The sequence below is a fragment of the Hypomesus transpacificus genome, chromosome 10 (genome assembly GCF_021917145.1).
Source record: "Hypomesus transpacificus isolate Combined female chromosome 10, fHypTra1, whole genome shotgun sequence".
NCBI classification, from domain to species: domain Eukaryota; kingdom Metazoa; phylum Chordata; class Actinopteri; order Osmeriformes; family Osmeridae; genus Hypomesus; species Hypomesus transpacificus.
The window spans coordinates 2,156,365-2,278,660 of NC_061069.1; the positions used below are offsets into that span (position 1 = coordinate 2,156,365).

Genomic DNA, 122,296 nt, shown 5'->3' on the forward strand with positions numbered 1-122,296 from the left:
TTTAAATCCAGCACCAAAGCTAAGGAGAAGCTGTTGGAAATGCAGGTTGATATAGGAAGAAAACTAAAAATGATCCAGGAGGTGGAACAGTGTTTTTGCCATGCTGGACAGACTACAATGTCAGAGAACCACTTGGTGCAGCTCTCACCACTTTGAGCACAGATTTGAGTCCCATTACAGCTGAAGACTGAGACAATCCGACAATGCCTTTCTGTTTTAAAACCTTTCCATCAAGCCACTGTGGAGTTGTCAGAAGAGAAAAGGATGTCTGGATACAAAAGTCATCCCACTCATCAAAATGCTGAAGCACACTGTAGTGGGATAGTGTTCCCAGATGAGGCACAACGTTGGTGCCAAACTTGCTACCAATTTGAAAAGAAATTTGCTGGAAAAGTTCACTCTCCTGGAGAAGATATCGACACTGTCTGTGGTAACACTGCTGGATCCAAGATTCAAAGCAGCGGGGTTCTGCAGTGCCACTTGTGCACAGGGTGCCACCGAGAGGCTGACCAGGTAATGTGCCCACTTCTTTGAAACCAATGTCTCAGAAGCATCTGCTGCACAGGAGTCTGCAGCGACACCGGGTACCTCGGCTCAAGAAGTTGAGGACAACCTTTGGGGCCCTGCTGGACTGCGAAGTGGGATCACAGCAGGTGACCAACCCAACTGCCAATGCCACTGTGGAGGTTCAAGGATATTGTATTTCCAATTTTATTGTTTGCTGAATGGTTGGTTGAATTAAATGACCAATTGAATCGCCGTAGAATTAATACAGGTACCTTTCTTTCTATACAGTTATTTGAAAGAACCAAATGTTGCCAGGACGGAGGGCCCTCTGGACTACTGGGTCACACGCAAGGTCCTTTACTCTCAGTTATTTAAAGTGGCCATGCAGTTCCTGTGTACACCAGCATCCTCAGTGCCTTGTGAGAGGATCTAAGGCTGGTGAAATTGTGAGCCAGAGGAGAAGCCGTCTGAAGCCCAGCACAGTCGAACAAATCCTGTTCCTAAATAAGAACCTATGAATGTATTCAAATCACATCAAACCGTTGCACAAACACATTACCCCGAACCCCGTTATGGTACACTGCCTTTTCATATTGCACAAGCACATCCTCACAAGGATTCTCCTGATTCATAATACATACCAGAAATGTAAGGAATGAGACAGCTATATAAGCAGAGTGGTTGTGTGGGCTACCACTCTGTCATTTAATACTTCCATACACAAGCATTCTACCGCCCTTATACTGTTTGCTGAACAGTTAGGGAATCGGGGTATTAATCAGAAGGTTGCCGGTTTAATTCCCGGCCGTGCAAAATGACGTGTCCCTGGGCGAGGCACTTCACCGTACTTGCGTCTGCTAAATGACTAAATGTAAATGTATTACAAAGTGTGGTGTTAAACTAGTTGAACATCACAGTAAAGGGGGGAGGGGGGGGGGGGTGTAAGTGAAGAACTCGCCCGGGGGCGCCAAATGTGCTAGGACCGCCACTGGAGCCGACTTACCGTCAGAAACTACCGGTCTCATTCAGTTAGTTTAAACGGCTGCTATCATTTTAGCTAATCACTAGGTGTCACTGTGCTCTCCAATTTCAATGTGCCAATAGTTTGGCTCTTTGGTTCGGCACAATCTGGAAGAAACCACCAAACCTTCACAAGGCATTGTTCGCCCATCCCTACAAAAAACACTTTCAAAAGTTTTGTCTCCCCCATAAAAGAATAAAGAAAGGAGAATTAAAATAATAAAACAGAGAGCTTCTGACGTTTCACATTGTGAAGGCTTCATCAGAAGTACTGAGTCAAGTGAGGCAGACAGGAAGTTAAATAGGGCTGGAGAGGTTGGGGCTTCTCCACTTGGCACTTCCTGTGGCTTCTGATTGGCTCTCCAGGCCATACCCCTCTCACTCTCCTGTTCAATTAGGCATAATTGAGCCCAACACTCCTCTGGTTTAGCACGACTTAGCACTTATTAGCCCCTTTTCTAATATTTAATCAGAAAATAAACATTAAGACCAGGCACTGGCTGGGTTAGGTTTGGGGAAAGTCTCAGCCCATTACTGGGCTGGAGTTGCACTGGCACAAGTGTACCATGTTATTATTAAATGCGTTTTCCAGATTCGTTAAGAACAAAGAAGGCCAATGACCTAACTCAGGCAGCACTACACTATAAATAACTACACTGAAGTTAATACTGATGTTATCTATACATATATATTAGTGCTGTCAGTTTAACGCGTTATTAACGGCGTTAACGTAAACCCATTTTAACGGCGTCAATTTTTTAATCGTGCGATTAACGTTCTTTTTGGCCAAGCAAACTTTGTAGTTTTTTTCACATGCTGTTGCAGCAACTACTGACGTTAGAAAAACTACAACACCACAACGGATCTATATAGAACGGAAACAAAACAACAGGCACGCCACACACACTTGTTTGGGCTTGCGAGCCGGCTAAAGAGTAGTAAGCTAACGTTACATTTTGAGTGGAGGGCGAGCGCGAGACGTCAAAATTAGTAAATGAAAGGCCAAACCGCATGAAAATGTATGCGTTTTTCCTCTGTGTAAACGGGGCCTAATACGTGCTAAGTCGTGCTAAAACCAGAGGCGTGTTGGGCTCAATTAAGCATAATCGAACACAGGAGAGTGAGAGGGGTATGGCCTGGAGAGCCAATCAGAAGCCACAGGAAGTGGAGAAGCCCCAACCTCTCCAGCCCTATTTAACTTCCTGTCTGCCTCACTTGACTCAGTACTTCTCTGAGGAATCCTTCACAAGGTGAAACGTCAGAAGCTCTCTGTTTTATTTGTTTTATTACTCCTTCCTTTATTCTTTTATGGGGGGCCAAAACTTGTAGTGTTTTTTGTCCTATTGTCCTTTTTGAAGACACAACTGCACATTTTTGCACTTAGTACCTGGCACTTTGTGATCAGTGGAGAGTCCTGGGTTTGCCCAGTTCTCTTTCCGTTTTGAGGTGTGTGTGTATAGTCGGGGGGGATGAGAAATTCTCACACACTTCTCTTTGGCCTGGAACCTCTTGTTCAAAAGCACAGTGTGCAGGTTCAGGGGCTGGCCACATAGTACCTGGCACTTTGATCAGTAAAGAGTCCTGGGTTTGCCCAGTTCCCTTTGTTGTGGGGGGTGTGTGTATATAGCACGGATGGGCAAGTGCATAGGTCACTGATCACAACAACGAGATAGCGTTGGGGTGGAGGATGCAGAGCTGGCTGCAAACGGCCTCGACCAGGCGACTCATTTGGCCAGTTTGCGGGGATGGAGAGCAAAGGGAAAAACCGTTGTAGACTGTGTACGTTTTGAGACGAACAGCGGTAGAACGCAAAGGAAAAAATGTACCGTTGGAGGGACTCCTTCCCTGCCACGGCCTTGGTTGCCTTAAACCTCTCCTGACTAGCCTCTCCTTGTGTCTGGCAGGGTAGACCAGGCGGCGCTCGTCGATCTCTGGCAGAGCGTGCCAGAGCGCCGTCAGCCTGTCTACCCTGCTGTCGGATAGCCGCGGAAGGTCAAGCACCACCACCAAGGCCTTGGCCAGCCTACGGACATGCTGGTATCCGGGCTGGACGTCGGGGCCTTGGCACTCCCCCTTTAGAGAAAAAGGGGAGTGAGAGGAAAAAAAGGAGGACAAGGCCAACGCGCACACACAGGGACGCGTCTTCGTCCCTCACGTCAAAGGAGGAGGAGTGTTGAGGTGCGTCTGCTTTTGTCTCCGGGGCCTCAGGAGGGACAATGCCGTCGTCGTTAGGGGGGGCGCTAGGAACGGTTGACTATGTGGATGGACCAGACCCTGGTGCGTCAGCGGGATACCAAGGACGAGGCCGGAGGACGAGGCTGTGTGTGGCTGAGGCTGTGTGTGGCTGAGGTGGGGGGAGGTGGACGATGGTGGGGTCCACGTCCTCCCTCGCCTCTTCAAAGCCCTCGTCCTCCGTCTCGATCTCCTGGAAGGTGGCCTCGTCTGGAACGTCGGGGTCCACGTCCTCCCTCGCCTCTTCAAAGCCCTCGTCCTCCGTCTCGATCTCCTGGAAGGTGGCCTCGTCTGGAACGTCGGGGTCCACGCTGGCATCCTGCAGCACTCTTCCTGTCTGGGAGTACAGGTACTCTACCCCCAGGAGTTCTCCTGTCATGAAAACGAGAGGTCAGGAGGAGGAGTGAACATTGACAATGCTTGCATAAAAACAAGAGTGACAGACGATACATTCACCCGTGTACACCCTTGGGGCGGCGTGATCCTCAACCAGACTCACGCCGAGCACCAACTGGCTGAGCGCTGCAGGTGGCCACAGTTGGAGAGCAGAGATTGCTCCCGTCCCTCCACTGCCGCTGCGGCACGGTTCTTGTTCCACCTCACCAGTCCATCCAGCAGGAACACCTGGAAATGTATGGCATTTTCTCTCTGGCCAAAAGGAGGAAGAGAAAACAAAAGACGAGATCAGTCTGAGACCCCCCCAAGAAAACAGATCACATACACATATATGGTATTTTCTTAATTACCTGGGATGAAACGGTTGACGTGGAGCTAGAACCACTCCAGTGATGATGAACCGCGCGCAGCGAAATAAACGGTAGACTGACGCCGCCACATGGGTGGTGGTGGTGGAGGAAACTGCCTGTGCCCAAGGCCAGAAAGTGCTTGCACTCGTCGAGATACTGCATCGTGCGCCGCATCTAGGCTTCACTGTGGCTCTCGCACAGCTTGGTGTAGAGCTGAGTGGCGCTGTTCCCCAAAGCGTGCTCCCTCAACATGGAGACGACCCGCAGGTGGCAGAACAACCTGAAAAGGGAGGGTAGAGAGGCCAAAGGTTCCTAGATGAGATGTGTCAGTACATGTTATGATGACTGTATCAGCTAGTAGTTGTAATCTCTTCTTTTTTGGGGGGGGGGGGCGAAAAGGGAGGGAAACTGCAGGCCAAAAGAAAAGGGCTTGAATTTTTTTTTATATATACACTTTATTGAATGAAACTGATCCTGTGTGAAAATAATTATTTTCTCGTTCAGTACCACTGTGCTTGTAGTGCAGTGTGTGGGGTTTGGCTGTTGGAGTAGGCATGGTGCTAAATTTGGTATGTATGAGGATATCCTTGAGACTTATTTTTTCTATATGCTGAAATGATCCTGTTGGGTTTGAGTGGGGGATATGTGTGTTGGGCTGTAGTGACGTTTTGCTTGAATGTTTTTGTTTTGCAGCGGTCGAGTTCTGTGTGAAAATGTAGTGACTAAAGGGATGATTATTTTTGCTGGATTAGGATTAGTGCTGGTTGTGAGTGGGGGTGCCGGGGGGCTGGGAGGAAGAGTTAACCCTAGTGGGTCAAAGGTTTTTAAAAAATGTATCCAGGTTCTCTCAGCCTTCTGTCTCAGAGTTTTTGTCCACTCTTTATGGCTCTCCAGACCCTCAATCCCCATGTTGTTAACCCCATGCATTGCAAAGTGCTGGTATAGGACTGTATCCATGTTTCCTCTCCGGACCTGATACCCATGCTGCTTAAAACGGATCTCCATGGAGTATTTGGACTCCTATATACAGTTTCTGGCAACTTGAGCATCTGATGGCATAGACTACATTGTGAGGTTTAAAATTAATGTTTTTCCCTATCGGTACCCCCCTCCCAGAATATCTATTTCCCACGTAGACGTCCTGGTGGAAATGTTGTTGTTCTGCCTATCCTTAGGTTTTTTGTTCAGGCTCGAGTGTACTAGTTTGTCTAAGATTTGTATTGGTGTTGGGCTGTAGTGAAGTTTTGCTTGAATGCATGTTGCAGTGGTCGAGTTCTGTGTGAATGTAGTGACTAAAGGGATGATTATTTTTGCTGGATTAGGATCAGTGCTGGTTGTGAGTGGGGGGGCCGGGGGGGTGGGAGGAAGAGTAGGATTAAAGGGGAGGTAAGAAGGGGATAAAGGTAGGGTGGGAAGACAGGGTAGGGTTAAAGGGCGGGTCCGCGGAGATGTTAAGGGGGGAGTTGGGCTGGGGCGTGGGGTCGGGGAGGTTGGGGTTAGGATTAAAAACCAGGTTGGGTTTACTTATGGAATTAAAAAGAGGGGGGGTGGGGTTACAGGGAGGGTTGGGGTCAGGCGCGGGGTCTGAGGGGTTGTGGTTAGGATGAGGGACCAGGCTGGTTGTAGTTTTTGGAGGGAGAGGAGTGGGGTTAAAGGGAGTGTTGGGTTGGAGGCTATGACCGCGGATGGAGTTAAAGATGGGGTAATAGCGGGGTGTTGGATGGGGTACTGCAGCAGAGCCCTGGGAAAGTTCAGGGTTAGGGGAGGAAACAGGATACGAACCCAGTATAGGGTAAGGGAGAGGATTCGGGGGGGGAGGGGAACAGGAGGGGGAGGGACTCTGTTGCAGTGTGTATTGTGTGTGTGTGTGTGTTGGTTGTGTGCGTGTCTTTGTTTGATGTGTGTGCGGGCTGAGTGGGAGAGAGAGCTGCCAAATGTCGTTTTTAATATTGCGCAGAAACCTCTGGAATATCCCCTTTGCCTGAGTGAGTGGAAGTGTTTGAATGGGTATGTGTAAATCGTCTTTGTGAAACGATATTCTATGAAACCGGATGATCTGTAATTTGACAATACCTTTAAACGTGTGTTTGGGGTGATAGCTATGTTTATGTAATAGGGCGTATGTGTCCGTGGGTTTAAAATATACTCGTGTCTTATGTGTTGCATTTATTGTGTGAAAGTAAACTGTTGTGTCCAAAAAGTGAATCTGTTGTGGGTCAATAATGTATTTAACCGTGATGGATGGTGTGAGTTAAATGTGTATGAATTCCGTGAAATGTTTGTCGTGTGGCCATGCTCCTATGATATCGTCTAAAAACCTGCAGTAGAATGATGGTTGCAGTGGACACTGATAGTGCTTCTCTCTCCCACTCCCACTCAGCCATGTAGATGTTTGCATATGCAGGGCAAACATAGGCATAGGCAAACTTCTTGCCTATAGCCGTTCCCATTATTTGCAGGTAATGTTCATTGTTAAATAAAAAATCATTATTGTCTAGAATAATTTGTAATAACTATAAGATGTCCTAATCCGGTCTATTGTTATCTGGGTGCTTTTGAAATAGGGATTTGACAGCCTGCACACTCATTGTGGTGTTAATGTTGGTGTACAGGCTGTCAACATCGATGGTAAAGATGTGTGTGTGGGAGGGAACAGCTATGGGCTTGAGCTTTCCAAAAAAGTGATATGTATCTGAGGTAGCTGGGGTGATGAGTGGATAAGGGGTTGATTTAGTAATCGATGTATTCCGATATGTTGTAGGACTCGCTGTTACAATCCTATACTATGGGTCTACCAGGAGGATCGTCAAAGGGGATGGTCCAGGTGTCCGGTTCTTTATGGATCTTGGGAAGTAAAAAAAAAAGTATTTGTCGTGGTGTGTCCGGTCCGTATAGGTAGTCCCGTTGTTTGGCTGTGATGTAACGTCTGTCGTAGAGTGATTTGATGATGGTCCTGAGTTTCACCTGTGTCTGTGGTTGTATGGTTTTGTAATGTCTGCTGTTGTTTAATTGCCTATTTGCTTCAAAAATGTACTGGTGGTTATCTAAAATGACTATTTTGGATCCTTCGTCCGCTGGTTTGATGACTGTGTGGGTTGTTTTTAAGTGTTTGTAGTGATTCTCGGAGTGTGGTGTTGAGGTTGTCCTGTCTGTCCGTCTGTGTGTTGTAGTCCCGTAATGTCCTTCTGTCCGTCTTAAGGAGGGTCCTGATGTGGTGGTCCACCTGGGAGAGTTTAGGCTTGAGGTGGAAGGATTGATGAAGGGCAGGTGGTTGTCTGTGTAGTCAAAGTAGTCCAGTATTTTAAGTCGTCTGTGATATTTGTGGATGTCCCTTTGAAGTTCCTCCTGGTCAAAAGTGGTGGGGCGGGGCACAAAGGTGAGGCCTCTCCAGAAGTGCTACTTGTGTTTGTGATGGATGAAATATTTTGGATAGATTCAAAATATTGGAGTTGGGTGGTAATGGTGTATGAGAGAGCTGGGGGGCGGGGAGAGGGGGGGCAGTAGATGTGTGTGTCGTTTGTGAATGTAATGTTAAAGGTGTCTGGGTTGTGAGCAGGAGTGATTATAAATGTATCTGTGCACACCAGTGTGAATATTGCTGTTGCTGTTTCCGGTGTCCAGTGAATAGTGTCCCTAGTGGTGCGGAATGAGTCCTGGGGTATTTCAAAAAGTGTGGGTAAATGTGTGCTGATACACCACTCCACAAGATTATAAATGTATGTGGTGTGGTGTTGTAGATTGCGATTTAAGCGTGTCTGCATATGTCTTGCGTGGCTGTTGGGTGCATGTGTGTGATGCAGGGATGTGTGGTAGTAGTAGACAGTGGCTGATGTGCAGGTGGATCTGTTGTGTGGGTGATTATGTGTGTGGTGGCTGGCTGTTGGAGTGGTGCTATGTGGCTGCCCGTGCTGTGTAGCTGCGGGGAATTGTAGGAGTGTCTCTACTGTTGTGATGGTTGTCTGTGTCAGTCTGTGTGTGTATCTCTTCTGTGCCCAACCCATGGCTGTGTAGTGCAGTGGTGTTTAGGGTGGGTGCTGTTGGAATGAGCGTCTGAATGGTAGTGTTGTAGTGTGTCTGTAGAATGCCTAGGTTATTGTTCAGCCGTAGTGTTATCTGATACTAAGAGTGGGGTGTGTTCAGTAGGTGAAGAAGGCCTGATAAAATAAGTGTTTTCCCCACCTGCCTCATCATTCCTCTTGGGTGAGTCTTTGTCAAAATGGACGCTTTGTTGCTCCCAAACTGGGTGAAAAAAAAAATACCTGTGTCTAAAAATTCAATCGTTTCTCTCTGGATGTTGTGTGTTATTGTAATGGCTGGATGGTGTGTTTAAGACCTCTAAGAATGCTTTAAAATTCTCCATATCTCCCTCCCAGATACCAAAAATGTCGTCAAGGTACCTCAAAGACAGCGACGGTAGATGGCGACATTTCACAAATGCTGATTCTTCCCACCCGCACATATACAAGTTTGCATAGGCTGGGGCACTTTTTTTGACTGTAGGCCCAAGGGCGTATCTATGTTGGTGTACAAGAAGTTAATGTCTATAGAAAACAAAAACACATCGGCTGAGACTGAAATTAACCCAACTTTCTCCACAAAATCATACGTATCCTTTACATAGGAAGCATGGTTATGTGAAAGTCCAGATACTCAGCGATGTCGGACGACTCTGAGCCACAGTCGCTAACTATTGGTCGGCCCGGGACAGTCCATTTGGCCAGGGCCTTATGTATCTTCGGAAGCAGGTAGAAGACTCTTGGTCTGGGAACATCCGGTCCCAACAGGTAAGACATTTGCTTTGATGTTATGTCAGCCCGAAACATTTCACACAAGACGGATCGAATCAAGATTTGTGTCTCGGGCTGCATTGAATGTAATAAAGGTGTATAATGTTCTCTGTTGGCCAATTGTCTCTCCAAAAGATACTGGGTCCTGTCCATAATCACAATTTGTGATCCCTTATCTGCCGGTTTGGTAATCAGAGCTGGGTTTTCTGCCAGAGTCTTAATGGCGTGGAGTTCCACTGTGCTCAAGTTGTAAGTCCGTTTCGGCCTTGGTCTAAAAGCCCTTAAGGCTTCCAAGTCCTTCTCGATAAGGGTCTCAATTGTGTTTGGCACCCTCCTTGGCACCCAGCTAGAAGGGTCTGTGAATGGTGTATGACCATATTCATTTTCATAATTAAAATGGTCTAAAAGTTTCAACCTCCTGTGATACACATGGAGGTCCCGGCGTAATTCCCTGCAGTGTGGCTGCCTCGGAGTAGGAATAAAGGGAAGTCCCAGTTCTAATAGTTTCTTCTCCACCACATTCAGTCTGTAGGACCTTGAGAGGTTCATAATATTAGATGTTGGAGCTGTATTGTCACACTCATCTCCACCTAGTTAAAAAATTCAAGCCACAGATTTAAAATTCTCTTTGCAGTTTCCGAAGTCCAATGGACAGGGTCCTTTGGCACACAGAAGTGGCGCGTCTCCAAGACTGTTAAACATTGTGAATACTTACCTATGTCCTCATTAGGCTCTATTCAGATTCACTTTATTAGCCATTTGCAGTGTAACCTGCATTGGAACAAATGTGCAAGTAGCTTTTGGTTCTTATTCAGCCTATCCGAGAAGTGGATCTGTGCTACATAAATAGTAGCATGTGGAAATGCTGTGTCACACACTGCTAGAAGTCTCCGCATCTGTCTTAGTAACGTTTCAGGTACATTTTCATTCAGACAGTTCACCAGGCCCACAGATAGGATAACCTTTTCTACTTCTGTTTGAGGCATTAGCTTTGCTACTACTCCCCTTAGATGATCACAAGAGGCTCCTGGGAAGCTGTCTATCTGAATGTTGTCATCCTCAAAGGTAGGTATTCTTGCGAGATTAGAATCTCCTAAAAACAGAATTGGCTTTGTGACTTCTAGATTCCACTCAAAGATCTTCCTTGTGGTACCCGGATGTTTTACAGGTTCCCTACGAGAGGCGGTGCCAAATGGCAACGAGGACTAAGTTAAGTGGGGCTGGGGGGGTGTGGGAAGGGAAGGGGACAGGACGGTTGAGTTTAGGGTCAGGTGACAGGGTAGAGGTAAGACCCCCATTCATCCCCAATCGGTTGGGGTTAGGTACTGGGGGCAGGCTGGGGGTAAGATCCCCATCTGTCCCCAGTGGAGGAGAGGTCTAAAAGAGGGAAGGGTTGGGGTTAGGGGGAATCAAGGTCAGGGAATTTTTTTTTGCCAATTACCTGGGCTAAATACGTCCACTGCAAACATTTATAATATTCTCATGTAGGCCTGCATGTAAGCCAGAAGATACTGTTTTAAAAGAAATTCCTGAATTAAAATAATGCATCATGACAGTTTGTATGATTCAAAATGCTAATTTCTGGCTCTTTTTTAACTTGTGCTTTGCAGATAAGATCTTGCTTCATCTAGCCAGTGCATCGGATTTCTTGCACTGTGTAGAAATTCTGCATTTGTTGTAGATATGTAGTATACATGTCTTTCAAAGCAATATTTAGCAAAAATGCATACAATACAACATGTAACAATCCCACCAATGGGATTATGGTGATTCTCAAACTGACCCTGGACCTGGATGAGCCAGTCAAGACCAGAGAAGTCAGAAAAGCCGAATTGCTCCTGCAACAGTCAGCCAGTACTGTAAGGATTACCCTGTGCTAGAATTTCAGGGGTTTAAATAGGAGACCCGGAGGCCTGCTGCTGTCACTCAGAGGCAGGAGGGGAAAGCCCACGCTCAAGAAATAGTATGAACTGCCCAGACAAACAGTTGGTTGCATTTTACTCTCAGTACCATACAGATAATCACAGATGACAGTACCTCACCTACTGCAGAGCAAGTCATTGCTTTATGGATGCCTGCTGCTCTGTTGACTGTTAATGTGAGTGGTGCTAATGGACCCCAAATGCCATGACCTTGGTTTGTGATAGGAAAGACCTTGGCAGAATTCTTGAAATAGTTCTGTCGTCTACAATCGTATAGCAAATGGAAGGGTGTTTTGTGAGTTTCTATTGTTGTGTCCAATTTGATCCCTTTGCCACACGAAGTTACACATCCATGTAATGTAGTGACCTATTTAATGGCTATTTATGTTGTATTTTAATAAAATATATATATACAAAATTAAAGTTTTACAAGAAACCTTTTCTGCACAATTTTCATTCAAGTACCTTAAACCAAACTGAGCGGTGTTGATGACACAATTTGAAATAAACTTTCTTCCAGACCAATAATACGATAAGTGCTGAGGAATAGTTTGATATGGCTTATTGACAACAAGAGCAAGACCACATAGACAGTTAGTATTTGTTATCAGTAAAAAAAGGAGGAGCAATGTTTGTCGGACCATTTTACCACCACCCAGGCTATCTCTTCAGTAATTGACAAGTCTATTTTGGAAAGGAGGCTGCACCGAAAGAGGAACGTCAGCTATTTGGCATCATGAGGTACCAAAGAAGAAATAAGCGTAGTCAACCACCCACCGCAGGAGACTGGGGGGATGTTACGTTTTCCTGGATATACAATCATTTAGTGGTTTAAAATATAACCACATTTAGGGTCATTTTGTTGAAATACTTTTCTTGGATCATATTTTCGACAATTAAACCAATGACGTTTTTGTCCATATGTGTCAAAGTTTGATTTACCAGAGAGAGGCTCACGACTCAAGGTGAGGAAAACACATTTGGATCATCTTTGTAGAACACCCCCAAAAAGTAGCTTGGCTTTGGCTACATTGATTAATTTTGATGTCAGCGTGGACTGAGATTATAATAAACTGCGGATTTCTGAAGTACAAATGGCCAATCAACATGTCATTTGCATACTTAAGTGTGTTAACAGACAAATGCTGCATTTCTATAACTTCTAGAAGTGCATATAGTTATTAACTATTTGAAGAAAAAAAATGACGTACTACTTTATTTCCCCATAAATCATAAGGCAATGATAAATATTCAACATTGTTTTGGTAAAGCTCTAAAGTAAATTATTATAAGTTATATTATCAGAAGCATAAGTAAAAGCATTACTTTCTGTGGGTGCCCTGTCAAACAGCTGAAATCTTTTTGCTTCTACAAATGGCAATGAACAGAGACAGGGTCTGACAGCTGAGGTTATTTTTGGAACATGCAGCTCATGGGAAGGAGGTGACAAAGATGGCAAATGTCACCCTTTGAAAGGCACATAACTGTTCCATGTAACTTGGTTAAATCGAAATGTCAACAAATATTACATTGAAATCACCTGTTCTATTGACTTTCCTACCCCAAGAAGAAGAGCCCAGATAATTCTGTGGGGTGTAGGGCAGGTCAGAGCCTGGACCCAAATAGTTACAGGAAGTCTGATGGATGGAGGCCTGCTTCCTACTTTAGATATCTTATATTGGTTGTGCACTATTTTATGCAGGCAGCCGACCTCATAACTAAACGAGTACAGTTAAGGAGGACTGAAACTGTACAGTAGTGACTGTTAGTAGCCTAACATGTATGTTGTGTTCATAATAGTTGTGTTCATAATAATTGTATGAAGTAAACGGTGTTCATAATAATTGTATGAAGTAAACGATGCATCTATGTCACGCAAACTGTCTATACTTGTTTTTATTTTGATTCTCCCTATATTTAAGATATAAATTCAGGTTATTTGCATTGATTTGTTTTTTTTTTACCTTTCTGTGGATGAACTGTAAAGAATCATTTTTGATAGTTCTCAATAAATGTTTTCTAAGGAAGGAAAGCACGTCCCTAAACAAACTTGTACAGCAGACATTTGACTTTGCAATTGGCAGAGCAGAAAAAAAACGATCTCAATTTAATTTAATCTAAAGTGGGAATAGGGTGAGCCATCAACTGAGTGACCATCACAACAGCACCCCCACCGTAACCTTTCTGCATTAATAATGTTGTTACTTATGAGGCAGCATACATATATATTTTCCTCAGGCAACATGCTCTTAATGGACAAATACCTCAATGGACAACAAACCTAATGTTTCACATATCTTTCTTTCGATTACAGGAACCAATAATGGACCAGAACCTATTTGGAGGGGCACCAAGGTTTCTAACTCGGCCCAAGGCCTTCTCAGTGTGTGTGGGAAAGGATGCCACACTGAGCTGCACCATTGTTGGTAACCCAACTCCCCTCATCACCTGGGAGAAGGAGAAGCTGCGGATCACATCTGGAGGTCGCTTCAAGACAGTGGACGATGGCGATGTGTACCGTCTGACCATCTACGACCTAACTCTTGAGGACAGCGGCCACTATATGTGCCGGGCCAAAAACAATGTCGGGGAAGCCTACGCAGCAGTCACCCTTAAAGTAGACCTGCCAAGCAACATGATAGAGCGAGCCCCTGTTTTCATGGTCAAACCCAACTCGGCACGCGTGGGACTTGGGGGGGATGTCATCTTCCACTGCCGGGTGGCAGCCTACCCTGAGCCTAACTTCGACTGGGAGAAGGATGGGCGCTACCTGGGCGAGTCCAACCGCATCAAGGTGACTTCCGACAGCGATAGCAGCTCCCTGAGGATCCAGAGTGTCCGCAGCCTGGACAGCGGGACCTACACCTGCCGAGCCAAGAACTCTGTGGGGCGCTCGCACGCCCCCGCCGCCTTGGTGGTGGACCTCCAGGACTCGCGGCACCTGGGCGTGGACAAGAACACCTCCCTCCTATCCCACCTGCAGAAACGCAAGGAGGAGATCTCCATCTACCGCAATGCCGAGAGCAGCTCCTCCTACAACTCCACCTCGTCCAAGATCACAGACGACCTGGAGCAGGCCCAGCGGGCGTTTGAGCTGGCCAAGCTGCCCAAGGGTGTGTTCACCCGCACCTGCACGGTGACGGAGGGCAAGCATGCCAAGCTCAGCTGCTTCGTGACGGGCCACCCCAAGCCCCACATCATCTGGAGGAAGGATGGCTCCAACATTGGTGAAGGCCGCAGGCACGTCATGTATGAGGACCAGGCCGAGAACTTCATCCTCAAAATCCTGTACTGCAAGCAGGGTGACAACGGCCTGTACACTTGCAACGCCTCCAACATGGCCGGTCAGACTTACAGCGCCGTGTTGGTCATCGTCAAAGGTGAGCTTGTTACTTTGTCTGTTTTGAGGTAAAAATGTACGTCCTTTTGATACTGGTGTTTCATGAGTGACAGATTTTCTGGAACCATTCCCGAGTAACATGAGGATCTTTGTTTTAGTATTGTGCCATTTGATACATTAAATGAATGTTTCCATGATGCATAATATTTCCACAAGGTGAACTTTTGTCATGTACTGCGATGAAACTTTGATGATAGCTCAGATGTCTGAACAGTGTATGTCTGCATAGCTGTGGTCTGTCATTCTTTGAAAGAAAAGGTCCCATAGGGCAGAGCTTATATACAGCACTTCCGAGGGTATTACAGCAAACTTGAGAATTAACAGCACTTTTGTCTGACTAGTCATAATCTGTTATACAGTAAAACCAGAAGTCTACACACCACTAACCTCACCTGAACAATGTTATACTCTCCCCCTGGTATAGACTTTGCGCAACTAGATGGAATGCTGGCAGCAATATGAAGGGGCGAGTGTAGTGTTGCGTCTATTTTCTGCTGGTGATGAGTTGTTCACAGTTGCTTGGATGGCCACTGGCCCACCGTAGCCCCCAGGCGCCACGGCTAGAGTGACTTTCCATGAGCCACTCACGATTGGCCCGGGGCCCGAAACATGGAGTTATCAATGGCGGTTGTTCATTTCCTTCTCAGTTTGACAGTGTGCAGCACAGTGCCTTTCATTGGACCTTGTTATCGGTGCCGCACGTAAACGAACACTAGCGTGTCTGCTTTGTTGTTAGTTGTTGTTTTTCAGGACTACGGGGGCTTTCACGGGGTGGGGACTGTACCCCTCTGCCCTTTATGTTTCTGGGTTCCTATTAATGCCAGATCATTTGCTTACCCTCAGTTCAAGGTATGCACCCCCAGGGAAAGGTCATAATAGAAACCCATGCCATTCAACCACTCCCCCTTCCCAGCCCCCAGCCAGACCTTTCAAACACATAGCTTCTGAGTGGAGGTGAGGTTTTTGTTATGACGCTCATCCAGGGTGTTAGGGGATATGATTCACCCTGTGTCCCTCAACCCCTGTCCACCATAAACAGCTTCCTAAGCAGACGTTGCAAATCAGCAATGCTTTTTTTAAATCAACGGGAAATAGAGTGATTATTTTGAGGATGACTGATGTCTTCTTTGAGGGTGTCAACAGAAGAATATGTGTACAGTTAATACTTTGGAAATTGATCACTAGGACAGATTCAGAATCATTATAGTGTGGCACGCTTAAATATGCTATTCTTAATGATCCCAAAACGGCTCTTCAGGATTATGCAAACTTTTTTAAAATGTGAACACCTAAAGGATTTATAGCAGTTGGTTAGCATGCCATGTTTAGTGTGTTTTTTTAAGAGAACTTGACAACTTGGATTGGTATTTATCAATGTTTAAGGATGAACATATGTTTCTTGATGAGTTTTATTAGAAATAGATCTGCAGAACAGAGAATGAATGAACCCCATGACCACAATTGGCCATGTTTTGTATAGGCCAACTCGTACATGAGTCACAGTAGTCACAAACCTTGTCTTACGCACAAACCTCTACTTCCCTGATACCAGAGCCTAAGGTCCCTTTCCGGAGGAAGCTGCAGGATGTGGAAGTGCAGGAGAAGGACACGGCCACCCTGATGTGTGAGGTGCCCGCCTCGGCCACGCAGGCCAACTGGTTCATGGAGGAGACGCGCCTGGAGCAGAACACCAAGTATCGCATAGAGCAGGAGGGGACCCTGCGCCGCCTCACCATCAGGAATGTCACCACCAATGACGACGCCGTCTACATCTGCGAAATGAACGAGGGCAGTCGCACTGTGGCCGAGCTCACCGTGCTGGGTAGGAGAGATGGACTTCTGTCCTCGTCGTCTCGGGGACCGCGGGGCCTTATGTGAAGGCTGGATGAAATACCAAGTAGAAACTATCATTCAATAGTTTTATTAAGATTGGACAGGTAGAACTTTATTGTTCCCAGAGTGGAAACCACATCCTTATAGCAGCATTGAACAGGAATAACTGTGAACATACGAGTGTAAAAAAGATAGTTTTTAGCAAAAATAGTCATTTCTAAATAAATAAGTACAATGCATTCAATTGATAAAAAAAAGAATTATCTCAGTATTTAGCAAGTTTGTGTTCTGCTGGAGTGTTGCCGCCCTTCAGTGACCCCTCTGCTCGACGCTTCAGGCAACATCACCAAGAAACTTCCCAGGAGAACGGTGGTTCCTGTCAGCGACACAGTCATCCTCTGTGTGGAGTTGGAGCATCCCTGCCCCGACTCCTACTGGACGCGCAACGGCGAGCGTCTGAAGCAGGACTCCCGAGTGTCCATCGGCTGCAGTCTCCGACAGTACACCCTCACCATCCAAGACTGCCAAGCCGACGACTCCGGAGAGGTGGCCTTCGTGGCTGGAGACTGCAAGACGTCTACGCGGTTTTCCGTCACTGGTGAGTGACAGGACACACACGGAGTGTATTTTGATATGTACAATTCTCTCACATTCGACCCTTTCATCTCTAGCTGCAAGAAAGCATCCTCCAGACCCCCCCATTGACGTGGTGGTGCGAAAAAAGACAGGCTCCTCCATCACCCTGCAGTGGTCCCCCCCGGACAGCGACAGGCCTGTGCCCATCAGCGGCTACATCGTGGAGAAGAGGAAGGTGGGGGCTCAGACCTGGCAGAGGTGCAACGGCTCAGAGCTCCTCACCCAAACAGAGATCACCATCTCAAACTTCTCAGAGGAGGCCAGCTTCCAGTTCCGTATCACTGCTGTCAACAGCTATGGTCAAAGTCCCTGTCTGGAGGTGTCTGGAAGTTTCTACCTCGGTAAGCCCCCTGACCTCTTCCTGAACACATGGTCGCATTTCAGCTCAGAATATGAACAGAATTTCACGATGACTGAAGTTTTGTACAAAATCTTTGAGAAAACAACGAGTTAGTTTGATCAGCAAACAGACTTTTCATTGTGTCATCATGATGTTGACCATCCTGATGATGTTGGGTAAGCTCTGTGGTGGATCATTTGACCGCAGATCAAAAAGTCACTGGCTCAAGGTATCTGTTAAATGAAACCCCGACATGCCTCAACGTTGCGTGTTCCCTTCCCAGAGCCCACGGCGGAGGTGAAGTCCGCACTGGTGAACAGCACGGTCATCTACGGCGAGGAGGGCTCCCTGTCCGTGGAGCTGACCGCCGTCTGCTCAGGATTCTGGTCCCTGAATGGACGCCTCCTGCGCAGTGGCGCCGACTACCTCATCACCCGCTCCAAGAACACGCACACGCTGCTCATACGCAACGTCCTGTTGGAGATGGATGGGGTAGAGGTCAAGTTTGTGGGCGGTGGCTCTGAGAGCAGCTGTGTACTGACTGTAAAGAGTAAGTGCTGGAGAACAGGCCTGGACATAAACAACATCCCAAATATACTCTCTGACACTAATAACCATCAGTGGTGTGCTGCAACCATAGCTCCTTTATTGTTCTGCAGGTGACTAAGTCCTGGTAGCTAATGTAAGACTTCTGGTAGCTAATGTAAGACTTCTGGTAGCTAATGTAAGACTCTTAGTAGTTATGGTAAGATGTCAGTTAGCTAATTTAAGACTTCTGGTAGCTAATGTAAGACTCTCAGTAGCTATTGTAAGACGTCAGGTAGCTAATGTAAGACTCCTAGGAGCTTATGTAAGACTGCATTTTCTAGTGCCACCTGTGAGGTTCACCAGTAGACCAGACCAGATGGAGGTGGTGACCTGCAGTGCCCATTCATCCGCTGAGCTGACCACAGAAGTGTCTGATTACGACGTCAAGGTGTGTGTTGGACTGCATTATTCAAATAGCTCATGATTCCCATAATCCTTGTCCTATCTGTTTGTATGAATGGATAATATTCCCCAGCAATCAGCTATTCAGCGGTTCATTCATGTCTCCATGCTGTGTGAAGGTGGTCTGGATGATGAACGGACGAGAGTTAAAGATCGGCAAGAAGTATGAGTATGTCATCACAAACCGCAAGAGGATCCTGATTGTCCACAATGTCACTGAGGAGGATGTGGGCATCTATGAATGTGTGCTGGATGATGATAGGATATCCTTGCAGCTCGCACTCAAAGGTAAAACCCCAACAACATTCTGCTGTCCCATGCTTGGTGCTGTCTTGTCCCTAATGTCCTTAAACAGCCTTGAAACCAAACCAAACTAGCTTTGGTACTCTCACTACCAAATGTTTAAAATGTTGAATAATATTGAGTGAAATGTTGGTGATTATATTTTAATCAGTGTCCAGTGGGTTTGGCCCCTTAGGCACGTAGCTGACCCTGGGTGACAAGTGCCACCTCTAGCCTACATATGCAGGGTATAGTGTTGTGAGTTTCTGTCACATGTGGCACTCAGGAACAGGACGTGCTCTGATAGATGACAGCAGGTGCTTGTGAGCTAGCAGACCTGTGAAAGGGCTAGCTGTCAACATGTAATAACATCCACTAGTGACTAGTTGTGCCCCCCCCCCACCCCCCCCTCCACACACTGGGCACCCACACAAACACATAAATACACACACACAAATATCACAAGATTGTCTAAGGAAATTGCAAGAACTTTGAATGAAATTGGGGAGTCATTAAATGAATGCAATTAATATATAATGAATGTATCAACCCCTTGTATTTGTGTGTTTGTGTGCCAGATGAGCCAGCCAAGTTCCTGAACAAGCCTCGGGGCCCCATGGCTATGGCCCCCATCCTGACAGGAGATCTGGAGCTGAGCTGTGAGGTGTCTTCTGCCAGCAGTGTGGTGGTCTGGAGGAAAGATGGGACGGAGATTGCCGAGGACCAAAGGACCACCATCATCTCCAGAGGGACGGATAGGAGGCTGAACATCAAGAAGGCCAAGAAGAGCGACGAGGGACACTACTCCTGTGAGACACAGGCAGACAAAATTACATTCCAGGTCAAGATAAAAGGTAATTCAGACCAAGATGCGTAAATATATACTGTATAACACAGAGGTTGTATTTCTTGATAAGACTTGTTTGTGTGATTTTGTGTGTGACAGAAACGCAAGACGAACAGGCTGCGTTCTCCAACAAGGAGTCTGTCCAGAAGGAGGTGAAAGCCTCCATCTCCCAGAAAGCTACTCTGAGCTGTGAGGTGTCTGATACCAAGACAGAGGTGAAATGGTACAAGGATGGCAAGCTGCTGACCTCCAGCAAGACAGTCTGCATGGAGACAAAGGGCAAGAGTCGTCAGCTGGTGATAGAAAAGGTGGAGAAGAAAGATGCAGGAGAGTACACCTGTGAGGCTGGAGCAGAGAAGCTCAACTTCAAGTTACAGGTGGCAGGTATGAAATAATTTTTTTCTCACGGTTTTTCATGGAAGGTTTGTACATTTGACAGTTCTTGGTTATGTACAGCTTAGAATTGTAAAATTTCGATTAGACCGTAAAAAGGATTTCCATTACAGAATTTTGGCCTTAGTTATTTTGTTGTTTATTACCATAAAATGCTGTCCATATATTGTGTCTGTTATGCTTTGGTGATTTATAGTAATGTATACAATTATCTGGTGTTTTAATTTGTTTATGCCTGACTTCCTATGTACAAACATTGCTTATACCAGATATTTGTGGATTGTTGTTGTGTCATTATTGTGAATGTGGTGTTTGGTTTTCTCTTATGCTGTTGCTGTTGATAGTCTGGATTTAAGTGGTTGATGAATAATTTACTCAGACTGTTGTCTTGTGGTTGTCCACTCAGTTAATTAGTCATACGCCCAGTCTTGTCCCTGCTTTTCATGTTGATTTCTGTGGTTGATGCCTCATGCTCCTCCATGACTCTCCTGTCAGAAGCCCAGGCTGCCTTCTCCAACAAGGAGTCTGTCCAGAAGGAGGTGAAAGCCTCCATCTCCCAGAAAGCTACTCTAAGCTGTGAGGTGTCTGATACCAAGACAGATGTGAAATGGTACAAGGATGGCAAGCTGCTGACCTCCAGCAAGACAGTCTTTATGGAGACAAAGGGCAAGAGTCGTCAGCTGGTGATAGAAAAGGTGGAGAAGAAAGATGCAGGAGAGTACACCTGTGAAGCTGGAGCAGAGAAGCTCAACTTCAAGTTACAGGTGGCAGGTAGGAAGGAAACTGTGCCAGCTTACAGTAGCTTCTTGTGGATTGTCTGACTTGAGGCTCAATGGTTTGGCCTACAGTTGGACTCATATGAGCTTTTTCTGTCTGTTAATATAGAGAAATGTTGTAGATTTTGATCCATGTACAACGCATGGTGCAGTCTGAGTAATTATGGAGGTTAACACTTTCCTTGTTTGTAATGAAATAAGATCAGTAGATATGGATGGCATTTGTCAATAGATTTTGAATCATGTAGGTACACATAGTTATTATGAAGCAATGTTTGAGGTACCATTCTGTGTCAGTAAATGTATGTTTCACCTGGACTTGAAGGTGATCTCCTTGAGCTACAGTTTGTTTGTATGTTGAGTCTGTCTGTTTGACCTTGTTTTTACTTTTACTGTGTGAAGTCTATTGTTCAACTTTGTTCAACTGTGTTGTCTTCTTACTGTAAATTGTTTCTGAAACCATGGTACCCCTCCATGACTCTCCTCTCAGAAGCCCAGGCTGCCTTCTCCAACAAGGAGTCTGTCCAGAAGGAGGTGAAAGCCTCCATCTCCCAGAAAGCTACTCTGAGCTGTGAGATGTCTGATACCAAGACAGAGGTGAAATGGTACAAGGATGGCAAGCTGCTGACCTCCAGCAAGACAGTCTGCATGGAGACAAAGGGCCAGAGTCGTCAGCTGGTGATAGAAAAGGTGGAGAAGAAGGATGCAGGAGAGTACACCTGTGAAGCTGGAGCAGAGAAGCTCAACTTCAAGTTACAGGTGGCAGGTAGGAAGGAAACTGTGCCCCCTTACAGTAGCTTCTTGTGGATAGTCTGACTTGAGGCTCAATGGTTTGGCCTACAGTTGGACTCATATGAGCTTTTTCTGTCTGTTAATATAAAGAAATGTTGTAGATCTTGATCCATGAAAAAACACATGGTGCAGTCTGAGTAATTATGGAGGATAACACTTTCCTTGTTTGTAATGAAATAAGATCAGTAGATATGGATGGCATTTGTCAATAGATTTTGAATCATGTAGGTACACATAGTTATTATGAAGCACTGTTTGAGGTACCATTCTGTGTCAGTAAATGTATGTTTCACCTGGACTTGAAGGTGATCTCCTTGAGCTACAGTTTGTTTGTTTGTTTCTGTCAAGTCTCAGTACACTGTATGTTGAGTCTGTCTGTTTGACCTTGTTTTTACTTTTACTGTGTGAAGTCTATTGTTCAACTTTGTCAAACTATGTTGTCTTCTTACTGTAAATTGTTTCTGAAACCATGGTACCCCTCCATGACTCTCCTCTCAGAAGCCCAGGCTGCCTTCTCCAACAAGGAGTCTGTCCAGAAGGAGGTGAAAGCCTCCATCTCCCAGAAAGCTACTCTGAGCTGTGAGGTGTCTGATACCAAAACAGAGGTGAAATGGTACAAGGATGGCAAGCTGCTGACCTCCAGCAAGACAGTCTGCATGGAGACAAAGGGCAAGAGTCGTCAGCTGGTGATAGAAAAGGTGGAGAAGAAGGATGCAGGAGAGTACACCTGTGAGGCTGGAGCAGAGAAGCTCAACTTCAAGTTACAGGTGGCAGGTAGGAAATCATTTTCTCCTTGCGGTTTTTCAAGGGAAATTTGTACATTTGACAGTTCTTGTTCGTGTAGAGCTTAGAATTGTATAATTTTGATAGACCGTAAAAAGGATTTCCATTACAGAATTTTGGCCTTAGTGATTTGGTTGCTTATTACCATAAAATGCTGTCCATATATTGTGTCTGTTATGCTTTGGTGATTTATAGTAATGTATACAATTATCTGGTGTTTTAATTTGTTCATGCTTGACTTCCTATATGACTTCCTCTGTACAAAGACCGCTTATAGCAGATATTTGTGGATGGTTAGTGGGTCATTATTTTGAATCTGGTGTTTTGGTTTTCTCTGATGCTGTTGCTGTTGATAGTCTGGATTTAAGTGGTTGATGAATAATTTACTCAGACTGTTGTCTTGTGGTTGTCCACTCAGTTAATTAGTCATACGCCCAGTCTTGTCTCTGCTTTTCATGTTGATTTCTGTGGTTGATGCCTCATGCTCCTCCATGACTCTCCTCTCAGAAGCCCAGGCTGCCTTCTCCAACAAGGAGTCTGTCCAGAAGGAGGTGAAAGCCTCCATCTCCCAGAAAGCTACTCTGAGCTGTGAGATGTCTGATACCAAGACAGAGGTGAAATGGTACAAGGATGGCAAGCTGCTGACCTCCAGCAAGACAGTCTGCATGGAGACAAAGGGCAAGAGTCGTCAGCTGGTGATAGAAAAGGTGGAGAAGAAAGATGCAGGAGAGTACACCTGTGAAGCTGGAGCAGAGAAGCTCAACTTCAAGTTACAGGTGGCAGGTAGGAAGGAAACTGTGCCAGCTTACAGTACCTTCTTGTGGATTGTCTGACTTGAGGCTCAATGGTTTGGCCTACAGTTGGACTCATACGAGCTTTTTCTGTCTGTTAATATAGAGAAATGTTGTAGATTTTGATCCATGTACAACGCATGGTGCAGTCTGAGTAATTATGGAGGTTAACACTTTCCTTGCTTGTAATGAAATAAGTTCAGTAGATATGGATGGCATTTGTCAATAGATTTTGAATCATGTAGGTACACATAGTTATTATGAAGCAATGTTTGAGGTACCATTCTGTGTCAGTAAATGTATGTTTCACCTGGACTTGAAGGTGATCTCCTTGAGCTACAGTTTGTTTGTATGTTGAGTCTGTCTGTTTGACCTTGTTTTTACTTTTACTGTGTGAAGTCTATTGTTCAACTGTGTTGTCTTCTTACTGTAAATTGTTTCTGAAACCATGGTACCCCTCCATGACTCTCCTCTCAGAAGCCCAGGCTGCCTTCTCCAACAAGGAGTCTGTCCAGAAGGAGGTGAAAGCCTCCATCTCCCAGAAAGCTACTCTGAGCTGTGAGATGTCTGATACCAAAACAGAGGTGAAATGGTACAAGGATGGCAAGCTGCTGACCTCCAGCAAGACAGTCTGCATGGAGACAAAGGGCAAGAGTCGTCAGCTGGTGATAGAAAAGGTGGAGAAGAAGGATGCAGGAGAGTACACCTGTGAGGCTGGAGCAGAGAAGCTCAACTTCAAGTTACAGGTGGCAGGTAGGAAATCATTTTCTCCTTGCGGTTTTTCAAGGGAAATTTGTACATTTGACAGTTCTTGTTCGTGTAGAGCTTAGAATTGTATAATTTTGATAGACCGTAAAAAGGATTTCCATTACAGAATTTTGGCCTTAGTGATTTGGTTGCTTATTACCATAAAATGCTGTCCATATATTGTGTCTGTTATGCTTTGGTGATTTATAGTAATGTATACAATTATCTGGTGTTTTAATTTGTTCATGCTTGACTTCCTATATGACTTCCTCTGTACAAAGACCGCTTATAGCAGATATTTGTGGATGGTTAGTGGGTCATTATTTTGAATCTGGTGTTTTGGTTTTCTCTGATGCTGTTGCTGTTGATAGTCTGGATTTAAGTGGTTGATGAATAATTTACTCAGACTGTTGTCTTGTGGTTGTCCACTCAGTTAATTAGTCATACGCCCAGTCTTGTCTCTGCTTTTCATGTTGATTTCTGTGGTTGATGCCTCATGCTCCTCCATGACTCTCCTCTCAGAAGCCCAGGCTGCCTTCTCCAACAAGGAGTCTGTCCAGAAGGAGGTGAAAGCCTCCATCTCCCAGAAAGCTACTCTGAGCTGTGAGATGTCTGATACCAAGACAGAGGTGAAATGGTACAAGGATGGCAAGCTGCTGACCTCCAGCAAGACAGTCTGCATGGAGACAAAGGGCAAGAGTCGTCAGCTGGTGATAGAAAAGGTGGAGAAGAAAGATGCAGGAGAGTACACCTGTGAAGCTGGAGCAGAGAAGCTCAACTTCAAGTTACAGGTGGCAGGTAGGAAGGAAACTGTGCCAGCTTACAGTACCTTCTTGTGGATTGTCTGACTTGAGGCTCAATGGTTTGGCCTACAGTTGGACTCATACGAGCTTTTTCTGTCTGTTAATATAGAGAAATGTTGTAGATTTTGATCCATGTACAACGCATGGTGCAGTCTGAGTAATTATGGAGGTTAACACTTTCCTTGCTTGTAATGAAATAAGTTCAGTAGATATGGATGGCATTTGTCAATAGATTTTGAATCGTGTGGGTACACTTAGTTATTATGAAGCAATGTTTGAGGTATCATTCTGTGTCAGTAAATGTATGTTTCACCCGGACTTGAGGGTGATCTCCTTGGGCTACAGTTTGTTTGTTTGTTTCTGTCAAGTCTCAGTACACTGTATGTTGAGTCTGTCTGTTTGACCTTGTTTTTACTTTCACTGTGTGAAGTCTATTGTTCAACTTTGTCAAACTGTGTTGTCTTCTTACTGCAAATTGTTTCTGAAACCATGGTACCCCTTCATGACTCTCCTCTCAGAAGCCCAGGCTGCCTTCTCCAACAAGGAGTCTGTCCAGAAGGAGGTGAAAGCCTCCATCTCCCAGAAAGCTACTCTGAGCTGTGAGATGTCTGATACCAAGACAGAGGTGAAATGGTACAAGGATGGCAAGCTGCTGACCTCCAGCAAGACAGTCTGCATGGAGACAAAGGGCAAGAGTCGTCAGCTGGTAATAGAAAAGGTGGAGAAGAAGGATGCAGGAGAGTACACCTGTGAAGCTGGAGCAGAGAAGCTCAACTTCAAGTTACAGGTGGCAGGTAGGAAGGAAACTGTGCCAGCTTACAGTAGCTTCTTGTGGATTGTCTGACTTGAGGCTCAATGGTTTGGCCTACAGTTGGACTCATATGAGCTTTTTCTGTCTGTTAATATAGAGAAATGTTGTAGATTTTGATCCATGTACAACGCATGGTGCAGTCTGAGTAATTATGGAGGTTAACACTTTCCTTGTTTGTAATGAAATAAGATCAGTAGATATGGATGGCATTTGTCAATAGATTTTAAATCATGTAGGTACACATAGTTATTATAAAGCAATGTTTGAGGTACCATTCTGTGTCAGTAAATGTATGTTTCACCTGGACTTGAAGGTGATCTCCTTGAGCTACAGTTTGTTTGTTTCTGTCAAGTCTCAGTGCACTGTATGTTGAGTCTGTCTGTTTTACCTTGTTTTTACTTTTACTGTGTGAAGTCTATTATTCAACTTTGTCAAACTGTGTTGTCTTCTTACTGTAAATTGTTTCTGAAACCATGGTACCCCTCCATGATTCTCCTCTCAGAAGCCCAGGCTGCCTTCTCCAACAAGGAGTCTGTCCAGAAGGAGGTGAAAGCCTCCATCTCCCAGAAAGCTACTCTGAGCTGTGAGGTGTCTGATACCAAGACAGAGGTGAAATGGTACAAGGATGGCAAGCTGCTGACCTCCAGCAAGACAGTCTGCATGGAGACAAAGGGCAAGAGTCGTCAGCTGGTGATAGAAAAGGTGGAGAAGAAAGATGCAGGAGAGTACACCTGTGAAGCTGGAGCAGAGAAGCTCAACTTCAAGTTACAGGTGGCAGGTAGGAAGAAAGCCTTTTATCCATGTATTTAGCCTTTTATCCATGTATATATATATATATGATGTTATCAATGTCTTGCATTGGAAATAATACAGACAAACCTGTTGATGTTGAATGACAGTTCAAAAGTGTTCCCTTCAAAGTAGTTGAAATCATATTTGAATTCATTATGTATTTTAAACGGTCAGATTTGCTGTGGTTGTTTTTTCCAAATATGTTTGTATCCTGGTTTGTTGTCTTTACTGTCTCATTTAACCGTCAAAACATTTTGCTTTGAATTTGCTGTTTGTTGTGTACTTGTGTTTCCTTGTTGTTTGCACTGTTTGTGCTTGTTTAAGTGTTGTGTGTGGAGTCTAGTCCATGTCAGATGATTGTTTGTGTTATTTCTGATTAATCAAAATCACCTTCTGCTGCCTGGGCTATTTGTTTCATATCCATAGCTGTGTAAAATCCACCTGTTCAACCAAGATTGTTATTCAGTGTTTCACCTGCATCAACTTGAGATGAAGTTCCTGTTTGTCCTTTGTGGAGATGTCTGAGTTCTGTAGTTCTGCGCTGTGTATATCCCATTTCATACAGTGTCCTAATTGCTAAAGGCTAAATTTCTATGTCTAAGCTGTATTGCATTGAATGTTCACCATCGTGTTTTGCCCTGAAATAAAAACTAATGTGATCACACAACTCTCCTCTCAGAAGCCCAGGCTGCCTTCTCCAACAAGGAGTCTGTCCAGAAGGAGGTGAAAGCCTCCATCTCCCAGAAAGCTACTCTGAGCTGTGAGGTGTCTGATACCAAGACAGAGGTGAAATGGTACAAGGATGGCAAGCTGCTGACCTCCAGCAAGACAGTCTGCATGGAGACAAAGGGCAAGAGTCGTCAGCTGGTGATAGAAAAGATGGAGAAGAAGGATGCAGGAGAGTACACCTGTGAGGCTGGAGCAGAGAAAATGGTGTTTAAGTTGCTAATGAAAGGTAAGTTTACATTGTTATTTGCTGCTGTATGTATTTTTTATTTTTTTGTACAAACCTGTGGGTGTCTTTCTCTTACTCTCAACAGAGTCTACTGCCATGTTCCAGAAGAAGTCAGGTGTGAAGGAGACATGCAGTGTTCAAGCCAGTGAGAAAATTGTTTTTACCACTGAGCTGACTTCTGAGAGCGCAAGCGTGAAGTGGTTCAAGGATGGAGTGGAGTTGAAGGAAGGATCCAAGTATAAGATAAAGAAAGAGGGTCTGTCTCGTACCTTGGTGGTTAAGTCCGCCGAAGTCAAAGATAGCGGAACATACTCTTGTCAGACAGTGGATGACAAGCAGGAGTTTACTGCCCAAGTCAAAGGTCTGTCACCTTATTCTTGAAATCGATTCCTTTTGTATTTTCCGTGTCTTCAACACAATTCCTCTATTGTAGCAGAGTAAACAAAAAACCCTACAGTTCTGAGGCTGTGGTTCTTCTCTGCTCAGATTCGCCTCTGAAGTTTGCGGTCCAGTTGGAGTGTGTTTCCACGGAGCTGGGCGGTACTCTGACCCTGGTGTGTGAGCTGAAACGAGCGCCGGGAGACGTTCTCTGGCGCCATAGCGGCCGTGAGGTCAAACCCGGAGGCAGGTTCAGTGTGAGCGCTGAGGGCACCAAGCGGATCTTGACTGTGACGGGCATGACAAAAGAAGATGAGGGGGAATACAGCTGTGAATGCAAGGATGACAAGACCTCTGCCAAGGTCTCCATTAAAGGTATAGAAATGCAAAGGCCACCGTAGAAGTTACAAAATATTCTTAAGATGTTCTTGAAATATGTCGCACATCTGTTTTAGAACTGTTGGAATAAACGTTTTACTCAATATGAACGCATAAAAGTTGTTAAGCACTGTCCAGTCCAGGAACATCACTGAATACAAATATAGTGTCATGTCGTTCTTTTAGCTCCAAGGTTGGTAAGGCTGACCTCCAAGTTGAGCAATGTGGTTGCTTCTGAGGGCAAGGACGCCATCTTCAAGTGCAGTGTCACCCCAGCCGACGCCAACGTGAAATGGCTCTGCAACAACGTGCTCCTCACCCATGGACCCAAGTACAAGATTGAGCACGGAGGCACCAGCCACTCTCTCACCATCACCTCCGTGTCCCAGGAGGACGCGGGCGAGATCAGTGTGGACGCCGAGGGCAAGGAATGCAAGGCCACTCTCCAAGTGCAACGTAATGACTAGCATGCGCTACTCATACTGTGTACATACGTCCATAAATGTGTTGTGAACTCCCTCTTGTTTAGTTACATTTACATGTAGTCATTTAGCAGACGCTCTTATCCAGAGCGACTTACAGTAAGTACAGGGACATTTCCCCCGAAGCAAGTAGGGTTAAGTGTCTTGCCCAAGGACACATCATCTGCCACGGCCGGGAATCGAACCGGCAAGCTTCTGATTAATAGCCCGATTTCCTAACCACTCAGCCATATGACCCCCGCTGTATCACGATAAGCCCCAATTCAGACTGAAACATGAGAATTGACACGTCTCCATTTTGTTTCTTATGTAACATGAACAACAGGACTTTACATTAACACTCCCACCAGAATTACTCAACAAAGGAACTATAGTGGACCATCATGACAGGAGATAAAGGACAGCCTTTCTGATAAAGATCTGCCCATCTGCTGTGCATGGAGTTACAATGCTTGGTCTGTCTCTGCTCCTTCCACAGAGGTCCCAGTGCTCTTCAAGAAGAAACTGGAGAACCTGATGGTGGAGGAGCAGGCAGAGGTGAAACTGGAGGTGGAGCTGAGCAGGCCGTCGGCCGAGGTCAGGTGGATGAAGAACAGCGTGGTGCTGCAGTCTGGAGGGAACCTGGAGATCAGGGTAGAGGGGGCCAAGCAGACCCTGGTCTTCAAGAGCGTGGTCTACGCAGACAGGGGCTTTTACTCCTGCGAGACCCTGGATGACAAGACCCAGGCCAAGCTCACCGTGGAGAGTAAGAGGGTGTTACATCGGGTGGAGTTGACTTCTCAAGTTGGCAAGGACATGATTGTGACAACAAAAGATGTTCTGGAGTCTTCCCAGAGTTTGAGAGACCTTTACACTAAGACATGTCCTGTCAATAAGTCATTTACATCTAGAAGTCGTGCTCACATAAAAACACAAACACTATACGTATTGAAACTGTTTTTAAGTCCTCCCCTTCATCCTATTTTACAGTGAAGAAGATCCAGATAGTGAAGGGCCTGTCGGAGCTGAAGGCCACTGAGAAGGAGACAGTGACACTGGAGGTGGAGTTGAGCCAGGCTGACGTGGAAGGCTCCTGGACCAGGGATGGGGCCAAGCTGAAGGTCGGCCCCAACTGCAGGATCACCGGTCTGGGGAATAAGCATGCCTTAACCCTGTCCCAGCTCAAGATGGAGGACGCAGGAACCATAGCCTTCCAAGCAGAGGGGGTCCATACAGCTGCAAAGCTTATTGTAACAGGTAGGTTTTCCCATTTTTACCAGATGCAAACTTGTTCCTGAAATACCCCATTTAATTTTGGTGTTAGGTTTTAAAGTGTTGCGTTTCTTTTAGAACCTGTTGCCATGATATCTAAACCTATGGAGGATATCAAAGCCCCAGAAAAAGACAAGGTCACTTTTGAATGTGAAGTATCTAAAACAAACGCCGAGGTCAAGTGGTTCAAGGTGAGAAACCAATCTCCAAGAAATATTCCGCCATTTCATTCATAAAAGATCAACTTGCAGCTTTGTAGTCTGTCTGTCTGTAAATGATACATTGCAGATAGAGCACCTAGTATACAAATAATACTGAAGAAGAACATCATTTCCCAGGGTGACACTGAGCTGAAGCCAGGAAAGACCATGGGTATCCACTCCCAGGGGCGCAAGCGTAGCCTGATCATCCACAAATGTTCCCAAGAGGACCAGGGCACCTATGTCTGCCGCACTGCTGATGACAAGACCTCTGCCAAGCTCACCGTTCATGGTAGCACCCTTCCACTACAACTCAATTCACACAATAAGACACTGACTATAGAACAAAATGTAGTTTGAAAAATAATCAGATTGTATTGCTTTGTAAGGAAAGATCTGTCAATGTGTATCTCACAGCCAGAGAGATAACGATCGTGAAAAATCTGGAAGACTTGGAGGTGACGGAGAAGGAGAGTGCCGCGTTTGTCTGCGAGATTTCTCATGACGAGGTGGAGTGCCACTGGTTCAAAGGCAGCACCAAACTCAAGGCCGGTGACAACATCAAGATGAGACAGGAGGGTGAGATCACAGTTTGCCCCATTTACCTTTCAGTATAGGTTCCTGTTTAGTTTACTTCTGATGTGAACGCAATGAGTTTTGATGTCACTTCTTGGATACTAACTTATTGTGCTAATGAGTTGCTCTTTCTGAAGGTAAAACCTATGTGCTGCTGTTTAAGTCGGTGACGGCTGAAGATGCAAGTGAGATTAAATTCACAGCTGAGAAAGTTTCCTCGACAGCCAACCTGAAAGTCAAAGGTACCGACCCCAGCCGTTTCATGGCAGTACATTTAACAGAGTGCAGCGCACGATACAATTCAACACAACATGCAGTGCACAATTCAGTGTCTAGTATGGCAGAGGACGCCATGATACAAACACATTCAGGTGAAAGTTGCATGGCTTACAGCACATTTCAGGGTGAGTTTCATACCTCTTTGTTGCTCTCTCTCTCTTGGTGGACCGTCCTAATTATTTCTGACAAAAGAGTCTCCATTTCAGACCATGAATGAAAATATGTTATTACGTGTAATGGGAGATGTAGAATGACAGACGTCTTTAAAGGTTATTTTTGATTTCAATCTGGAGTTGTGGATTTACCTGGCTCTTTTGGATTTCTTGGAATGGAGGTGAGGGTAGGGACGTCACTAGCCAGATGAGGTATTCATGCCCTCATTTCCAGCCCTGTATTAGCATAGCTGTGGATGAAGAAATCCTTGTCTGTTTATGGAAGGCCATGGGGAGTCGTCATCGGACATTTGGCAAGTTCTGTCGACGAGGAAATGTACGTCAAGAACAAAATAAGGAGGTCCTCTTTATGGTCTTGTTTCTTCGAACAGTGGCTGTATCTAAGGTTTGTATCTCCCAATGAGGCACTCACCTTGTTGAGTTGTGAGGCGCGATGATGTTCTTCTATAAATGACTGTAGCTATGTTTTAGTGTTCCATACCGTTGTTGAGAGGTTAGAGCTCCTGTCACCTTGGTCTCTACCTCTGCAGTATTTCTAGAGGGTAGGCTACTTGAATCTGCTTTGGTTTACATAGCAAGAATAATATTCTATCGGCGATGTTTTGCAGTTTGCTGTTTGACACTAGGCCAGATTGATAGTTTGATGAACGTGTCTTTATAAGTATAGGTAATACACTCTAATATATACTTGGGACATGTAGCTTGTTCACTGCTTATGGTTTGCTTTAGTTTGTGCACCTGTTCAGTTAATTTCAAATAGGAAGTACCCTTTTCACCCTATTTTATTTTTTACCAAAGACTCAGCTGGAAAGCACAATCTTCAAAGCAAGGATCTGAGTCACTCAGCACACTATGATGGGTTTAGTAGTGTGAAAAGGGTACTTAGAAAGAAACTTCTCTTGGGCCTAGGCATGGGCCGGTATCAAATTTTGACAGTACAATAACCTTGAGAAAAAATACCAAGGTTTCACGGTTTGCAAATACAGCTAAATTTTTTTTTTGTTGAACACAATATATTTTATTTTTAAGCAACATATAAATTGTTTGAACAGCAGTAAACATGTCAAGTTGAATAGTTCAATTCTTATAATTTTTTTTACTAAAAAGAACAATACATCATTATTGTTTTTATTATACACACAGACGATGGAAGACGTAAATACAAGTATACGTGAAACCAGCTAAATGTAGGCCCTAATTTTGGTACTAAATCGCATAAATCTTTGAGCAATGCTTTATGAGAACCTCACATGCACAAGCAGTGTCTAAGCAGGGTGCGCAGGATCATCAGTGCATAAGAACCTCACTGCTGCTATCCCTGCATTTCAGTTACACATGCTCCTGCACATTTAGTTTTCCTCTGCACTTTATAATTGCCATCATGTATGCATTTTGTATGGCATTTGGCATTTTGCCAAAGGTTATGCTACGTAAAAGCTGAAGGATTCCTGCACTTTCCGTCTTTGACGAGACATAAAAAAAAACAGCTCATACCGTAGCAACGGTATAACGGAAAATTCGAGAAGTATTGAAACCGTGACTTTTTCAAACTGAGGTATACCTTAAAACCGGGAACCGGCCCATGCCTACTTGGGCCGTGCCTTGTCTTCACTGCAGATTGTCTTAGTGCTGCGCACTGCCTTGCTACCTTGGTGTCCTAACTCTCTGATACCACAGCCTTGGCTGTTCCATTGATGAGGTGCCACTGCTGTTGTTGTTATTAGAGCTGCCTGTCAAGTTTGTGAAGAAGCTCAGGGATAAGATAGCCATGTTCAAGCACCGCGGGCACCTGGAGTGCCAAGTATCTCGGGCGAGTGCTAAAGTCAAGTGGTACAAGAACAAGAAGGAGCTCAAGCCCAGCAAGAAGCACGAGATTGGCGGTGAAGGCGTTTACCGCAAACTCACCATCAACGACATCGGGGAGGATGATGAGGACACCTACACCTGTGATGCCGGCGATGACAAGACCTCTTGTAAAATGCTGGTGGAAGGTAACAAGATGGCGGACGAAACCAGGACGTTAGGATCTGTCAGGGGTATCCTCATGTATCTTGAATTAAAGTGGCTCTATGTGTTGGATTGACATGGCCATCTAAATACGAATACATACCATCTCCTCAAGGATTCAGTACTCTTCTATAATCTTATTACTATGGGACTAATGCTTTTAGTTGAGGAGTCCTATTGAGCAATATCATATATTTAGATTAGCTAGATGGCTGTATGTGCATGAGGTTTACATGGCCATCTATGTACAGTAAATACTGTACACATACTATATCCTTAAGCACACATCCCTTTCTCACTTATAACCTTAGAATATTAAACCACTACTAGTACTGCTATTAGTTACATAAAGCAAGACACTTTCATACTTTTGAAGGAATCATTTTAAATACAAACATTCAACCCCTAGAATGAATTGCAATATCACCATCAATTTGTGAGTTGTTGCTAAAGGAGGGAAAAACGTGTAGGTCGTTCTTATGAGGTTTGACACATCTTTTTCTGAACGTCCTATCGATCCTTCAGAACAGGCCATCAGTATCGTGAGGGAGCTGAGTGCTGTGGAGGTGACGGAGCCCTTCGCCGCTGTCTTCAAAGTGGAGATCAGCATGGAGGCTGTCAAGCCTCCCAAGTGGACGCTGAACGGCGTGGCCGTGCAGGAGAGCGCCGACGTGGAGATGGAGCAGGAGGGCACCATGCACTGCCTCACCTTCAAGAAGACCAAGGCATCCATGACGGGACCTGTACAGTTCACCGCTGGCAAGAGCAAGTCTGTGACCCAGCTCACTGTCAAAGGTGAGAGACGGAAACCGTCTCTTTATCCGGAAAACAATCTTGTAGTTAGCATCTCAAGGCTACATTAGCATTGCATTACCATTACATTAGCTACAACATTAGCTGCAGCCTTAGCATTTATATTAGCATGTTAGAAACCTCCACTCGTGTCGTCTCAGCCATTCCCTGCCATTCTTGTCAGAGCGCCCCCTAGAGGTGGTGGAGCCCATCAAGGACGTGAAGGCCAAGGAGAAAGCCTCAGTCACCTTGAGCTGCAAGTTCTCCACTCCGCCAAAGGAGGTGAGCTGGTTCAAAGGTGAGACCACCCTGGTGGCGTCAGACAAGCTCAGCCTGAAGCTGGACGCTGCGTGCGCTCAGCTGACCATCCAGAAGCTGATTGGTGAGGACTCAGGGGAGTACCGCTGTCAGGCTGAACTGGCCGAGACCAAAGCCACTCTCACTGTCGAAGGTATAGTTCAACTACAACTGGGTCTGTCTTTTTCTTCAAAGGTTAATTTGAATGTCAATTAAAACAATGTATTATTGATTCATTGTTTCAATGTTGATGATGACGATTCATTGTTGTTGTGCATACACAACAAATAACAGTCTGCTGAACATGAACAATTTAGCTGTTCAGTTCACCTAGTTGTAGCTTCGTACACAGCATGAACCTCTCTCCCTCTGTATGTATTCTGAATCAAGTGTGTGTGTGGATATTTACGCATTAGCACCTGCAGAGGGAGTTGTTTGGTCCCCTACATTCCAAGTGACTTTGAGTCCGTCACCTTGCAGTTCGGGAGGTGAAGATCACCAAGAGCCTGTCTGACACTGAGGTGGATGAGGACAGCGACGCTCTGCTGACCTGTGAGATCAACTACGCCGACGAGGAGGTGCAGTGGCTGCTGAACGACAAGGCCCTCTTCACCAACGAGGTCAACACCATCACACACGTGGGGAAGGTGCACACGTTGACACTCAAGAACCTGGCGCCCGAAGACGGAGGAATTATTACCTTCAGTGTCCGGGACATCAAAGAGTCAGTCACTCTTAAGGTCAAAGGTAAGGACTCATGGCCTAGTTCACATTTACATTTCGTCATTTAGCAGACGCTTTTATCCAAAGCGACTTATAAAGGAGAGCTTTACAAAAAAGTGCATTGGTCGATGATCATTAACAACGAGATAGCACCCCAAAACATTGCGGGAAGCCAAAACATGAAGCATACGTTATGAAAAGCAAATAAGTGCCAATGGGTAGAACCAGAAGAGCATGTCTTTTTTAAGTACCATTGTATTCCCGGAACAAGTGCATCGTTAGCCTTTTCTTGAAGGTGGAGAGACAGTCAGTAGCTCTGATGGAGGTGGGTTAGATGACTCCACCATTGGGGGGCCAGACAGGAGAAGAGCTTGGGTTGGGAGCGGGCGCTAGTTAATAGTTGATAGTTAATCATCATGATGTGAATGCCTACAAAGGCTTCCCAAGTCTAGGGCTGCAAGACTGTGTGTGTCATGAACATCATTGCCTTTCCAGAGAAGCGAGCTGTGTTCCTCAAGTCTCTGGACGATGTGGTCGGGGAGGAGAAAGGCATGATCACTCTGGCGTGTGAGGCCTCGAAGCCCAGGGTGTCCCCCGCCTGGAGGAAAGATGGTATGGTCCTGGCGGCCGGTCCTAAGTATGAGCTGCTACACACAGGGAAGTCCCTGGGGTTGATCATCAAGGACGTCACCAAGGAGGACGCGGGGGAGTACAGCTGTGACCTGGGAACCGAGGTCTCTAAGTCACAGGTCGCTGTGAGAGGTGGGTTCCCTGTGTCAAAGCGATGCAACTCACGGGGGGTTAGGTTTGCTCAGTGATTAGAGCCTTTGCCCTCCAATCAAGAGGTTGTTGATTCAAAACCCCGGATAGAAGGTCAAATGAACACGTTATTTTGATTTCAACTAACCCGTGTGACTAAGGTACTGTACAGATGTCAGGGTCATGCACCAGTGTTAACAACTATTACTCATATCATGGTCTTATACTGTACATCAAACAAATGACAAACGTTCTTCCTCAGACCTGAGTGTCGGTATCACTAAGAGGTTGAAGTCTGCAGAGGTGAATGAGGGAGAGACGTGCAACTTTGAGTGCATCCTTTCACGAGAGACCACGGACGAGTGCTCCTGGACGGTGAATGGCAAGGCCGTCGCAGAGGGCGGGCGCTTCAACATGTCCAGCAAAGGACGCAAGTACATGCTGACCATCAAGGATGTGACACCAGCTGATGCTGGAGAGGTCGTCTTCAACCTCAAGGACCTGAACACCAAGGCCACATTAGCAGTTGAAGGTTAGACCTCTGCTAATCCTATATATTGAGGACACATATGAATTTATGAGCATTTGTTGAAAAGAACATGAGCAAAAAAAACGAATTCAACATTATGGACACCCACTGTTTTAAAGATAAGCGTAACTATTAACACTGGTTGCAGGCTTAGCCAAGTCGGTGTCTCGCGAGCTCCAGAACGTCAGTGTGGTGGCAGGAGAGGACGCGGTGTTCAGCTGTGAGGTCACTCAGACCAGCGCGTCGGTCAAGTGGGCCAAGGATGGCAAGGCCATCAAGAAGAGCCAGAAGTACTCCCTCAGCCAGGAGGAGAAGGTCATGACGCTCACTGTCCACAGCGTCAGCGCCAACGACTCGGGGGAATACAGCTGTGAGGTTGTCGGAGGGGCCACCACCAAGGCCAAGTTGGAGGTCCAAGGTAAGCCCTGCTAAACATATCCCCCCTGTGTCTACACTCGAAAGGGGGTCAGCCACGTGCCAAACGTGGGTGAATCCTCCATGTTCTCCTCTCGACTCGCCTTCCCTCAGAACCCGTCCACAAGTTCACCAAGGAGCTGAAGGACAGCCAGGGGGAGGAGAAGGGGACCGTCACCCTGCAGTGTGAGACTGCCCAGGCTGCCACCAAGGTCACCTGGTACAAGGGCTCCACAGAGCTCCAGACCGGGGGACGCTACGAGATCACCCAGAAGGAAGGTGTCTGCAGCCTGACCATCCGGCAGCTGGAGGAGGCAGATAGCGACACCTACTCCTGCGATGTGGGCACGGCCAAAAGCGCTGCCAAGCTGATGGTCAAAGGTAAGAACGGAGGCATTTTTTCTACTGTAGGTTCAACACACAATCGATCCGTTTTTCATATGTTGGATACAGAGTTTTTTTGCTGCTGTGCATGCTGTATCTGCGTATGTTGTTTTGGACATTCAGTCGTTAAATCCTGTTTTCTTTCAAGTTTGATTTAAGTGTGGATGACTGTTTTACTTTTTATGGACCATAGTGACTTGGGCTCTGCAATGAGCTAGTCGTAGATATTAACAGACAAGACTGTATGAGAGATTGTGTTTTGAAGGTTTCATTTACAGTTGACATGCAATTGGTAATGTTGAAATCATCTGGAGGGATTCCAGGTAAGTGAATCCCATTAGAAGCTTTTTCATGTTTGATTGAATTGAGTCCTTGCACTGTGCAATTCATTTTGGACAAGTTTACATTTACAATGGAAAGAGTCTACAGGTCTACCGTTGTCTTAACTAGAATCTTCCTGCATGCTGATCTTCCTAAGCACATGCTGTTGTGTGGATACCATGCTGTTTACCTGACGTCATCACAGAACAAGTCTTTTTCTAGTCTTATGTTTTTTTTTTCTTAACATTTGAGCTACACTACTCTATATCAGATGTGGAGCACCTGTCAGACTCAGAACTGTGTTGTTTTTGGTCCTGACTATCCCACTCCCCATGTCCCTCCCAGGCCAGTCAGTGCTGATCGTGGAGGGTCCTCAGGATGTTGAGTGTGTTGAGGGGGACACGACGACATTCAGGTGCCTCGTCAGCCCTGCTGACCTGCCCTGTGTGCAGTGGTGCCTCGACCAAACCCCCCTACAGCCCAGCCTCCTCCATCAGATGGAGGCGTGCGAGGGGGGACGCCACTCTCTCACAGTCAGAGAGCTTAGCTCCAGAGACTCTGGCGTGATCTCTGTGGTGGCTGGGGATAAGAGAGCACACGCTCACCTCCTGGTCAAAGGTAAACGCTTAGTTCCGTGGATCTAGAGCTCTAGAGCTGTTGTTGATGGAACGATTGGATCAACTGGAGAGCATAGTTTTGAATCGGTCTTTCAATTTCCTGTCTGAAATTGATGTCGAAGCACACTATGTGGATTTGAATGTCGTCCCCAGTCTCTGGAATGTGCATTGGCAAATGCAGGGTCGGGTCGAGGGATAAGTGGATGCCTGTATCCACGGTGCCTTTAGTTTAAACCTCGTCATGTTTTAATTATTGGGCAACCATTCTTAAATGGTCTGCGTTGGTCTCACCTGTCTGGTGAGATGTCCAACTCATAGGTTTTCTCATAGCCATTTTTACAATACGCACAGAACCGTGATATGTTTTTCCCCAGATGGAAACATAGTTGTCCCATGGATGTCTCTGTCTGAATGTTGAAAACTGTGAAAACAGTTGTCTCTGTAGAGTTTTTTTGTTGTTGCTGTGAAGTTGCTGTTTGGCTTTGCTGATCCTTTTGCACTTGGGAAGGATTTCAATCTGTGTTTGAGCTGTTCGACCATCTTTACCATGGTCACATTGAGCTCACGCCTTACTGAAGCCTCATCGAGCAAGACGTCATGTCCATTGATTGACCCATGGAACGGTTGTGGTTCCAAAGGCTAGCATGACGACAGATCATCTTCATCCTCCCGGTCATCTGCAACCCCTCTCTGTTTCACTGTTGGTTTTCCTGCCAGATAAGGATTGTTTAACCCAGGGTTAGATTAACCAACCATGTGGCGGTTTTTCGCCCCAAACTCTCCCCCCCACCCCCCCAGCCTTACCTCCGAGTTTCAAACAGAAGCTGAAAAACCAGGAAGCCACAGAAGGCCAGAATGTGACCCTCAGCTGTGAGTTGTCCAAACCTGGGGTCAAAGTGCAGTGGAAGAAGGGCTCAGAGAATCTTCAGGCCGGAGACAAGTATGAGATGAAGCAGAGAGACTCTTCTCTGGAGCTCCAGGTCAAAACTCTGAAGGTGGAGGACAGTGGAGAGTACTGCTGTGAGTGTGGAGACCAGAGGACCACCGCTACCGTCAGAGTCAAGGGTACGAATGTGTTAACAGTCTCATTGCTGTCTTTGTTTGAAGGTTTTGCTTTGTGTTGTTGAAGAGCTTCCACTACTAAGGGTCTAACTCCACAATGGTTTGTCAGCATTGCCTGTGACGATCAAGCAGAAGCTACAGAGCCAGGAGGCTGAGGAGGGGGGCAGTGTCACCCTGCACTGTGAGCTCTCCAAACCTGGACTCCCTGTGGAGTGGAGGAAGGGAACACAGCAGCTGAAGTCTGGAGGAAAGTACCAGATGAAGCAGGACGCCTCTGTGAGTGAACTCCTGATCAGCAAAGTGGCTCCAGAGGACAGTGGAGAATACAGCTGTGTTTGTGGAGACCTGAAGACCACCGCCAGCATCAAGATCAAGGGTAGGAGGACGTGGTTTTGATCTAGATGTGAATCCATTCATGCATTTTGTATTGTTCCTCAAATGTTGTACCTGAATTCCAGGATGTTGTTTTCATGATTACTACCGGTATACCATCTAACCTGTATAAGGTTTCTGTGTCATATTTTTATGTTGTCTTCTGCCCTTTTTCTCAACATGTGTGAATCATTTCGCTGTTCAAGCCATAGGTTTGTGTTTTTGTGTATTGTATATTGTTTTCAATGTCTTGTGTTCAATGTTTTGTGTTCTGTCTGTCTGTAACTTCCTGTACTCTGTTTGTGACTGTTGTCCTGATTTTTTTTCCATTACACATGTTTTCAATGTGTTTTCCTTTCCTCCAATTCATTAAGCAAAATGTTCTTCTGGGTCATTCAGGCTGGATCTTCCAACCTTTTTTCATCATTTGGAAGGTTCCACTTTCATTGTGATAGACAATACAGTGGTGCGGGTACATCACTTACAGTACTCTGTCTTGGAGGTTTCCATTTATAGTAGGACTTTTTGTTGTAGCTTTGAAGGCCCCTGCTCCTGCAGTCCATTCCAAAGAGGAGCCTCAGAAACAGGAAACCAAGGGAGGCCAAGGTAGGGAGGGAGGTGAAGGTGAAATGGCCTTGATTGGCTTTCTGCCTGCAGTTTCTACCTTTGCGACTCTGCTTTTTGTGACGATGAGCCAGTGCTTACATTTTATTGGTCTGTGGCGCGTTGTACCACCGTTTAGTGTAAAAATGTTAGTCGCTGTTTGTCTATCGTTGTTCTTAAAAAGTGTGCTTTTGTGAAGATCTGATGAGCTTTTGTTGTCTTGGGTGATACCTGTACTTATTTTGCTCTCAGTCGGTTAAGATGTCAGTGGCTTCTCATGTTGCTTGGTACCAGACATGACAGCTGAGACTGGTGAATGGTAATGAGCTACTTCATCTCTAACACATCTTTCATCCTAGCTGTGGAGGCCCCGGCTGCTCCAGTAGCTACCAAGGAAGAACCTCAAAAGCTGAAGGGGGAAAAGGGAAACCAAGGTAGGATGGAATGAGGAGAGGGGATGCCACCGCTTCACCTTGCTGTCTGCAGTTTACACTGTGATTGGCCACTGTTTCCAGCTGTTGCTGCTTGCATCAAGGACGACCCTCCTCCTCCTCTTCCATTTGTTGACCTGGTAGCGCTTACATTGTTTGATCAGGGATCAAGGAGTTTTATGTGATGGGCTGTTTGTCGCTTGTCATTTGTCACTCGAGAACAGACCTGGGCATTTTACAGCCCTGGGTCTTTTACAGCCGGCCCAAGGGCCACGCCCGTCCCGCGGGCTGTCCCAGTCTGGCTCGCGTGAGGTAAATAGAAAATATAAAAAGTGTTGAGCGGTAGGAAATCTGTAGTCCCGAAAGTCTACATTGATCAGGCGATTTACGTATGTGCGCTGACGCAGCCTCATCGACAGGAGACACTGAGTTAGCTGTTGGTTAGCCCTCGAAAATGTCCGCTCACATTAAAAAACGAAAGGTTGATACAGAATGTAGAGTTTTTAATAAGACATGGACTTCTAAGTATCTGTTTACTGAAGTCAAAGGCAAAGCTCTCTGTTTAGTTTGTGGAAAACTGGTCGCTGGTTTGTTAGTTAATCTGCAGACCCTGATGATCACCTGTCAGCTGTCCTTTGCATATCTACCTCAGCTAATCAACCAGACTTCAATGCACTTGTTCAAGCCCAAGACAGACTGGATTTTTCTCACTGAGTGAGAAAAACAGAACTGGAAAACATCAAAAGCACTTATTGCTTTTGTATAAAGTTAATTGATTGCTGGTCTTTAACATACATCTTATGTATTTTGTGAAGGTTTAAAGGTATGTTGTCACTTATATTACCAGTAGCAACTCAAAACCATATCATTTACAGTTTTTTATAAAGGTATAAAATGTATATTGAGAAAAATTAAGTTCAGACTATTGGTTCGGTACATAACGGTCCAAATCTCTCATGTGGCCCTTCAGGGAAATTAATTGCGCACCCCTGCTCTAGAAGGATGCCATCTTGTTTAGCCTGGCGTTCTTTGCGTCTGGGGAATGTCTGTTCTGTTTGTCTTTAGTCTGCCCGTGGTACAGTCAGTGGTCCTCGCTAACGGGTCATCAGGATTTTCAATGCTTGATCCAAATGTGATTGCTGCATCCGTTTGGCGGCAAACAGTCTCTGTCTGTTTTGTGTGTAACTTTTCTGAGTATTGATGAGGTTTAGCATGCTAAGACCCAATGTTTTACCACAGCGGTGGACACTGCAGCTGTTCCAGAACTTTCCAAAGAGAAAGAGAGCAAGGCACCAACAGAAGGTAGGCAGGGCAGCGGACATGTGCAATCTGGCTTCATGCTTCAGCCTCTGTGCAGCTACAGTGCCCTCCAAAAGTATTGGAACAGTGAGGCCAATTCCTTTATTTTTGCTGTAGACTGAAAACATTTGGGCTTGACATCAAACGATGAATGTGAAACCAGAGATCTACGTTTCAGCTTTTATTTCCAGGTATTTACATCAGGATCTGATGCACAAATTAGAAAATATCACCTTTTTGTTCGAACCCACCCATTTGTCACGTGAGCAAAAGTATTGGAACATGTGACTGACAGGTGTGTTTTGTTGCCCAGGTGTGTCCTATTACATACATTATTCAGGTTCAGATTGGGTAAGATAGGTTTTGTCTATGCAGACTGTATTCAGAGGTGAAAACAACATGAAAACCAGAGCGCTGTCTTTGGGTGAAAAACAAGCAATTGTGAGTCTTAGAGAAGATGGAAAATCAATCAGAGCCATTGCAGAAACATTGGCCATAGCCAGTACAACCATTTGGAATGTCCTGAAGAAGAAGAAAACTACTGGTGTACTAAGTAACAGACGTCGAACAGGTAGACCAAGGAAAACATCAGCAGTTGATGACAGAAACATTGTGAGAGCTGTAAAGAAAGACCCTAAAACAACTGTTAGTGAGATCAGCAACAACCTCCAGATGGCAGGAGTGAAGGTATCACTATCTACTGTTCGCAGAACAAAAGTACAAGGGCTACACCAGAAGATGCAAACCACTCATTAGCAAGAAGAATAGGAAGGCCAGGCTGGAATTTGCCAAAAAGTACAGAGATGAACCTCAAAAATTCTGGGACAAAGTTTTATGGACTGATGAGACAAAGATCAACTTTTACCAAAGTGATGGAAAGGCTAAAGTTTGGAGATAGAAAGGAACTGCTCATGATCCCAAACACACAAGCTCATCTGTGAAACACGGTGGAGGTAATGTCATGGCTTGGGCTTGCATGGCTTCTTCTGGGACGGGCTCATTAATCTTCATTGAGGATGTAACACATGATGGCAGCAGCAAAATGAACTCGGAAGTCTACAGAAACATTTTGTCTGCCAATTTAAGGAAAGATGCAACCAAACTGATTGGCAGATCCTTCATCATGCAGCAAGATAACGACCCAAAACACACTGCCAAAACAACAAAGGAGTTCATCAGGGGCAAGAAATGGAAGGTATTAGACTGGCCAAGTCAATCTCCAGACTTAAACCCTATAGAGCATGCATTTTACCTGCTTAAGAGGAGACTGAAGGGAGGAACCCCACAAAACAAACAACAACTGAAAGAGGCTGCAGTGAAAGCCTGGGAAAGCATCAAAAAGGAAGAATGCAAAAGTTTGGTGACGTCAATGGGTCACAGACTTGCTGCAGTTATTGAAAGCAAAGGATTTGCAACTAAATATTAAGTCTTATTCACTTAAATATGTTTTAAGTATATCTGTTCCAATACTTTTGATCACATGACAAATGGGTGGATTCAAACAAAATGTGATATTTTCTTAGTTGTGCATCAGATCCTGATGTAAATACCTGGAAATAAAAGCTGAAACGTTGATCTCTGGTCTCACGTTCATTATTTGATGTCAAGCCCAAATGTTTTCAGTCTACAGCAAAAATAAAGGAATTCGCCTCACTGTTCCAATACTTTTGGAGGGCACTGTATGTCAGTAATGTCAACTCCTACGTCGTTGTGCTTATCTATGGTGTGTATGTTGTGGTACACAAGTCAAAGTGCTACGTGTTGTTGTGATATGCTTTTGCCACTATTCTGCTGTTCAGTTTTTATCTCCATTGGTGTTCAGCTGGTTTGTCAGTTATTGCTTCATGTGTTGCTCACAGTCTGAACATTCCTGTCTGAGTGCAGAAGAGCTTTTTGTTCTGCTGGAATTGACTTGTTTGGCCCGTACATTTACTTGATGTATCGTTCTGCTGTCCCTCAACTTTCCACATGTTCTGTTTTGAGATATATGTAGAACATGGCTGTTTTGATTGTACAGTTCCTCGTTCTCTGCCTGTGGCACTGTTGATTTGTGAGCGTTGAAGACTTACGAAACATTCTATCTTAGCCCCAAAACCTCTCACACCTGTAGAGACTCCCAAGCATGAGAATCAGAAGCAGGCACCCAAGGAAGGGGAAGCAGGTAGGCATTAGGACAGGGACTGTTCACAAACCCAACCACGCAGACATGTGGACCACACTGTGTCCAGTATTCCATCAACTGTATGTGCACCGACTGAAGTGTTGATATTGCATTATAGCTCCAACTTCTGCAGTCGCTCCTAAGAAGTCCCAGAAGCAAGAGGCTAAAGATGCTGGAGAAGGTAAAGTAAGGTCTAGATTGGCCTGGCTGCTTTGAGTTGACAGCTCTATGTTCTTGTCAGTTCTGTCAAGCTACATCATGGCTTTCCATGGATGACCGGATGGTGTATTCAATGTTGAACTTCATCTTCAGGCTGCTACTGGTATCTAGGTCTGACGGGTTCATAACTTGCAGGATTTGATTTGCATTTGAGCAAAGTTTCAACAACATTTTATCACGGCGTAAAAGGCTCTGACTCCTGCAGCATCTGTAAAACCGAAGCCAGAGATGCACAAGACCAAAAATAATACTGAAGGAGTCATGCTCAAATGAGCAGTTTGACTCTTTGCTGCATTGTTTCATAGGTGCTGGTCATGTAGCTTTGTCTGCTGGTTGTTTGAGTGTGAGTCTGGCATCTCAAAGTGTGACATGTGTTGCTACAGTCCTAGAGAAGCCCTCAGTTCCTGCAGCTCCCATCACTCAAGGACCAGTGAAGCAGGCGACCGAAGTGGAAGGTAGGGAAAAGGACATGGTTGGATGAATGGCTGCTTCACTGCCATTTATATAATTAGCTGGATCTTTGGTAATATGCTAGAAAATACGTATCATATCTTGTTTTGTTTTTTTTGACAGAATTGTGTTTTTTAAGGGATGTTAGTTGTTGCCTCTGCTTTGCTTAGTTGTTTGTATTCCGTTTGTCAGATTGGTCAGTAATGAGTTGAACTGCACCTTGGTAAAAAAAGCCGGATTGGAGCTGATTATCTGGAATGATGTTTGGAATGCAGGACTGAAGCTGCCTACTGTTTCAATTAGTCAGTTGTGTCGGTGTGCAATTGAAGTAGACTTGATGCTTTGAGCAATTATATTTAAGGATAACCAGTTTATTTCAGTTTCTTGTTTCATATTAGTACCGAAGCCTGCAGCATTGGTTGTGGCTGCAGTACCTGCTGTACATCCTGCACCTGCCGTACCTGCTAAGGAACCTGTGGTAACTGCACAGGAACCTGTGGTACCTGCACAGGAACCTGTGGTACCTGCAAAGGAACCTGTGGTACCTGCAAAGGAACCTGTGGTACCTGTACAGGAACCTGTGGTACCTGCAAAGGAACCTGTGCTACCTGCAAAGGAACCTGTGATTCCTGCAAAAGAACCTGTAGTACCTGCAAAGGAACCTGTGGTATCGGCAAAGGAACCTGTGGTACCGGCAAAGGAACCTGTGGTACCTGCAAAGGAACCTGTGATTCCTGCAAAAGAACCTGTGGTACCTGCAAAGGAACCTGTGGTACCGGCAAAGGAACCTGTGGTACCGGCAAAGGAACCTGTGGTACCGGCAAAGGAGCCTGTGGTACCGGCAAAGGAACTTGTGGTACTTGCTAAGGAACATGTGGTACCTGCAAAAGAACCTGTGGTACCTGCTGCACCTGTGGTTTCTGCAGTCACCCCCCAAAAAGAACCTAAGAAAAAGGAGACCAAACACGAATCAGAAGTCAATGAAGAAGGTAGACATTAGCAGTCGTCTCTGTAGGCTTGCCTTTGTGTTTTTGCCTTCCTGGTGCTCCAGCAGTAATTTCAGGTACAATTCTGTAGAGGGTGATAACTTGGGTATGTGCCGTAGTTGTGAAGCCTGCTGCTCCCGCTGCCACCGAGACAGAAGTACAGAAGAAGACTGGGGACAAGGAGGCTGTTGTTGGGACCCCTGGTAGGAGAACACCAGGTGTTGGTTGTGCTTATACTTGTGCTTTTGATACATGCCTTTATGGTCATGTCAAAGTCTGATGCAAGTTTTCTGCTCGGCTTCTCTTCAGTGTACGTTGCTTGTCTCTGTTCACATCAATTCGTCCACCTGTCATCTCTGCTCAAACCCCTTAATTTGAACTCGCCTCATCTTCAGCTGCCATTAGTGGTAGTGCCCTCTCTGCTTCATGTCTGTTAGGTTTGTTACGTCTGAAGCCATGTGCAGCTGTTTTTCCGAGAGCGGCACGGTCAGCTCCTCTCCCTCTACACTTCCTCTCAGGCCCTGACACACAGAGCAGCTTAGGTAGAACACTTCCTGGCAGGGGACCAGACAGGGCGGAGAAGGTACTGTAGACAGGGAATTTAAAGCAGCTGTTTGATGATCAAATCACTTTTGGGATGTAAATTGTTTCTTCTCGTATGGAAGATAAAAAAAGTATTCAGGTTAAAGGTAGTTTGTGTCCTACTTTAGTTGTATAGTTGTTTGTGCAGAGTGTCTGTCTGGTGTCTTTGTTGTTATCTGAGCATCCCATGTTGCTTAATTGGTCTACAAACCTAAGCGTCTGAATGTTGGTGTTGAAAAGCCTGACATAGACCCGTTGCACCAGTAGATAAAGAGAAACCTTCTGTTCCTGAACACAACTCAAAACAAGAACTCTCCAAGCAGGATGCTACGGTAAAAACTGAACGTTTTGGAGAAAATCATGTTTGGCTAGTTATTAATGAAGCTCCCAGTTGTCTGTCAGTTTGTCAGTGATTAGAGATCCATGCTTGAGTTGTCAGAGTATGCACTGCTTTTTATTTGTATTTTTACATTGCTGGCTTGAGTACCTGGAAACGATGTCTTTGCCTTGTCGTAATCGATGTCACGTTAAAATGTGTATCATGTGTCAGTCAGCGAGTGCCTGTTCATTAGCTAGTTTTACTTGTGTGGCCCCCATTTCAGTTCATGGGTCTTGTGTTTTACTCAGTGTAAGTACTCTGTACTCATGTTTGTGGTTGTAGAGGCACCAGTAACTCCCTCTGGGGCCCAACCTGACAGTGCAAAGGAGGAGATGGATGCAGTGCTCCCGCTCCAGGGTAGGACAGGCTGAGATGTCTGTTTTGTGCTCTGTGTCCTGAGTTTCAAGTGTACACTGTTACCAAGTGTCTCTCTTGCTGTGTAGCTGGTATTGGATATACCGTTCTGTTCCTCTTCAAACCTGTGACTGATGTCATGTTCCGTTCTCCTGTTTTTCCATCTTGGGCGTCCACGTTTGTGTGTGCTTTTGTTCGTGTGTCAGTCTGTGTGTGTCTGAAACGTGGCATCCCTTTAAAAGCGGGTGACGTTCGCAGGTTCTGGATGGGTCGATGAATAAGCGTGTCATACTTATCTAACCTCTTCATTCCCAGCTTTTCCAATTACTTTCACACGAGAGCTACAGAGCCAGGAGGCTGAGGAGGGGGGCAGTGTCACCCTGCACTGTGAGCTCTCCAGTCCTGGACTCCCTGTGGAGTGGAGGAAGGGAACACAGCAACTGAAGTCTGGAGGAAAGTACCAGATGAAGCAGATAGGGTGTGCTATTGAGCTTCAGATCTGGGACTTGAAGTCTGAGGACATGGGAAAATACACTTGCAGCACAGAAGATATAGTGAGCTTGGCTTGGCTTACAGTTAATGGTAGGGCCTGTCAGTCTTCCTTTTCTTCTCATTGAGACATATGTTCAACACATCAGTGCCTAAGCCACATGTATTGCAGTTAGTTATAATCGTGTTTTGGGCCATGTGGGTTGTGGTTTGTCAGCTGTTCCAGTCGTTTTCACACGAGAGCTACAGAGCCAGGAGGCTGAGGAGGGGGGCAGTGTCACCCTGCACTGTGAGCTCTCCAAACCTGGACTCCCTGTGGAGTGGAGGAAGGGACAAGTGGGTCTCTGCCCCTGTGCCAAGTATAGCATCAGCCAGGAAGGGCCAAGTGCCAGCCTCGTCATCCATAACTTAGACCCGGACGACTCCGGAAGCTACACCGCTGACAGCAGCCAGCGGCACAGCACGGCCTTCCTAACCGTCAAGGGTATACCTAGATATAGTGGATTTATCTGTGTATTCTGTTGTGAATCCGTCCCCTTTCTTCCACAAGTATGACCATCTGGGCTTTAAGGAGGACAATTTCTCTCAGCATTTCTCTGTCTGACCCCTCCCCCCCCCTTCCCCCACCATGACCTTTTCCCTCCCCCACAGCTTTGCCTGTCTTCTTCAGAAGTGGGCTGCGGGATGTTGTGGAGGAGGCAGGGCAGATGGCCACCCTGCGCGGTGAGACCACCAGGCCCTGGGCGGCCGTGGTGTGGAGGTGGGGGGACACGGTCCTGGAGGCCAGCAGCAAGTACCACCTGAGACAGGAGGGAGTTGTAGTTCAGCTGACGATATTTAAACTACAGGGGGCTGACTCTGGGGAGTACTCCTGTGAGACAGGCGACCAGAGGGTTTCAGCCAACCTCACAGTGAAGGGTAGGGTTACTGGCACACATGCTGTGCTGTCCTTCACAAACAGTCTTTCCTTTTCAGTCATCTGCTTTTATCATCTTGTGAGCTTGCATTCACACCTCACTCCTCCACTTTCCTGCCTTCATGACTCGGGTTCACTTTGTACCAGGAAGAATACTGAGGGTGCCGTATCATTCTCAGTGCCTCACGGTGTTATATATCCTTCTTCATCCTTCTATCCTTCAAGTGCTTCTTTCACCTTTCCCTGCGTTGCAAGATTCACCATCTTGCAAGGCCTCGACTCTTTGTTCAAGTGTCTGTCTCACAACCACCTGTTTTCACAGGGGAGATCATTCTTTTCCAGATATTAACCCATTATACCGTACCATGGATTACCGGTTTCTGTTTGTTTATTTTTACATCTATACTTGTTTTCTTTTGAACTTTCACCCATCTCACTGTTTTAGTCACAATCTTTTCTTGTTTAGAAATATGACCGACTATACATAACCCCAAGTAGCCATCAGTAGACTTAACTCAGCCTCAGCGTTGTGGGCTCTCATTAGTAACCAAGCCACAATGCCGACTCTTTCAAACAGAGGTGGAGGTGACCATCGTCAAGTTCCTGGAGAGCTGTGTGGTGCGCCAGGGCGACGACGTCCACTTCCAGTGCCTGGTGTCCCACACGGACACGACCCGGGCCCAGTGGACGCTGCAAGACGTCCCCCTGCAGAACAATGAGATGAACGTGATCAGGGCCGAGGGCTGTGCGCACAGCCTCACCCTCAGGGGCGTCACCCAAGCCGACTCGGGCACCGTCACCTTCTCAGTGGGTAACCACACCTCCACAGCCAGCCTGACGGTCAAAGGTAAGAAGAAGATGCTAGCAGTACCATGTCAACTGACCTTAAACTGACCTCAACCATCTCTGAGTGACCCCCTCTCACACTATTCTTGCACTCTCACTTGTATCGTAGCCAATGTTATGGGCATTTATGCTCCTCCCAAACATACTTCTGCCCCTGGCAGTCTTCCATCGACCTTGTTGGCTGTTTCAGTCACCCCCAACCCGACGTTGGAAACTGTCGTCGCTAACTGCTTGTTTTTTCAACCACCGAGCCTGGCACTTTCCCCTCTTTTCATGTCCCATGCACATTTCAACTGTCTGCACATCTCCGGGATAAATACATTCGACTTTTTCCCACTCCTGTGTTTGTTTACAGCCCTCCACTTCTCTCTCTCCACTGTCATCCCTCACTGTCTCCGGCATGCTTCTTTGTTGCTTACATGTTTTCTTTTTGTTGACGAATTCTTGTGCAAAAATGTTTTTTCTTTGTGAACCAGGTGTGGCTTTTACGGTAGGTACACCAGTGCAATGTAAGAGCTGTCAATCTGAATATTAACTGGAACCTTTTCTCTTTTGTGCTATGCTTTGTTGTTATGGAACTGTTACCATGTGAGTATATAAGTTGGGTATCATTGGATGGTTGAATTGTTCAATTGTCAAATACATTTGTATTTTAGAGTCGACATAAATTAACAAAAACAAGCTCGTCCGTCCTAATCTGGGGATTCTATTTCTGTGGCAGCGGCCCCCGTGGAGTTCAAGAAGGAGCTGACGAGCCAGGAGACAGTGGAGGGGGCTAGCGCCACCCTGTCCTGCGAGACGACCAGCGCAGAGGCCTGTGTGACCTGGAGAAAGGGCTCCGTGCTGCTGACCCAGGGGGAGAAGTACTCCATGGAGCAGACGGGCTCCATCCATACCTTGGTGGTGCTCAAGCTGAGGGCGGAGGATGCTGGGGACTACACCTGCGATACGGGGGACAAGCAGAGCACTGCCACCCTGACTGTCAAAGGTAAAAGAGCTGACTGTCACTGGGATCTGTCTCACTGGGGCCTATTACAGCCTGCTATATTGTGTGTGTGTCAACTACACTGCCCTAGTCAGAACCTCAAATGTGTGTCAAATGGAATTGAGAAATTCTTTGCAGGAGCATTCTAGTTGACCTGAAGTTAATTATGGATTGGATACACTATTAGTGATTTAATAATTTATGAATTGAAGAGTTTGAGTCTTCACAAATACATTTCTCTTGTAGTAATCATACCGGGCGTCTTCCATCTATCAGTCATCGTATGGTTTGGCGCTATGTATTGGGCAAGTTTATTAGGTCTTGTTCACATAATCGTTTTTCAACCAACCAGTCCGTGTCTCCCAAGCGAGAAGAAGTGTTTTAGATATGTAGAGAAAGACTGGATGTCATTGAATTCTCTTCCTGAATCCTCCTCACCACTTACCCCGTCGAGATGCCTCGGCCACAATCACCTTTTCAGCCCTCTCACACCCCCTTCGCCCCCCCCCTACCCCCAGAGCGCGTCGGGATCACCCGCATGCTCCACGACATCACGGTGACCACCGGACAGGACGCCGTGTTTGAAGTGGAGCTCTCCCATGTCGGGGTGGCGGGAGCAGAGTGGTGGCTGGGGGACAACCTGCTCCAGAATAACGACCTGAACGAGATGAGCTGCGAGGGCAGGGTCCACCGCCTGGCTCTGAGGATGGTCACCACGGACGAGTGTGGGGACGTGGCCTTCGTGCTGGGGGAGGAGAAGAGCGTGGCCTGCCTCCTGGTGGAGGAGAAGCCTAAAGGTAAAGGAGACGAGCCCCTCCTCCAAAGACCCTCAGGCTTCATCGCCTCTTCATGTCTTTCATGCAACTGCTTGTCTTGGCCGGTGGAAAGCACTCTCTCACCCGCTCTGCACCATCCTCTTTCCATCCATCCCATCCTAACCTCTCTTCAGTGAATCATCCATTTGGTCTTCATTTTATTTTGGGGGTATATATGCTATGAAATGTTACAGACGAGATTCTTGTCACTCACAAAAAATCACTGTGAACTGAAGGACAGTGCTATCTATCCCTTTTATCCATTTAAGCATGTTACTGTATCAGGAGTGCATAAGGCATTGTAGGCCAAGGAAACACGAGAACTAGAACCTGAGTCCGTATTCCGGAGAAGCATCACGTAAGCTACGGATTTTTCCGTATCTCCAGTTCTTATCCTAGAAAAGCCCCACAATACCACCGCCCTGGAGGGTGAGACCGTCACCCTCTCCTGCACCATCTCCGAACCCGAGGCCACCGTCACCTGGGTCAGGAACGGCGATACGGTCAAAGCGGGGCCCAAGTATGACCTGAGGAGGAACGGGCCTCTCCAGCAGCTCCGCATCCACAACCTGGAGCCTGGGGACTCTGGGACGTACTCCTGCGACACCGGAGACGCCCAGTGCTCCATCACCCTCACCGTGGAAGGTAACGAACCACGTCAGACCCCTAGAAAGAACAGTTCCTGTCCCTAAACTGAAGACTGTGGATCAAGATACCCCCCAAAATGAAAGTCCTGCCTCACTCTCTCTTGCCCTCAACCACGCACCCAGTCTCTCGTCAACACCCGTCCCGAGACACCATCCACCCCACCAAGGCCGCTCGTTAACGGTCTCTCCCCTCGGACACTGATGCGGTGTCTCTCTGCTGTGTTCAACTCCTACCAGGTGCTCCGGTGTTCTTCCAGAAGGAGCTGAAGAACCAGGAGGCCATCGAGGGAGATGATATCACCCTCAGCTGCGAGATGTCCAAGCCTGGCGCTCACGTTGAGTGGAGGAAAGGAGGGGTGGTGCTCCAGGAGGGTAAGAAGTACCAGACGAAGCAGGAGGGGTGCGTTCAGGAGCTATGCATCCGCAACGTGGAGCCCGAGGACAACGGCTACTACACTTGCGATGCAGGAGACCAGCTGACCACATGCTCAGTGGCTGTAGAAGGTATCTATTCCAGACACAAGCATCACCACTCGTATTACATAACCACCTGGTATTACACAAGGTCAAAAGAGCCTTAAAATATCTGGAAAAATAAATAATAATAAATGTTTTACCCATACATAAGTATTTGCCTTCATAGGGCATTTGGTAATGAATTTCATATTAACGTAAATGGCAAATTCTTTCTAAATATACTTAATTTAAATTTTCAGCTGTACATCGAATGTACTTCGAATTTCATCAACCAAAGCATTTTTTTTGTTCCTCACAAGCGGTCTTGACCTTGAAACGAGTTATGAACTGTACATGAACTACGTGAGCACCCCAGTGTGTGTGTGTGTCTCTACAGCCAAAGAGGTCTTCATAGTGCGTGGTCTAAAGACCATCGACGTCTTTATGGGGGAGTGGGCCACCTTCTCCTGCCAGCTGTCTGGCAGGGCAGCCGGGGAGGTGCAGTGGTGGCTGGACGGCACCCTTCTGGAGCACAACCCCTTCAGCGAGATAGGGCTGGCCCCGGGCCACGTCCACACCCTCACCCTAAAGACGCTGGAGCCCGACGACTCGGGCATGGTCACGTTCAAGGCTGGCAGCCTGGTGTCCACCGCCAAGCTCTTAGTCAAAGGTATCAGGGAGGAGGAGAGGAGCCGAGGCCCTGGGCTCCCTCGAATCAGTATTCAGTCGGTTGAAAACGCGTGACACGGCTCATGAATTGTGCCCCATCCTTGCATGAGCAGACATGCTGGTCATTTCACTAATCGGTGACGGTCCAATGTGTCATGGTGTAGGCTTTGAAAAGCGCAAAACATACATGTGGGTGCAGTACTGCAGGAAAGTGCCAGGAGCTTCTTTATTATTAAACCTTAAAACAATGAAGTAATAGTCTATTTACAGTCACTACAGCAACTGGTATCAGACATTTCCAACCATAGCCTAATGAGTACAGCACAGTTTTAAAAACAAATACAAACACATTTACATACACGGATTCTTCTCTCTTTAAATATACACCTCACCCATTCTTAGATCATTGAGTTCACATGCAAACCTCAGCAAGATGGTTTCTCAGTAGTCATTCCATGGCAGTAGGTGTGATGTGTGGATACCAATATGGTTGCTTATGGTTTTCTGGGCTTTTCAGCTGTTTTTGTACTTGTAAGGCTATACAGGCTATACTTGATGTGTGGTTACACTCTGGCCCTGTGGACTCCGGCTGTACTGTAGCTCTATGCAAGCTAAGACAAGCAGTGCCTCAGAAAGAAAGTGGAATCAGGAAAGTGCTGCTCCACCCATCCACCTTGGCTGCCCCGTCTCCCATACCTAACCACCACTGTCACCCTCACCTCCGCCTCATCGTTGTCCGCCCAGCCACGCCCCTTGCCACGCCCCCTGGCCTGCAAGCACTTCAACTGTCTAACCTTTTCTATACACCCGCTCTCAGTGTGGCTTCTCTCTCCGCCCCTCACCCCCTTCTGTCTCATTGGCTGTAAGCAGACATTTGTCCTGAGACAGTTGGGCTTTTTGACCAATATTTGATTAAATAGTGACGACGAGTGCCTCTATCACACTCTGCTAATTGGACCCCCCCCCCTCACTTTCTAGTCTCACTGGGAACTCCAAAAACAAAGACAAAAAACACACGCACTGTAATCCAAAGTGTGCTGGGGTTGACAAAGCCCAGGTGTCATTCGGCATGAGCACTGCATGTCCTCAAGATCCCACACCCTAATACCCCCCCTCCCATCCGATACGGCCCTGACCCCTGACCCCCTCCCTCCCACTGTCAGACCCCACAGTAGAGGTGGTGAGCGAGATGGCGGACCTGCTAGTGCTGGAGGAGCAGCCAGCTGAGTTCATCTGCCAGTACTCCCGGCCCGTCAAGGCCCAGTGGCGGAAGGACGGTCGGCCGCTGCAGCCGGACGGCCAGAGGGTGGTGGTGGAGCAGGACTGGAATGTGGCCCGCTTGTTCATTAGCCGCGTGTCGGCCGAGGACAGGGGCACCTACTCCTGTGAGGCAGAGGGGACCTGCGTGGTCGCCTCGCTGGAGGTGGAAGGTGAGCTCCTCTCCATGTGGAAAGAGCCCCTACCTTTGAGACAATCCCAGTCTCTCTGTGTGACACTGTTCTTGCGTGAGACTGCTGTTGTCACTCAACCCCTATCTTGCAATGACTCTTGTTAGACGATGTTGGATATGTAAAGGGTTACATCTGGCACCGGTCAAAGGCCAAACTTTATCCTAGCCGGACAATGTAAAGCCTAGACAGACTATGAGAAGCCCTCTTAAGACATGCTGAAAATGTGCGTAGTATATGTGTGCCAGTAGTGGCGACCGATTGTCAACAGGTTGCTGCTAAAAGTAGCTGCTTGTAAAAAAAAACGACCCCAAAAAACCTTCAATATCTGTAAATACTATGCAAGAGCTCATCTTGAACAGGTCACGTGACCTTTACACCACCCCTCAATGAGACTGGGAGGGAAGGCTACGTTTAGCTATCAAATGGCCCCATGTACCTCTGTCATAATGGATGTTATTCTGCAGTAAACCCCTCCTCCCATCCCCTCTCCTCCCAGCCAAACCCATCGACATTGTGCAGGGCCTGGAGAACCTGGACACCATAGACGGGGGCGAGGCGCTCTTTGAGTGCGCCCTCTCTCGTCCCGAGACCAAAGACTGCCGTTGGCTGCTGAACGGCAAGCCAGTGAAGGAGTCCCCCAACGCGGAGATAGTGGCGTTCGAGAGCGGCCGGCGCCACCTGCTGCTGCTGAAGGAGCTGCGCGTCGGGGACAGCTGTACGGTGAGCTTCCAGGCCGGGAGTGCAAGCACGTGTGCCCAGCTCTCAGTCAAAGGTGGGTTCAACATGGTCGGCACAGGACCGTGCAAAAGTGGCACACCAGATCTTTGACAAGAATGTTAAATAATTCAAGTTCAAGTCTTTTATTTGTCAGATGCACAGAACAACACAAGGTTAGACTGGGCACTGAAATTCTTAAGACAAGACAACACAAGCACCTGACATAACATAACATATAAGTACACGGAACAAATGTACATCTAAATATAAATGTTAATAAATGTAAATTATTTATTTTAGAATTATTTATTTATGACTAGAATTTTGCTTAGTCTTTTCATTACTTTCAATTGTAATTCTGTACATGTCATTGGTTAGCGGTTAATTGGGATTGAGGTTGGTGGGTGATTGACATGAATCATCACTAGTTCTTATGACGTGTTGTTCACTGAGACGGGGTGCGGGGTGGTTAGGCTGGCAGCTGGACGTGGTGAAGGGTCTGGAGGACACGGTGGCGGTGGTGGGCCACACCGTGGAGTTCTGCTGTCAGCTGACGGAGCCCGTACCCGAGGCCGAGGTCAACTGGTACGCCAACGGCGCCGAGCTGAAGGCAGGCGACACCTGGGCCATGCGGGCAGACGGCTGCTCCTACCACCTGGTGCTGAGACAGGCGCCCGCCTTGCCCATCCAGGAGATCACCTTCGCAGCCCGCGACGCCATCTCTATGGCCAAGCTGACTGTCATTGGTACGTTGTTTGGGCGTTTTTGTCTCCCGAAAATACTTGATGTCAGCCCATACAGTCACCTCAGTGTTGTTTGGGACTTATTAGCTACAAGTTCAGACCTGCCGTCCAGTGTGTAACCCCACCTTCCTCACCACCAGCTGTGCCAGATCCCCCGGAGGACCCAGAGCTGGTCAACAAGAGTAAACAGTCAGTGACCCTGTCCTGGTTCACCCCCCTCCACGACGGCGGTAGCCCCATCCTGGGCTACAGGGTGGAAATGAGACTGGCCGACAGCGCCCTCTGGCTGCCCTGCCACACAGAGCCTGTGTGTAACACAGAGTTTGTGGTGGACAACCTCATTCCTGGCGGTGGCTACCGGTTCCGAGTGTCAGCTATCAACAAAGCTGGAACGGGAGAGCCCGTTCAGCTACCTCAGACCGTCCAGCTTGGTGAGTGTGTTGTCCTGACATGCACACTTCCTGTGTAGCATGTGCAACCCTAACCCACCGTAGGCTTGTGATGTATAATACGCTCTATACAATACAATATTAAATCCAATCAATTTGGGAAAATAGTGAGGGACATTTCAATGTAGTAAACTATCTGGGGGTAACCTGTAACTCTCCTTCCTTAATAAAGCATGAAAAGATAGAGAAATACCTTGGTGTTTGTGGTGACGGAATGATGTGGTTTTACAGAGATTAACATGGATTCAATTAGTCATACCGCATGTGGTGATTAAATCAGGACAAACACAGGATCTCAGTTTGAGATCCTGTGTATAGATTAAACATAGAAATTCCAAATATTTGCTCACAGAAAACCCAACATGGGAAAGTAATAAACTACCCTGGGGTATTTAGTCTTTAGTTTGAGAATTTGTTTTTAGAAAGCTTGCTTTAAGTTTGATGGCGCGCTTAACGTTGGAGTCAATATCTGTAAATCATGTTTACATCAAGTTATGCATCAAATCAATTTCCAAAAACCCACATATTTTGAATTAAAGAAAAATACAAAACAAGTCATTTGAATAAAAATGACTGATGTAAACCAGGCTATTACACATGGCTAGCTCCATAGCCTAGCAAGGAGTTGCAAACAGTTGAAGGACTAGCGGGAAGCACAAACCTGCCAAGAACACCATTAAATGAAATAATAATGTTCCTGTGTTTGTGCCTAGTCTTTCGTGTGGGAAATCAGGGTAACACCTGCAAGGACCAACCACCGTCTGCCTTTCCTTACTCAGCTCAGCAGTATATGCTACATTTGAGTATCCAGAGTGTCTATGTGTTCCACAGAGGCTCCAGTGACAGTGGACAAGCCCCTGTCCACCTCAGACCTGCAGGTGGGCCAGATGGCTCGTGTGGAGTGCCAGCTCTCTGCTGAGGGGGTTTCAGTCACGTGGCTGAAAGACAGCAAGGAGCTGGAGATGGGGGCCAAGTACCAGGCCACCACTGAGGGCAGGAGCCAGGTGCTGCTCATCAAGGGCTTTGAGGCCAGCGACCAGGGGGTGTACACTTGCGTGACCCCGGGAGACGCCGAGAGCTCCATCAACCTCAACCTGAAAGGTAGAGTCCAACACGAGACCCCTCGTCTCGCTCCTCAAGACTTAGAACACCTCTCCTGTACCAAACCCTAAATAGTTGTGGAGCCCCAACGGTGGCATCAGGGAAAGATCTATAGCTCCACGTTATGACTGCAGCATCAAGTTCACCTATCCTACTCATTGATATATTAGCATGTGCCCCCCCCTGCCACCCACCCCTGGTCTTATTTGTGTTTCTTAGAGTCTGATAAGGCAGAGCTTGAGGAGGGCATCCAGCCTAGCTTGCCCCCGGAGGCCGCCTCCGAGGGGGACGTCCACGCCCTGTGGGAGGCCTTGGCTAAGAAACGGCGCATGAGCCGCGAGCCCACCCTGGACTCCATCTCAGAGCTACCAGAGGAGGACAAGGAGCCCAAGGAGCCAGCCAAAGAGGAGACAGCAGGTGAGAATCAAGAGGCGAAGGCCCTAGAGAACGTGGAGATTAAAGTTCCAGAGGGAGAGCGGGCCGCGGAGCCCAGCCTGTACATTAGCTCTGAAGACGAGGCCATACCGGGAGACCCTACGCTGGTCTCCTACCTGAAGAAGAGCTGCAAGGCTACTCTCTCCTCAGGTCAGTCCATCGCCACCGACAGGTTCTACGCCCAGATGTCCCAGGTGTCGGAGCAGACCACCATAGTGGTCCAGAAGACTTCTTCACAGGAGGCCGTGGTTTCGGACCTCACCGAGAAGGACGAGCCAGATCTTCTAGATGCCGCTGTCAAGATCCAGGCGGCCTTCAAGGGCTACAAAGCCCGTAAGGACATGCGTCCTGTCTTCAAGGACATCTTCAAGGACCAGACCAAGGAGCCCAATGGGACCATCCACCTGGAGTGTGTTGCGGAGGGAAAGCCCGACAAGGTGCGCTGGCTGAAGGACGGAGAGGCTCTAGCCGACGGCAAACACCACCACATCGACATCTACAACGACGGCACCACCTCCCTGGTCATCACCGCCGTCACCACCAAGGACACCGGGGTGTACACTTGCGAGGTCACCAACAAGTTTGGCGTGACCAGCCACAGCGCCAAGGTGACGGTGGGCTCAGCAAGGGAGTCGTCCGGCCGCCGCCCGCTGACGGTGGGTTACAGCGCCGACAGCGAGCCCGAGAGCTCTTCGGGCAGCGAGATGGACGAGTCCTTGAGGCAGGCCGGAAAACGCCTCCGCCGGCTCCTGCGGACGCGTCTACCGCCCAACGTGGAGGAGGAGTCCTTCATCAGCGCCGACGAGGGAGACCTGTCCCCTCCGGACCCTCAGTCATACCGCGAGGACGAGCGCCACATCTACATCCGCTTTGACGCGCGGCCTGAGGCCGAGGTGGCCTCCCAGAAGTTCCAGGAGATGTTCACCGCCCAGGGCGTCCCCGTGGAGACCACCATCCTGGACGGCCAGGGGCTGAAGGTGGAGCTACGCATCATGAAGATGGGGTACACCCAGGACGGCTCCCAGACCCCCACACAGGAGAAACCGATGCCCTCTTTCATGACGGGAGCCCCTGGTAGGAAACGCGTCACTTAGTATTCTGTGTAAACTACTGTGAAGAGTCAACATGTACTGTGCTTAATATTGAATTGCCACTTTGTTATTGAGTGTCCCATTAGTGAGTAAAAAAACCTCAATAGCCCAATGCCTCAGCAAGGCTGGTGTGGTGGTGATTTAATTTCAGTGTGATTTGATTTGGATTTGCTACTTTTTCAAACATGAATGGGAGTTTTTGCTTTACTACTGTTAACCCTAAGCAGGTCTGTAGCCGACTTGCTGAATAAATGTGTGATGCCCATTGTGTCATCAATCCTTTCATCCCATGTTCCATGGTGCGATGTGCGTCTGTGTGTCCATTGTGTGTGTGTGTGTGTTAGCGGTTACAATATGTTGTCGATATTGGTCAGTGGTTTGATGTGACTTTTTTTGTCTGGTTGTTGACTTTACTCACCTTTTGTTCTGTACTGATGTGTTTTTGGAGTCTTGCGTTTTGTCTAAACCTTGGTTTATGTGTGTACGACGTGATAATCTCTCAGTGGACGTGTGGCGTTCAAACATTTCTTTCAACAATTTCCATGCATCCACTTCCATGCATCTACTGGCCATGTTACATTGCATGCTCTCATAATCTGTCATTCTCATTCTGTGTGCTTTCACAGCAAATGTCAAACACCAGGGCTGCTCATTATTCTCACTGTTTATGAAGATCCACTGTCATGGACCTATATAAACCATCCTGGTATCCAATTAACTCTAATACTGTTTAAGAAACAAGTTCCAGATTCCCCCCAAAAAGACTTGAGCCATACCTTATGGGTTCACCAACCACTGTTTACCAACCACTGTTGTCGCCAGTTTCCTGCCATGTCTAACCAGAAGTGCCCCCCCTTGTTCCCCAGCCGCCCCTGTCTTCCTGACGGAGCTGCACAGCCAGGACGTGCCTGACGGCTACCCGGTCAGCTTCGACTGCGTGGTGATCGGCAAGCCGCCGCCCAGCGTGCGCTGGTACAAGGACGGCAAGCTGCTGGAGGAGAACGACCACTACATGATCAACGAGGACCAGGAGGGCTGCCACCAGCTCATCATCACCACGGCGCTGCCCTCCGACATGGGCGCGTACCGCTGCACGGCCGAGAACGGCAGCGGCATCGCCGCCACCAAGGCGGAGCTCAGGGTCGACGGTGAGGGGCCTCGGAACACACGTGTGCACCAACACACAGCCACTCACTGATACAGGACCGTGCAAAAGTCTTAGGCACAAATATGATAGTTGAAAAAGTTCAAAAAAATGCTTTAGGAAATATTCAAATTATAAGACTAAAATGTTTGATGAACATTGCACTTTTATACTGCACAAATACAGCAGCCCCCCAAAATATTATTAATATACACACATATACAACATTCATATAAAAAATGGTGTGTCATAAGACTTTTGTATAGTACTGTATATCTGTCTTGTCCAGAGTGTTGTGCAAGGACACACACTCTCTCTTTCTCTCACACACACACACACACACACACACACACACACACACACACACACACACAGAGTGGGAACTATACAATGGCAATCAGGGGGGTCAACTTCTTCAGGGCGTAAAGTAATATTTACGATTACAGGTAAGAACGATATATAAATGTATCGACCCCCCGACCTGTTGTTTTTACCTCTTTTGGGGGGGTCCAAGTCTTAATTAGGGAGGTCAACCCCCCCCGTCATTCGCACAATGCACGCACACACTCCACACACTTATACATCTGTCTCTATCCCACAGTCTCCTGCAGCTCAGATTATGACACTGCTGCCGATGCCACGGAGACCTCCTCCTACATCAGTGCCAAAGGTTACCAGTCTAGGTGAGAGACACTCAACCCTGTCCACATACTGCTGACACACACCTGCAGGAGCGCCATAGATGTTTCCTGGTTATCAGCTAATCACTGACAACCATTTGACTTCCTCTCCTCCAAGGGAAACGGAGGCCTTCGAGTCTGTGTCTGAGGACGACCAGCTCCCCCAAGTGGTGGACGAGCTTCACGACGTCCACATCAGCCCAGGCTCACCCGTCGCTAAGATGCAGCTCAGAGTCAAAGGTGAACTGAACTCCCATCTCTTTTTACCTCCACCCCACAGAGGAGGTCTATCAGTTGATAGAGCTATGTCTATCATTTATCACAGGCATTATGGACAGCATAGTGGTGGAGCATTTGAGGACGGACCAAGAGAAAAAACGAATCCTCTCACAAATGTCACTGTGGATGAAAGCGTCTGCTAAATATGATATATAGGACAGTACATATACTATTTGCAAATATACAACTATATACGTATTTCTTTGATTAAACGCTGCAGCGTTTATTCCACAATGTTCATTTTTGGTGCAGCGTTTATTCAAGGGCGGTGTTTATTTGAGGGCCTTTAATTACAGAAATACGGTATACAGTACTTTTGGCACAAATAAAACATTTAAAAAAGTTAAGCAAAAATTAAATGAAAAATGAGAATAATTAAAAAGGAAAAGACTAAAGAAATATTTTAGCACCATTGCACTTTTATATAGCCGCACAACTACAGAAGACCAAAATCAAATTTAAGACATTATTCATGTCAAAAACCCTGTGTGTCTAAGACGTTTGTACTGCACTGTACACATATTATACCCATTTGTGAGGGGATATAAGAAAAAGTGAACCTCAGGGTTAACCCCTTGATGTGTCCTCCCCAGGCTTCCCCAGGCCCAGGCTGTACTGGTTCAAGGACAGCTGCCCGCTGAGGCCCTCTGACCGGCTGCTGCTGAAGACCAAGGGGGACATCCACAGCCTGGAGGTCCTGAAGGTCAACAGGGAGGACACCGGGGAGTACTCCGTCTACATCAGCAACGCTGCCGGCTCCGCCTACTCCTCGGCCAGGCTGCTGGTCCTAGGTGGGTCCACTCATAGGGAGGTGGACATGCTAGGGAAGTGAATGTGGGTTCTGGTCAGGTCACAGTATACATTGTAGTTTGGGGGCCACAATTGAGGGTTTTCTTAACGTCGTACTGTAAACAAGTCCAAACATTCAGGAAGCAGGAAGTAACTGTCTCTCTTTCTCTCAATAGGCCCAGGAGAGATTGTGCCAGAAGATCCTAAGATAGGTATGGTAGTAAGATAGGTATCAAGGTATGGTAGATATTGTTTAGAGAGTGTGTAGCAGATTCGAGATGGGCGGTGTGTTGTCATGTTGTAATTGTTTGGTGTGCAGACTCCAAAGAGCCTCTGGTGCCTCCCCGCTTCCTGGAGAGGTTCAGCAACAGGAAGGTGAAGCAGGGAGCCAGCATCACCTTGTCTGTCAAAGTGGAAGGTACTCCTCGCAAGTCGCCCTTCACCCCTGCTCTGCTCTCCGATGACTCAATACTACGATCGTTCGGAAGTTCGGTAATTCTCTCTCTGTCTCCATCTCCAATCTGTGTCTCCTCTCCTCTATCCTCCTCCCCTCCTCCAGGTTCCCCTGCTCCCCTGGTGAGCTGGTTGAAGGAGGAGTCGGTCGAGGACGTGCTGTGGATCAAGCCTGACACCAAGGGCTTCAAGGTGGCCAGCTCCGGGTGCCAGCACAGCCTCATCCTCATGGATGTGGGCCCAGAGTACAGCGGCGCCTACACCTGCATCGCCACCAACAGGGCCGGCCAGTCCATCACCACCGCTCATCTGGAGGTGGAGGAAGGTGAGTGACTGGGACACACTCAACCAATCAGTACTGAACCGCATCCTTGGGATTGGACAGGGTTTTTGACGGTGGCGTTTTTTGACACAGGGCCACGACCAAAGGAAGAGACCAAAGTTCCAGAGTAAGTTTTGGAACTCACCGTCCACGTGGAACGATGTTCTACTCCTGAAGCATGTTTTACCTGTGAGAAGGAGGGTTTTGACTGAGATGGTACGTTCTCTTCCTCAGAGTTTTGGGCATCACCATCACTCCTCCAGAGGACGAAGCAGCCAGGGGGAAAGGTAAGAGGAGGAGCTCGTAACACTGCCGTGTTTCAGCCGGATCCAGCGAGGAGGGAGACGGTGTGAGTAGGCCTTGAGTGTTGTCCTGTGCCTCTCGTCAGCAGAGAGTAAGATCCCCTTCCTGGGTGACGTGGGGACCGAGGAGTTCCTGCTGAAGCTCACCTCTCAAATCACGGAGATGGTGTCCGCCAAGATCAGTCTAGGTGAGGGGGAGCGTGTCACTGACTGTTCCGTCAGTCCTACCGACATTTGTTCGTATCCCGTCGATAGTAATGTTGCGCATACTGCCAGGCAAGTATGTAGATTCACCAAGAAATATCCCACATGTTTGTTTTTGAGGGCGGAGTTGATGGAATAAATCCAGATAGTTTGGCAGTGATTTAAAGTGTGATTTGACTTAGGCTAGCCATTTTCATCTATCTATCAAAATGAAATTGTAGTGTTTTTAATGGCAAGTCATCAATCATTACCAGTGATAAATTATGGTATTGGAGATATCAAATTCAAATTGTATTCCTATATTAAATTGTAATGCTATCACAAACACTATAAACTAACGGTTCATCACAGTCCATGTCATGCTATGACTCAAGAGCCACCTCAGTCATTACAAATACAGGAAGCTAATGACCTAGCTAACAAGACCTCTATAATTTGAAGCTTTTCTACTGCTGCAGTCTAAACTCATGAAAGCTTAAGAAACTGCTCAAAGAAAATGCCTTGTGGTTTTCCTCTGGTTGCTCAAGTGTGTGACAATCATAGATCAGGGTTGAAGTCAATTCTGTAAGTGAACTGAAATGTCCAATTCAAGAATTTAGATGATTGTTATTGCCCTGTAGGATTCTTCAGCTGGACGTTCAGTTTACTTGAAATGTAATTGCTGAAATTACTGAAATGTAATTGATTCCAACCATAAAAAAGATTTGGCGTTGTCACTAATGCTTGTTTTCAAGCCTGTGTGTGTTTTGACCCATGTGTGGATTTCCTACAACAGTGGACAGATGTTCCAATCCTTCATTTCATCCTTCACCCATCCATCCATCCATCCACACTCACTTGCTCATCCGATCAATAATTTGTTATTCAGACAGCTTACAGAACCATCAAGTGCTCCAGTGGATGAAATCATGGCCCAAACCACCCAGTATGTATCCTAAGTACATCAACCAACCTCAATAGCCTCACCAAAAGCCAAAACATTCTTTCCACAAGGAGCCCGTTTTGATTTGCTGCCGGTTTCTAAGCTTTGGTTACCTGTGAAGTGTCTGTACTCCTCTGCATCCTTCCCCGTCTCTCTTGGTTGGATTGACGTTTAGAGAGAGGAGTTTGTTAGCTTGGAAGACAAAGCGCAGATGACCACAATCATCTGTCCATGTTGCACGAAAAAGCCTGAGGTGTTCACTTGTGGAAATAATGTAGGCCTGGTGGTATTCTCATTCTCTGCCACAGACAGCTGTTATTTATAGTATGTCACATTATGAATACATTCACCTTAGCTTGAAACGAGTCAGAATTCCTTTAAACGGTGGTGGACCAAACTTCCAGACCACTCTATCATTGTACCATATCAGTATATACGACAATGACCTGTATATACTATGAGGTCAGACATTTCTTTCTCACCATTCATTAGTTTAGTTATGTTGTCTTATGTTTTTGTGAACAAGCAGTGCAAATGCATTTAGTGGCTTTGAATTTCAACTCAGCAGCCTGTAGCTGGAATACATGCGTCTGCACAGACATGTATGAGTAGAAAGAAGACCACACACATGTACTTACTAAATATGAATATGATTTGTTCCCAGTGCATGTCTCTAGAGTACTAACTACACCACAGTTGTTGAAAACCCTCTTAATCATGAGTTGTGCAAAGACGATACCATTGGTTGTGCTAATGTTGAGTTCTCCGTTATCTAACCCTTTGAGTAATCCCGATCAATCAGTGACTTAATTAAACACAGGTAAAGTGGTAGATGGTAAACGTAAAAAAAAATATATTGGGTGGAGTACATGACTCTGTCTGAGGGTCTGAGAAGTCAGAGCTACACACGTTGACGTGGGATTAGGTTTAATCCAGCGATCTGTTACTCCCCTTTTGGATGTCAGTGGAAGTCATGTGTCGTTCACGTGTTGTCAGATCCGGTTCTGATCCCCCCTGCAACCCCCCCCCCCTCCCCCCAGGTGCCTCCCTCCGAGTCCCAGGGGCCGACAGCGACGACGAGACCAAGACCCCTTCGGCCATGTCCCACCAAGGCCGCTCGCGCCCCGCCTCCCTCATAGTGGACTCCTCCTCCGAGTCAGACGAAGGAGATGCGAGGGGAGAGGTGAGGCGGGGTGATGGAGCAACACGACTGTTCCCCACAGCATTGTCACCGCTGGCCGAGAAGTCAGACATTTTGTCTAAAGTCACACACAGGTCTTTACCCATGTCACTGATCGTGTTTGTGGTCCGACCGTGTCTGCAGATGTTTGACATCTACGTTGCCACGGCCGACTACAACCCCACCATCGCCAACAAAGAGACCATCGCTCTGAAGGAAGGCCAATACGTGGAGGTTCTGGACTTGGCGCACCCACTCAAATGGCTGGTCCGGACCAAACCCACCAAAACCACCCCGTCGCGCCAAGGATGGGTGTCTCCTGCCTACCTGGACAAGAAACTGAAGGTAGAGCGTCCTTCAACACTGAGCTGCATGGAAAACCTCAGTAGCGCACGTTCAACCCCTTGGCTCCTCACTGTGAAGTGGTTTCTGTTGACTGTTGTGCTTGTGACCTTTGCGGGGCAGCCGTCTGCTGAGGCTGGTGACCTGCCGGAGACGGGGTCGGAGGAGGTGTCCGAGGGCGAGTACAGGAAGAGACTAAGGTACGGCCCCAAGCCAGGAAATAATACACTGAAACCTTTTCAAAATGTATTAAATGAGAGCTTAACACATTTTCATAATATTTATTTTACTACACAATTGTAAGTGTACTTAAAATTAAGTGTACTTAAAATTGACTGATTTTGGATATTCACATACACCTTTAATATAAGTATGTTAGTATTTAAACTTAGTAAGTATACATTAAGTATACCTTTTTTGATTAGGGTCTAACTCTTTTGACAAGCCAGAAACCAAACAAATAGAGCCAATCACATAGCAATGACACAGTAAGTATAACATGTCCTTATCTCTGCTCAGCCAACTGATACAGGAACTAATTAGCAGTGAGGGAGAGTTCATCAAGGAGATGGACTTCTTCACCTCCCACCACCTGAAGCAGGTGGACAGTCCTGATGCCCCCTCAGACATCGCCAGCCAGAAGGAGGCCATATTCAGGAACGTGGAGGAGATCAAGGATTTCCATAGCGGGTGAGCACAGTCACTTATCACCCTGTTCCATGACTTCATAATGGCCTACCAGTCGGGGAAGTTCAACAGCACTGCTTTGACCCTGACCCCTGTCTATGTGTGTCCTGTAGGTCCATGCTTCCCAAGCTGAACGAGTGTGACACAGACGATGACGTGGCCATGCGCTTCCTGAGAAACACCGAGGGCTTTGAGAAGTACCTCCAGTACCTGGTGGGCCAGACCCAGGCTGAGTCTGCCATCAGCGACAAGGCGGTCCACCGCTTCTTCAAGGTGAATGTGGCCTTTTTTTAAACGTACCTGACGTATCAGGGTTGAGCCTTCAGATGATACTACTGGTGTAGCATTGTTGTGTGACTCATGAAGGCAGGTGTCATTCTTATTCAGGCTCGATACTTGGTTTGGAATGTTTATTCTCAGTCTCTCTCTATCCGTCTCTCTCGCACTAATTCTCTCTTTATGTCCATCTCTCTGTCTGTCTCTCTCTTACACTTTCTTTCTCGCCCTCTCTCTCCCTCTGTCATTTTGTCTTTCTCACTTTTTCTCTCCTGCTCCCTCTTCCTATCTCCATCTCTCTCTCTCTCTCTCTCTCTCTCTGTAGGAGTACACAGAAACAGTGCAGGCTGAGGCCGATTCTGAAGGAGCTCCAGTCCTGAGCATCAACTCCTACCTGCAGAGACCCTTAGACAGGATCCAGCAGTACAAGGCCCTGCTCAAGGTTGGGCTTCACAACACCCACACTGGAGGTCTCGTTCAAAACACAAACAAATTCCTCCTACAACCAGCACACGAGAACACTACGCCCCGGTGACCACATGTGGGGGAACTAAAATGGCTTCCGTTGTGTCGTCGTCAGGAGCTCATCCGGAACAAAGCCAGGAACGGTCAGAACTGCTGCCTGCTGGAGGAGGCCTACGCCATGGTGTCATCCCTGCCCCAGCGGTCTGAGAACACCCACCACGTGTCCCTGATCGAGAACTACCCAGCCACCTTGGATGTCCTGGGAGAGCCCATCAGACAGGTACTCTTCGTCCTCCTCCTCCTTGGTCCGGCTGTTCCACACCAACGGTCCGTCCTTGATTGTGTGTGCTGTGTGTTGACCCAGGGGCCGTTCACGGTGTGGGAAGGGGCCCCTGGGATCAGGACCTCATCCAGGGGCCACCATCGCCACGTGTTCCTCTTCAAGAATTACGTCCTCATCTGCAAGCCCAAGAGAAACACCAACACGGACACTCAGACATACGTTTTCAAGAACATGATGAAGGTACGCTTATTTTGCAGCCGTTGCTTTCAAGGTGTAGGAGTTTTCATATTGGCTTGACAACTAAAACGATGCCCCTTGATCTAATGGAAGAGGGGTACATTGGTCAGTTTATGAATATGAACCAAATATGCTGGTATTGCAGTTGTTTGGCTCTATGGTTTAAATCAAAGCAAGAATGGTCACAGTACTATGATTATTGTAAATCAGAGAGAGAGAGATAAAGAAGAGGGCAAGTAGAAATAGTAGAATAAATGTAGAATCTAGATTACAATTATTGAACTGTTATTCTTACAGTTATAGGTATAAAAAGGTTTATACCTATAACTGTAAGAATAACCAATCAGACCCCATCTCGACCCCACCTTAACATATGACTACCAACGCAACAGTAAGTCACACAATGAGGTGTGAGAACCATCAATCAAAAGAAATTCCAGTCTTTAGCATATGAGAGGTGGGAACAGCCTACAACCAGAATCAGAATAGTTTTTTATTGCCATGTAAGTTAACACAAAAGAAAGTGCATACAATGAACATATACGGATCTTAATTTTAAAAAAGCAGAAAAAGCAGAATGTATAAATACAATTTAAAAAGTCTAATACTAAAGAGCTAAACATGTCCTAAAGAGCTAAACAATATACTAAAGAGTTAAACAATGTATATATAAAATAGATATAAATATAAAATATAGAATATGAAATGTTACAAATATGAAATTGGGCAGCATTGTCCAAAAAGGTGGTGGATTATAAATATAAAGGGTTGTCAGTGGGAATCCTTGGCCTTGTTGAAGAGGCCAGCACCGGATGGGAAGAAACTGTTCTTATGACGTAGTTCTTATGGTCCTGATGGACCGCAGCCTTCTTCTGGAGGGGAGTAGCTGAAACAGAGTGTGTCCAGGGTGGGAGAGTCGGCCACAATCTTCCTCACTCGCCTTAGGGTCCTCCAGACTTGAGACAGGCTGGCATGTCTCCAGGGAGGTGTTAAAGATGTTGGTGAACACAGGAGGCAGCTGGTCAGCACAGTGCTTGAGGGTGGTAGGAGAGACAGAGTCTGGCCCAGCTGCTTTGCGTGGGTTCTGCCTCTTGAACAGTCTGTTAACTTCTCCTTCCTGAATGGAGAGTCACTGTGGTGATGGGGGGGGAGGCCTCTTGGGTGGGAAGGGGTTCAGGACAGTCCATTTGTCTTTCATATCTACTGTAGAACTCGTTCAGGTCGTTGGCCAGGCGAGACTTGTTAATGGTGTGGGGGCTCTGGGCTTGTAGTTGGTTATCAGAAGCAGAGTCGTTAGCAGGGAACTAGTGTTTGAGTCTCTCTGAGTACAGTCGTTTAGCCTCGCTCACCGCCTTGCTAAACCTGTTCTTCGACTCCTTGAATCTGCCTCTATCCCCACTCCTAAACGTTCCCTCCTCCAACCTTAACTTTCTGAGTTTCACTGTGAACCATTGTTGTAGCTCACCCTGGTGCGTGTTGGTATACAGCAGTCCTCACAGAAGCTGATGTATGATGTCACAGCCTCTGTGAGCTCATCCACACTATTGGTAGCAGTCGTGAACATATCCCAGTCAGTACAGTCCAAGCACGCCCACAGTTCCTCCATAGCCTCACTGGTCCACTGTTTTGATGTCCTCACAGCAGATTTACAGAGCTTTAGTTTCTGCCTAGTTTCTGCAGGAATCAGGTGGACCATGGCATGGTCAGTGTCCAAGTGCTGCTCGAGGGACCGCATGGTTGGCTTTACTGACCGTAGTGTAGCAGTGGTCCAAAGGCATCGAAACAGCCGTTGGAACACAACCTGACGAACCATGGTTCCTCTATGTGGATCCTTGAACTTGGCCTGACTTCACGTCCTGACCCTCAGCTGAACAACATCGACTTGAACGAGACCGTGGAGGGGGACGACCGGGCCTTTGAGATCTGGCACGAGCGCGAGGACTCTGTGAGGAAGTACACCCTGCAGGCGCGCACCGTGGTCATCAAGAACTCCTGGCTCCGAGAGTTCAGAGACCTGCAGCAGCGCTACAGCACGCCTGCCTGGAGTGAGCCCCACACCACACACACACACACACTCACTGATATGCACACTGTAGCCCTGCCACCACACATGCACACACAAACCTACACATAGACATACACCCCTTACCCCAACACACACTCTTTTTTTTTTACCATGCACAAAAACAACACACACACACACACACACTGTCATATATTATAACCATACACACAGACACACATTGTTATATATTTGACCACACACAGACATAACCCCACTCCCCCCCCCCCCCCCAACACACACCCAAAAGATTTGACCACGGATAGAGACCCCCAACCTCCAACACACACACCCTTTATCTCACGCCTACACCGTTCCTGTGAATCCCCAGGTCCCCCTGACTTTGACGAGGTCCTGGCTGACTGCACCGCTGAGCTGGGCCAGACCATCAAGCTTGCCTGCAGAGCCACTGGAACCCCCAAGCCTGTAGTCACCTGGTACAAGGGTGAGACAGACCCCTGCTGAGTCCAGCAAGCGTTCATTTAACACCAGGAGGGTTTTCAAAGTCCCATCTCACTAGAGTAGACCTTTATAACAAGGATAAGAGCGTCTGCTAAAAATGGCCAAACGTATAAAAAATTGACTTGTCAAAATAAACACTCCTGGTGTTCTGTTAGGCCCCAAATGTTTCTGAAGCACGGTGTAACATCCGTACAGGAATGTCATGATGTTGTGTTTGGTCTGAACCCAGATGGCCGTGCTGTGGAGGCTGATCCTCACCACATCATTATCGAGGACCCCGACGGCTCCTGCACCCTCATCCTGGACAACATGACGGCCGACGACTCGGGCCAGTACATGTGCTTCGCCACCAGCACCGCAGGCAATGCCAGCACGCTAGGAAAGATCACCGTCCAAGGTCAGTCTCGCTTCCTCAAACACGCACAAAAGTCATTTTGAAGGATTCAATGCACCGTGCCGTCCGTTTCCGGTGAGTTACGTTTGTGTGTGTGTGTCTCAGTGCCGCCGCGCTTCAAGAACAAGCTGAGGAACTCCACCCTGGTTGCTGGAGAAGATGTCCAGTTCAGCTGCATCATCCAGAGCGCCCCTCTTCCCAAGATCAGGTACCCCAGGATCCCTCTGCCTCCACAGACACATCCCAGTAACAGACACAGACGTGTCCTGGCTGTCAACATTCACTCTTACCAAGAGTTTAAGGGTTTTTAACTCAACTTGGAAGAACATATACATTATATTCAGTCATTTAGCAGACGCTCTTATCCAGAGCGACTTACAGTAAGTACAGCGACTTTCCCCCTGAAGCAAGTAGGGTGAAGTGCCTTGCCCAAGGACACAACATCATATGGCACGGCTGGGAATCGAACTGGCAACCTTAAGATTACTAGCCCGACTCCCTCACCGCTCAGCCAACCAAGAAGGAATCCTACCATTGTGATTAGAAACACCTTCTGGAAACTTGAGATGCAAAAGATTATTTCAAGCTAGATTTCTGGTCTGGGACACTGAGGTAACTCAGTTCGTGTCACACCTTTTTCCTGACTGTGTCACACCTGTCCCGTGTGACCTGTTCTGGCTAGGTGGTTCAAGGATGGCAGGCTGCTCACCGACCAGGAGAAGTACCAAACCTACAGTGAGTCCAGGAGTGGTGTTGTGGTGCTGGTCATCAAGGGTCCCACTGAGAGGGACCTGGGACACTACGAGTGTGAGGTACAACTGCCCTCCAACTCGCTGTACCCAGACAGCACACCCATACCATAAACACATCAGTGACATAAGGGAAAAAGCATTCAATACTTGTTTCCAACATGACTTAATGGGAATAACAAGCAAGTGAGTTTGTGTAGTGATACCTCACATGAGGAGCTGGGATGGGCTTCAGATGAAAATATCATATTAGGCATACAGCACACACCCCTTTTGTCCCTGCGTGATTAAAAGTGTTCCCTCTCTTCCCAGCTGTCCAACCGCCTGGGCAGTGCTAGATGTGCAGCTGACCTGGTCCTACCCACGGCTGTCGCTCGGACAGGGGAACAAGCCATCACCATTGAAGGTAGGAGCACATTGTTTGCTGCTATTGAGCTCTTTTGAACGTAAAGTACAAGTTGCCATTTGACCCAGCCATCCAGTGTTACAGATGCAGTCACTTGGTACATCTTCCATTTGAGATACTAACAGTCGTGAGCTACACGCTATATATACACATGTCTAATGTTGACATCTAAAAAACGCTTCTTTCTGCTGTCCTCGTAGTCACTGAGCAGGAAACTAAAGTACCAAAGAAAACCATCATCATGTAAGTGTGACTAGTTCTGGTTAATGCTGGAGAGGGGGGAGTGATGCTGTGTGTGATCTCCCTCCAGGGCCCATGCATGCAGGGCTGGGCAGTATTTAGACCCTGAGTGCCAGGGGCCTGGTTGAACCGAATGCCCTTCTTTCACAGCACAGTGGAGTATAGTGCTCCGAGAATGCTCTGTCAATTTGTTTAAAGCATGGAGGTTACAGTTTTGCATGTAGGCTACATGGCCAATGTGTATTGAATGGTATGATGTGTGCTTGCAAGCAAAGCCTTTCACTGGATAACATGATTTGTGTGCTTGGTGAGAGAATCCTCCACATTGCTGTGTGTGTGTGTGAAGAACAGCTTGTTATCTATGGCTTGTAACATGTCACTCCGGAGTGTTAATAGTTGTCTCTGGATGTTTCTCTGATACCCTGTGGTTCTCTCACAGCGAGGAGACCATAACCACGGTGGTGAAGAACACTCGTCTGAAGAGACGCGGGGCGTCCCCCGGGCGGCTGTCAGCCGGGGCCCACCGCTCTGAGACCTCCACCCCGGAGCCCCCCGCAGCCAGCAGGCAGAGGAGGCAGCCCACCCCCAGAAAGACCACCATCCCCACCCTCTACGTCACCGAGCCGGAGGGAGCATCGGCCAGGCCGCAGCCCAGGTGGGTGGAGGTGGAGGAAATCATCGAGTACAAGGTCAACAAGTCTCCCATGCTGTCCAGAAGGAGGGGCGCCTCTCCTGCGGGCTCCGAGCGATCGCCGACCCCCACCTCCTCCGCCCGGCTGAGGAGGTACACCCCGGGTAACCCCAACAGGAACAACTCCAACAACAAGCCGGCCCAGGCGGAGCTCCAGGGGGAGGTGGCCACCAGCCAGCCCCTAGTCTGGGAGGATGAGGAGGGGGCCCACGTGGCTGAGCTCGGTCCCGGACTCGGCGGAGGAGCCTGGGAGCTCTCCTCTGTCCTGAGCCCCGATGATCAGGAGGACCAGGAGGACAGGGAGACCATCGTCGCAGAACCGGATGATGACGACCGCGCTAACGACCCTCTGGGGAGCCTGGAGCCCAAGATCCTGACCCAGGGAGGGCGCGCGCTCACCCTGGAGGACCTGGAGGACTACGTCCCAGGGGAGGGGGAGACTTACGGCTCCACCAGCGCTCCGAGCCCCCCCGCTGAGAAGCCCTGCGAGATCTCCGTTCTTCAGAGGGAGATCGGCGGCTCCTCCGTGGGCCAGCCCGTCCTCCTCAACGTGGGCTGCCCCATGGCGGCGCCCGGCCCCAGACCCGGCTTTTTCAGCCGCTTCAGGGAGCACCTCACCAGCAGCCTGTTCTCCCACCACCCCACTGCAGGCCAGGCCCAGAGGGTGAGGGAGGTGCCCATCGTGGTGAGCCAAGTGGCCGCGTTCAGCCACGCCAAGCTGGAGGTCAAGCCCTCCTACTGCTCCGAGGTGCAGAGAGTGGAAGTAGGCCAGCAGAGCTACAAAACCAAGTTGTCGGCGCAGACCTATGGGTACACGTCTGTGGGCAAACCAGTCACTCTTCAAATAAGCAAGAAGAATCTGTGTGAAAACCAATAACCGTAAAATAGCTGGGGTAGAGCAGTCATTTGTATTAGGTACAATAGCCCTTTTAGTCTTAAATGGGAACATTTCTTCTTAAATGTTAAAATACATATTCTAACATTGCATATACTGCAAATGGCAGACCATTCCATTTTGAAGCAACCCATCGGAAAGTGATAGATCCCCTGCTATGTCTCCTGTTAAACGCTGAAGGTCAGCCGTGGTGAGGAGGAAACTGTTAAAGACAAGGTGAGCATTTGCAATGTGGTTTTGGTTCTTTCAAAAGCATTCTGTGCAAGCCTCAAAGTAATGCAGCTTTGCCACCAATGTGATGCAGAAGAAATTACAAATATGACTTGCCGAGTATGCAGTGATACCACATGGGACTTTCTAACCATGTACAGGCTCGCCGCCCATCTGTTAAGCAGTGCAGTTGCTTTTGAATGACACTGTCTTGTAATTCCTGTCAGAGATCAGACTACAGCATGTCACAAGTCAGTGTAGAGGTTTAATTACATGACAGACCTCCACTTTAACACAAGGAATGTCACTTTTTGTACATGTATATTTCCTGCCTAAGGAAAAACTGGTAGACGAAATATCAAGCCTCAACAGTTTGCACTGTACAGACGAGCACAGAGATTTGTAGTAAGATATCCTACAGTAAACTGAGTTTTTAAAAGAATGATCGCATTATACAGTTAAGTTTTATGTTGATAAATGTCACTGGGCTGTATTGAGAGAGCTGATGTGATGGTTCAAATGAGTCAATAGTGTGACTAATTTTCTTTGACTTGGGCTGTCCGTAGGGAAGCATTTCTAGGTGTGCGCCTATTACTGAATTCTGCAAGTTCGTACTAAGTTGTGATGCTAAGATATAACTTGGGGTGTGGAGTGATCTACGTCTATGATACAGGTGTGATGTAAATGTTTGTGTTTACTTCAGGTACCCATTATAGCATGTCATCCTGCACTGAATAGTGTTATAGAGGTCATTCCTTTTTCATTGAATGATTTGAATGCTGATGTTGATACAGCACCAATAAAATGGGACTGACCTCAAAAACGTGAAGGGTTTTGTTTAGAGAAGTGACTGCATGACATTTGCTTTTTAAAACTGATTGGGTGATAATCTCACTGATTAAATCCTGTAATCCTGTGTTGTGTATCTTGGTCTACTGAGCATTGCGCAATGGTTAGTTAGTTCTGTCTCACTTAATTTACTAATTTTATCGTGTTTAAACTTGATTTCCTTCACAGAGATGTTTTAGTGTTTTTTTGAATGAAAAGCTTAACATGGTAAATTGTGTAAATTAAACATAAAGGCACAAATGCGTCCGCGTTTAGCTGATGGAATTATGCTTGTGTACGTGGGCTAGTGTTGAATGTGAATAAAAATTGAATTGCAAACCATTTATGTCTCTAATGTATTATCCAATACACACTAGAATGAAAGTTATACATTGGTTCGAAAAAATGGGACGCTACACACTTGTTTAAATTTATTACATTTGTAAAATACACACATTGCTTTCTATGACTTACATATCCAACAATGCCTTGTTTCTAAAAGCAGTGTACATTTTAAATATTGGAACCAAGCAAACATGCATCTCTAGACACCTTAGAACATATACAATGTTTAGTTGTGTTGTTAAAGTAAACATTTTGAGCAAGGAACGAGATACATTTAGGAGGAAGAGCAAATACAGCAGTTGACATGCATCTCTAGACATCTTAGAACATTTGCAAAGATTATTCCTTTATGTTGTTAAAGCAATACAAATCAGAGCAAATACATCAGTTGACTGTTAATAATTTAGTTAATTTAAGGCTTTCAACAATTACTTTGTTAAACATACCAAGCTACATACACAGATAAAAAGCTGGGACAACAAATCCTGTGTGTAAACTTCCAACATGGACATGAAATCTTTTTGGAATTCAAATTGCTTGTTTCAAGTAAAGTGGATGATTTGTGTGCTTGTTTCCAAAGGGATGTCTTTAACTTCCACGATCCTTGAATGAGATACAGGACCGACACACTGCTGATTTACAACAAGGGAGGCTTACGAGGCATCATTATAAATTACTGATCGGACTGTAAAAGAAATATGTAACAAAACAACATGCAATATAAAAGATTTACAAATGTACAATATAAATCTGTCAAGAAAAAGAATAGACATTTTGACGCCATTCACAAGTTCAGATATGGTCTAAAAAAATTGATTTTGATCATGATTATAAACCTTGCTATCAGATGTTCACAATGTGAATCGAGATTGGGTAATATTGGTATAATTGTTTTGTCACAAAATACTTAGCGTTAAATCATCAACGATAATTCCAAAACAAATACCTCCAAATTCTTTGTTGGTAACATGAAGATACCAAGTGCTGAGTGTTTTAATGGGTAGGTCAAAATGCAATTCTTATTTATATTTGTTGTGTTGCTGAATGCTGATGAACTGTAATGTTAAGTGCTAGCTGATGGTAGTAAGTCAGCCATCTGATTAACAAGCAGTACACAGCAGATAGTTCCTGAGATCAGTTGACATTTATAATGAAAATCTGTGTCCAGAACTACATTGTTATTGGTTAGCTTGAGTGTGCTGTAATCCAAACCTGACTTTGTGGTTGTTAGCTGCCCTATGTACACACAACAGAAATGCATGAGACTCAAAAGTCCCTTTTTTAAAAGTAACCGGAGGTTAGCATCAAAATAGCATCAAAAAAACTTTCTCCTTCTATTTGTTCCTGGCTTTGATAATGGAACCGGTTTTGACAGTAGCTGATAAAGCATTAATCTGATTAAAGCCTCTCCACAATAAGTTCTCCTTCATCAACCAAATAGTAATAAATAGAACAGGATGTAGTCAAACTTAAGAAAACAGCAGTGCCTTTATCAACCAACCACCTCTGATTACCTTTTCAACTCTTATTCAGGGATCCCTTGTTAAACATCAAATTGACTTTTCTGTGACTTTCAATTACCCATTTTCTCAAATTCACGGACTCAACACAGCATGTATAATGGAGGGAGATGGCTGAGCGGTTATGGAATCGGGCTAGTAATCTGAAGGTCCCCAGTTCGATTCCCGGCCGTGCCAAATGAAGTTGTGTCCTTGGGCAAGGCACTTCACCCTACTTGCCTCGGGGGAATGTCCCTGTACTTACTGTAAATCGCTCTGGATAAAAGAGTCAGCTAAATAAAGTAAATGTATTAGAGCATGAATTGGATATAGTTGTCATCTCCCATTTAGAAAGTCTTGTATGTAGTGACTTATGTCTGTAGGTCTGATACCATTAAAGTGGCCACTGTCCAGATATTACATGATACTCGTGTGACTGAAAGCAGTGGAACTTTTGTGCATCTTCAACAGTTTGATAATGACACAACCCAGATATCAACATATGCTGCTGTATCGATGCTGAACGCAATTTCGTACTGCTGGAGCATGTCATGTTAAAACCATCCAAGATGCACAGGAGTTTCCTTGGTTCGAAAAACAAGCCTCATCATATCTGTGTAGGAACATTTTTAAATGCTGCCTCGCCCATTGACTACAGTTTCATTGATTATTTGCGGAAATTATTTCCGGCAATGCGCGCATTGCTGACATCTTTACAAATCAACATTTTCTTCTTCCAGCCAGGAATCCTTGAATGTGCACTTGTCTGGCACTGATACCGTGGAACGGTACCTTACTGTGCACGCAACACACAAGTTATGTGGCGGGATAGCGGAGATGATTAGATATATTGAGATATGCAAGCGGGAGAGCTATAGCTTCCTACATTTAAGATAATCAGACAATTTTAAGTTTATAGAACTGCAACCCCACCATGAATATATATATATATTTATTTTGTATTTTATTTTTTTTACAAGGCCTGTGGGAGTGTTGCTTACCAGCTAGACTGGTTCCTCTTCATCAGAGATTAATAAAGATTACAATAGGCTGCTATAAGGACTCCTAATCAGAAACAAGGCAGTCTTTCCTGTGCTGTCACTCCCTCCTTTATGGTGAACATAATAAAATGAATGTGTAACATGCACCGTGGATCCTTCTGTCACAACAGTCTTCTAACCTGACACCAGACACACAAAAGAAGAGGAGGGCGAAGGTGTTCTAAGCTATCTAAAACACAGCATTGAACATCTGCGTTTGAGTGAGCAATGTTGTCCGGGGTTTACATGTCGGAATGTTCTGGACTGGAATGGGGAGTCTACCATACAGTGTGAGTGGACTGAGGTGGGGGTGAGCTGTCAGGCTTCTCAAACCTTAAGAGGGCATGTTGTTCTTCTCGACTTGCTTGATTTCCTGGAGAGAAAGGATTTTTTCCAAATTTGACATTTCGCTGACGACTGTGTTTAACAAGCACAATGAATGATGTGGCCCAATTCCAGAGAGCTACATTAAGTCCAATGATAACTCACCTCCAGTAGGGAATCCCGAAGTTTGGCATAGGCTTCCTCCAGGTTATCGTTGACGATAACAACATCAAAAACACCGGGCTCCTTGCCTTAAAAGACAAAGCAGAGCTCATCAAGACAGTCCAATAGGATTTGGGAGAAAACTTTCTCTAAGCTGCGGTCAGACTTACTCAGTTTCATGTCCACGTGAGCCGCTTCCAAACGCTTCTGAAGGCTGTCCTCAGACTCCGTTTTTCTGTCCCTCAAACGATTTTCCTGAAATGGGAGAAATCAAATATAAAATGATTGACATTGAGCACTGGGGTCTTTTTTTTTATGAAACCCTGCTTACGCAGCCAAGAACAAAAGCACACACTCAAGTGCAAGGCCACGGCTGCAGGCTGCAGATAAAAGACAGTGTCGAGGAGGCGCGTGTGCTTAAGCAGGCCCGGTTGGCAGACGGGCCACAGGCTCACCAGGATGTTCATGGACGGAGGCTGGATGGAGACGTAGATGGGGTTGAGGTCGGTCCTCTTGATGTTCTTCACGCCCTGCATGTCAATGTCCAGGATGCAGATGAGGTTCCTGGCCTGCACGGCCTGGACGGCAGCTTTGCTCGTGCCGTACATGTTTCCCGAAAACTCGGCGTTCTCGATGAACTCCCCCCGGTCGATCGCGGCCTGCATGGCTTCCCTCGTGACGTAATGGTAATCTGAAGCGACCGCAAACCACCGTTAGAGAGCGGAAGACCAGACTTGTTTGGTAAAGTTAAACGTTAAGTGAGAAGACCGGGCTTGAGGCAGACAGCGTACCTTTGCCGTGCTCTTCCCCAGGACGAGGGTTCCTCGTTGTATCTGAGAGATGAGAACAACATTTGGGGGGGGCTTAGGCCTCTTTCTACATCCTCCAAGACACACTGCAGAGAGCCGGGCAAGCCGGAGATCTGTCTTACTCATCGTTTCATTTGGCCGATGAGCGGTGCAGTGGGACTGGGGTGGACTTACGCGACACGCTGAAGCCGAAGATGCCCTCGTACTCCTTCATGAGCCTCTTGAGGAGGGTGCTCTTGCCCGCCCCGGATGGGCCGCTCAGCACCACGGGCCTGGGTCCAGCCATAGCTGTGGGGACAGAGGACAAGAAAGAGGTGAGGACAGGTCACACTGCCCTGCTCCACACTGGGCTTGGTCAGGGCGTGGTCACTTGACACCCAGTGCTAGCCTGGAACTAGGAATCTAATGCGAGAGGACTTAACGACTTGTATCGAATTACAGTGGTGCAGTACATAGACAACCTTGAATTACAGGATTTTCTTGATAATCTTGTACTTGGTATTTTCCTTTCCAGAAAGCCAAGTAAGCAATCAAAACATGTTTACACAAGACCGGTAGACACAGGAGAGGTAATCAGGTCCTGTTTCTAGGGAGCCTCTAATCAGGAAATATGCTTACTGGTCCTAATTAGAGAACCTTCCTATTTTTGAGGTTGAGTAATTATGAAGCAAATAAGCAAGGTTCGGAAAAACACGAATATCACATTTGTGGAGAAAATTATATATTTGACTAATTTTTACTTATTTTCAGATAAGCACACACAACCACTTAACAAAAACGCTTAGAATCTATTAACCTAGTGCTATATAACATGTCAACATGTTAAAGAAAGCAATAAACAACTAACTTAAGAGAACCTATGTTAAAACAAGCTGTCGCAATAACATAACTAGCATAGCCATTGTCCACTTAGTGGGTTCAAAAACATAATTAAAGAATTAGGAAAGCTAAACTGGAGAACAACCTTAGCATTAGGCTACTGTAAGATAGCATTGAACTATGCCAAAGGGAAAAAAAGGGCTCTGACCTCCAAATCTATTTGACTGACAATACAACAATGACCTAAATCTTTCACCAAGTTTCTCAGACATCTAACCATCTGAAGTCTTCATTCTAACAGGTTTCTTCCATTCTCTCCTTACCCATCTCTTCCCTCCGTGCTAACGTGTGTGTGTGTGAGTGTGAGCAAGACGGACACTCAGCAGGAAGTGGGAGGGCAAGAACAGCCAGAGGAAGAGATTCTGAATAGAAGGGTGTGCCTGTGTTTGGGTCTCTGTGCATATAAACTGTACAGCTCCAACAGGACGGGCCTGACCAACTGTTCTAGTCCTGCTCTGACAAATATACTATCATATCTAGATTAACAAAAGATGAAACGTGATTCAGCTGACCCGTCACAACTAAGAAACCATCAGCACAAAGATAACTACCTGCCCCCAATACTGTCAAGGAACATCTATTACCACTGTCCAGACTAGTGTTGCAGGTTTTACGCAACAGACCGTAGGAAATAAGAAAAGGAGAAGCCTATTGAAAATCATGACTACTACTTCTACTTACTTAGAAACCAGATATGGGGATACAAAATCTCCTCAAATAAGACACACAGCAAGGATACCATGCCATGCTTTGCCCCCTGTGACCCCTCAGCAACAAGTCTCTTCAATGACGAGCTGAACCTACGAGTCAGTTTGCAGATGAAAACAAAAGTTAAAAAGAGGCCCGTGACAGAGAGGCGTCACATTTCCAGCACGTTCCCAATCGCTACTTTCTTTTGTTGAACCGACACCTGAACGCACAGCTTTAGCCCTGAATCGTCTCCCTGCCAAACCGATCCTACAAGGCTGGTATCGCAGCTGCAAGTGACAGAGGCATTCTCTCTCGCCTCTTGAATGTTTGAAACACTGCGTCAGAAACAGAGCCTCCACTCTGACGCTGGGTCACTGAGAGACATTATTAAAATGACACTCAAGGTCCAAGTGTCAGGCTGAAATGACTTGGCAAATCCCTAAACCTAATCCTGTCATTCCCATTATTTTGCTCATACAAGAATGAACATTCCTTCTCATGCAGGTCGAGTCAGTAAGTGAATGAGTTGCAACAGGACATGGCATACTTCAACATTTGAAGAACACTAAAGCCTGATCTGATCTGCAAAGCTTCATTAGTCTTTGAAAGAGGACTGTGTTAGTAAATTAAGGGCATGTGAGCTTGAAATTACTTGAGAGATCCGTTTCCTGGTCCAAAGATCAGCATTTTGCATTAGGGCTAAAGTATTTTTCTCCTTAGCATGTGACCAAACTTTAAACATGTGTCCTCTGTTAAGTTTATTATATTATTGGTGACTGCAGTCCACTGTAGGGTGCGATTATAAACAAAGGTGGTCATGCTGATATGTTTCTCGTGAGTGTGTGTGGATGGTTAATAATGGTTGGTGGTCTGGTTTAATAAGAAATGTTGGATATCGAAGTCAGCTGTCTTCCAAAGCCGTTTTGTCATTTCATTCTGGTATCAATATGAACTAGACTGTACGACCACATACTATACCAGTCAATCTGAATTTGCTTTCTGTTCATTACTGTCCTTTCTGTCACATGGTGGCACCTGTTCTCCATTTAAAGGGCCAACTCAATCAAGTACAATTTGCGTCTGTGGTGTACAAAGGAATGCCCTGACAATTAAAAGACAAATGGTGCATTACAAACTGGACAAACAACACCTTTGAGCTTATAATGTTGTCTAGGTTACTACTGATAATAGCCGACCATAAATGGCCAAACTCAGCTTGTCAGCTAAATCCAACTAGCCGCATACCATTATCAACTGTGTGGATCAAGTGTGTGGTGGTTTAAATGTCAGCTATGAAACACATTTTTAACTTTGTTATGAATGTAGCAAATATTCCATGATGACAAATCATGAAGAAACAATATCCATCTGAAGATGCTGCTTAAAACGGCTTGACCAGCATCACTGAACAGATTAAACCCGGAGGTTCTACATCATCAGACTATCTGGCTAGGAGAATGAATACATGATGAAACAAATTATTGGCACAACTACTGATACATCATACCTGAGAAGAGCCTTGAAAAATATCTCACGTACATCTGCAATGCCTGTTGTCCCAGAAGTATGTATCGTCTCCAAAGTGTCTTTCTCCACGGTCTACTTTTCGTGTGAGACATTACAGTAATTGTGACTGTGCTGACGTCATCATCACGAGCCGTCGTAAACGTCTAGACCACTGCGCGGAAGTAGTTAAACAATCCTTGCTGCGCACAAGTCAAACTGGAATACCAGCAAAATCCTACATCTTCATAGACAATGAACTAACAAATCCAATAATAAATGAACCACCATTATGCATGCTTTTAGGCGTTAAAATGCTTATTGCCATTGTTCCAATAATGTAGTGTAGAAGAACAGGGATGCAGCCTGAAAAAGCTTGCGCGCGATAACCCCTGCATAACCAGCTGACAAACGTTAATCGTTAGCTAGACACCGCTTAGCGAACAAGCTAGGCTACCATGATGCAATGAGTCCGTTGGGAGTTTATGGTTTTAGTTTCCTTTAGTTCAAGCATTAGAGGTGTCCTTGTTTAGTTAACTAACTAGCTGATTTATAACCAAGCCATATTTAAGCCAGCTAGGCACACCTTCGTCATCATCTGATCCCAGGGCCAGCGCTACCCTTTTGTGTATTCGAGGGGGAAAACATTGGACAGGATACTGTACTTCCCGGATGAAAACTTAACAAGGCCTCTCCTACTACAGTGGCACTAGCGTGCACGTGTCGAGTAGTTGAGCTCCCCACACTACTACCAGTGGCGCATCTGTCAAACAAACATTGCAGCAATGTTTGGGTCCTCGAGATCTGGAGGTGTAAGGGGAGGTCAAGATCAGTTCAACTGGGACGATGTGAAAGGCGATAAACACAGGGAAAACTACCTTGGTGAGTAGATCGCCTAGCTAGCGGTGCCTGCTGGCAACGTCGATGATGTTAAGTTACGAGCCAGATAATACTGCACATGTGGCACAATGTCTTACCTTTTCCAGACGTATATCCCCTCATTACATTGGTTTTTGGTATCTCCAAATACGTTGTCTTAAGAGCCCTTGCTTTGTAATTGCTAACTTGGTCACTAAGCTTGCTAACTACCGTCTGATATCGTAACTTAGCAGAAGATTAATGCTAGCCACCATATTGAAGTGGGTGACGCTGAGTACGGCAAATGCCCGAGAACGCCAAAAGTACGTAGCGTATCTAGGTGGCCACCCGCGTTTTTTGGGGGGTAAGATAATAAATGCAAGTTCATTACTCTGTCCCGATAACACATAGCAAGTTTATCTGTATAGTACCAAATGCATTAAATACAGTCAGCCAGCTAGTATCTGTATTTAACAGTGCACATTACGCATAAAAGCAGGAAATAATATTTTTTTGTCGTCAAATCTCTCCTCAGCCAAGATACTGTCATTTGACCATTTGGCATTCATGATGTTCTCGTTACTAAAATTCATCTTAATTATGTCATAGGAACTCAATACTGAACGCACATTTTCATCATGATTGTGTTTCCAGGGAACTCTCTAATGGCACCTGTTGGTCGATGGCAAAAGGGCAAAGACCTAACCTGGTATGCCAAGGACAAGAAAGGTGGCGCACCTTTGTCCAGAGAAGAGGAGCTTGCTGCTGTAAAAGAAGCAGAGCAGGAGGCTCTTATGGTAGCTCTGTAAGTGTTACATTTAGTAGAAACCATATAACCATGCAAAGAAAACTGGACCTTCTTAACTTGTTCTTTCTTTTCAGAGGACACAAAAATATAAGGAGACAACCAACTGGGCTGACCAAAGAGGTAATTTATCCTCTCATAATTCTGAAAAGTCATTTTTCTTAGACATGTGAAAGATTGGCTTTCATCAGGTCATTGTTGACAGCCAGATATGACTGTGCTTATCAGGACTTGGCAGACGTGTGTCGGAGGGAAGATGTAGATGGTGAGGAGAGAGATGTGGACCGTGTTTCAGGTCTTGGAAGCTCCAGGTAAAAGCGCCCACATTTTTGGGGGATGCATTTATCATAAGCCTCTCAATTAAAGTCGCTTACACCAGTTTTGCATATTTTATTGACTACAGTATTTGTTTCTGGACCCTCTTGAATGTTGAGTAAAGAGAATGCCAGGCCTTTTACTGTATCTTGATTGTAGGGTTTTAATGATTTGTGTCTTCATCTCCAGTGTAGGATCACGGAAACTGATGATGTCCCAACAGGAGAAGGAGGCTGCCAAGATCGGCTTGTCCGTCTTCACTGTAAGATACTTTTGTTTTGTAAGGCAATGGTTCTGTCAGTTTAAATGGTTCTGTCAGTTTAAATGACACGTTTCTGAGTGGAGCTCTAAATACACAAGAAACCCCCCAAATAATTGTGGTTTGCTAGATGTTGATTTTGTTTATGGTGTGCCTTTTTCCCACAGCACCATAAATCTGAAGTACATCTGGAAAGTTCCGTCAAAAAGGCATCTGAGAATACTGAAAAACAGGATGTAGATATAAGGTGAGAAACACTTAAACTGAGTCCACAAAAGAAAGAATTTACAGTTGTCGGTTTTGGATGGTTAGTGCTCAGTAGCCCGTTAATCTGTCACCCTCATATTCCATAGCCATGAGAAGAAAAAGAAGAAAAAGGACAAAAAGAGCAAAAAGGAGAAAAGGAAGAAGGAAAAGAAGAAGAAAAGACAGCGACAAGACTCTTTGTCATCCTCAGAATCCGACTTTAACAGTAAAAGGTTAGCCCAATATTTCTACTATCATGTCTGACCACTAGAGGGTTCCAAAGCTCTGTTTTATGAACTTAGTCCATCCATTTCACCAAAGTGTTGTCGTTCAATCTGAAAGCATTGGCCCCAGTGAAACATACTCAGTCCACTGTGATGTGTCAGCATGCCTCATATTATTATAATTGCCTATAGAGATATTTAGCAATATAGAAATTATAATCAGCTATCAGTAGGGAATTGAACCTCTCTGCAGGGTTCGTACAAGGTGCTTAGTGCTTGAATTTGACTTTTTGAAATTTAAGTCCTGAAAAAGCCTTGAAAAGGCTTGTCATATTAATGATGAGGTACTTGAAAAGTGCTTGAATTGTTTAAAGACAACATATATGAATTGACAAAGTCATTTCGAAGTGTTCATAAAAATAAACATAAATACAGTAATTTCACTCAAAATAAACGCCTCAGCCCATCCCCCTCCTGCTAATTTAATTAAAGCACCATAAAATGTTTCTGGCATTCTTTGGTTTGCGTTATAGCATATGATCATGCTCTCAATTCATTTGTGTTTTTCAAGCACAATAAAAGCCAAAGTAGATTCATACACACACCAAGAGGAAAGCCGCTTCTTCTCAGACAGTGCGCGCCAGGACATTATTGATTAGGATTTTTAAGTATCCTTGTAAGCAGTCTAAAATAAGTTTCAACGTTCTAAATGAAGGTGAAGAGCTGGAAGAAAACCGGATATGTGTCAGATCCGCAACATGCGCGTCAGGTCTTAAAGAGACAGCCATCTAATAAACCCACTGCTGTCCGGCTCATTCATGTTAATCAAAGAACAAAAGAAACAGAGAAAATCATTTGCTGCTCTTGATTGAATAACATTTGTATCTTTTAATAAGGATTAATTTAAAGTAAATAACATATATGTTTGATAAATGAGATCTCTGCTTGCAGTGATTTGAAAACCCCCCAAAATAGTGCTTAAAAGGTCCTTGAAAGTCCTGGAATTTCATTGTGCAGTATCTGTACGAACCCTGTCTCTGAGAAAACATGTTATCAAAGAAATGATATCTGTGTATCATCCCTGCCAAGATCACACACTGCCTCACTCAACCCCACCTTTTCTCTTCCAATCATTGACTGACTGTGTGTGTGTGCGCTTAGACACAGAAAGGACCACCATCATCATAATCCATCATGCCGCAGTCAGAGCGGAGCCAGACCCAATGACAGCCATTCAAGGGGGGGGGCAAAGGCCGAGCACCACCTCCCTTCCCCCCAACGACGCCATCAGCGGCATGACACAGACTCCTCCGACGGGGGGTCCCCTGTCCCCCGTAACCGTGCCAGCCACAAGACGGCCCCTGCTGCTCCCACACAAAGCCACAGGCGGCGCCACGACACAGATTCTGACAACTAATGTCCACCCTCACCCCCCCCAATCAGGCACACGCGGAGGGAGCGCTCCACACCACAGCACAGCAGCATGGTCTGCATGCCCAGCCTGGACCCACTGCACTGGGCCTGGACACCAGTCAGTTTGCACTCTCAAACACGTTGCTTTTGAACATTCCTGTAACAGATTCATATTGGAACTAACAGGCCATTGTTTATTTGAGTCTCTTTATTATTGTGTCGTTTTTATGTAATGTTTTGTCATATGCAGGTGGTAAAACCCAATTCATTATTTGTGTGTTTTAATGGTATTCTGTATTGCTCAGTTGTCTGAATCCAATCTCAGATGTTGTTCATACCACATGACGAAGGAGGAAGATAATGTACGGTTTCTCAATAAAAAATACATTAAAAAGTCCACTTGGTAAAGATTGCTTCAAACACACTTTCAACCACTTCCTGACCAGTCTACTGTCCGGTTTGGCCTGATGTACATGTTTATTAAATATCCTTTGAGATGCTCCTCAATTCTTTTGTCTAACACCTCTCTTCCATCCATCTCACCGCTCAGCATCTCTGCTCCTTTTCTTTCCTCTGTCAACCTAGCACTCCTTTGTCCCTCTCTGTTCTAGGTTCAGCTCCCTGGCTGTTGAGATACCATTGGAATGCACTCTACTAGTCATAATGGACTGTAGTGTTTGCATTTGCCCTGAATTGGTCTGAAAGGGTGCATTCTGCTGGCTGGCACCTGGGGGTGCCCTAAAAAGAGCAAGGCATTCACAAAGGAGAGTGCAAAAAACCAGGCGGCTTCTTTATATGGCCGAGTACCGTTAGGGCTGCCACACACAAACCAAGCTGATGGACCAGCAGGAGAGATGGCTAGACAAAGCCACCCTGTAAGGGACCCAAGACTCACGCCCCCTCCCATTCCATGACCACCATACTCTCCTGCCATGTTTTATAGGCTTGGCTGCGTTAACCATAGCAGCCTAATCAACCTGAAAGAACGTTGTCCTAGATTGCTCCTAAATTGCACCCCCCAACTCCATGGCGCCTGGGCAGGCTCGACCCACAGTGCTGGCCCCGCTAGCCATTTGTCACTAATCGAACACCAAGTTTGGGTGGTTACCGTCACCTCCCCAGGTCAAGCCGTGAGAACATTTGGGTGTTACTGGAGAATTTCAGTCCATGTGCGGATGACCAATTTTGCACTAGGGTATTATCTGATGTGGAAGTAAGGTCATGTTTATAATACTGAAATGACTGCAAGGACTTGTCACTTGATTTGAGTGGTGAGGGCAGAATCCTTCTCAAACTTGGTGCCATGTATACCAGGAGAAGGTCCATTCACCATTGAAGGGGAACAGACACGACGTCTAACAATCGGTGGGCCAATATTTTCTCCAATCTCCTTTATTACAGTGCTTTTCTCACAAAATGAAAGATGACATAACGTTACTTAAAAAATACATTGAGACAAAGTTTGATAATAGATTAATATACATTTTTTTTTTCTACAAAGATTCAGGCATTCAGTTATCAAACATGGGTTTAATGCACCACTTTGCTTTATAGACTAAAACGATTTCAGAGCATATAACACCCAGACCTTTAGATAAAAATAAAGGTAAGGAACAGCATCTTTGACAAGAGGACTGAAGCACCCCAAAAGAATTAAGCAAAGGACATTATTAAAAATAAAGAAAAACTAGCACTATGTTAAACATGTAGCTCATCATACAGATTTTGTATTGCCATCAAAATGCCTGGCTCCAAAAGATAAATATATATTTTACCATTCTCGTTAAAAAGGCATGGCACAATGTCTTGATGGATTCTGAGCACTCAGAGGACATCAGTGAGTGACTGCTTTAAGTCCCTCATCAGTACAGCCCAACCCTTGGGCACGAGCTGACAGTATGGTGACAGGATGCTTGTACAGGCTTAAAATGTAAACAATCAATTAGCCAGTCCAGTTAGACAATCAATTGCATGTCTGACAAGTCCAACAAACCACATCATGCGTTTTTTGCTCATTCAGGCTCATGAACACGATTAACCTGAGATGCTGTCAGACTAAACAGACAGGATCTCTGCAATCAAAAAAGCGTGTGAATGAGATATTTAAAAAGAATACACGGTTTATGGCATCCACTTATCAATTGAAGTTATAACATCTGATAGACCACAAAGGCTGGTAAATGCTGACAAGACTCCTCTTTGAAGCAGACGGACTGACTTTGAAGCCGACTTTTGTTTTAGGGTTCATCTTGTTACTTTCACAGTTCAAACAGTACAACTTGGTAACGCCAGTGTTTGCTCAATTGTACGCTGGAGCAGGATACGGTTGCAATTTAAGGTATCCAAAAGTAGTTGCAAGTAGTGCATCTGTGTATCGTTCAGAATAGTTAGCCCGCAATGACTCATCGCTCCTCAGTACAGTACAAACGACCAGCGACTATCATACGCTCGATGTAAATACTACTCCGGCTGGGATCGGGGTAGCTCACATGACGGCTGGTTACATTATTATGTTTTAGCCTCCCTTTTCCACTTATGTGCGCCTATGGGACAGGAAGGGAAACAACCATGGCAGGGTGTTTGTGTGTAAGTGTGCAATAAGCTGCCTCATAACCAGAACATGACTATTTACATTAAATAAGAAACCTGACAGCTTTCCAAGATGGGATAGTCCCACCTGGGCCGTTGTATGTATTGTAACTAGAGATGTAATGAGGGCAGCTTCGAGTACTTTTTGTTTTGTTTCATTTTTTTTTTTTTTTTTGACAGAGTAGCTCAATTTGCAACATCAGAAGGGGTACAGAGCAGGGTAGTGAAGGTACAGGATGGAAGGTTAGAGCAGAAGTGAGTTATTTCTGGTTCTTCAACTGATTAGACAACCAATCCAGTCCTTCATAGAGCCCATCCCCACTTGTGGCACAGGTGGCCTGGATGTACCAGTTTCTATGGCGGAGGGAATGAAGTCCAAGCTTGTCTGTGATCTCAGCTGCGTCCATTGCATTCGGGAGGTCCTAGAAATATATGAAATGTTTTTCAAAGCATGAGTAAGATGAGTTTGAGTGTCACCAGCCAATGTACACATAAACACGTGCTTTATTTTTGAATGGCACATGCAGAAGAATGGATAGCCTATAATTTACCTGTTTGTTTGCAAAGACTAATAGCACAGCCTCTCTCAACTCGTCTTCTGCCAACATCCTCATCAGCTCTTCCCTGGCTTCGTTCACTCGCTCTCTGTCGTTGCTGTCCACTACGAAGATGAGACCTGTGACCATGAGACAGGCAGACACGGTGAGGAATAGTTTGAGTGAAGATGTTTCACAAGAAGTATCACACACGCTTGTTCATTTCACAAAACTTACCCTGTGTGTTCTGAAAGTAGTGACGCCACAACGGTCGAATTTTGTCTTGACCGCCGACATCCCACACAGTAAAACTTATACTCTTGTACTCCACTGTTTCCACGTTAAAACCTACGACACAGACCCGTTTCACAAAATGTCAGACTTAAAAGGGAAAAGCAGAAGTTGACTCAAATTTTAATAGTAGGAGTAAGGCTCATGTTGAACAATACAAAAAACTTTAATTTAGAATGCATTGTCAACTTGAGTAAAATGCTCACCTATGGTTGGGATGGTAGTCACAATTTCTCCAAGTTTGAGCTTGTAAAGAATTGTTGTTTTCCCTGCGGCGTCGAGACCCACCATGAGAATTCTCATCTCTTTCTTACCGAACATTTTAAACAGGCCTGCAAACATATTCCCCATGATGCCGGTGATGGGAATCAACTATGGTAAAAAGAAACCTGCGGCACACACAAACAGAATGCATGGATAAAGTATTAACGTCGTCAGTCAGCTAGTTAACCATGATGCACTGAAAAAGTCGGAGGGGACCGCAAACTTCCCCATGCATGGCAGTGCAGTTTTGATTAAATTGTGCTGAACCGTTTCAGTTGGAATGACATAAAATACCAACCACACGTAATGGGCTGGTTAACGACCTAGTATACAGGCCTGTCCATTCGTTGATATGAAATGCTGCCAAAGTTACCTAATCAGTCAGATAGATGGCGAGCCAGATTGATACCCGTGAGTTAATGTGACGCCGGCAACCTTATTGTTCACCGGAGGATGCAGAAGATATACGGTATCACATGGAGGCTAATAATTGAAACTTGGCTATAGGTTCCAGCACCGGGATGAACCGGTGTAGCTAGCAAAACAGCTAACTTCCTAGTAGCTAGCAAAGTTAGCTAGGCTAGCTAGCATTCCATATTTCAAGTTTCTTCAGAGTCTTGCCAAGACAGCACGCTTGCCTACTTTACATTTCAGATAGATACATGCATAAGTCATTAAATATAAACGACTGCTCAACGCCAGTGTACAAAATGCATAGTGTAGAAATAGTTTTTTTTCTTACAGTTGTTAGTTGGCTGTCAAGACTTTCCTCATCAAGGCGTTTCCTTCCTCAAGATGGCGATTGTTTTTTGGCCACGTCAGACAACAGGTTCCAATGAAACTTCAGTGTTCGAGCCAGGGCGTCTCTATGGACGGGAGTGGAATTACATGCAATGCAGTCCATTTTGTATTAATTCTTAAGGGATGACTGAATTTAAATACAATGTGCGGCTTCTTGAAAATACTTCTCTAAAATACAAACCCCTTTTACATCCTGTAAAACGGTTGGACAAACGGGTTCGTCATTCAACGTGCTGAGAGCAAGAGAACGGACCATGCTTTGCCTCAGTTATAGGCCTACCTTAGTTTACTCTAACATAGGGGTTGGATTACATTAAGTTACCTGATCCAGTATCAAAACAAACGTCTGTTATGTTGTTTGAAAAACATGACAATCAAACACACACGTCCATACTATGTCTTCTAAATATGTATTTGGACACTATCTCCTGATACACAACTTTTTTCTGAAGCCAGCATGCTGTGTCTTGCTTTCCAGCTGAGTAATGAGTTGCATATGCCCCTTGATATGTCCGCTGTTGCATACAATGACACATATTCATATGCACAGGCAGGCAGTTGAAGGGTGACAACCAAAGACTTGGCTTTTCATCATCTTCTCACGATCTCAGAGCTGTTGCCACTATGGGGGTGGAAGGCAGAGACCTGTCCTGCCCAGCAATTCCCCTCTCTCCTAATGCAAGACCTCTCCTTCATTACTCCACAACAAAGTCTTCTTTGTACCAGGGAAACAGGTGTCCACTGACAAAGATGACTAATATTCAGTTGGATAGCCCACTATTTGAATTATATGAGGACCCATAGAGTCATGTAATGGTGGTGTATGCTTTTATATTATAGATACTATATACAAATGTTTGCTAAATACGCTAGTCATTCTTTTGGTGGTGGGAGGGGGGGACCACACAGAGAAGAATAATTTGTGGTTTTACCGTGCCAAATGAAGCTTAGCGCAAGTTCAGTCAGGCAAGACCGACCTCTGCACGCTCGGGCCATACATATTACGTCCCACTGCACACTGCCACCACTACGCACGCTCTCTCCTTTCCCTATACCTCAATGCCTGGGCTGTCATCGGGATTCTATCATTTAGCACAGTGACCTCCCTTCTCCGCAAGCCTATCATACCGCTGCCGTGCCTTTAAATACGTTTCTCTCCCTATAGTTTGTCCATGCTACCACTGTAAGAGACCCTCCACCTCCCCGTCGCCACCCGGCCGCTCTGTCTCTTCTTGCTGGGTCGTCGACTGCCGCCACCAGTGCCATAGACTTCATTGGGGATTTCTCTTAGGCTGTATTGCTGACGCCCATTGATCATTGATTTCCCCATGGGGCCTAAGCTCCAAACGCCTGTTGTTAAATCCGGCATCTTTTGTAAAAAAAAAAAAATCACTTCACTGACTGCAGGTCTGTCCCGCTTTCAGCTTATTTTTTACAGCAACCGTTGTCCTTGCTTGTAAAAGAGTGCTGTGTTTTCACAGCAAGATGTTTTATTTGATTTTAAATGGATAGGGTTTCACCATAGCAAGTCCAAATTAAAATAACCTTTTCCTCATGCTTTTTATTCCTATATCGTAGTTGCTTTTAAGACATTACGTTTTATTTATAGATGTTGTCCCCTTTTACTAAGCATTCAATTTGCTCAACAGAACCACATTATATCTGGTAAAAGTTTTAGTTTTAAGATATTCACTGACCACCCTCTTTATGCCATTTCATACTCTAATCTACAAAGTTTCAGCAATAGTTTATCTCTCCAAATAATCAAGTCAGGCAAAAACAAACATTATGATTTCAAATGTTCACACATGCAGGGTGAATCCGGGTAATCTGGGACATTAGGTAATGTGGGACACTTAAACTACAGAAAGTTTTCCTCCCTGCTATGACAATGTTTAGTCCACATAACTTTGACTCTAGGTTTAACATGGATGTTATGTGACTGAAATCACAAAACGTGATTGGTGTGGTGTCACAGAAAGGTTCAGGCCACTAGTTAATCGGGAATCTCCAACGAGAAAATGCATGCAAAAAATGTACTAGTTTACCTGAATTCATCCCATACAATGAGGGCTACCATCTCCTTGTACAGAATGTTTGGGCCACACACTGTTACGTCGGACAATCCCTTTTCCTGCCGACTTCAGAAGTGACAGAAATCCACTGCCCTCTACAGGACAAAGGTAGACCAGACAGATTCTGAAGTACTGGTGTCAGATGCCAATAACATCAAGTGGCTATTGAGTGGATGGATGACTATATAAACTGTTTTAGTACAACCAACTGAAATTGTCTCCATGTAATAGAAGGACAGTCATCTATGCTGCTGTGTGATCTGCACACCTTGGTTAGACAGACTGCTGAGAACAGAAACCAAAACAATGGATGCTCTGTGACTCCTAGCCACTAGAGTTTGGATGATGTCTTACATCCCCAGCCCATGCCGGAGGGCCATGTTAATAAATGCAATTAACAAGGCCAAATAAAGCAAATCTAGCACCAAAGCACTGTTTGACTTGGAGAGAACCTGCTTCTTAAACTCGAGGGACTCATACCCCACACAGATCCTACCGTGGCACAGGGAGGAGAAGCACAGGTGCAGGTGATGAAGTCAGACAAGTTGGGTTTGGGGAAACACCTGCCCGGCATCTTGTGAAATCAACAGTTGATCTTTTATCGACAGTAATTCCGTTGTGACAGCCAAGTGAGCAATCCGTTTAGCAACCATAGTCAAATGACAGGTTGTGAACAGATTTTTTTGTATGAGACCATACAGACATTTGGTTTGCCCTTACAAATCTTGGGTTTAGAGACCATTGGTTATTTTCCCTGTTGTCAGATGTTGTCATGTACTATTATGTACAATCTGTGTTGCCATATCACAAACTCACTCATCGTCAAAAAACAAATGGACATGTGTATCAAACACTAGTGATAATATTACAAATAGCGACACATAATAACCAGGTACAAATCCATTCACATACATTCACTGAAAGTGGATGAAATGCTTTCAAATAAACAGCAGCTGTAACATTATTAGTAGATGCGTTAGCGCCATACCATGTTGTAAGCGCTGCAGTGGAGATCCTTGTGGGTAAGGCTTAATCCACTGTCCCATCTTCCAGGGTAGTCTGCTCTCGGACTTCTCCTTCTCAGCTTCATATCTGAGTGACAGTTGTGATGTGTGGAAAGATGGGACAGAAGGTGGGTATTTATTACACCCCACCCCACCTTCTTCCCCCATCACAAACAAACCCACACAAACACGAACAAATACAAAAGCTTGCACACGCGTACGTGAAAAAAGCCATGTACTCTTGAACTCACAGACACACACTCACAATCATTAATCAACTGCAGCTCTTTCTCTCTTCAGACTCAGATAGATGTTAGCCCCGCCTGAAATATGAAGACAGAAGATGCATGTAGAAAATACAATCTCTGGAATTTTTTGGGCAATGTCCGAGGTTTAGGTCATCACCCCTTGGTGTGTTATTCATGCAGCTGAGTCAGTCATGGCCAAATAAAAGCACATTTATGGGTACCAAGCAGGGAATTGGGCTTGTCGGCGCAGGCTGAATGGAGGAAGGCCGCCAACCGATTTAGCGAGCCTCGCTGTAGGAAGTGGGTCTGGGACTCAGTAGGGGGCAGCCGTACTCCCCTCTGAGTTGAGGCCTAGTGAGAATAAAACCACTCAGTCAGGGGCTTGAGAACACTGGGCTGTGAGCGTGTGTGTTTGTGTGTATGTGTGTGTGTTTGTGTGTATGTGAGTGTGTGTATGTATGTGTGTCCTGCTGCATGAGTGTCCGTCAACAGGGGGATGCCATCGATGCGAGTGTACTACTCTCCTTCCTGAGGCTGGGCAGACAGGAGTCGTACGGAGTGGGAGGGACCACATCATCAAAATCGGAATAATGACGACAATGGAAACACATTGTGGAGCAGGCTTCGGTGTACCAATAGGCCGCCCTGTGAGCCTTACAATGGGGCGAGATTGTGCCAATGCAAGGCCAGAACACGGGCGGACAGGCATGGATGTGTCCCTCTGCGCCTGATGTGCTGGAACAGCTCGAGCCAAATCCCAAAGGAGGTGTGGGGCAGGAAACAAACCAAACATTATTACAACGAGCCACATTGTTGCCATGAGAAGACCCATGCTGGCTTCACCCATTGGCAGATCCTACCACTGGGCACCCTACCCCACGCCTCTCACAGTAGGGGGCGCTATAGAGAGAGATGAGCTGGGGCAAAGGATAAATGTGCACCACGGTGTCGGCTGCCAATCACCTTTGTGCGCCGATTGTCGGCGGTCTGAAAAGGTCATTAAGGGGATTTACATAACATTTTGCACTCTGTCTCAGGCACATAAGCAAATGTGAGGTTCCGCGTTGAAGGTTGCCCATACGAAATGTACCCTCATATCTTGAATGAGATTTCAATGGGTTTGTGACAATGAAGCAAACCTATGACATCGCAAAATGATCACAAAAGGCAATCATAAGTCCAATAAAAAATGGGGATAGGGGTACAATCACTGATACAGTCCTTAAATCTCCCCCTTGAATAATCTTGAAAGTTAAATTTGAGTCTCAAAGATATATATGACTGTAATGGTCCTCCAAAGCAGTGCTGGAATGAATTTCATCCAACCTTCCTCTATCTCCTTATCAGCTTGGCACGTTCGGTGTGACCCACTTAGAAGCCACGCTGGTGATGATGTAAGGGGAGGTGACGGGGACCGTACTGGGCCAGGCATGACAGATGGTTGAGACAGGCGCTGTGGGAAGGCACTTCCTCAACAAGCGTTGTGATTAGTGTATGTGGCATTGCAAGGTGTGCTGGCGAGATGGAAGCAGTCACATGGCACATTGTCCATGCCAGGGAGTTGGATTTTCCGGAAAGCTTTGGATGTGAGGTTTCCACTGTGCGGTTCTTCCAGTACATGCACTGTTATGACATTGTATCTTATTGAATTGATGTTGTGTGTTGGGCATGATTCAATCAATAGGGAAAGTGGCTTGATTTAATTTGCCGTGTACTCCTTATGTACTTGTAATATCGATGTGTGTATGTGTGTATGAACAGTAATACATGTGCATGATTGCTCCTGCCTTGGGACAAATCTCTCTTGAACATCACCTGCATAAATAAAAGGAAAATTATAAAAGGATGCCCCACCCCGTTCTCTTCAATGTTTGAATCCAGCTTTATCCCTCTGGAGTAGGCATCAAAGATAACCTGTTAACCTGTTCCACCTTGGGCTAGATAATTGGTTGGAATGTGGAGCATGTCGAAGCACAGACCTGAGGAGACCCACGGCCAAACGAAACCAGTGGCATCGAAGGTGCCTTTTCTTGGCATGGCCTCTGCCATTATCACGGTAACGCCAAAATGCTTTGTTTGCCACTCTCATTCCCGTTCTCCAGCGCTGAGAGAGCAGAGACTTCCAGGAAATAGACAGACTGCCTGTCAGTGGTCTTGTGGGGCCTACCATTTACATTTAGTCATTTAGTAGACGCTCTTATCCAGAGCGACTTACAGTAAGTACAGGGACATTTCCCTCGAGGCAAGTAGGGTGAAGTGCCTTGCCCAAGGCATTTTTCATGGCCAGGAATCGAGCCGGCAACCTTCTGATTAATAGCCCGATTCCCTAACCGCTCAGCCATCTGATACCAGGAAGCTACATGCTGACAGAGCCAACATGAGGCATTCTCCAAGGTGAATCTAGAGAAGGGTCTAGGGAAGGGCCTTGGTTGTCATCGAAACCTCTCCTGAAGGCTATCCTACATCTACATCTGCCCGTCTATCTTGAAGACCCATGTAGGTTATGGAGAATGTGTTCCATTTCAAAAATAGATACCATAATTATCATTAAGTTGACATTGTTAGCCAGCCCGGGTACCTGGGCAGTAAGCCATGATGAAATACCTTAATGCTATAATTGTGCGGAGACTGTAACCCCTTAACTACTGCCCATGACGGTGTCCAATGGGCAGCCCACAAAACACAAAAATGTTCCTCCATTTCCATTTACAATTAGCTGTACTCTAATCATGGCTTGTTGGTTACGAAGCTGCTGTCTCTCCCAGTTAGTGTTGTGACGGCCAGGCCTCCTCTTTAACACCTGCAATCGCGCTAAGTTGTCTGATGCATTCTTCCCCCTGTATGCGAAGTTCCAGAGCGCACCTGTCTGCCCCCGGGGCCAGCCAGGCTGCGGCCTCTCGTTTCTGACTGCACACAGCTCGTGTGGTAAAGCATTAGTGGGCTTGTCATTTTGCTTTATTGAAGCCCTCTGACAACCCATTTGACACTCTCTGCGGGTCAGAGGTGTCAGCCTGCGCTGACTGACAGAGAGATGGACACATTATGACTCACACCAATTGGCTTGCTCCTCCCAGAGGCTCCCTCGGGGGACCTCCACATGCTGTCTGTGGAGATAGACATTATTGGGTTTGATGTACAACACTGGAACATTTATTTGACATTATTGCACGTTATGTAAGAAACGCTTTTTGTTTGGAGGAATTCACAATTTGGCACGTTGTACCAAATTACAGAGCAATGTTTCCTCCTGTTGGTTTGATGAGAACAAACGGGCCCATGCGAGGTGTGTGTGTATGTTTGCGTGAGCGTGCATGTGCTTGGGTTTGGGGGTTAAAACAGGCTTGTATGGGCCACCAAACTGAAGACAATTTAGATGAAACTGCAATGGATGGAAATAATGGCACAAAGCCGTCTAAAGTCTCAAATCCTTCCTAAGACCCTCCATCTTTCAAACTAAACTGGATCACACCAAGAATCTCTTATCCTTTTATCCTGTTTGGATCCTCTAATCCTCCGGCCACTTTCTGTCCTTTCTCTTTTTTCTCATTTCAAACGCCAACTGCTTGGTTGTCCGGCATTGGAACGTAGATAATTTGTGCTCTCTATGAAAGGAAAGTAACTATATTGAAGAAAAGAAGAACAGCTTGACGAAGCCAAGAATGCCAGTGGATCCTCTTTAAGTCCTATAATGAGATGTTTTCTCTGCCTTGAGCTTGTATTGACATGGAGAGTAATGATTACCACATAGGAAGGACATTGAGTAAATCATGTGAAGGGGTGGGAAAGACAACACCTAATAATTCAAGTTGCAGAGAAGCCAAGAAGCCTTTTTTTTGCGACCCAGGGAGACCCTCACTGATATTTATTTACAAAGGTAAAAAAAAAATAGAGATGCAGGAAAAATGTGTTTTATGAACAGAAATGCATATCGGACCTTGAAAGACTTTGCAAATAAATATGCTCGGGGCCAAATAACCTTTTGACAGAACTGGGAGTTGTGAGCGGACAATGGACAACACAAAGGCAAATTAATCAACTTTTCAGTCCACATTTCTCCCATCTTTAGAAAAAAAGTAATACCAAATATCCACTAGCCGTCGAGTGGGAGGGCAAAGAGGGGAGGGGGGGGGGGGCACCTCAATAAAAACAGCACTAAAATGCAATTACAGTGCTGTGAAGAATGGGACTTGTCAGTAATTTGCTGGCTAAAACCAAGGAGATTGTAGGTCTGTGGCCGCTTGGAATTCTGAGCCTGCAGTGCAGTGTGGGAAAAGCAGTGGGAAGGCAAGCAGCACCCTTTGTGAGGTAATTACTGGAACTACCAGAGGCCAGCGCCAGTCCCAGCTAATGATAACCCCTCTCCTCTCCCCTGCTAGTCACCTTGTAATTGATATACTCTATTTGGCACACACACACACATACACACAAGCACCCTCACGCATTCATGCACACACACCCACACACACACACACACACCCACACACATACACAAACAGGCACGCATGACACAAACTCATGCACTCAAACACACACACATGCACACACAATCAACAACACATTTCTGTTGAGTTCAATCAATCAAATTATATGCTTTGATAGTCATTGTTACAAACCCTATAATATTATGTTCTGTTGTCATGGTCTGTGTAAAGGTACGCTGAGAAGACTTTCTTACTTTCAGCAACCATGAAATTGCAGACTCTTTAGTTGTTTGACGTGACACTGTCAAACATTTGAACTGAAAGACATTTTGCACTCAAGTCAATAACCTTTTCCTCCATTTTATTTGAAAAGTTGGTGACTTCCTGTTTCTTTTTGTTCGTTTCTGCACATTAATGACTTTCCACAATACAAGAGACACAACAGAATGGTTTCTGTTGACCTGGCAGCTAATTAAACAAATACTGTACAGATGATCAGGACGTGTGTGGGACACAAATGAGTGTCATACCTGCCAAACAGCTCTAGGGTGGAGAGAGGTGAAAAGGAGACTGACTGATCATGTCTGCTCCCACCTCGCTGCCCCGGTCCCACCTTGGACAGGTTGACCCTTTGTCCCCCCCCCCCCCCCGCCCCACACACACACATCTCCACCTCCTCCCACACCTCCACACACACACACACATACACACACACACACCCATACACATACACACACACATACAAACCATCACCAAATCCCATATAGGAATAAGCTCAAAGTTGAAATTTGACTTGATATTCCTGCTTAGGTTGCCTTTTTTCCATAGGAAGATGAGTAAGGATTTGGGACGAATAGCTACATCAAGTGGTCACACTGCATTTTAGACCTGAAGAACGACTAGAATGTCTAACAATTGTTACAACCTGTTCCTCCAATTGACCCAATCAACACTGATTAAATCACACAAACTCACACACACTCTCAGGCAAACACACACTCACACGCCTCGCACAGCGTCATTAGCATGTTCCCCCTGCTATTATCCTCCACGTCTTACTAATGTTCTCTTGTAAGTACAAAGGTGGCAACATTCTTTTGTTCACTTCAACAATACAAACAAGCACTTCAAAAGGAGTGAGATTGCTTCACAGGTGCCACAGCCATTTTGATGATGGGTCTCATGTATAGAAAGCCAGGGGATCACCAAGGGTCACCCATTAAAGCCATTCAGAGCAGGTGGCACACTTCTCACATTTCTCTCCTTTGGTGCAGAGACTAAAAATAGCTAAGAGCTGCCCAGGTATAATCATACACTGGACTGCAATCACCAATGAGTGACCATGTTTTGATATAGACTATGAATTCATGTGTTCAGTAGACGAGCAGTAGAACTGACAGACTTGCGAAGTTCCTGTTACTGTCTGTAATCAGTGGTGTGTGAGAAGCAACACATTTACAAATCTCTACCTTCAACTCCTGATCTTGCAGTTTGATTAAAGTGTGCGTCTTCACAAAGCTCATTTGGCAATGGAAGTGTGACAGATTACCGCTTCCTTGGCGTAGCTACTACAAGGTGAACCTGTGATTTAAGACACTAACATTGAATACCTATATCTTCCGGGTGCTTACTGAGTGTTCCTCACTGCCAAAAACTCCAACAGTAAGCTAAAAATGTTTCATACATTGCATCAGATCAAGATTCGAGCCAGTGTTATTTCATATTGCATCGTACTGCTCAAGGTCGGAGAGGTGCAGTGCTAGATGTGAGAGAAGTGACTGAAGCATACATGCACATCAAAAGATTCACTTCAAAGTTAGCTACATAATAATGGGCCCACACAGAGAAGTGGATGTGTGGGTCCATTCTAGTTTTGGTGTGTCATACACAAGCAGTTCTTTCAGGACAGCATTCGCCTTGCTTGGTTCTCCAAATTTAAAGCGATCTGACTTCTGTAACGTCTCTAAGCCTGGACTGTTGAATGACAATTCAACAGTTCAATTCTAATGTGAGCTACACTTCATGTAAATATGATATCAGAATTTCCCATTTTCCATTGTTTAGATTTCAAAAGGTTGAGGGAGAGTGAAAAAAGTTCAGTGGGAGTGTAACTGCTCCATGTCTCTTGAGAAATTATTTTCTTTCTTTTTTTTTACCACATCACTATGTCAGGCCTCAGTTTGCCCCTCAAAAACTCAGCTTTATTGAAATGCATAGGGACTCTATTGTGAAAGCCAGAGTCTGCCTCTCCCTATCCAACAACAGCCAAAACAGGACATAAAAAGAGGCGGAGGGAACTGATTGCAATTAGGCCCATTGTCTCCCATTTATATGGTTATTGGGAATTGCCACTTGGGCTCTGGTCGTGTTGAAGTTCTCACAGTCAGGATGCCATCTCCCTCACTGGAGCCGCCGTAGACTCCTCTGGCAACTATCTGCTAACAAGGCCAGTCTCACTTCAGTGACAATGCTGCTGGGTCAGTCTGGTTGGAGGGGAGGGCCCATTTCCTACAGCTGAGAGCAGCGTTGCTTCAGGGCTGGGCCTCTGTCCATCCTGTGATCTGTTTCATGTTTCGTACTTCTCTCTTTCAGCTGGTGGGAAAAGTGGAAAGGTTGAGGTGTGGAATGAGCTTCTGGCCGTCCACTGACCAGCAAACCTGCTCCCGTCCCCCAGAGTTGACCGACAACCATATTTCAAATGTAAATATTTCAGAAAATTCCCAAACTGATTGAATTGTGTTTATCTCTGGTTCTCCTGAGTCCGACTGCAGTTTGAATAGTATAGTAGTAGTATATAGTCTGAGGTGACGGGCGGTGGACGAATGAACTCTACTTGAATGAGAGCGGAAGGGTATCGTTATTGTGGCGCTTCCACTCCGAGGGGTGTGTTTATCAATCTTTCTTTGTGGTAATGGGGTTAGATAGCAGTGAGACCTGGCCTCTGGTGGTGACATTGTTGCAGGTCTGAAAGAGTATCGGGGGTCCAGAGACTGAGCCCCAGCACTGGTGGGCTCCATTCACATCAGGCCTCTAATCTCCACCCCCCCCCCCTCCAGATCAGCATCCCCCCACCCCTTCCCCCAAAACTCCCTCTCTTTCCAAACTCTCATCACTCAGAATTTTTCAGCTGTTATTGTTTCTTAAAGAGCTCAGCTGGCTTCTTGGGTCTCTCAAAAGAATCAAATTATTACTGCAGGTTTATTTTTCCCTCTCCCTTTGCTAAATCCAAAGACAACAATAGCATTGTCCATCCTTGTGGACTATTCCCAGACTCTAATTGTGGTCACAACTGACAACTCATCCGGATTTTAATCTCGGCATTCTCAAGATTATACTATAGTAATTAGTTTTCTTTTTGCCAGGCAGTTTATCCGTGGTGGGCGAGGGTTTGTGTTGTCTATGCTCTTCCCCATCAGCAGGAGATGGCTATGGCTTGTACAATGACCTCCAAGCATAGAAAAGGGCAGCTAAAGGGATTATGTCTATTCAGTGTCAATTGTACTTTTGCCTGCCTGTTGAGATAGTTATTGTGAAGGACCCACCGAGGCAGGCTCTGTCTGTCCAAGGCACTGATGCGGTGAGGTGCCTCACCCAGTGAACAGGTAGGTTGGCACGCCAATGGGATGTCTTACACAATGTGTGCAACACTGTCTGCTGCATTTGAAGTGATAGCTGAAGGAACTCCCATAGCTGAAGGAATGGCTATGGGACCAGAAATGGGTCGTTCCTGTTAAGTAAGCTATCTATGAAAATATTTATGATTCAAATGTATTCATGCTACAGCTCTTCTCTTTTTGAACACATTTCTTGAAAGAACATATCCCCAAAGAAGACCAATCTATTGCTTATTTAATTTTTAAATGAATCTCATGGCAGCAAAAGGTGCTTACAGGACTGTCAGCAGTTAAAACTCCTGGTGGTAAGGGACATAGTTAGGGTGCAATTCCAGAAAGTAAAAGTTGGGGTAAGTAGAACTGAAAAAAATAACTTGTTGTGGACCCGGGATGCTTGGATTACAAGGTTAGCATTGCCATACCCTTCTCCATCAAACCTAGGTGGTTTTATTAAACAGTCAGCTCCCTTGAAAACAAGAATAAAGCACTGCTAAACACAAATCCTCTGCATCTGTAGTTTTCCCAATAGTAGGACAAGTCGTTTTTTTTTTAAGTGGTGGTAAATAGATAAACTTCCAAACCAAGGGTTGTACATGATGATACTCATGGTGTCAGATACTCATAGGTTAGATGCATACTTTACTGGAGGAAGAGGTAGATCTACAACCAGACAGAAAACAGAATGACCTCACCTGGAGAAGGAATTAAGTGTGCTGGCCAGGGTACAAGATGTATTTTCTTCTCTGTTTTTAGAGTTGTCATCAGTTGAGCATGAGTTCATTTCTACGTGTGCTTAAGTCAATATCATTCATCAGGGGAGAAAATGACAAGACAAGTTTTCTTTTACTTTTCATGTCTGTGATAGAGAATGAAGACTTCCTAGCTTTTTTTACTTGCATGCGGTGAGTATATTGTTCATACCAAGTAGTAAGTAGGCTGAAGGGAAAGATATGATATTTCATCATGAATGTATCTGCAAAATTTCTAGAAAGTGCTACACTCAGTTTGATGGAATAGATATTGGAACTGGAACAGGTACTGACATTCACATAGTTCCATACTGTTGACCTGGTAGAAATGACATCAATGTCACTGACCACGCAATTAAAGTAAAGCAATGTTTGATGTTTGTTTGTCATTTATTTTGTTGTTATAAAGTTAACATCTATCAATCTAATACAGGCAGTTGGGCAAACATTATATCCTGTTTACAGTCAGTGGAAAAAACTTTGAGGTAAAACTGTTACAGTGTTACACGTCACAACACTGTCTCGAAAACTGATCTTATCTGCAAATATATACTCTTACTTACTAATATGTACATTTTGCGTAAAATAAATAGTCATAAAAACCATCCAACTTTTAGAGATCCATAACAACTTAAAATGAGTTTGTACAAAACTTTGGATTTAAAGAACATGACAGCATTTTAGAACAGAAGCAAATATCTAGAAATCTCTAGACACTTTAAACAAACAAACAAACAAACAAACAAACAAACAAACAATCAAACAAACAATCAACATTAAATGAATAAATGCTAGGAAGCACATCTGAAATTGCAATTGGCTGCTCAGTAGTATTATGTGAAACATGCAGTCAGTTAGGGCCATGTGTCAATGGAGGAAGATAACAGTAGAAAAACCTGGTCGGAATTATACAAGCCTGAATTGAACATGGAATCACGTTGACGCTCAAAATTGAACTAGGTCCTTCTCAAAAATTGACAGTTTGACTGAAATGACATGGTTCTCTTGGTCATTTGCCTCAGTCTAGTTAATTTCAACCATACTTGTCAGTTGTAATCTTGTTTTACAAATATATAAATACTGTTGTATTTTATCTTCTCTTGACGCAAGTGGTCCTGTATTTATGTCCCAGTTATCAGTATATCAGAGTTTAAGTTGGATCCCACTGGTGACAGAGAAACTGAGAATAGAAGCTAACAATATACTGTATATAAAATTCAGCCTATGGTTAATATGTGCATGCCTATGCAGTCTATATGCAAATGTAATTAGTAGAAAATAACTTCACATTTTTTGTTCATACTATGACTAAATGTTGTCTTTCATAGAAAGAATACCAAAGCACAGTGCATACAGAGCAGACATACAAACATACTGTACACACACATATACAGAAATAAAAAAATAGAGAAAAAAAAACATACAAATTATCTTTTTAGCAGCGTACAAAAAGGAGAAGTCTTGAACATTTCCGAGATGCTGCTGTTTTGATGGTTTTGGGAGAAAAAATATGCCTGCTATCATTCTGATCATATGCACAGGTTTTGGTCATATTTGAGCTGATATTGCATAGTATGACACAGCTCATATGATACAGCTTAGTTAGTGGTCAATTAAATTTGCTGACATAAAGCATATTTTTAGAGGCTTTCAAACCAATGTCCAAGGACAGGAAACTGTGAAAAAAACATGGGTTTTACTGAATCATAGCTCTAGTGAGTAAGTCCCTTTCATATCCTTAAATTTTAAATACAATATACAGTAGCATGGATTTGTCTCCACCGAGTCACATGTCACATTCGGTGAACATTACTAACACTGATAGCAACGAGAGGAACAAGCTTCATATTCCTTAATTTGACAGAAGTGCTGACCTATCAAACTCAGATTTACAATTCCTTTACCATTCCATGCACAGGCTGAATTGAAAGTAATTAGTCTTTGGGAAAAACGTTGTTTTTCCATTGTTCTGTGGTGGAAATCCTTTTGGCCACTTTGTTCAAAGAGCTTCCAGTTATATGTAAATATTTTTTGTCGCTAACATATTATTTGGTTGATGCTCTCTTAGATTGATCCAGTTTTTTTATTTTACTATAACAACAATATCAGAATACATAATTACACTCATATGCAAGTGCAGTCTTATTGAAAAATTGGGAACAGGTTAACACTATAAAACATAAAACACCCGTTCGTCTGGTTCAAAGGTTAGTTTCCACTAACTTACTATAACATTGCTGAATAGAATATGCTGACTGCTTTTGATTGTACTGGTCATACACAGCTGTGAGCACTTATTATGAGATGAGCTAAGTCGAGCAGAGAGCAAGGTTATCTCAAAATATTTGGATTAGATGTTTATGGGTGGGATGGCTTGACACTGCCTGAAAGGCTTTGACAGTGCTAAGATTCTATAACGATAAGGCCCCTACTTACAGCACCCTAACAGTTCACCAATATGGTGCTTACAGAGCACGTCTTTTCATTTGAAATCAACAACTCTCATTCCTTGCATTAAGATACCAAGGACTTAAACCTCATCTGGCAATGTAAGTCACCCCCAGTTTGCGCCCTGCCCAGCCCCGCCCAGCCCGACCCAGCCCACTCTGTCCTGGTTTCTTAGTCTCCCTCTTTAGACTGGAGGGTAGTCATCATCATCATTCCATTTGCGACAGTGGAGCCTATTTGAGTCAACCTCAGATCATTCACTTCAGTATTCTATCATCATGAGAGGCCATTTTGTCTGTCTTTGTCTGTAGTTGACTGCAGCTGAACTCACAAACTAGTCAGCAGTAGTTGAAAGTCTCTCAGCCTGGTCTGGAATCTTCTTCTAGTCTTTTTTTTCTGTTTGGTAATGCGGGAAGAGAGACAGAGGCTCCTCTATTTGCAGGTGTGGACGTCGTACACGCGTACGCACTCCTGGCAACTGACATAACAGCACCAGTGGAAGATGCAGTGGCACTTCTCCTTGCGCTTCTCAGTCCGGGTGTTGTGGCCCCGCCCGCAGCACAGCAGGTCGCAGCCATCAATGCCGTGGGAGGTGAGGTTGCAGGCGCGGTCGCGAGTCCCAAAGGAGCCTGTCTCAGCGTTCGGCTCGCAGAAGTTGGGCGAGCTCTCGTAGTACACCAGGTCCCGCTCTGTGGGGGGTTTGAAGAAAGTGTATTTGGGTCGTAGGGTCTCCACCCAGCCCCTGGACTCCTTGTGCTTCTCCACCACCATCTCCGAGGCGCTGTCGTACTTGTCCTTCATGTAGTCCCCAATGACCCGGAAGTCAGGCTGCGACCACCAGCAGGTCTTCACCTCGCAGCTCCCTGACAGGCCGTGGCACTTGCACTTCAGGAACATGTTATCATTCAGGGACTGGAGGGAGAGAGAGACATATATGAATTTCAGACCATTCTTAGAGGTTTGTTGCTGTTTATGTGAAATGTACATCAACGGCATGTTATGTATACGAGGCTACCGTTGGGACTGAGAGCAGAGGACTGGCTCACCGTTCTCCCTGCCTCGTTGTTGTGGCGGTTCATGGCGGAACGGGCATCGGGCCTGTTCTCCCTGGCGTCGGCAAACTCCCGGGACACCATGCTGCCGAACTCCACATCCTCGCTGCAGCCGCCCCACTTCCAGCCCTCCCCCGGGGGACCCTTGTGACGGGTGTCGCAGCCGCAGATGGTGGCCGAACCGTCGGCGCAGGAGCGGGTCACCGCGAACGCCACCCCGGCTGAGGCGATGGCGTGAACGAAGGCGGATTCTCGCGTGGCTGAGGGGAGACAATCGCATGTCAGAAAATGTCGACCAATCAACATCCATTGGTGTTCAGCCCATGTAAACGCACATTTTATGGCTTCAGGGTCATGAAAAGATGCAAGGATCAGATGCTGGCACAGGGATGAATGATACAGATAATGGCCCAAAACAACACTGGAATGTATCTCAGCAAGACGCTGGTAATCTGTTAAGGCAGATACTTCCTCTATCTTCCCTTCCTGCAGATACCGCTCTATTGTGTACCATCCTGCATGCAGTCAATATCACAGCCCATCCGACGCAAACACTGTTAAAGCAAATGGCAGACCTAACCCTATCCAAAAAAACAATAACCCAGATATCAATTGGATTCATCCCCTCTGGGCAGTGAGATGTTGCCTAACTACAGTATGTGCCAGTCACACCTGTGAGCCATGAAGATTTGTGGGAGATCAATTGCTGAGTGGAGGAAACATTTAAATCATTAGACTGGTAGAAGGTGGTGAGTGTATGGATTCATTCAGCCCAGCCCAGACTCCTGCCCTCTGTCTGTCTCCATATAGGGCTTGCTGGAGAGGTTTCTGCCTGCATGTCTGTCTGGCATTGCTGACTGGTGATTCAGAGAGGATCAGTAACTACCAGGGAGATGACAGGGAAAGACAAGTCTGACAGGCCTATGATTAAGAGACTCAATTAAGCTTTAGATAGGTTAGGATGTGATGCTGTGGCACCCTCAGATACACTGGGAGAGGAACCTGAACCTGTAAACCAGATGATTTTGGAACATCAATCAAACAACAGCAACAGTCTGACACAGAGTCGCTTGTTAAAAGTTCCTGCTCCCTCGGCTTCTCTCCTCGGAACTCCGTTATGACACAGAGGTTTCCCTGCATCTGTGTACTTAAGTCTTGTACGGTCTTGTACACCAACGAGAACAGAGAGAGAGACAGACAGACAGAGAGATGTTGAGAGAAGGATGACAAGAGTGAGAGAAAGAGAGAGAGAGAGAGAGAGAGAGAGAGAGAGAGAGAGAGAGAGTGTGTGTGAGAAAGAGATCGAGTAAACAGGAGGGAGACCAAAGTTAGACAGGGAGAACCCAGCACAGAGAGATGTTTGGAGTGTGAGCAAAGTAGAGGGCGAGAGAAAAAGAGAGTGAGAGACAAAGAAACAGAGAGAATAGGAGGAGTACAAGGTTAAGAGGAGGGTGAACTGCTCCCTTGCAACAGGTTTCAACCAGTCTGAGGACGAAAGGGCACAGAGAACAATGATGCAAAAGAAGTTTACTGGCTTCCTCCATCGCACACGTCTTTGGCATGACTGTAGCAGGGCTGTCACATGCCTGCACGCTTTCCTCATTCTCCGCCTGAGGCAACCACAAATCAAGGCCAAGTGAAATCACAATGACATGAATCGTTGGTTGCACCCCAGAAGTCCCTTCCCTTCACTGCAGCTTTGGACCAGCCCGCTTGACTCGTAGACCTTCCCGCAGGACTCATTAGGTGGTCTGTGGCCAGAGGTGTGAAGGAGCGCTCCCTTTCTCTGTCAATTTAAAACCCACTGACTCGCCCACTTTTATGATCAGGAAGCCAATAAAGCGTAGGTCAAACCCTTCAGCCCGACTGACCACGATGCTGTGAAGCCAAGGAAGTTGGGGGTAGGGGTGAAGAGAGAGAGGAGGGGGGCTGGGGGGGGGGGGGAGAGGGCAAGTGAGGAAAAGCGGATTATCCGGGGACAAGATGAGAGAAGAGCAGAGTGTGAGAGTGTGTTGGGTTGGGGGAGGTGTCCCTGTCACCTTGGGTGGAGTCTAGCAAAGCCTACCTGGGAAAAGAATGTGTGAGCCATGGTGTGAGGTTGGGGGGGAGATGTTCTGGTGGTGTGTGTGTGTGTGTGTGTGGAAGGGGGTGGGGGTCTGAGTGGACTGACCGCTTGTGACAGCCCCACCTCCGCCCAGGTCTGCCGGACCCTGGCATGGCAAGTGGTCCCTGCGACCTGCTGGGGGGCTGAATCCCCTATTGTGCCTCCACTGTCACGCTACGTTAGCCCCACAATGGCCCCAGATATTTTATATGAAATTTGCCTTGGCCAGTGATTAGTGGGGACCAAGTTAAGTCATAGCAACAGAGAACTATGCGTTGGCTGGACCCCGCTTGTCGGCAGACGGGGAAATCCCTATTCAAATGGTTTAATAAAACAATCTAAAGGGCGTGTGAATGGGGAACAGCGCTTTCTCTCCAGCTTAATCTCATGGTTGCGGAGATATTGTGCCCCTAGCAGTGCCCAGCAGGGGGTGGAGCTAAGGTCCCCCCATCAACTCCCTTAACCACACCCCTTCTTTCTTTCTTAGCCAGAGTTAATGATACACCAGCACACTAACCTCCCTCCCTCCTGCATGAAGAAACATGCATTTCATGAAAAGCCAGGACCTCTTAGCACATCCTAAATTGTATCACTTTCTCATCCTGAGGTCAGGGGTCATAACCTGCATCCCCTGACCTTTCCCCTGGTTGCTTTAGTCTCAAGGAGCATCGCAAGTGGATTCTTAGGATTTGAAATAGATCATATGAGCCTGAATCCACCGTGCTATAACTGGCCCAACATTTCTCGATATCACCATTCAAAATACACAACCAAATTTCAGTCAAACTGAATCTCCTCTTGAAGTGAGTGACTAACCGTACATGTTTCTACATGTGTAACTGTCCACTGTTAGTGCTGGTCCTGGTCCAGAGCAGTGCTAGTTATGAGTCATCCTGGGGCTGCCATGCTTCAGCCACAGCCATTCAGAGCCGTCCTTGTCCAAGTGTGGCCCTCTGATGGGCCCTGGCGTTCTGAGAACACCTGCACGGCCTCCTATCCGCTGCCTTTCATCACTGGCCGGTTTCCAGCAGCACTTGTTGTGACACTTTGGCTAATGTAAATTAATGAGTGCTGACGCAGACATAGCCTCAGGGAAGAGCCTTTGACTGGGGTTGGGTGGCGAGAGAGGGAGGGAGGGAGGGAGGGAGGGAGGGAGGGAGGGAGGGAGGGAGAGAGGGAGAGAGAGAGGGATAGAGGGAGAGAGGGAGAGAGGGAGAGAGGGAGAGAGGGAGAGGCAATCATTACCACAGGTTGTTGCCATAACCTGCAGTGAAATGTTTTACTGCATGTGCTCTATGTGGTATGTTTAGAGCCAGGCAACACATTCACAAAACGCTCTGTGCCACACCGTACGCCATCAAGTACCAACACAGCTCAGACGTGAAACGGCTTCAAAAAGAAAATCTTGTTCGTGTATCCATCTCCTTGTTTCTTTGGCTAAACATAATTTCCTAGTTCACGATGATCTGGAGCACATCTCATCAGCATAACTTCGAAACGTTGAAATCGAACCAGCAATCTAGCTGTTACAGGTTACATGCAGCCCATGATGCTAGGGTTGCAGTTCTAGGATTGGGGGGGGTGGTGAGGTGAGGGGGGGTGGTGAGGCGGGGGCAGTGATGGGCTGACAGATAGGCGCAAGGCGTATGTGGCCTACTGTTCTATTCACCCCCGCTCCTTAGAGAAGCATGAGGAAACTAACACACATCCGTCTGTGCTGTAGACAAACAGACACCGGCAGGGACAACAGGCCTGATGCACACAGACAAACACGAGCATCAATCACAGCAGACGAAATGAGAGTCCCTCTCCTACTAAGCCCTATCAAAAGGCTCTGAGCCTTCGAGTCACTCTCTCTCCGGCCCCTGACAAAGACACTTAATCCAGCCACTTTGACCTCTCACATTATTAAGGGCCTCAGTGACCTTAATCCAATCAAAATGATTTACTAAAGCTCAGACCCTAAGAGTAGCCATCTCCTCTTTCCACTCGGTGCCCCTGCAATTTAGACCAGGGAGGGGAAAGCAATGGGGGAGATGTGATGGTGTTTTGCAACACAATGGGGTCGGGAGTATGAACCCATGTCATTACCCACCTACAGGAGCTCAGGCCTTCTCCATCAGTGGAACAACTGGGTCAGGAGTTTTTTTTTTAAAGCAATTGCCCCAACTAACCCTGTCTCGGTGCACGTTGGTCCGCTCCACAGTCCTTGGCAGGGTTAGACCCCCCCCCCCCCCACACACACACACACACACACTCACACACACAACACAACCCCCCTCACCCCTCCCCACACCCTCTCACACCCCAACCCCTCCCCCCCCTCATCCCAGGCCTCCTCTCTGCTTATCCCTATGTCCCTGACGGGTAGCTAATCCTGAGTCCGGGCTCTGCAGCAGCGTGGAGGGACAAGTATACCCACAGTAGACCCGATGCACGGGTTTAAATGTGTGGATGGTTCAAATGAATTCCATTTTGGCGAGATACAGAAGTCCCAGAAACAATCTTTCAGGACGCCCCTGTTCTAACTCGCCTTGGAGAAGCCGCCAACTCCTTTTTTGAATCGAAAAAATGTGTGCCTGTGAGTAACTTTGCTTGTGTGTGTACTTCCCAAGAAGATGCTAAGGGCGACAGAGTGCAGACGGTGGTTTGGATTTGGAACCACGTTCTCTGAAGAGCTTCAGACGGAACCAAAAACACAGGTGAACAATGCCAGGGGAATCCCTTCTTGAGAAAACCCCCCACCAGGAGACAACTGTGTGACTTCACCCAGTTGTGTACATTCTGTACAACAGCCCATGCGTACAGACTCCTCACAGCTCAGAGACTGTTTGAACAAGGATTTGAGAACACTTCTTGAAACGTTCACAGGCAACAGAATCCTGTCGACCGTGAGCATCGGACTGCACAGTGTGGAACATCTAATTGAGAACATTGATCAATGTCGTTGATTAGTTAGCGGTGAGCGAACTGGGCTTCTGCGATCGTGGATGAAGAAACGATATGTACTTGCTCCCATCGAGTCAACATAAACAGCAGCTGAGCCCTAAGTATACTGGGTGGTATGGTTTGGGGAGAGGCAATGATAGTTTTTCATACAGCATGCCAAGCATAACCAAGGTTGAGAGCCAAGGACATGATTATACACTAGAGTTAGCCCAAGAACACAAAAGCAGGTATGAAGAAAAGCATTCATGTCATACAGGAGAATCTTTTTTATGTCGGGTTTAGGAAACAGACAGGTTGACTGCAATCCAGACAGCCGCTTGTAACAAGTTCTATGTACTTTGGCTTGTCACAAAAAGGTGCTTCAATTTTGTCTTCAAAAAGGGAGACAGGGAGTCTCCAATCCAAAGCTAACATGAGGATCATCATTCAGTACCAGAAATCACATGCAAATAACAGTACACAAATCGATTTTGTGTTCTGTGGCAGTTTACCTTTATCCAGCACTGGTCCAAATATGGCCAGGTTGTCGTTGATGGTGGTGCAGTTCCAGCGCCGGCCCCTGAACTGGTGCTGGCACTCCTGGATGCCAATCTTCACCCCTTCCGCCACACTCGGCATGATCTCCACGTAGTTCCGGCAGAAACGCAGCTGTTTGGGCACCAGGCCGGGAATGCTGCCGCACAGGATGGGCTGTGAACCCAGAGATGAGTACTGGTGGCCCACTGCCAGGGACCTACAGCGGAGGACATAAGGGAAAAGAGGAAACTCTGAGTTATGTAGCTTACCAATTCACTATGGTTGTCTCTCTTTGTTTCCACTTTGGTTTGGGCTCATGGGTTTCAGGTGAGGGAACGTGTGTGTGTGTATTTGAGGCTGCGTATCGTGTGCACAAAGATGCACCTCATCCCTCCATCCACCCTTGTCCTCAGCCACCTGTCCTTTGTGTGGATAGAGCGCTCAAAGGCAAGCCGGGTGACAGAACAAGATGAAAGACCCCGCGGTGAACCTCAGAGGGTTCACAGACCTTTAGGTCGACAACTTGGAAGCAGCGCCTTGTTATTAACTGTACTACACACGTTGAACAGGCTCGTGGCTCAGTGTTGAGGGAGGGACAGCTAACCCTGCATTGGAACTTCAGAGAGAACATCAAGTAAATCTCCAAAGCCCTCCTCCTTCTTTGAGGAGGGGTTGTAGGAGGCAACAAGTGCAAACATGATCGTTCCCCGATTACATCTGTGTGTGTGTGCGTCTCTCGCTCTCAATTAAGATGTTTACACCACGTATCCATGGTAACCTGGCCGTTCCGTTGGTCCTTAATTGTGGCCTATTCCGCTGGATCGCTACGTGTTATGTAACAGTGGCAATCATTGGAATGGTTTGATCCATGGGTAGAAGTGGACATTCCAGTAGGGTTCATTTTAACATTGCAAAGACACTAGGGATTATCTGTGATTGTGCTCAATGATGATCTGATGATCCTCTTCTGAGTGAACCCAGCCATGAACTTTAGTGCTTCCTTAGGTCAGCAAAACCAACAAACGGGTGGAGGAGAACTGAGCGGCTCGATTAGCCCAGCTCCCTGGCTGTTGATCAGTAAAGTAATGTCCCAGGTACTAATCACTGACCACAACAGGAGAACCCAGCCCTCCAGACCACAACTGGATATCCTGTCTAGCCTCTCTTGAAGTGTAAATCAACGACTATATACAATCCTTGAATTACTCCTCTTTGGTAAAGACTGCATCTTGAAAAAAAGATGCTGACCTTGAAAATCATGTTGTGAATGAATATGTGAGCAGATGTTTACCATGGTCAGCAGGTATGGGTTGACAGATATTTGGCATTTCCTTATGGATCGACTTCCAAGCTCTCGTCTGTCCTTCAGTTGGGGATCAAGTTAATTGTCTTCTTGTCTAGTACTTTCCAAAGAATATCCCCGAGCAAATGGTAGGACTATGAGCAGAGTTTCTGCCATATTTTCACAGTTTCCAACTAGACTTCAATTTGGCCTCTAGTTAATCATATACAAGAAACACAAAATGCAAGAGCTGACAGGTAGGTTAAAATGACTAAGAGGAAATCACGTTGGATTGAATTTTTGTCTGCCACACCATGTCTGGGCGAATCAGTAAACAAGGAAACTCCTATTACACATTGACCTCTGTTTGGCCCCTTGTCAATCCACACCCTAAGGCTAAAAACTGAGCAGACCTTTCACAACAGAAACTTGAGTCCACATCACAACACCACCCAGACACTTGGCCCTAATACACATACAGTAGCACAACGAATAAGAATGTGAAGAGTCTAACAGTTGATGGTGAAACCAACCAAAACGAAAGATACGCAGGTGTGAGGAGATAAGATTGCGTTTGTTAAATAGGCGTGAAGTAAAACAAGAGCCTCCATTTGCATTTATTCTTGAAGCAGCTTGGGATTTCTCGTTGAGTGAGACCAACAACAGGTGTCAGATTTCCACCTGTTCATCATTGTTTCACTGATGCTGTGTGATGCACTTCTCCCAATAGAGCAGCTTAGAAATTGCACTAACAATTGTAGTGTCCTGATGCCCTAACTCTACCTTCACCCCATAGAATCATAGTCATATTAACTGATTATCCATGTGTAAGCTGACTGTCTCTATGTCTGATATTTTAATTAGTATCCTATCCAAGGAGAGCTAACCTGCCTGGACAGTAGCACAGCTCTGTACCAGCTCTCCAACACTGTTCTTCTCTAGCTGGATTTAGCTCTCCTCCTCTGCAGTTAGGACACAGACGGAAAGAAGAGGTAGCAGTGGAACCTTTAACCAGGATGATTTATGATGACTTCAAGAAGTATGCCTTGGAGTACTTGGAGTACAGTATCAGAGATACATTTTAAAAGCACTGCCACTTGACAAACATGAAATTGGTGGCCTGAGGTGTTCGTATCTCTTTGTATCTCATTTCCATGCGCCAAAGACAAGCACTCCTCTGAGAATATTACAAATTCTACATATCACAAAGAAGACACACTTTACAATTTGTTCCTAGATGTCATCATCACATTACACTGAGTGAAACTAATCCAAAGTAAGACAGTATTAGATTCCTTCCTTGCCATGGCCATCAACTGTCTCCATGGCTTTACAATCAAACAATCCAAACAGGAGAGAAACAGATTTCCTGTTTGTTTCTGTGTGGATCTTTTCTCCTCTCATCTAAGTGTATCCAGACCAGGTTTAATGCATATTTCAGCAAGCCCATGCAGGATACCTTAGAATTACCACTTTACTTTTGGACCCTGGGGCGTTGGAGCCGACTTTGACATCAAGAGAGCATGTTTTGGAAAAGGAATGTGCGGCAAGCTTTCACCTCCAGGTATTTATCTTTTAAGGCGGGGTGGACTAGGTTGGGTGGGGTGGAATGGGGTGGAATGGGGTTGGAGGGGTGGGGGTGGGGGGGTGGAGTAGGATGGGGTTGGAGAGGGGTGGGTGGCTGGCTGGAGAGGAGGGTGCAGTCAGGCAATGTCACGGCAGGACGGGAATAGACAGACATGGTTCTGTAAAGGTACTGATCCATATTCTGAACATCTTCCAAACTGACTGCTGTCGCACAGTAGTGAAGCCTGAACCGTGAACAGCACTGGTGGCATGGCTATCACCGGCTGCGTTGCCAGCTTCCGTCAACACCACCTAGCAACACTTCACAACACTGCCTGACAGCTCTTGGAAGGTTGACAAGTTATGTACAAGTACAGAGCGGGAGAGGGAGAAAGAGAAAGGGTCGTTCAACTGCACGACAACGGTTTTTGAACAGGGTCGGATCTTCTTGGAGCACATTTCTGTTTTCTGCCTCATTTGGTGAATGAGAATCTAAACACAGCTCTATATTACATAAGCTTAGTGGTGACTTCACATCAGCTCCCCAGGCTGGTTCCACAGAGGGGCTGTGTTCATACTGGTACTGTAGGACACATACCGGTACAGTACAATAAGCCTAAAGCAGCAGCTTTGACTTCAAAATCTTCTCTTGTGCTTCAGTGGAACTCTAGCCCACATTAAATCAGCACCCACCCTCCATAACCAAAGCATACACACACAAATTGATGACTTCATTTCTTTGCCAGTGTCTGACCAAGTGGAAGCCTGCCATCCACTGTATTAGTAATGGCGGGAATCTAAAATGTTGATACTAAATTGGTGCAACAGGAAGAGACAAAAAAAAAAGCTTTTTGCGATCCAAAATAGATATACTGGAAAATAGGCCTATACTTTCAGCACTGTGCTAACCCAAATCATGAGCATCACCTTTGAGAGTTATAAGTGCTGAGCTCTCATGGCAGGCAACTTCTCTCTGGAACCAAGTAATTGAACCATCAGTTCCATACAATGACTGTATGTATTAGTGCAACTGAATGAAACATTAATCAGAACAGCATCTCACACTCAGTGACCTAAGACCTGAGAGTGAACTCATCATGATTATTGGGTCAGCTTCTCTCAGCACTGTTTTTTCTGTCCCACTCCTTTAGCTAGATTTCACTCCAGCTGAGCATGTAATTAGATTCTCATCAGCATTACCACCAGGGAACATATTAGGTGGATGAAATTTGGAGACGTGCCTTCTATCAGGGAGTAAAGGAGTGAACCTGGTTGATTTTTAAGACTGATGCTGTGTGCTTTTGATTAGTGACAGATCTTTGGTCATTAAAATCCAATCTTGATGATGTGAAAATATGCTGTTGGGGAAAACTATAGGAATGGGAACAGATTTCAGTCAGACAACAAATCTCTGGTCTATGACTGCATACAACTCCCTTTTTCCCCTCTAAATGGGACTGCATATTCCGTAAATTGAAACAAATTGTAGATTGTATTGACAAAAAGATCATCTTTGTTACCGGAAATCCAAAATGTGTATGTTTGATTAGTATCCCATTAATCAATTTTGATGATTAGGCATCACATTTATAAGAATAAGATAACATATTCAATTTGAATTTTATATCAAGTCAGAACCTGACTAGTCAATAAATCACAGATACATATATAAATTAATAATGTTAGGGGAACTACTCGGTAATTATTATTATTGCTATTAATAATGATATGTTTTGACTAATCTGTATTATTGATCCGTAGTGTGCATGTTAATAATAATAACAACAAGAAGAAGGAGAACAATATAAGCATTATGTCTTTCTTTGATAATTCATCTGTCACCTTTATTTGAAGTACTTTCCAGTGAATACATTATCAAATAACCTTATTTGTAATATGTACAAAAATATATTAAGAAAATGAAACATGAAGAATTTTGTAAAAACTTTGCATAATTAACCCTATAGCCTGAGCTTTCCGGTCCTGAGCTTTTGAAATCAATAGCGTCATTGACTCACGTGCTGTCTATTCTTCTAGAATTTCACTTGTCTGGCTATTTACTCGTGCTCACAAGTCCGCCTCGGCTGGTTAACTTCAATATTGTATCACGTCAGTATCGCTATAGCATAACTTAATTGGCAGGTGTCCACAACTTTTTTATGTAGACTATTCAACCTGATAACTGTACAAAACGAATTGCGGGCTCTAATAAAATAAACAGACAGATGGGCTAGGCCTATTGCACATGTACAACTTTATCATATTAAATTGTTAAAAGAAGGTAAGAAGGTTATTGATAAATTAAACTTACCACCATATTGGATAACTTCCCAGGACATGCGTGAGACCACAAAGAAACAGGAAACATCCAATGCATATCATCCTTAAAAAAGTTTCGCAAAACATCTTCATGCAGATACGCGCGCACATATGCGCACACACGTCTTCGATGATAAAAAAAATCTGTGCACACCAATATTTCTCTTATTGTCGTAAAACAAGTAAAGGAGAAACGGTGTTTTACGTCTAGTCGTGGCAGAACAAGGGAGCCAAATATTAAAAGTTAAAAGCAGCTTGCTTTTTAGGACCCAATCAGCAGGTATTGCCAAAGGGGAAATTCTGATGATACTGTTCCTTGCGCGCACAGTTTCTGAGTCAGTCAGGCTGAAGCCACACACAAGAATGAGCTAATTTTAAGAAGATAGTGTTTTAGTGCTCATTGAGACTTGGTCGCATTGGTATGCTGTGTGTGATATATAATGTTGTTTAAAGGAGAGAGGGAGGGTCCGAGGGGTTTTAAATAGACATCGGAACCCCTGTGGATTGGGTAGCTATAACAACCTGTCCGGATTTCACTCCCCGGTTTGAAGCTGCTAAAATGCAGAAATAAATATGTGTGAATTGCTAAGGCCCACCATTCCGTTTTTCTAATCCTTGATTTGTCTCACTATGCTATTAGGTATGCATGTAAAACTTAAACTCACAGGTTTTTGTGACTGATGAGTAGTAAATAGCTGGAACTATAACCTGACTGATGCAGTTCCTTAATAAACATGACAGTAGGCTAATTTTACAATCAGTATTATATCCATATAATACAGTAAACAAACAATACATTCTAAACAGTTGAGCAAACGAAAAAATGTAGTTGAAGTTTTCAGGACACATTGTTTTTGAACTTTTGAATTATGTTAACTAATGGCATATTAATGCCATAATAATCATGCTGAGATTTATACTCTTCTTTTAGCAGAACCAAGTAAGTGTAGTCTTAATTATTACTTAATAATTAGGCCTATGTATCCCAGTACGATCATAAATAACACACATTTATTAGGATTGCTTTTCCCAAAACATGAAACAATATGTGTAACTTTATGTTAAACTGAGGCAACACAAATGAAAAGCATTACGTTTGATCACACATTTTATTTCTTTAGTGTCAGGATGTCAAGATTGTAATCTTAAACGATCATACGACGTCGACCAGGACCCAAGGTCCTGTCTCTCTCCTGCAGCCTGTGGTGCTGAGTGGCAGGCTGTTGGGTGTCCCTCTCTCAATGTCAAGTGACTGTTGATAGGTGATTTAATAGGAAGTGGACCAGTCGTTTCCATAGACATGAATGAATAGAGAGCTGTATTAGTTAAAAAAGAAATGTCTTGCATGCTGCATTATCAGCATCTTGTGTGATGTAATTTACCATGTTTATTAAAACTAATTTAGAAAGTTAAAATGAATAAAACCAAACAAATTAGTCTGGGTAATCCAAACAATTTTTATATTTATTTAAAAAATAATCTTTCATAGATAATCATTAATTGTATTTCCAGTCCAGATATGTGCAGCAGTGTCTCTTCCTGCATTCAGTGAGTGTCAAATACCAAGCAACCAGGCAAGCCAGTTTTTTTTATTATATCATGTTACATTTACATTTAGGCATTTAGCAGACAGAGGGACTTATAGTAAGTACAGGGACATTCCCCTGAGGCAAGTGGGGTGAAGTGCCTTGCCCAAAGACACAAACCATTTCGCAATCAAACCGGCAACCTTCTGATTAATAGCCCAATTCCCTAACCACGCCATTTGACCCCCCTCAAATGAACAGATCCATGAACCATCCAGTGCTGTTCACAAGATGTCTGCTGATGTGGAATGTTTGGTTAGGGTCTAATGGTGTGATACGCTTTCTATCCCTCATCCATTCATTTTGAAATCATTTTGTGTGCTTGTAAGATGTATTTTATGGGGCTACCAATGGGCAGGGTCAGAGACAGCGACAGAAGCGAGGCAAAGCTTCTCACCGTTCAGGAACCCTCTCAATTTGTAGTTTTACTGCTATCTGGTGGACATCATATGTAAGCTGTCCAGATGCCTTTGTAGAACATGGAAAATAGTGCATTTGTGATGGTTCAATCTGCCATAACTAAGACATGAAGTAAGTCATGTGGCACAATGTGGTTCTATACCATCACAGCTATGGGATTTTGAAGTTTTTTAAACAAATAAACATTTTCAAAGGACCACACATACCAAGCGTTCCAGATCAGCTCTGGAAAAGAGTTAGAGAATGTGTTAACAGATGTCAAGACTGGCATCAAGGTGATGCCAGTCTTCAGAGGAGAAACCCACCGGCATCGTGACTAGATTCATTGGCGTTATTCTCTCAACGGAATTTGACTGTTGCACACACCATAAACACATATATCTGTGTTGTGTCTTACATCAGAGTTGTGAACCTTCAACGTGTGACAAAAGGTCAAATCAATTCAACATATGTTCATCTGTACTAACCAATTTTACTTTTCCAGTTGTCAATCAAGAGAAGTGTCTTCAAAAATGCCATGTCCCTCAGCCACTAGACAGCTGACAGGGGCCAGTGCAGCAAGACATTACTGACCACAAAATGTATATGCAGTTCAATGGTTTTCATTACCCAAATCACCAGATAAAAAAATTAAACGTCAGTGTTGTTTGTGTGCATTGTATTTGTGTTACATGTTAGATTTAAGTGTAATTTTATTTATTGACCACTAGATGTCAGTCTAGTAACAGTCAATTACTATGGCTGACAATAATAGAGTATTACAGTAAATTGAGGAGATTTCAAAAGTGATCTGACGGACTGGTAGATAATAGCTTTATGCTATTTTCCAATTTGACTACTGTTCTCAGCATTGACTGTTGATACTCAACCCATAGTTTGGCAGTATTGTCCACGCAGTTCAGCATTAATGTACTAAGCCAGAGTTGAATTTGACTGCAATATATTGTCTTAAAATCAATTATGTAACCAATTATTGTTGATCTAGTGTTGCTGCTATTAAGTTTGTAAGTAGAAAAAATAAATGCCCCAGCTCTTTTATATACGTTTTCTTGACGATAAAATCGTTTTTTAATCCTAAACTTAAATCCTGTCAACAAAAACATTTGACAGAAAACAGCATTGGCAGCTGCAAGGACACAACCTGCTGATTAAACACTGGCTGTTGGTCCGCTGGAGCTCTGTTTGCATTACCAAGTTTCCAAGGGAAAAAGGGAGTGAGCTGTGCCTCGATAAGTGTAAGTCGGGTCACACCCCAAGAGCTCACACCTGGAAACTGCTCATCACTTTTCCTTGGCCGGCAGCCTCTGAGACTGAGCTAACATACTCCAAAGACATGGGAAAGAGGGCGATGCCCCCCTCACTTCAACCTATCTTCAGGATGGGCATTGCCACAGGCACTGACACCTCTATCAAATTCTCTTCCTACTTACCAATACTGGGTGTCATATCCTATTGATAAGACAAACCATTGATGGTGACATACAGGCTGAGTGGGTGTGGGTTTCAGAATAGGGGTGGGGGTGTGGGGGTTGTAAGGTGGGTGAGGAATTGCTAGCCTGTAAAGCTTCATTCCGCCAATAGCTCAGCTCTTTATCTCAGACCGGCTCTAGACTTTGATCACAGTGCTTCTTTTTCGAAGTCACTTGAGCAGTGGTGTCAGGGTTAAGGTCCCACATAACAGCCCTGGGTCAGAGCAGAGGAGTCCCCAAACAGCAGGCAGACAGGGGAGCCCCTCACATGACAGGAAAACACCACTCCCTGTCAGGCCTGAGGGTACGTTGGCTTTCATCAGCTGCTTCTCGGCACAACATAGACAGCCCCCAACTCTGCTACTACGATCCCTCTTTCAATCTCTGTCCTCTCTTTATTTTGTCCCCTTCCCCTTTCTCTCACCAACTCCTTCCAGACAACACTTTCTGTAGGTCATCCCAGGTCATCAACTGAACGAGACGTTGACCACAGCTGTTTCTCCTTGTCTGCCAATTGGAAGCAGATCGCATCACTCCACTGACACCCAATTACCATTGAGCGCAGTAGTTCTGTCTAATCAATAATGACCATTGCTGGGAAAGGTTTTACTTTACTGGAGAAACTGAATTAACGTGGGTGTCTTGAAAAGAGTTTTGACCAAAAGCAAATACAGGTTTGTCACTCTGTACACACAGTATGCAGGGTGGTGTCAGATTCCTCAGCAACCAATGCGCTGATCATAATTCTGTGGTTTTGGTGTATAGTTGAAAACCTGGCGATTAATATACAGTTCATATTAGGACTGTGAAAAATGTTTTCTCCATTACTGATTGAATCAGACTGTGCATGCTGTTTGTAAACAAAGTTTAAAGGCACAAGGCCCTAGACTATCTCCATGGGGGATATGGCCCCTTGATCAGAACACATTAGCAAATATCCAGATTTCATGCCTGAAAAGCATGTTTTTGTAAATGAGTCTTGTCCTACTTCTCCCATGCCTATTCGATCCCTGGAATACTCTTGCTCCTTATTGGAGGTGCGTCCATAGCAAGATGCCTACTTAAACAGAAGCTTTCAAGAAAGGACATGCCACTACATGCACACATGCAATTTGGCTCAAGAATGTCATAACATTTCACTAGAAAATGTGCATGGACCATAGGTTACATGCCACAAATGAAGTCTTGGTTTTAAATTCCACTAGGGCATTCTTTCACACCAGAGAGCTCCCTCTAATAATTTGTAACTCCAGCTACCTGTACCAACCAGAGCTATTGACCAATGCACACTTGCAAAGCTGGCTAAGCTAGACATATATATTTAAGATACAGTACTACTAAACACTTGAACATAGTATAAAAGAGAACTGAAAACTATATCTATTGCTTGTCCACATGAACCAAATCCATTCCCCACTTAGATGAAAGTAGCAAGAATATTGGTTATGGTATTCCATAATTTCAAGACAGACAATGAACTAGGCCCTATAAAGTTATCCCCTGCCTCTCAAACACCTTATTCTTGATCCATTTGTTGCATGGTTTGGTGTGCTCTGTCAATTAGGTGGCACTCTGGGACACAAAAGTGGTTGCATGTCAATGTCCCGTGGTTTCCAAGCAGAATTGTAACCATCTCTGCCTTTTCCGAGAGGAACTTGTCCTGAAAACTGCACATAGTGCGCCCGACGCCTGAAACAGCAGAGCGGGGCAGACGCACCGTCAGCCTCCAAACCCCAGCCACAAATGATGTCTGGGCCGTGGAAAAGATCATGTGGCTCTGCAACAGAGCAAGGCTGGTGAGAATGAGGAGGTTGGCGGTGGTAGGGCTGAGATTGGACGGATACGATTTACATTCCTCTCCAGGGATGTGATATCAAGACAAGGTCAAAGCAAGGCTAGTACCACAGAGGCTAACAGCAGCAGTAGTAGTAGTAGTAGTAGTAGTAGCAAGAGCAATAGTGGTGCCCTATTTTTGGTTCTTCTTCTTGATACACTGGTTCCTGTCAGGTGACACACCAAGGTGGCTGTCCTAACCAGTGTTTCAATCTCCAAAGAGTCGGTCGTCTTGGCAAACAACTTGAAAGCATAACCGCGTGGGTACTCTGTTTAAAGTCTATAGTATGTTGAGAAATATTGGGGGGCGGCATTGGCAAACGTTTGCCTCTGCTGAAGGAAATACCTAGAACTCCATCAACATCCTACAGCACATTCCATCTCATTTGAATAGTCTGTGTTCAGAAGAGCTCCTAACCTCAATGCCCAAAGGAACCTCATTGTAATTGCCAAGAAATGTTACACTGCAGGCAAACTGCTAATCCTGTCTGAGTATTCTAGTCACACTATGAGCTGAACAGGGTTGACTTAACAAAAAGGCATGGCTGCCTATCTGCTTGGAGAAAGAAAGAGCGAGTGAGGGGTGTTGAGGAACAAAATGTTTTGTGTGCGTGTGTATGTGTGTGTGTGTGTGTATGTGTGTGTGCGTGTGGAGGGGAGCGAGAGAGGGGGGATAGGGTACACTTGACAGCCATCAGAGATTAGTGTCCCATTACCAGACTAATGAGGTACCACCAACATGTACATGAGACAACCGCCTATTCCAACAGAACCCTGTATTTCTTTGTAAGGCGTGGGGAAAAGGCTTGTTTTCTTGCTGGACGCCTAGCTTAA

At 45.6% G+C, this 122,296-nt stretch overlaps 5 protein-coding genes across 7 annotated transcripts; 2 read left to right on the forward strand and 3 right to left on the reverse strand.

The window, feature by feature from the left end:
- Positions 1 to 11,932: 11,932 nt before the first annotated feature.
- On the forward strand, positions 11,933 to 74,290 carry LOC124473019 (obscurin-like). Its single transcript, XM_047028235.1, has 89 exons — positions 11,933 to 12,179; positions 13,529 to 14,594; positions 16,167 to 16,436; positions 16,785 to 17,045; positions 17,119 to 17,424; positions 17,707 to 17,973; positions 18,293 to 18,399; positions 18,533 to 18,701; positions 19,274 to 19,549; positions 19,642 to 19,926; positions 20,431 to 20,706; positions 21,202 to 21,477; positions 22,002 to 22,277; positions 22,794 to 23,069; positions 23,555 to 23,830; positions 24,347 to 24,622; positions 25,146 to 25,421; positions 25,941 to 26,216; positions 26,910 to 27,185; positions 27,271 to 27,546; positions 27,672 to 27,938; positions 28,128 to 28,397; positions 28,902 to 29,168; positions 29,393 to 29,659; positions 29,753 to 29,865; positions 30,013 to 30,166; positions 30,292 to 30,453; positions 30,588 to 30,692; positions 32,627 to 32,893; positions 33,435 to 33,704; positions 33,886 to 34,152; positions 34,479 to 34,745; positions 35,217 to 35,483; positions 35,743 to 36,012; positions 36,158 to 36,427; positions 36,538 to 36,804; positions 38,544 to 38,810; positions 38,917 to 39,183; positions 39,714 to 39,785; positions 40,142 to 40,216; positions 41,453 to 41,515; positions 43,599 to 43,673; positions 43,792 to 43,854; positions 44,276 to 44,347; positions 44,741 to 45,331; positions 45,448 to 45,531; positions 46,572 to 46,646; positions 46,959 to 47,225; positions 47,350 to 47,616; positions 47,784 to 48,050; positions 48,626 to 48,895; positions 49,616 to 49,882; positions 50,398 to 50,676; positions 51,082 to 51,339; positions 51,579 to 51,845; positions 52,195 to 52,467; positions 53,630 to 53,896; positions 54,414 to 54,689; positions 55,108 to 55,380; positions 55,518 to 55,808; positions 56,658 to 56,927; positions 57,147 to 58,436; positions 59,320 to 59,601; positions 60,199 to 60,280; positions 60,396 to 60,517; positions 61,150 to 61,347; positions 61,522 to 61,557; positions 61,665 to 61,763; positions 61,905 to 62,123; positions 62,214 to 62,247; positions 62,355 to 62,407; positions 62,509 to 62,610; positions 63,495 to 63,551; positions 64,589 to 64,731; positions 64,873 to 65,073; positions 65,194 to 65,270; positions 65,590 to 65,760; positions 65,871 to 66,030; positions 66,359 to 66,475; positions 66,614 to 66,778; positions 66,863 to 67,021; positions 68,886 to 69,063; positions 69,412 to 69,525; positions 69,772 to 69,939; positions 70,042 to 70,144; positions 70,619 to 70,748; positions 70,998 to 71,091; positions 71,292 to 71,334; positions 71,771 to 74,290. Exons 2-89 carry the CDS (start codon positions 13,538 to 13,540, stop codon positions 72,897 to 72,899), a joined length of 20,730 nt encoding a protein of 6,909 aa, XP_046884191.1. The 5' UTR covers positions 11,933 to 12,179; positions 13,529 to 13,537; the 3' UTR covers positions 72,900 to 74,290.
- Positions 74,291 to 74,373: 83 nt separating this feature from the next.
- On the reverse strand, positions 74,374 to 82,372 carry guk1a (guanylate kinase 1a). 3 transcript variants are annotated; one of them, XM_047027474.1, is made up of 7 exons: positions 82,184 to 82,372; positions 78,309 to 78,422; positions 78,117 to 78,158; positions 77,781 to 78,016; positions 77,496 to 77,580; positions 77,329 to 77,414; positions 74,374 to 77,212 (listed from the first exon to the last, which is right to left on the reverse strand). In XM_047027474.1, exons 1-7 carry the CDS (start codon positions 82,206 to 82,208, stop codon positions 77,174 to 77,176), a joined length of 627 nt encoding a protein of 208 aa, XP_046883430.1. In that variant the 5' UTR covers positions 82,209 to 82,372; the 3' UTR covers positions 74,374 to 77,173. The 3 variants fall into 3 exon arrangements, with proteins under 3 accessions (XP_046883430.1, XP_046883428.1, XP_046883427.1); XM_047027472.1 differs by lacking the exon at positions 82,184 to 82,372 and adding an exon at positions 81,211 to 81,322; XM_047027471.1 differs by lacking the exon at positions 82,184 to 82,372 and adding an exon at positions 79,277 to 79,370.
- On the forward strand, positions 81,368 to 85,723 carry c10h1orf35 (chromosome 10 C1orf35 homolog). Its single transcript, XM_047027470.1, has 8 exons — positions 81,368 to 82,088; positions 82,719 to 82,869; positions 82,947 to 82,992; positions 83,098 to 83,180; positions 83,374 to 83,446; positions 83,611 to 83,690; positions 83,797 to 83,922; positions 85,075 to 85,723. Exons 1-8 carry the CDS (start codon positions 81,992 to 81,994, stop codon positions 85,328 to 85,330), a joined length of 912 nt encoding a protein of 303 aa, XP_046883426.1. The 5' UTR covers positions 81,368 to 81,991; the 3' UTR covers positions 85,331 to 85,723.
- A 979-nt stretch (positions 85,724 to 86,702) lies between these two features.
- Positions 86,703 to 89,842, reverse strand: arf1 (ADP-ribosylation factor 1). The gene is made up of 5 exons (XM_047028168.1): positions 89,749 to 89,842; positions 88,949 to 89,131; positions 88,689 to 88,799; positions 88,467 to 88,591; positions 86,703 to 88,337 (listed from the first exon to the last, which is right to left on the reverse strand). The coding sequence occupies exons 2-5, from the start codon at positions 89,091 to 89,093 to the stop codon at positions 88,176 to 88,178; spliced, it is 543 nt and encodes a 180-aa protein (XP_046884124.1). The 5' UTR covers positions 89,094 to 89,131; positions 89,749 to 89,842; the 3' UTR covers positions 86,703 to 88,175.
- Positions 89,843 to 102,324: 12,482 nt separating this feature from the next.
- Positions 102,325 to 116,555, reverse strand: wnt3a (wingless-type MMTV integration site family, member 3A). The gene is made up of 4 exons (XM_047028552.1): positions 116,147 to 116,555; positions 110,963 to 111,204; positions 105,413 to 105,678; positions 102,325 to 105,278 (listed from the first exon to the last, which is right to left on the reverse strand). The coding sequence occupies exons 1-4, from the start codon at positions 116,263 to 116,265 to the stop codon at positions 104,799 to 104,801; spliced, it is 1,107 nt and encodes a 368-aa protein (XP_046884508.1). The 5' UTR covers positions 116,266 to 116,555; the 3' UTR covers positions 102,325 to 104,798.
- Positions 116,556 to 122,296: the final 5,741 nt, after the last annotated feature.

Excerpts from the sequence above, each read along its gene's own strand:
- LOC124473019 (XM_047028235.1), top strand. The coding sequence starts at position 13,538 with ATGGACCAGAACCTATTTGGAGGGGCACCAAGGTTTCTAACTCGGCCC. Across the intron at positions 38,811-38,916 it reads CGCTACCGTCAGAGTCAAGG|CATTGCCTGTGACGATCAAG; the intron begins GTACGAATGTGT and ends ATGGTTTGTCAG. Across the intron at positions 70,749-70,997 it reads TGGGACACTACGAGTGTGAG|CTGTCCAACCGCCTGGGCAG; the intron begins GTACAACTGCCC and ends CTCTCTTCCCAG.
- wnt3a (XM_047028552.1), bottom strand. The coding sequence starts at position 116,265 with ATGTGCGCGCGTATCTGCATGAAGATGTTTTGCGAAACTTTTTTAAGG. Across the intron at positions 111,205-116,146 it reads GGAAGTTATCCAATATGGTG|GTCCCTGGCAGTGGGCCACC; the intron begins GTAAGTTTAATT and ends CCTCCGCTGTAG. Across the intron at positions 105,279-105,412 it reads ACAACGAGGCAGGGAGAACG|TCCCTGAATGATAACATGTT; the intron begins GTGAGCCAGTCC and ends CTCTCCCTCCAG.
- arf1 (XM_047028168.1), bottom strand. The coding sequence starts at position 89,093 with ATGGGGAATATGTTTGCAGGCCTGTTTAAAATGTTCGGTAAGAAAGAG. Across the intron at positions 88,592-88,688 it reads CTACTTTCAGAACACACAGG|GTCTCATCTTCGTAGTGGAC; the intron begins GTAAGTTTTGTG and ends TCATGGTCACAG. Across the intron at positions 88,338-88,466 it reads TAGTCTTTGCAAACAAACAG|GACCTCCCGAATGCAATGGA; the intron begins GTAAATTATAGG and ends ATATATTTCTAG.
- c10h1orf35 (XM_047027470.1), top strand. The coding sequence starts at position 81,992 with ATGTTTGGGTCCTCGAGATCTGGAGGTGTAAGGGGAGGTCAAGATCAG. Across the intron at positions 83,447-83,610 it reads TCGGCTTGTCCGTCTTCACT|CACCATAAATCTGAAGTACA; the intron begins GTAAGATACTTT and ends TTTTTCCCACAG. Across the intron at positions 83,923-85,074 it reads TCCGACTTTAACAGTAAAAG|ACACAGAAAGGACCACCATC; the intron begins GTTAGCCCAATA and ends GTGTGCGCTTAG.
- guk1a (XM_047027472.1), bottom strand. The coding sequence starts at position 81,322 with ATGTCTCACACGAAAAGTAGACCGTGGAGAAAGACACTTTGGAGACGA. Across the intron at positions 77,581-77,780 it reads CTCCGTCCATGAACATCCTG|GAAAATCGTTTGAGGGACAG; the intron begins GTGAGCCTGTGG and ends CTCCCATTTCAG. Across the intron at positions 77,415-77,495 it reads TCACGTGGACATGAAACTGA|GCAAGGAGCCCGGTGTTTTT; the intron begins GTAAGTCTGACC and ends TTGTCTTTTAAG.